At 39.0% G+C, this 144179-nt stretch overlaps 8 protein-coding genes across 10 annotated transcripts; 4 read left to right on the plus strand and 4 right to left on the minus strand.

Annotated features, from left to right (window-relative positions):
* Positions 1 to 6551: 6551 nt before the first annotated feature.
* On the plus strand, positions 6552 to 18100 carry LOC108682578 (the record flags this gene model as incomplete). The annotated part of the gene is given in 7 exon segments (XM_018171769.2): positions 6552 to 10670; positions 11144 to 11341; positions 11730 to 12010; positions 12723 to 12862; positions 13355 to 13494; positions 13940 to 14090; positions 14749 to 18100. Coding segments are annotated over 7 exon segments (5934 nt in total). The 3' UTR covers positions 15675 to 18100.
* Positions 18101 to 21543: 3443 nt separating this feature from the next.
* On the plus strand, positions 21544 to 29404 carry LOC108682580 (protein SET). Of its 2 annotated transcripts, none has more exons than XM_018171774.2 (5): positions 21544 to 21749; positions 25888 to 26283; positions 26502 to 26698; positions 27049 to 27247; positions 28254 to 29404. In XM_018171774.2, the coding sequence occupies exons 1-5, from the start codon at positions 21680 to 21682 to the stop codon at positions 28313 to 28315; spliced, it is 924 nt and encodes a 307-aa protein (XP_018027263.1). In that variant the 5' UTR covers positions 21544 to 21679; the 3' UTR covers positions 28316 to 29404. The 2 variants fall into 2 exon arrangements, with proteins under 2 accessions (XP_018027263.1, XP_018027262.1); XM_018171773.2 differs by having other exon boundaries at positions 21545 to 21749; positions 25885 to 26283.
* A 152-nt stretch (positions 29405 to 29556) lies between these two features.
* On the minus strand, positions 29557 to 36002 carry LOC108682579 (HCLS1-associated protein X-1). Of its 2 annotated transcripts, none has more exons than XM_018171770.2 (9): positions 35948 to 36002; positions 34741 to 34844; positions 33900 to 34102; positions 33354 to 33582; positions 32947 to 33041; positions 32300 to 32366; positions 31291 to 31429; positions 30598 to 30694; positions 29557 to 30152 (listed from the first exon to the last, which is right to left on the minus strand). In XM_018171770.2, exons 1-9 carry the CDS (start codon positions 35978 to 35980, stop codon positions 30097 to 30099), a joined length of 1023 nt encoding a protein of 340 aa, XP_018027259.1. In that variant the 5' UTR covers positions 35981 to 36002; the 3' UTR covers positions 29557 to 30096. The 2 variants fall into 2 exon arrangements, with proteins under 2 accessions (XP_018027259.1, XP_018027260.1); XM_018171771.2 differs by having other exon boundaries at positions 35940 to 35978.
* Positions 36003 to 38603: 2601 nt separating this feature from the next.
* Positions 38604 to 53947, minus strand: LOC108682581 (carcinine transporter). The gene is made up of 12 exons (XM_018171775.2): positions 53561 to 53947; positions 51479 to 51675; positions 47416 to 47510; positions 46736 to 46898; positions 45254 to 45408; positions 43952 to 44120; positions 43045 to 43172; positions 42704 to 42797; positions 41801 to 42009; positions 40953 to 41140; positions 40160 to 40320; positions 38604 to 39397 (listed from the first exon to the last, which is right to left on the minus strand). The coding sequence occupies exons 1-12, from the start codon at positions 53621 to 53623 to the stop codon at positions 39277 to 39279; spliced, it is 1743 nt and encodes a 580-aa protein (XP_018027264.1). The 5' UTR covers positions 53624 to 53947; the 3' UTR covers positions 38604 to 39276.
* A 2524-nt stretch (positions 53948 to 56471) lies between these two features.
* Positions 56472 to 68792, minus strand: LOC108682572. Its single transcript, XM_018171764.2, has 11 exons — positions 68381 to 68792; positions 67937 to 68059; positions 64984 to 65243; positions 63949 to 64518; positions 62692 to 63642; positions 61870 to 62066; positions 61263 to 61469; positions 60761 to 60891; positions 59130 to 59269; positions 58060 to 58240; positions 56472 to 57709 (listed from the first exon to the last, which is right to left on the minus strand). The coding sequence occupies exons 1-11, from the start codon at positions 68406 to 68408 to the stop codon at positions 57591 to 57593; spliced, it is 2907 nt and encodes a 968-aa protein (XP_018027253.2). The 5' UTR covers positions 68409 to 68792; the 3' UTR covers positions 56472 to 57590.
* Positions 68793 to 71762: 2970 nt separating this feature from the next.
* Positions 71763 to 84181, minus strand: LOC108682574. Its single transcript, XM_047885158.1, has 12 exons — positions 83938 to 84181; positions 83393 to 83617; positions 82898 to 83091; positions 82511 to 82688; positions 81727 to 82083; positions 81307 to 81420; positions 80841 to 81041; positions 80502 to 80574; positions 79699 to 79794; positions 74165 to 79458; positions 73746 to 73948; positions 71763 to 73202 (listed from the first exon to the last, which is right to left on the minus strand). Exons 1-12 carry the CDS (start codon positions 84133 to 84135, stop codon positions 73145 to 73147), a joined length of 7191 nt encoding a protein of 2396 aa, XP_047741114.1. The 5' UTR covers positions 84136 to 84181; the 3' UTR covers positions 71763 to 73144.
* Positions 84182 to 96876: 12695 nt separating this feature from the next.
* LOC108682576 (UPF0047 protein YjbQ) lies at positions 96877 to 112431 on the plus strand. Its single transcript, XM_018171768.2, has 5 exons — positions 96877 to 97207; positions 100655 to 100749; positions 104063 to 104104; positions 104717 to 104800; positions 105070 to 112431. The coding sequence occupies exons 1-5, from the start codon at positions 97033 to 97035 to the stop codon at positions 105196 to 105198; spliced, it is 525 nt and encodes a 174-aa protein (XP_018027257.1). The 5' UTR covers positions 96877 to 97032; the 3' UTR covers positions 105199 to 112431.
* A 4237-nt stretch (positions 112432 to 116668) lies between these two features.
* LOC108682575 lies at positions 116669 to 120705 on the plus strand. Its single transcript, XM_018171767.2, has 2 exons — positions 116669 to 117137; positions 117637 to 120705. The coding sequence occupies exons 1-2, from the start codon at positions 116694 to 116696 to the stop codon at positions 120103 to 120105; spliced, it is 2913 nt and encodes a 970-aa protein (XP_018027256.1). The 5' UTR covers positions 116669 to 116693; the 3' UTR covers positions 120106 to 120705.
* The last annotated feature ends 23474 nt before the right edge of the window (positions 120706 to 144179 follow it).

The raw sequence follows: 144179 nt of genomic DNA on the forward strand, positions 1-144179 counted from the left end.
CGCCGCCCCCAAATGAGGTAACTTAAACCACCTAATGTCAGCCCTGACGGGGTAACATAGACTAGCTTGGAAGTTAATATAAATTACCATATATAACATATTTTATGTTTGACAGCCTATTTATTTTTTTTCTTCATGTTTGACTCTACAGAGTCTTATATATGGTAATTTTAACTTAATTTCCAAGCCAGTCAATATTACCCCATCAGGGCTGCCATTAGGTAGTCACATTTCCCTCATTATGGGGCGGCGCCCCCATTTGCAAACTATGACACTTTCCTCAAGTTTGTCATTTGCATATGTAACTAGAAGAGTTCTTTTACAATGCACCAAAACCTGGAGTTATTTGGAGTTATTTTACCAAAAAATATAATTGATTTTACCACCCGGTCTAAGTTACCCCAAGAGCTGGGGTAACAAAGACCATCACTTTTTTTAAATTACATAAAGACTATGAGAGGCAGGAGCCAGCAATTTATGGTGAGTGAAGCTAGAGTATAGACTATAGACCTGTATTTTGCATGTTTCAATTCAAGTTTAATTTAGCTAGTAAAAAAATGGCATCATTTATAAAAAAAAGTGGTCTAAGTTACCCCATTTTACGGTAATATATGTATTTCTGTCTGACACCAATGGATAAGGTCACAGTGTCCAGCATTGCAGTGGTGTTCATAACTTAACTATTTACCAAGTCTGCTTAACAGTTCAAAGGAATGGTTTTGACACAAGAGATCCCATTCAGCACCATATTAGCCTATTGTCATTACCTTAGATTAGGTTTGTACCAATAATCTTGCTAACCTCTTCTGCTGCTACAATTGTTAATAGTATCATTATTAAGTTTTTAACCATTCACAACAGTCATATCAGTTTGCTGATTTACTTTCCCTAATATAGGTATTAAAAATGAGGTCAATAAAAGTGCATGTGTGCTAGCATGCTCTACTGCCATCCCGTTTTGACATGACCCATTCATTCCATTTGGAACCAATATTTATGAAATTAAATACACAGTTTTTAATGCCAATTGCACTGTGGCAAGGATATTTTTTCATATTTTTCCTACTCCCAATTTAAATAGATTATGTTAGGTTCCACTCCTTTTACCATTTTAATTGAAAAAAAAAAATATTGCCACAGCTCAATGAGCATTTACATGTCTGTATTCTATTTCATATCTATTACAAATTATCATCTGTCTATTATAAATCATGTACATCTATAGCTTATGAATTGAGAAAAAAATTGTGCTGAAGTGACTACTTTGTGCCCTGCTAATGGGATGGCCCCGCACTTCTGTCCGACCATTTAATTTTGGGACAAATTTTTGGAATGAATTTTCATAGCAGGTCTAACAAGCATAAGTTAGTCATTTCAATCATGAAAAAGCTAAGAACAAAGCTATTTATTGACAATCCTTTTCTGTGAGCGCTGTCAGAATTCATTTAGATTTTAACTACGTAGCGCTATAAATGCTGATTTTTAGCATGTTTCATATGCATAAGTTTTTATAATAGAAACCAAGCTTTACCGTTTCAACAATAAAGCGATATATTCAAAACACACTACTGCAACCACTTAGGGCAATATATGTATCTATGACCTATGACCTATCGAACACCTTTATGGCCGGGCTCATGGCGCTCCAAGTTTCAGTGAGCCTAAAATATCTCTAATTAATCAACGCAGCTTGATGAAAATTTGTACATGCATTCAGTAAGACATAACAGTGATATTTAGGCAGTGATAATTTTTTCAATTTCACTTTCCTTTGTGAGTTAAGCAGTCCTAAATTTGCAGTGGCCTAATATATATACTATCCTTCTGCACAGGCTTTCCCATATTACTAGAAGAAGAATATGAAAGCAAAAAAATAATCACAACATAAACTTTACTGTTAGGTCCTATTGAACATGTAAGCAAAGTTTCATCAAGATCAGTTCTTTAATTTGGGAGATATTTTAGGTTTACTTAAACTTGTAGATCTGCTGCATATCAGGCCATAAATGAGTCCAAGAGGTATTTATATCATATATATATATATATAAAAATAAAGCTGATATAAAATAAAAAGAAGTTAATTCTTACAACACTGAACACTTGCAGGAGTTTATTGTAAATGAATATATTTGTTATTTATTGGGTCATAATTGGTATCAATTTGAAATAATTATGCATGCCTAGACTGATAGAAGTCATCTATCAGTCATCTGACATGCTAATAAAAATAAAAAATCCCCATAAGCGCCCTCAGTAGCGTATTTCCAATAAATAGAAATTATTTACTTGTGTAAAGATTGGTTCAAATTTAAAGAACTTATGTGGGGAAGTTATTCAAGTTCTTTAAAGAGCTTAGCCAGTGTGCAGAAAGCAAAGGGCAAAAAGAACTTGAACTTTCCCACATAAGGTCTTTTAATCTGAACCAATCTGGACCTAAGTAAATAGGTACTGTCAAACGGGATAAAAAGGGATGGTTTTGAGCATTTTTTGTTAATAACTTCTTACCATGAAACATTTCTGAAACAAGTTTAGGCTCATTTTATAGCTCTTTGCGAGGGCTATCCAATGGCATCTTCAAAAAATTCCATATACTATTCATAAGGTGCCAGACGCAAAATAAAACAGTCTCGATTTACCCCTGGGAACAGGGTAATCCAGGACACTTGCAATAAAAGTTAATTTTAAAACGTTTGAAGCATGCAGAGTGTACTCATTCATTACTAACAGTACTCTGGAGTCCTCCTATTTCGTTGTAGATGATGTACATGTAAAATAAATGACATTTTCTGTGATTTTTACTTGTTTTCCCTTTATTGATATGATATTACCATATTCATTAATTACCGTATTATTTATGTGATATTACAGTATCCATGGACATGCCATTGAGCATTGACAATGACCTTGTCCACTGCAAGCTTCATATCAGCAGCCATGTATCATTTCTTCTGTATCTGTAAGCTTACAGGATGGTTTGTAATTTTGCTCAATTTTAATTGAGTCAAGTGATTTCACTATAATGAAAAAGATCATGAAAAACATACCTGAAACAGAAAATAATGTTTTAGTGACAACCATCATATGTTTTGAAGAAATAAATCAAGTTTAGGTCAATTACTTTTCATTCTATGATGCCCAGTGAACAATTCTATATATAGCATTCTATGTACAATTTTGTGACAACCGATGATGCACTAATTTTTCAATAAGTGAATTTTTTTTTCCCGAGCGAGGTAAATGTAATCTAAATTCTTTGTTGTTAATAAATTTTTTTGTTAACTGGAGCCTTTGCTAACTGAGGTTCTACTGTAAATGCATTTTTAAGGGTGTCCCTAATTACCCTGGGGTTGTCCCTTTTTACCCCGTCGCGCGGAAATGGTTGCCATTTTTTTTTTTGAATGAGATAGGCAAAATCTGTCAATTACGTTTTCAAGCCGACACCTGGGTGCAACTATTATGTAAGTAAAATTTTTTAATATGGTGAATATTTTTTTTGCTCCAGACCTTAGCAGAGGTACTTTTCCAAAATCGCACTTTTCACAATTTTTTTCAGCAATTTTTTAAAGATAGTAAACGTTTGATTTCTTGACTAGCTTTATACATAATAGATAGTAAAAATGTTGAAGTTTACGCCACTATTTTTAGTTTTGCAATATTTTGATTAGTTTAGCTGCTACAACATTTCTACGAAATGTGGGATGCGCGTCCCGATTTACCCCGCCTGTCCCTTTTTACCTCGTTTGACGGTATCTGTTATATATATAGAATATTGGCTTGACATCAGGAGGACAATAGGCCAGCAAAGAAACCTCATGAAAACATACCTGAAATAGAAAGGAATGTTTTAGAAACTACCATCATATGTTTTGGAGAAATAGAAACAAATCATAGTTTAAGTTAATTACTTTTCATTCTATGATACCTGGTGCACAATTCTATGTATGACATTCTGTGCACAATTTGGTGATGATCAATGATGCATTACTTTTTGATAAGTGAAATTTTTTGCTGAGCAAAGGTAAATGTAATCAAAATTCTTTGTTGTTAATAATTTTTTTTGTTAACTGGAGCCTTTGCTAACTTAGGTTAAACTGTAAATGCTTTTTAAGGGGGGTCCCTTATTACCCCATCGAGATGAAATGGCTGCCATTTTTTCTGGAATGAGATAGGCAAATTCCATCAATCGTGTTTTAAAGCCAACACCTGTGTGCAACTTTTATGTAAGTAAAACTTTTTAATAAAGCAAATATTTTTTTAAACCACACCTTAGTAGAGGTACTTTTCAAAATTGCACTTCTCACACTTTTTTCAGCAATTTTTAGAGATGGTAAATGTATGATTTCTTAATTTGCTTTATACATATTAGATACCGTAGTAAAAATGTTGAAATTTGCGCCACTATTTATTGGTTTGCATTATTGTGATTAGTTTAGCTGCTACAACATTTCTACGAAATGTGGGACACGTGTCCCGATTTACCCCGCCTGCCCCTTATTACCCCTTATGCCCCTGCCCCTTATTACCTGTTTGACAGTATGTATTTACTGTACTACGGTCAAGATCGGTTCTGATTTAAAGAACTTATTCTGGGAAGAGGTGCAAAAATCATACTTTAGCATGTTAATTGAAATTAAAGCAAACACAGAAATACCTTTCCACACTCGCACAATGGCATTGTGAATTGATGGTTTCATTTTTAATTCAGTTGAGATCGCTTTCAATTCATAAACGATTTCGATTTAGTTTGATTGCTTTCCACTCATAAGAAGACTTATGAGTGGAAAATGTGCTGAAACATTGTATTGTAAGTTTTTTCTAAAAATGTTCCCACAAAGTGGGGGATTGATACATCAAATTGCAAACTAACATTTTACTCTCTACCTAATTGTGCAAATGAATCACTACATGTCTACAACTGATGCCATTGATTTTGCATATATTTGGAAGTAAATTTTTTTTGTACTGTCGAACGGGGTAATAAGGGACAGTTTTGAGCATTTTTCATTAATAACTTCTCACCATGAAACATTTCATAAACAAGTTTGAGCTCATTTTAAATCTCTTTGTGAGGGCTATCATATGGCATATCTGAAAAATTCGATACTACATATGCTATTCACAAGGTGCCAGATGCAAAATAAAAGCATCCTGAATATCCCCTGGAAACGAAGTAATCTGGGACATGTGAAATAAAACTGAATTTTACAATGTTTGAAGTGTGCAGTGTGTACTCATCTATTACTAACAGTATTCTAAAGTCTTCCTCATTCATTGTAGATGCTGCTGATGTAAAATAAATGACATATCCTGTAATTTTTACTTGTTTTTACTTTATTGATGTGATATTACCATATCCATGGACATGCCATTGAGCATTAACAACAACCTTGTCCACTGCAAGCTTCATACCAGCAGCCATATAGCATTTCATTTGTATCTGTAAACTTACAGGATGGCTTGTAATTTTGCACCATTATAATTGGGTCAAGTGAATTCACTATAACAAAGAAAGATCGCAAAAACATGCGTACCTGAAACAGAAAGAAATATTTTAGTGACCAACATAATATTTTTTGGAGAAATAAATCATAGTTTAGGGTAATTACTTTTCATTCTATGTTGCCCGGTGCACTATTCTATCTATGACATTCTGTACACAATTTTGTGATGACCAATGATGCATTAATTTTTCATTAAGTGAAATTTATTTTGCTGAGTGAGGTAAATATAATCAAAATTTTTGTTGTTCATTGATTTTTCTTGTTAACTGGAGCCTTTGCCAATCAAGGTTCTACTGTAAATGTGTGTTTAAAGGTGTCCCATATTACCCCGTGGGGGGAGGGGTGTCCCTTATTACTCCATCTTGCAGAAGTGGCCACCATTTTTTTGGGATTGAGATACGCAAATTTTGTCAATCACACTTTTAAGCCAACACGGTCAACACCAGTGTGCAACTTTTATGTAAGGAAAACTTTTGAATGCGACATATTTTTTTTTCTACAAACCTCAGCATCTAGGTACTTTTAAAATCTCACTTTTCACACTTTTCTGCAGGGATTTTTTAGAGCTAGTAAATGTATGATTTCTTAACTTGCTTTATGCTGCATAGATAGTAAAAATGTTGAACTTTAGGCCACTATTTTTAGTTTTGCAGTAGTTTGATTAGTTTTGCAGTAGTTTGATTAGTTTAGCTGCTGTACAACATTTCTACAAAATGTGGGACGACTGTCCTGATTTATCCCGCCCGTCCCTTATTACCCTGTTAGACAGTATTGTTGGAAAATGTTCATTTTATATATTTTTCAAATTTCTTTACGCAAAAGCTAGAGCACGCACATACATGCAGTTTGCTGCCTTAGACGTGCCTTTTCAGCAGCTGCAAAATGAGCCAAGAAACGGAGAAGCCAAAATTTTCTATTTTCAACCAAGATGCTCCCCTTTAAACAATTTTCTGAAAATCTGCCTAAAAGAAACATTAACAGAAAATATTACCTTCACTGTGTTCTGTATATTGTACAAAGCCTCATGCTAAATGAATGTTCATTTTTTCCAGGACAAGATTTAGTGTGAGAATGTCCAGCTCCCCTCAAGAAGGGGACTGTGAGGACCGGTCCTACACTCCTCCCCTGCCTCCCAACGACTGTGCTCTCAACCCTCATAAACCTCAACCTGTAGAAAATGATCAACCACAGGATTCCCAGAAGCCATCCAGTTATGAATCAAATTTCAATGATCTTGATGTAAATGTAGTCTTAACTCAGGACAGTTCTGCTTCACATAATATTGAAGAACCTTTGATAAACCACCTGCAAAAATATTCGTTGCTTTCAACATCTAAAGAGAATACAGTTGGCATCAGTGAGTCTGTTTCTGTATGTGATGACACTGCCCAAACAAACAGCATAGATGTTTTAGACAATAGTTTCTCTACTTCTGATGAAATTTTCAATTCAATAGAAGAAAACAATGACCAGAATTTTAAAGACAAACTTGAAAAATGCAAGCCACCTTTAGGTAATGGCTTGTCACCTTCAGAAAATGAAAGTGCGGTGCACCAACTTGGTGATGATGTGACGCCTAATCTTGGCACTTGGAGCTATCCTAGCCATGGTGCAGGGCTGAATGGAGACACTCAACCACAGTCAGAGTTGAGCTCAAATTTGAGCACCTCTGCGATGGGACTCCCTGACACAGGCTACATACAGACTCCTTTAGATGACCCTCGATGCACCAAGGCCTTGGATACAGCAATGGCTGACTCTCCTGCATCGCCAACACCTTGCAGTGCAGATGATGCCCCTGATTCTACATTTCAGGGCTTTTCACCCACTGAACATCCTCATGGGACTTCAGACTCTGCCCGCAACATTGACAGTGTTTATGCTAAAGACAGAGATATCTATAATGGCCCAACTGATGTACAATGTTCAAGGACCGAAGATTATTCTGATTCACCTGCTTCTCCTCCAACATTCCTTGCAACCAAGCTCCCATCTCCTCGGCAGCAATGTGAAGACGACCCATCCCTCATACCTCCCCTGCTCTCAGTATCGTGCAGAACAGAAGATGAGGCTGGGTTTGAGGAGTGCAGAGACAGCCATTCTCCTTGCACTCCACCTTTGCCTCCTACACAACCTCCACCTCTTCCTCCGCCTCCTCTAACTCCTCCACCTCTACCTCTTTCACCTCCACCTCCTCCTTTGTCTCCACCCCCATCTAGCAGGTCTTCCCCCAAATCCCCCACTCAAACGTTTCTTTCACCGCCAGCAGCGGGCGAAAATTTAACCAAACCTAAAATCTGTGATCCTCCTGATTCTGATGAGTTCCAGAATTACCCTGGATGTCCAAGCCCCAACACTAATTCTACATTTCAGCGTAATCTGGATGACAAAATGGCAAGCCTACTATCAAAGTTTACGGAAAAGAATCAAAATGGTCCCAGTGAGGAGGATTCATTGCAAGCCTCATTGGAAGCAAAAGAATATGCCAACAAGACTTTAAATGCAAGCTCACCTCTTTCACCGGACCGTCCATTTCTGCCGCCTGTGTTCACTTCTTTCTTGCCTTCAAGTGGAGAGATTTTTTCTGCGGGTAGAGCCAGCAGTGGCTTGCTGAATAACAGTCCACCTTCTCCCTCGTCAACGTCAGACTCTTCAGACACCGATGATTCATTCACATACAGCAGAGTATCGTCTTCACAGACACATACAGCTGGGCACAGGGCTAAGAAAAAGAAAAGCTGGCGGAAGAGGAGTAAAAAGAGAACCGCGTCATCCCCATTCAATGAGGTGTCTATTGAGTGTCCCCCTTCTCCGACCCCGCAGTTTGGGTCCCCGGATTCTTCGCGGTCCCCTTCGCCTGCCCCGATGGCGAGAATGAGCGAGAAGAGGAAAATGCTTGATGGAACTACAGGCGACTTGCAGAGCAAGTGGCGGCGTAACGTCAACACCGTCCATGACGTCACGGAGAGTAGATCTGCTGCAGCTACTGCAGGGTCACTGCCTATACGGTTACAAGCTCCTCTGCCGTCATTGTGTATCAATACGTCCATTCCTCCACCTCTACCTCCCAACATCCCGCCACCTCCCATCCCTCCCCCACCTCCTCTTGCCATCACAGGAGCCCCCAGCCCCGCACATATATCGTCCACACACGACGGCTCCTTCCTGCCCTTACGAGTGGCTGACATACTCAGCCCCACGGGGTCGTGCCGCAGTGACATCATGAGCCCCACGAGAGGGGCTGACCTCATGAGCCCCATCATCCCTGTGCTGGGGGGCATGGTTACTAACTGCCGCCCCCCGGACGGCATGAGTCCGGTTGCCTCAGGCCGTGGCGACATAATGTCGCCTCCTCCTCAGTCGCCCCGCTACGGCAGCGTCATGTCACCGAGCCATACTCCCTCTGCCGCATATTTCCATTCACTGCCCTCTTCTTATAAGTTGAACTCTGCCCCAAACACCGGTGCTCCCCACGCCCCTTCTGGGGGGGATGGATCCAAGTACTCTGGTAGTGGCAATCACTCATCACACTCGAGTCACCATCATCACCATCACCACCACAGGAGCAGCAGATCCAACACCAGTAGTAACAGCCGTCGAGCTCGGTCACCCATGGACCTACCTGTACCCAAATGGAACTTAGATCCTATTTATACTCGTCCCAAAGTTCAAGGTAAAACGCCTCCTCACCAAAAAGAGCGTCCTGGTAAAACTCCACCTTACCAGCGAGAGAACAGTGTAATAAAAGAGAAGGAAATTATCTTACAGCCTGTTGAGCCGCGTCGAATTACCATACCTCCTTCGGCCGAGAAACTCCGCCGCTACAGCGAGGATAAGGAGCGCATCATGGACCGCGACAAGCGGCTCTCCATAGAGTCTTTGGACTCTCCCAAAAGCCGCGTTTTTGACGAGAACAGCAACGGTGGCAACTCTCGAACAGGTGTCCTAGAAAGGTCGAATTCCGCGAGCAGTCAAAGTTTAGTGAGTAAAATTGACTCGGAATCCGAGAGTGTAGCCATTGAAACTGATGCAGAAACTGACTCAAAGGCTCAAGCAACTGCGCGATCACGAACGAGCGGTGACGCTGGGCCCAAGTTGGATTTTCAGGACGAAGTCTTGGGAGAGCTGGGGGAGTTTGCTGCTGCGGGTGACACTTCAATATACACCGGGCCTGAGCTCGAGGAAGTGGTTGAAAAAGCTGTCCCTTCTGGTGGGATAAAAGAGGAAGAAATGAACTTGCTCTCGTCCACTAAAAGTAGGAGTAAACTGCCCACATCTTCGAAGAGAGCGGAAAGAGAGCCACCGAATAATACGTCTAACACCTCCATAGACGTAAGCTTCGATAAAATGGAAATAATGGCCGAGCCCGATAAAGATAGTGTGCGAATTGCCTGCATTGACACTGACGTCAAAGTCGCTGTCAAACTCGAATTCAAACCCGAAAAGGACGCGCTTGTCGAGTCCCTCGCATTGCCGCTGCCTGCAGCACCAAGTCGTGATGTTGATGCACCTATTGATGATAAACCTGTGATTAAAGTAGAGAGTGATTGCAAAACCGCGGGTAATGTAGAAACAGACAAGTCGGTGCTTAAGGGTAAAACTGAAGCTGAGCCTGTACTTAAAGTAGAAACTAACCATGTGAATGAAGTCGAAAACAAAAGTAAAATTGAAAGTAAAAATGATATTTTTGCTGAACCAAAGGAAGTTATTAAATCGCAGACCTCGAGCCACAGGAGCGACAAACATGACAAGTCGAGCCGACAAGACAAAAGCAAGAGCCATGGCAGCTCCTCGCACGAGAGCTCTCGCCGGCACCACAAGGACGGTCGGTCCAGCAGCAGTCGCCAGTGTTCGCGGTGCTACAAGAGGAGTAAAATCAAACGCTACAACTGCGGTGTTCAGTGTGTCCTAACTCCAGCATCTGATTCATTACCCGATGCCCAGAAACCCGTGGACATCAGTAAAGTGACGAGCAATGCAACGAGCGCTGAGACTAAGCGCAGTGCGTCACGACGCCCCAAAACGTTGCGTAAGGATCTCAAGTACGGGGACTTGATACACATCGAGACGTACCCTAACGGCGAGGCGTCTGTGTGCCATATGTACGAGGATGAGATGACGCACCTCACACCTCAGCAGCGGGAAGAAGCTGCCAGAGAGTTCCTCGAGGTCAGACTTTGTTTCATGTTTGAGATATACCTTAAAATCATAATATTCTATTATAAATTATCTGTGTGAAAAATTGTATATAAGAATTAATGGGAAATTTCCATTGTGATGGACATTGCCTGTTTAGGATAATTTATTGAAATAACACAATCAGTCTTGTGAGAACTGCATCGTTGTGTTGGATGAACGGTAACAGTAATAGCATTAAACTCGTTCTTAGATAACAACGGTAACTAAAAAGACCGTCTAAAAGAAGGCAACTAAAAAGACCGTCTAAAAGACGGTTACTTAAACCATCGTCTGAAAGACGGCAACTAAAACGACCGTCTGAAAAACTGTAACTAAAAAAGACCGTCTGAAAGACGGCAACTAAAAAAAACGTCTAAAAGACTGTTACTTAAACCAACCATCGTCTGAAAGACGGTAACTAAAAAGACCGTCTAAAAACGGTAACTAAACAGACTTTGTGACAGGTGGTGTTCGCGGAGGACAGCGCTGGGTACGCGGACCACGTGTGCGGGATCGTGCACGACTCGGCGCACTACATGCCCGACCTGCTCGACTACTTCAGCGAGCGCCACGCTAACCTCATCGTCAAGGCGGGCGTTATCGGCCATATTGGCCGCAACAGTGACCTCGAGACCTACACTATGCAAAAGTACAAGGAAGAGGTCTCTGACTAATTTATTGCTGTCCGATAATCTTAACTTGTTGTACAGTATCGAAAAATCGTTGGAATTTTTCTAGGATTAGGTACATTTCAGTCCTCCCTTGTTTGTTTTTCAACCTTTCAACTACCGTGGCGAAGTTGACTGCCTGTAAACCTCCTTGTTTGTTATGATTGTGTTTATATTGCGAAAAAGTGTGGATGACGTTATCAGATAATTATTGTATGTAGAAACATATTTCTTTTTTTATTTGCATTCACTACTTAAGATTACATGATTATAGGAATGACACATTATTCGCTCATCACATATAAAAAATGTACATTAAATGACACATTATTCGCTCATCACATATAATGTATGTACATTGAATGAAGGTGGTGTGTCGCAGGTGTATCGCGGGTACTGCGGTGGCACGTTCCGTGCTGGCCCGCTGCACCAGGTGAGCGTGGTGGGCACGGTGCATGAGGAGGTGGGGGGCTACTTCCCCCACTTCCTGAGCATGGTGGAGGAGAACCCCTTCCTGCGTCTGGCCATGCCCTGGGGGGAGCTGTCCTCCCTCTGTGGCTCCCCTCCACAGCAGAGCAACGACGGCCCTATTGTGTGGATCAGGCCTGGCGAGCAGCTTATTCCTACGGCAGAGCTGGGCAAGAGTCCTGCCAAGAGAAAGAGGTGAGAGCTGGCAAGAGTCCTGCCAAGAGAAAGAGGTGAGAGCTGGGCAAGAGTCCTGCCAAGAGAAAGAGGTGAGAGCTGGCAAGAGTCCTGCCAAGAGAAAGAGGTGAGAGTTGGCAGGAGTCCTGCCAAAAGAAAAAGGTGAGAGCTAGGCAAGAGCCCTGCCAAGAGAAAGAGGTGAGAGCTGGCAAGAGTCCTGCCAAGAGAAACGGGTGAGAGCTGGGCAAGAGTCCTGCCAAGAGTAACGGGTGAGAGCGGTCACTGTAACAGCGGTGTACACGTGTAAAAGTAACCACTTAGTCCTTTCCTTTAACTTGCTGAAGCACCATCTGCACGAGTTGTTCGTTAAAAAACACGTAGAAAAATATTTTAAACGCATAGAAGAGTTTAATTAATTTGGTAGGTCGTGAATTTTTCTCGATTATTTTTAGTGTATAGATTGAATAAAATTTCGATAGTCTTTCATTAACCTATAGGTACCTTAATTGTGTTGAATTTATTTGAAAAAGCCGAGTTATCACGGTAGCAATTCCAATTAATTTTGTGTGTTTAGTCTGCGGCTGTCGCCTGCTCTACTTCTGAAGAAGATGCTGCCTAATATGTCGCCGTAACTTACTGGTTGCGAAACAGAAGCAATATTATTGTTATGTTTATCATTGGTTGTATAACAGAAGCAATATTATTGTTATTCTTATTATTTATTATATAACAGAACTGGCATCAACGAGCTGCAGCGTCTACAGTACCTGCCACGTGCGAGCAACGCCCGCGAGATGTTGTTCGAGGACAGGACCAAGGCTCATGCCGACCACGTGGGGGCAGGGCTTTACCGCCGCACTACTGGTGCTGTCGGTCTGTTCAAATTACCAATGAATAGTTCACTTGAATTATAATGACTAATTCTCTTGATCGTGTCCACGCCATTCTGCTCATCTGATACTATTAGTTTTTTAACATTTTTTACCTTTTTTATTATTTTTTTTACAACTTCAGCGTGCTATTTATGAAAACCCATTGATTAAAATACGTCATTTCTATTTCATGCTCAATCATCCGATCATCTTTAAAAATAATAATTCGGTTTTAATAATGTACTGTAGAGATTTAAATAACCTAAGCTTTATGTGTTCCACATTTAGCTTCATACCTGATGGTTATTGACGCGAGTTTTCTTGAATTATTGTGACCGAATTTTGAACAAACGTGCATAGCTTTGCCTTGTTTGATTTTTGCTATGAGAACTCAGTCAGCAATTAAACAAGTCTTAACCCTGATAATGTCTAAGAATAAAATGAGAGAAGATTTATTATGAAGGTCGTAGTTTAAAAGTTTATGGCGTTGCAGGCATCCTGAAGGCGGTGCACTGCGGAGAATCTTACACACACAATAGAATTGTGAAGGACGTCGTGGCGTTCGATGCTCACGACTTCGATGAGGTCGTGGAGAAGCTGCAACTCGACCTGCACGAGCCTCCCACCTCGCAGGTAACGGACGCTTCCTTAACATTTGTCAGACTGCATTATTTTTCAACGTTACACTGTTAGAAAAAACGGCCCCACCGGCGTTCAAGTGGCCGGTCGTCCCGTGAAAATAAACTGTTTCGCCGTTTTTATCAGATGTTTTACGGACTTCTAGTGTTAAATTAGAATAAAAAATTTCTAACAGTGTATAATCATGCCGAGTTTGGGTGCAATTGTACCTATGCAATCTTGTATAGGTTAATTTCATGTCCCCAAGACCTGTGACGTCCCGTGTTGCGCCTCTTTATAGTATTTCTACAAAATAAAATTGTGACCCTGTTGATTTTTGATCAGCTATCCGAAAAATTATAAACTTTATTATTAGTAAATGCATGAATATAGTATGTTGAATTTTTTGTTGCTGTTGCGATGAAAGAATTCGTTACTGAGAGACGTTGTTGTTGCGCAGTGCGTTTTGTGGATCGAGGACGCGAAGCTGAACCAGCTGCGGCGGGAGGGCATCAGGTTCGCCAGGATCCAGCTGTGCGATAACGACATTTACTTCCTGCCTCGCAACATCATCCACCAGTTCCGCACCGTCACCGCCGTCTGCAGCGTTGGTCAGAACTCAGGCTCTTGTTAATTATGCTTCCAGTTATGATCAATTTCAGGAGCAAAATATTTTTTATGGCAATTTTGATATTTTATTCGTCGATCGCGTTCATTTTGGACTTGTTAATTATTGAAAAGTCGAAAATAATGTATGGATAGAACGGGTGCAATGCATGAACAATCGGCAATGCTCATATCTCCGAAAGCTCATATTTCTCGTGCCGCTATTTCTCATCAAGTTTGGAGTTTCAAGTTGTAATCCAGAATTGTCACCTTGCCATAAACTAAATCTGTCGGCTGCCAGCTGCCACCAGAGTAGCTGAGAGTTTAATGTGTTCTTTTGGCTCATTTGCTTTAATTTCTTCAAATAACAATAATTTGACTGTCATTTCTTCGCCGTATTGACGAGAAGCTTAATTGTGTCAGACACTAATATTTTTGCCAACAAATTGTATGCAATGCCAGAAACGATACATGGATTTTCAACGTTCAGTTTTCGTTTGTTGATTAAATATGGCGTACAAAATGGAAAATGGTGCTACTAACAATTCCTTTCATGAATTTATGCGAAAAGTTATTCAGCTGTAAATGATTTTCATGAATTTATTCAGATCATTATTGAACTGTATACGACAGAAAACTGACTTTAATATTATATGTTGGCAGCTTGGCACGTGCAGCTGAAGCAATACTACGTGGGTGAGCGCAGCAGCGATGCGCTGGAGGACGGCCTGGAGACTAAGATCGAGTACGGCCGCTTGGAGACCACGTCCCGGCCTGACGACGCGCAGGACGACGAGGTCGTCAAGAAGACGGAGCAGTTAACTGACGACATGGAAGGCTCTAAGGCAGAGCAACCTATCAAGAAAGATCTTAAGAGAAGCAGAAGCAAAGAATCTGCGACAGAAAGCAAAAACAATGACAGTAAAAAGACGTCAGAGAAGCGTGATGACAAGCCCGAAAGAAGAAAAGATCAAAGTAGTAGAGAGGAGAGCAGAGACAAGCATAAGCACCACAAGCATAAAAAAGAGAAGGATAGAGAACGCTCGAACAGAGATGGTGAGCGTTCGAGCAGGGACAGAGAGAGGTCTAAGGACCGAGATAAGAGTGATAAACTTAAAAAGAGAGAGAGAAGAGAAAGCTCCGTCGATATTGATAGAGTGAAAAAGAAATTAAAATTGGGTAATGACAGCCCTCGTCCACAAGACGGACCTGCTCCGGGCGATGCTGGAACAACGCTTACTGCGGCTACTGATCTAACGTCCTTGAAGCCCGAGACAGCAACTGAAGACAGTCGGAGCGCTACGGCCAACGTGGGCGCGACCACAACTGATACTACAACGTCTGACGTTGGTGACACGGTGACAGCTTCTGTCACGGGAACCACCGCTAGCATCTCACCTGCTGTTGGTGTCAGTGCAACTAACGCTGTTGGTACTAGTGGAATTATTCCTACTACAGTGAGCAGCGGCCCTAACGCTGCTCCTGCTAAGCCAAAAGTTCGCAAGTCGAGTCAGTGTCGGACGAACAACAGCAGCGTGGACTTGCTAGACTCCATCATGGCAGTGATGACACCTCGACCGCACAAGTGAAACTCAGCGCCATGTATCATCAATAGAATTCAACCACAGAAGTGAAATGCCGTGTAAAAGTGTGAGGTAACTTGGAAACATATTCCAAAAATTCAATGTTCCTCTTACTTGTGAAGTTTTCATGACGAATTCATTACGTGTTAATTATTCGCTTTGGTATGATTTCATAACTTTTCATTGCTTAATTCAATGGTTATAAAAGCGTCGATTCGTTGAGATGTACTCCTATAAATTCATACTGTGCATTAACCGAAAATTCCGTTAAATTCTTCGTTGACAATATCACTGGGTGAGTGTAAAACTCGAAGTTTCCCCCACTTATTTTCGTGGCAGCTAAACATGATGACAGTAAAGCGTGTATAAGGACACAATACTCTGTATGATCATTATTCTGATTTAAACATTAATTAACACGACCTGGCGATAACTCTCTATAAAATGAGTGTGATGTGTGTGTAAGCACCTAACAAAATTTTTCTCGGAAAGCAAAGGATTGCCCAAGTATAAAATGTTAAATTCACTTCATAAAGTTTATGATCGATATTAAACAGTTTTGCTTGTGATATCTCCCGCTGTATTGCTGGTTTGAGTGATCTCAGGGCTTCTTTAGTGTTTTCTGTATCTTTTCATCGTGAGTTACGCAAGAGATTGTAAGTTGTTGATCTAAATCTCTCTTATGAATGCCGTGCTTTGATTTTAAACAATATTTGATCGGTATAAATCTCGTTCTATAGAGCTCTTTTGTCACGTTAATGACAAGTTATCGGACTTACGGACTAATTTAAATGCACTGGATTCGTTCGTGGCCGCGTCTATCCGTAGCCATTGTAGCAATTAGTTTTTTGCTGCTTTGTATAGATTTATTAGATGTGAAGTTATCAGGTTTCGATTTTGTAAAGTTATCAGGCCGATTTAATGAAAGGAGTGCTTTTCAAGTGTTTCGATTTGAAATTTTACTAAATTTCTTGAGCCTTTCAATATGACGAGGGTGAGCCGATTATATTTGTGTCGTGTTTTGAACATTTCTCTAGTGAACAAACTGTACATTGCTTGCGTTTATTCTCAAGTTTTAGTTTGGAATGCAGCCATAGCCATTTATCGATGGCTTAGTATTACCTTGTTATGTTCTGGCCTTGTGCTGATTTGTTGAAATTACTTTTCTAGTTTTAATCTTTATTGCGTAATATTACGCTTAATATGGCATTTGATTCCATTGCATACCATTTCATGGAGTGAAGGAATATTTTAAATTAATAGTTACTGTTTAAATGTTGTGTGGCTTCTTATGATCTGTTATTGATTTGAATTTATTTCTTGGGCGCCTATAATTTCTTTTGTATTATCTTATTCATGCAGATGATTCCCGAAATTATGAAAATGGCTCGAATTATTCACGAATAATATTCCAAAAGGGTGAAACGTTCTGACCAAGGGACTGGATTTTCGCTTTTCTAAAGTGAATAATTACAGTCTGAAACTATGTTTCAGTAGTGAAGGGAGCGTTTTCAGAATTTGCTTGAGTGATATCGTCAGCTTCAGAAGCTGCACTTGTTCCTTGCATAGGCTCCTTTACCAGCGATCAAACTTGGGTGGCCTATCTTTTCTGTAGCATAGCAGGGCTGAGCGTGTACAAACGTGTGAATTTTAGCTTGTACTTATATAGTATAAGAAGTCTTCATCACTTCTTTTGTGTTCAGTTCATTTGGTACACGGTAATATACGGTTTACCTGGCTGAAGTGTCTTTCTATTGACCCTGTGGTGGTCTGGAAAGATAAAGCACCGACCCAGCCAGGAGTCACTTGTGTTGGCGTCCCAAGTCTATGTTTTGACAACCAAAGCGTGCGACACAATGAGCGCACTCGTCGTGTCCTTCAACATGACGAACAACATGTTAATGTGTACAAATTATGTAGAATATTGATAGGAGGACTCAGTCCCCCGAGCGTTGTCTCTTTGTTGCTATTTCGTACCTGTTGGGTTAATCTTAAACTGATTCTCGAGTATGGGCATTCTTAGCAGCCGCCATCTTGTACCGCCTGAGGCCATCGTATACATGTTATAAATGTGACTATCTTATTTCGAATCATCATGGACTCATGAATGTTATTTTTCTATTCTATTAAATTTAAGAATGGACTGTCAAGTATGAAATTTGTCGGCGTGGACGGCGTTTGAACCTCATCAATTGTCAATTTATCCGTATTCCGTACGTCGTATTCTAATTACTAAAATTATTCAGATTTAACTTTTGACTCGAAGGCATATTCTCACGCCTGTATTTTTCGACTGTTTCGTGAAAATGCCTCCTTTGGATCAAATAGTAATAAGTTAGTGTCGTTGTACGCAATATTGGGAATTTTTATTTGATTTAATATCTTTTTGCATTTCAGGCTATTTGCGTTCCGAAGGAAGCAAGTTTCGAGCACCGGTGCTCCTTGCCCTTCTCATTGCTGCTAATGTCTCTAGCGGGGCTCCTGTGCTTGAAAATTGTTTATCACGGTTGTATTTTTCCACGCGTCGAACACGAAGGATTTTTGTAAGCTGGCATCAATCATCTTAGCTTACAGTTGTGTACACCATACGCACGCGCACTATCATTCGCTTGTGTGGTTTAGCAGTGAATCATGTTTGATATCTGCTCCATTAATCAACCGATAATTCTATTGCATCGCTCGCTATAATCTTTGGTTGTTTTCCACTTATAAGGAAAATTATATTTAAATCGTCGAAATCTTTTATCATACGTAATGAAATAATACGCAATTGATTTACAATTTTCGGTTGGGCCGTTGAATTTGACCTAACTGAATCTTGACCAAAAAAAGGCATGTATTTCCGAAGACAATTTTACATTTGAATATTTTCTCCTGTCGAATTTTTCGTACATCGTAGTTACATTTTAGGATTTGATAATTAGATAGGCTGTGTTTCAGCTACATAAATTGAATATTTAAGGCCACATAGTTTCTGAAAATTGTATTCGTGACCACCGAAATTTATTATTTTTTGGTCGATTTCGTTTGTTCCATGGTTCTCGAAAAAGATTTTCTGTAAGTTTCGAACACTTGGCTTATCATAACATGTTATTTTGGTCTAGGGACTGATATTTATATGGTTAAGATGTTATTTCCTATTCCTAATGGCAGTGACGATCGTTGAGCATCTGTGAATGTGTACAAATTGTATCGAATAGGGAGTATATCCAAATACTAGGCTGGTTAACATGGAAATGGATCAACCTGAGTGTAAAGTAGAGACTAGTTTTATCACTAAAATTATGTAGGTAGTGCAATGCTAACTTAAGTAGCTGAGAGTTGGCTGCGCGATTACCAGTTCTTGAAGCACGAGTAACCTCGAGAAGGCGGAGCCTGAGTCGTGCCCTCATTGGCCCCGCCCTTCATCAAGTTTTATAGCGTTAAGATATGAATTGAATGACGTTGTTCCGTCTGACATGATTGTACAAATTTTCTTGTTTGTGTGTGTTTTCTTCGCTATTTTCTATCGTAACTCCTAACTCTTGTTTAACTATCACTGGACTGTTTGACATTGCGTGTGCACGCGTCTTCTTGCAGCTCAATCTCTCCATTTGTCTGTCTCTATTATTCGTCTGTGTCTCCTGTTTTATCTGTTCAAAATAACTCGCGTAAGGATGCTGCCTTCATTTTTTGCCACACGCTATTTTTTTGTTTTCTTTTGCAAATTATTCACTTGTGTTTCATTAGTTGATTGTATTGCCCAATTTGGGCGTACATCAGGAAGAAAAATCTAGAGAAGCTGAGATTTAATTATCAGTTTGCCATAAATTAAAACGGTATTGCCTAACTATAGAAATTATTTCAAATCTCCAAATGTAGTCTCATGTTCTATTAGTCATCATTTGTTGTTATATGTTTTGAGGACAGCTGGTTCTATCCACCCGTGTTTGTTCAGCCCACTCAATAATGAGCGTCTTAACTTATTTACTCTAGACTTTCATTTCTTTACCTGTAATTTTCAAATTTTATTTTGACATTGACTGTTTGATATGTAACACTTAACTATCAAGATCTCACTATAAACACCAGTATTTGCGGGTTCTCATTTTAGTTATTTTACGCCGGTTTGCCATGACCTCTAAAGTTGAAGTTTCGTGTGAGGAAACTGTAATATTTTTATTATTGAAAACGATTTTGGCCGGTTTGTTCGTTGGGGAACGTCGAAGCGCATCACGATTCAAGTCTCTCACCCGCAAAAACGCGCTTGACTCTCTTTGTTTGTCAGATATTTCTGCATTTTTGGAACGGTCTCGTTCGGGAACGTGTGCGTAAAATTTTAATATCTAATTCGAGCCTTAGAATGTAACCTTAAATTAATTAAATTACATAATAGGCATGAATTAATGAACGAATTTATAGCATAATGCGATTTCCAGAAAATTACACCGTAGCATTGTTATTTTTTGTGTTATTTGATTGATTGTGTTGCCTTCATTTGTGTGAGTTTGAGACCCACCCATGAACTGACGATACTTGATAACGAATTTTTTAATGCCTGGGCTTATTAATTTATGTTATTGTCATAATCACCGTTCGCCGAAGTAGGCTACGAAACTGAAGTTCAGTATTTCAGCCATTTAAGTTTTTTTCTTTCTTCAATGACAACAAATTGTACCCGCTGTTCGATTTACTGTCTTGCAAATGGCGGTCAGTTTAGGCTCCCAAGGATTGCCGACTATAAAATATCGACTACCTTAGTATGTTTGTTATATACTAAACTTCAACAGAAAATATTGATATTTTTGTCTGCGTTCAATTTTATTTTAGTTCAGGCTCGTTCGCCAATAATAATTGGTTTAATTGTTCAAGCGACCAGGTGATATGAACTTTATTAGCAGAACGTCATCGTTTGTTTTCATCTCGATTTTTCCTCATTTTGCGACTGTAAGCATTTTTATCAGATTGCCAATTTTCAGAGAAGGAACAGATTTCAATTTGTGTAAAGTTCAATCTCAACCATCATTTTATTCTTTGACATCAACATTCACTATAATTTCTCGGTTCGCGTGCCTGAAATTCTTTACCTGCTTACCACATAACTTGTCTTGTGTGAACATGTGGGATCATGAAAATATTATTGATTGTTTTGTACCTTTCGGTTAAGTAAATTCCTGATGCATGATCTGCAGCCGGTGTTATTCAAGTACAAGCAACGCGTGTCCCTGGGAGCCTTCTGCTCCTTCGCTATGCAAGTTGCGAGTCCACGTTTCTCATAAATTGTAGAGTATTTTTCTTCGTTTTGTCTGTGTGTACATAAATACAAATTACTTCCTGACAAAAACCTAGTTTTCTGCCCCAAGTGTGATTTTTGTTCGTCTAACGATAATAGAAGTGGCAGGGATATATTTGAAAATATTTTTGAGTGATATATCTGACGGCTGAATGTGTGGTAGCTTCCTAATATTATGGCTCCTGGTTTTTGCATGTCATCACCTAATTAAAATGTCAATCAGCGGGAAAATTAAATCAAAAGCTTTTTTTTTTCGTCTGAAAAACTTTCATAAAATATAAATATAAAATATAAAATATAAAATATAAACTCTGAGCCTCGCAGATGATTAAGCAGATTTGAAAGCTGATAAGATGATTTACACAGTGATATTCTTTGAAAAAATTACTTTATATGTAATGTATCAAATTTATTTTAAATGCTTCGTTTAAAAAGTTATTTTTATCTAATTTTCGAGTGAATTTTAAAATAACGTTTAGTCGCTTCCTTACCTAAAATTTTAAGCCAATTTTTAGATAAATTAAAAATTTTTGCCTATATTTTGGGCAGTGTCATTCTTGAATGACTTCTAATATCGTTTATGATTGGACGAAATATCCTGAGAATCTCCTTTTACACCAATAGGAGTTGCGTGTACTAGCGTCCATTTTGTTTACATTGCAAAGCTCGTACCGGGTATCGTTCTAGGACAACTGCTAGTTTCGATTTATTACTTGTAAGCTTGATTAACGATTTAAATATGAGCACGCCAAAAAATTCAGAAGGTGCTCCACAGCCTTCAAAAATAAGGAAAGTTGATACATCACTGGGTAAGTTCCTTACGGAGAGGAAAAATATTTCTCTTAAACTACCGGCAAGAACTATAGCTACCTTAGGCTTAGTAAATAGTAGTAGTAGACTTTACTTATAGAAGTTAAAAATGATGTCTTTCCCACTATAGAAACGCCATACGAGATACGACAAACTTTCTCACTCATTTTCTTCTAGAAGATTTTAAAAATATGATAAGCTGTTATAGGTACTAAAGAAGTTACTTAGGATTCAATAGGTATAGTGGTTTCAGTGTTTATTACTATTAGGCCGTTGCTAACTTAGCCAAGTCATTTTTTAAAACCATTTATGCCAGTCTTGTCACTTGTCAGACAGTCAGAACTCTCTTTGAATGGCCTGATGATTTATCTATAAGTTCTATTAAATTATATTAATGTTCTATGCTTCTATCATTGATTAATCACTGGATCCGGAACATCTTCTGAGGATGGTATTATTGCAGATTAACTACATCAAAAAAAAAGGGTGTTTTTTTTTTTTAATTATATGTTTTTTGGGGTGTAGATTACAAATCTGAAATCCATTTTTGGCGGTCGGCATCGGAAAACCGATTTTTTGCAATAATACCGATCACACGTAGCGCTCAACATCTTGAATGAAACTTACCCGTTGCACTGCAACGGGTAAAGAAGACGAAAATGTTACCCGTTGCACTGCAACGGGTAACATTTTCGTCTTCTTTGTCCATAAATCTGGAGATACATTGCCACATCGAAAGATCACAACCTAACGCCAACTCGCAGGTTGGGTTGGTTCGCCCAGGTTCCTTTTAGATCAAAATGCTATCTAAAAAAAGGAACTTGGCTGACTTAACCCAACCTAAGAGCTTTTTGTAAAATTTCGATGAACAATCCGACCCTTTTTATAAAGGTGAGTGGGTAACGTAAGTTACGTAACCCCCATGTTAGTAAATAAAGGTGAGTGGGTAACGTAAGTTACGTAACCCCCATGTTAGTAAGTCGCGAAAAAAATCGGTTTTCCGATGCCGACCGCCAAAAATGGATTTCAGATTCGTAATCTACACCCCAAAAAACATATAATTAAAAAAAAACACCCTTTTTTTTTGGATGTAGTTAATCTGCAATAATACCCTGAGGATTGCTTGAGTTGGGAGTCCTAGCCTCCTAGGGTTCTTAGTTAGCCTAACCTAAAGTCCAAATTGAGGCAGGATGATAACCCAATGATTGAGAGGTGGTTGTCTTATAAGTTATAGTAGGCAATTAGGCATTGCCATTAGTACCTAGCTAAGTATTAACCCTTTCCCAGGCAGACATAGAAATTTGATGAAATTGCAATAGGTATATGATGATTGTACAATTTGTACTTGAAAGTATGACCAATTCTAAGATATAGGGTAAACGCGGTATATTCCGACACATTAAGGACGTAGAAAAAAATGAATGGGGTAAACACGGTATATTCTGACACATTAATGACGCATTGAGAAATGAAAAACTAAAAAAAACCCTATGCGTTGCTCAAGTTCTGTTTGCTTTGCCTGACTCTCAAAACACCGCACGAGGCACCAGCAATGATGAAACGTCACAAAATGTTGCCATATTTATTTAAAAGCCTTTAGAATGCAAACCAACCAAATCCCTATATTCTGACACTGTGTGTGACTATATTTAGCACGTGGTGAGACGTATTCCGACCGCGCTTCAAATTGTACTGATACGTAATTCCGACGTCCACGTGTTCAAATTCCGATCGCTGTGTGAGCTGTATTGGAATACAACACGGCTTTGAATTAGAATACTATTGAAAATTAACAGTTATTAAGCTTTTAATTAAGAAACTTTTAATTTTTCCACACAGCTTGGAATGAGCTGTGTGTGTCCAATTCAAGTTGTGTCATAATTAGTTTTTATGTGTCTAAATCCATTTCTCAACTTAATCATCTATTAATTTATTTACCACTTGAAATCAGCAAATACAAGTATACTTAAAGGATTCCTAATATATTCACAGACGTATTTAAAAGTCTCAAACCATAATATTCTTTCTACACAAACAGTTTATCACTATTTGGTAGAGCAAGGTCAACTGTCAACTTTGACACATTTTTCGATGATCTCATTGGGTGGCATGCACCGTCTCTCTTTGGATCTCAACATTTTCCCGCTGGATGGCCCAGACCTAGTGTTTTGGCAGTAGTTTGACGCGCAAATGTATGACATCACCATTTCAACCATCAACGAATGCATGGAACTAAAACAAAGCTTAATATAAAGGAAACACTAGAGAGGTGTCGGAATTACCCACGATGTCGGAATATACCGCGTTTACCCTGGCTACAAAAAAAAGCTCTAAATCTGCGCAACTCGAGTTCTGTTTGCTTTACGTCACTCTCAAAACACCGCACTATGCGCCAACAACAATGAAACGTCACAAACTGTTGCCATATTTATATAAAAGCCTTTAGAATGCAAACCTACCCAATCCATATATTCCAACGCTGTGTGTGACTAAATTTGGCATTTTGTGAGATTAATTCTGGCTGTGCTTCAAGCTCTACTAATTCGTAATTCCAACCCTCTTGTGTTCGAATCCCAATTGCTGTGTGAGCTGTATTGGAATACAACACAGCTGGGAATTAGAACATTATTAAGTATTGAACACTACTTAATTAAGCTGTTAATTAAGAGCTATTAAGCTTTTAATTAGGAAAATTTTAATTTTTGCACACAGCTCGAAATGACTAATGAGCTGTGTGTGTCTAATTCCAAGCTGTGTCGGAATTAGTTTTTATGTGTCTAAAACCGTCTCTTAACTCAATCATCTATTAATTTATTTACCACTTGAAATCAGCAAATACAAGTATACCTAAAGGATTCCTAATATATTCACAGACTTATTTAAAAGTCTCAAACCATAATATTCTTTCTACATAAACAGTTTATCACTATTTGGTAGAGCAAGGTCTACTATCAACTTTGACACATTCTTCGATGTTCTCACTGGGTGACGTGCACTGTCTCTTTTTGGATCTTAACATTTGCCTGCCAGATGGCCCAGACCTAGTGTTTTGGCAATAGTATGGCGTGCAATAGTATGAGGTCACTATTTCAACCATCAACAAATGCGTGGAACTAAGACAAAGCTTAATATAAAGGAAAAAGTTGAAAAGTGTCAGAATTACCCACGATGTCGGAATATACGGCGTTTACCCTATTTACTCGTAAGCATTTTTTTTTTAAATTTCATCTATGAGTAGTAAATCACAATTAATGAAGTGATCATATATGGGGCCTTGCCGCATAGTGACAAAACGGAGATTTCTTAGAATCATTTCAATTTTAATTTTTTTCATTTACCCAAGATTTAAACCAATTTCTTACAATCTTATGTATGATAAGTCTGGTATCAATGATACCGGTACCTACTTTACTGGTCTACCTTTAGGACTCAAAAATGAATTTGAAGGAGAGTCTAAAATATTAACTATCTATGAACAAGTAAGAAATACCTACCCTGCTTATGGTCATGGATATTTCTTGTGAGCCCTTGCTATTTTGTAATCAAAATTAAATTATAACAGCATGTTTCTGTCCAATAAATTTTGAAAATTTACTGTGAAACTGACCTTTTACTCCTGTGATTTTCAGAAAATTTATCCCAATATTCCAGTTTGGCTTCCATTGAAATACTAGGAACTTTTATATTAATGCCAAATAAACCTGTTTATAAATTAGGTCCTTGACTGTGGTGGAGGTATAATTCACTTTTAAATATTGTAACTTCATGTTTCAGCAAACAATTTTCTTATAAGATGGAGTGAAAGTACAAATTAATTTCCATTTGCATGTAAATTTAAATTATAAGAAATTTATGTTTGTGCAAGGCATTTTTCCCCATAAAAACTTTCAAAAAAGAAATCAAAAGTTGATTTGAACTAAAATTGTTTCTGCTTATTGTTGGTGTCTAGTATTGCTGATCAGCCAAATTCCACTGTACAATTGTTGTGATAAGATTCAAGCAAATTTGAATGGTATGACTAGATCACAAAAATCATTATGCTTGCAAAATTACTCAGAAAAAATTTACTTTTTACAACCTGAAAATTGAACCCTGGATTTAAATTTCATTGATTTTAATGTTGTTCTTTTTCAGCAGACGACTCTTTCTCCCGAGAGTATGACGTGGCCACCCAGAAAGCCCTGGAAGACATTGACATTTGCCAAAATGAAATTGATCAGCTCATTGAAAAAGCCAGTGAGGAAATACTTAAGGTGGAACAGAAATACAATCAATTGAGAAAACCATTTTTTGAGAAGAGAAGTGACATTATCAAGAAAATCCCAAACTTTTGGGTCACATCTTTTGTGAACCATCCACTGATCTCCAATATTCTAGATGAAGAAGAGGAGGAATGCCTGCATCATCTCACCAAATTAGATGTTGAAGAATTTGATGATATAAAAAGTGGATACAGAATTAATTTCTATTTTGATACCAATCCTTACTTCAGCAATGATGTCCTCACCAAAGAATTTCATCTTGGTTCATCAGGTTTGTTGTGTTTATTATTTCATGTTTTGATTTGTGTTTATTGCTTGCAGCTTCTTGGCTTCTTGATACTTTTTAGGTTATATATATTCCTTATTCTATAGACTGATACTCAATTTTATTATTTTCCCCAAGCTTTTCTAGCTAGTTTTCTTAATGCAAAGATACCATATTCATGATTCTGCCTTTAATAATTGGCTAATATATATCTGCTGCTACAGGCGATCCGACCTCTCAATCAACAACTATCAATTGGAAAGAAGGTCATAATTTATTGAGCAAATTTGAGGAGCAGCTGCAGAAAAATGGGGGCAGTTCAGCAAGCTCCAGCAGAGGCAAGAAGAGGCCTCTGGAGACCCGCTCCTTCTTCAGGTGGTTTACAGACCATGGCGATCCTTCCTCTGACGACATTGCTGAGGTAAGAAGATGTAACCTAAAGATTAGTTTTTTTTAATGGTTGTTCTGCTCTGATTTCATCACCTGATACAGCCGTTGTTTCGCTCTGCTCAGCTGATGCAGACAGTTCTCAGGATTGCTTTCACTAGGTATTCGATAGCCAACCATTCTTTGCATTTTTTGAGATATTTAGGTACTTTTATCTAATTTAACATGTAAATTTTTTTCTATCTCTGGTTCTTATTGATCATTTAAATTTCTCAAGTCACTAGGACATTGTCCGTGTGATAGCAAGTGCCTGTGATCATCGTTAATCAGCTGTTGGCGACTCGAAGACCACAGCATTTGCTGACCTGCTCTTGTGCTGCTCAGGTTATCAAGGACGACATTTGGCCAAATCCTCTTCACTATTTCCTGGTGCCTGACATCGAAGTGGAGAACGGCGACGAGGAGGAGGATGACGGCGAGGATGGTGAAGATGAGGAAGAAGGCATAGAGGAAGATGATGACGAGGAAGAGGAGGAAGAAGAAGATGACGATGAAGAAGAGAACGCGCGTGCTGCTGAGCAAGGTTAGCTAGTGGTGCTTATTCAAGGATTTCCTTTCAAAATATGTTTAGTGAATATTTTTTCCAAGTACGTACATAAATCAAACTACAGGTAATGCATTATTATACCAGGGTTTTATTAACCTCCTCTTTATCTTGTAAAACTTGGAGTTTCCGTAGTCACCTTGCACCCTCAGCAAATATCTGCTCACTAGTAATAGACATGTTCACTGTAAATTGAGCATTAATAGCATTTTACAATACCCAATTCACTTAGGAATAATTTATTAAATTAGTTTATCTTCTGAATGGCCGCGATGGGCCGCGTTGCTGAGATGAGCTGGTGTGTGGCAGCAGTTGCAAGTCGTTCTTATAGTAATTTGTTTGGAATAATTAATTTATGGAGAGAAATTTGGCACTGAGCATTTTTGTGCAGGTAAAAGGACCTAACTAAAAATAGTATTGAGTGTTCTACCTAAAAATAAAAAATATGTGTAAAAATGGGTGTACTACCTAAAAGGCCCTCCTGTCAGTTATAATAAATTTGTTTTGATTCTTAACTTATTCCTAATTTTTGTTGATTCTCTTAGAATCAAGAAATTTATTGGAAATCTATCATGAAGAAAATTTTGAACTTGTATGCCACATGCCACTGTTTATATTTGCCCTTCATTTACTGGCAAATATTATTTCGTCTCAAGCTTTAATGAGCCACCAGACAATCTGCCTGTTGAACAGGTAATTGGATATTCTCAAAAACTATTGATCTCCTATTCCTTAATTCGTTTAGATGTGTGATTAATTTTTTGAATTAAATTCAGCTGAATTAATTGGTTCTTCCAAAGTAGAAGTACTGATTAAGCTTGAAAATTGTGTTCCAACATAATAAAAAGTATTGCTTGATTTTAGATGCCGCTATTTATTTGAAGTCAAAAATCAATCAATACGTGTTTTGTTATACTTTCTTTATTGCACGCACCATTTCCCCTATTCATCACTTACCCATCGTTGACTGGATATTTTCTTGCAGATGACGCAGGTGGTGAAAAGGAAGATGAGGGCGACGCCAACGAAGCCAATAGCAAGACTTGAAGATTGTGGCCGCTGTTTTCTAAGTTTAAGGCTTCTCTGTGTCCCATTACAGCTCGTATTATAAACCTTCACCGCCAGACTTGTTAACAGTGCTGGTAGGTAGAGCATCATAAAATTGCTCGATTGGTCTTTTGGCGGTACAGGTCAAAACAGGCTCGTCATATGTTATGATAACTTGGCATGTTGTGAGTGCGACAGAACGGTATGATTTTCATGTTCCGAGCCTTATTTGTTTAGAATTCATCAAGGAAGCAGAATTTATGAATTTCGTTTTGAAGCAAGTTATTTTCGAATTCAATTATTTTCTGTACCATCCGCATCACGCAAACGCTTTTTTATCCATTTGGACTAATTGTTTCAGCAGTTGAAGACGTAAATTCTCTTTGAATTTTCCCTCGTGCTAATGCTGACTTATGTTTGGGACTTGTGTATTTGTACATCAAGAATGCTACTGAATTGTGATGTTCATGTTTATCATTTACCGTTCGCCCTTATCAGTCTTGTCAGCCTGGCACAAAACGTTTGCTTGTCTCGGGAAAAAGAATGAAATTAGTAGCAATATTGAAACGGCTCGAGTGAGGGATGAAGTCAAATTAACTGCATATTGTCTCATGGAGGTCAATGTTGTTCATCAAACAATCCTTTATGAAAAGCTTGATAGAATTGTTTCTTAGATTCCAAGGTGGGAGCGTAAAACATTTTATGTGTTCATGCGCGAGATTTTGAGGTTAGCGGTTTTATTTTCACACTAGCCGAAATTGTTCACTGCTCTGAACTTGTTAGTAACGTCTTTGAATCGAATCTTTTTTAAAGAAGCTAGCTTTAGAGATCGGACTTCTACGTCACTAAGTTTCACGCCAATGTTTAAAGGCCATAAGCTTTCAACGTTGACCCTCGTTCTCTACTTTTTATTTCAGACATTTTTTGTAGCTACTGTTCAGACGAGCGACCTTGTTTCAGGAATCTACTGTGAACAGATGAAAAGACTTATCGACTCCATTTGAATTTCCGTCAGTAACTCTTGATTTTGCGAGCTGTTTTTGATAATCTGAATGGATGTACTCGAAGGAATACAATTTTTATTTGCCATGTTGCTCATTATTACCAAAGATTCTATTGTTCAGTACTTGATCAAGCTTCGACATGTTCTTTGAACCCTACCGTTAAACATCGCCCGGGATGTTTAGCGGTAGTCGAAACAACGAAATATATTCAACTGAAAAAGGGATGAAAACGACTTGAATGAGGGAAATTTATTTTAGAAGTTTAGAATGATTATATATTACAATTCTCGGCATAATGTAGGAGAATATACTAATAATATGTACACTCTTTGAACACACTGATCAACTAAATGTACCTATCACTGACGCCGCAGGGAGTCAACTGTGGATCAATACCAGTTATGTCTCGCTTCCTGCTCGTGCAGTATTAGTAGCTTCAAAAATTATACGCGAATAACAAGCGCACGGGTCTAATACACTTACTTAGAATCATCTATTTAGGAAAACAAACCATCACTATGATAAAATTTTTTAAATTAAATGAACGAACTGCTTTATCTTGGCGGATTAACGGAGCATAGCCTTGTCTCCAGGTGTAATGTTTGGACTGGTCAAATTTACAGCTCGTTCAAATTAATATTCAATTACTCGGATAACTTTCTATTAGTGTATGATAATATGAATGCACTTGCATTACATTCGCCAATGATTGGCACGCACATCGTTGCATTACTCTGCTGTTCGTTGGGAACTTGATGCCAAACATCAACGTTGGGCTCATCGGAAGAATTTGCCGAAAAATGAAGATGAAAATCCACCATCTACAAAGGGATCTGAAAGACAGCACAACGGATACAAAAATTGTTTTTAAACTGGAAAAAATAAAGTTCCACCCAATTAAGATACTGTAATTTTAACCTGCAAATTAAGCCCCGCGCTCTAGATACTCGATGTTTGAGTTGAACAGTAATTTTTGTTTGATAAAAACGTATACATGTATGACCTGGACATTTAACGAGATGTTAAAAAAAAAACTTATTTATTTAAGTCATATATTAGATAGGAGGATTCCATTCGATTCGCCGATTGGTCCTCGAATATTCTAAGAAATCATGTCATCTCTACAAACCGAGTTGTGAAACTCTTGTTTGACCAACACTAAGTGTCGGTAATTAGTGACAGGTACTGTATTGTCCTGTTTGTAAAACGACAATTGACGGAGAAGCCGAGCTTCACCTGAGCAACATTATAGAAATGTAGGCTCGGAACTCGTCTCACCTGGCACGAGGCTACTCGCTGTCCCCGGCTGAATCTCGGTGACGGTGACCTCTTCCTTGCCGCTGCTGTCACGGTACGTGCGACGTTCTTCTATCACCTGCACAGGTAGTTACATCTCGTCATGATTGTTTATACAGAACAAGGGGGCAGAAAATGGATGATTTATGCAAGGGGAGAGAGAATGGCTGATTTATACAAGGTGACAGAAAAAGGCAGATTTATACAAGGGGACAGAGAATGGCTGATTTATTCAATGAGACAGAGAATGGCTGATTTTTGAAAGAAGACAAAATGGTTGATATATTTATTTGTTAGTGTTTTTATTCGTTAAATGGAAACCTGGCAAAGAATAATCAGGAGTTTGGATTTTGTAATTAAGGTTCGGACCAGAAATAAGAAACAATTTTTTTAATAAAGTTAAGTTTCAAGTATTAAAATGATAATGCACAAATACTTGCATTAATTACTCAACCCTGCATCTAATAAAGTATAGGTAGTGTCTAAATGATGAAACTCTTCAAAAATATCATCAAACCGAACTAAATCTGCATCAAAATGAACGAATTCTCTCATTTGGTTTGATCATAAACATTTTAACCGCGGCCTAGAAACGACGTGTTAAACCAAACGATCCATTCCGACACTCCCGCTGAGTTCACTATAAGATAGAGAATGTTCTCCCCGCATTCGTACACCATCAGGGCGGACGGTCCTGCTGATGGAGGTGGACGTAAAGCTCCGTCGGACTGTGGGTTCATGAGGGATCAGAGGAGCTGGAGCGCCGCTGTAGCCTGGCCCATCCTTCAGGAGTTCCTGCAGGTTATTACGGGGCCTGCAGAGAGTATTAAAACATAGAAATGGTTTCACGAGATCGAGCGTATCATTTCAACTACAAACTGAGGCACACAAACAAAGAGCAATAACACTCGGGAAAAAACTAGTATATCTTCGAGAGCAGTAAAAAATTAAATGCCCGCCTAGCATTGAAGGAGATGATAGAAATGCTGACCTACTTGGCGCACATAATAATATGATTCAAAATAAAAACAGATCACGTCTCTTCACATATTTCCTAGACATTTCATCAATAAAACTATAATCTCAAGCATTGACGTTCCTCGGAAGAATAACTTGTGAACGAAATTTTGCCAACTAGAGGTTGTTAATTTATTCATAATTCGTAGGCATGAAATTTGGACGCGACGATGTATTTTATTCTATTTTTAAACAAACTCCATTATATCCGCTCATTAATTTCTATCAATAGTTGAAAGTTTGTTCATCGCTGAGTTATCATTATCGAGGCTACTGGACTTTTCATGGATTAAATACCATATAGGCACTATTCATAGAAGCACTAAGATACCATATGAACTAGAACAAAAAGAAGTCCGAGATGAGTTTTCTTGTCAAATTACATTGAATGAACAAATTACTTGATAACACGTCTTGGTCAAAACACTATTCTCTGCCTTGGCTCAACACTGGATACATGCTACTCATCGTTCTATTTCAGAATGCAAACAAGAAATAATAATAATAATAATAAATGAATAAATAACAGAGCATATCATTAAGTTCATAAGTGCTTATTGTTGCATGAAAAGAAGTTGAAAAGCTGAGCAGTTATTCCTGAACTCTTAAGTTTTGAAAGCCTTTAATCAAGATGCAAACAAATAAAATTTCCCGTAAAAATACTCACTGTTTATCTAAATCTTGGTCTTCTTTCAGTAGATTCTCCCTGGCAGGTGGAGAATGGAGCCCATATCCTGTGCGTTAAAAGATGTGATGTTGGAAAACCGTTGCTTACAATTATAATAGGTGCGGTAGTTGGCAAGAGCTGCGAAATTCTCAAATTCAACAGATAGTGAGTAACCTTAATGGGGAATTATGATCAAAATGATAGTTATTCCTAAAATACTTCGTTAAAGAAATGTCTCAAAAAATATAACTCAGTACTCACTGCAGTGAGTGACAGAGAGCGCATTTTCTCGTAGACGAAAACATGAAGTCACGGACGGACAGACAGACAGACAGACGGACATGGCGAGCACAATAGTGAATTTTTTCCATAAATGAGAAAATGCGCTCAAAACTAAACTAGAACCTGAACTAAAAACTAGACTAAAAACTAAACTAAAAACAAAATTAAAAACTAAACTAAAACTTTCGTCTCGTCGACGAAAGCGTGAAGTCATGGACAGACGGACAGCCAGACAGACGGACATGGCGAGCACAATAGTGCATTTTTTCTCTAAAGAGAAAATGCACTAAAAACGTACAGCTTTGTCATATTAACTGCCGATGCATCTTCACAGTTGATATGAAATGTAGGTACAAAAAGTTCACCTTCAGGAACGTCAGGCTCATTATAAGGTCGCATCGTGTCACCCCTAGAAAAAGGCCGCAACATCTCGTCCATCATCCGGAATATGCTTCCAAACCTAGGAGAAAAATAAGTGCTTTAATATCATTAATAAGAAGCCAAGTGGGCTACAAATTAACTTGGCTTCTCGATACTATATCGAGTCAAATATAGAGCTAAAATAATGAGTCAGCACACGAAATGACTTCACAACAGTTGATCATTTGCAAAGAATAATTCACACAAGTTTGCAAGATTGCAACAACTGACTTACACCAACATTTCTTTACGTTTCTTCTTCAAAGCCAAATGAATGCCTTGTAAAAAATTACAAATGGAAGTCATTTGTATAATATTTCAAACAATTTGAGGTTTTGCTCAACAGACTGACCCAAAACTTCCATGAGGATTTTGAAAGGGCATAACTTCATGATGATGAAATTCCTGCGTTGTCGAGTCGTCCAGAGCCTCGTGGCTGTCTTGAGATGGAGTGGCAGAGTCTGGCAGAGCTTCAGGTGGCAACAGAGAATCTGGTGTTTTCAGGAACCTGTCTCGGGGACTGAGAGGTGTTGATGGGCCTGGTGAGCTGTTTGGTGGCGGCATCAATTGTGAATGATAGCCTGAAAATCATAAAGAAAATTAATAATTTTTTATTGTGTTAATTTTTAACACAAAACAAGAAACAGCAACTTCAGCCAGTTTCTTCACAATATTTAGTGTATGTTTATTGACCCAATGTAATTTGTTAAAATTATTAATGTCAAAGTTTTGCAGTCAAAAAATGAAAATACTTTGTACACCATGAAATATATCATTATTCATGGCAGTCATATTATGGAAGCATTTTAGGTTCATGCCACTCATTGCATACCCAAATAAAACAGCACAGTGCAGAGCCTACACAAAATTTTTGAATTAATTAAGTGATATTTGGTACCTGGGTCCAAGAAGTCCATGCTAGACATGGCTCTGTCAAGCATTTCCATCATCTGGTGCATTTGTTGGAAGGGATCAATGGAGCCATATTCTTGATGATAGTAACCATTGGGAGAAGAGGATTCCCAAGCCTCAGAATTAGGATGGTTGAAGAAAGGAAATGTGAAGGGTGTGAAGTAGGGATATTCCTCATCCATATGATTTCTGATGGATCAAACAAGAAATTAAAATAACAGTATTTCTTAATCAAAAACATGACCTAAAATTCTGATATGAATAAATAATAAATTTAATTTGAGCAAATCAGTTTCCCTACTCCAATCTCATCAAAATTCAGTATTGAACAATTTGGACAATTTAGTTGATTTTAACTTTTGATTCAAGTACACTATGCAATTAATACTTGTTTGTGGTGAGAAACTAAATATGCATTTATTATTTATAGATTTAATTTCATTTAACCCTCTACTGCCTGACATGAGTAACCAGAGCAATATTGTCACAAGCCTACTTCCCAAAAAGGATATGTTCTAGTGAGTGCAAAATGACTTGCACTGATGGTTACTGCCACATACAACAACTTTAAACTGTTCTCTGTTGTGTACAAACATCCTCAGATTGCTACACTCAATAGTCAATAGTTTACATATCATTCAAGTTGAAAGTTATGCTCCCAGAGAGGTGACATATGGCAGTAGAGAGTTAAATGGTCATCTACTGAAGATTAAGAGAAATGTTTACCAACATAAAAATACTTTATTTGAAAATTTTTTACTAAGAATCTTGTTAACTAATACTCAAAAACATCTTACAGTAAAAATACCATTCAGTAGAATACCAACCTTTCAGAAAAACGATCTTCATTGGGTACTGAATTGAACCCAAAAACTCTCCTAAAAAATTCCATCATATAAATGTTTGTAAAGATAGCATAAATGGCCAGATTCTGCAAAAAATTCAATTAATTAAATTTCTTAAAGTAATCAGGCTAACTAATAAGGTGACAACTAAGCTAGGTACCTGATTCAATACACGAGTATTTCTAAAATTCTAATGAAATGTTCAACTTAGACTAGTTGGCATATGGCAAATAAATTGCCTAACTATTACTGTAATAGCCTAAATTGGATATAAAAAATTGTAGTCTAGTTAGGAAAACATCTACTGTCAAACGGGGTACCTTATACGGGAAGATTGTGAGAGTTTTTTGTTAAGAACTTCTTACCATGAAACATTTCATAAACAAGTTTGGGCTCATCGAGTCATCATACCTAAAGGTCTTTGCAAGGGCTAGCATATGAAATTGATGAAAAAATTCCATATGCTATTGGTAAGGTGCCAGATATGAATATCTTCTGTGATTTTTACTTGTACTTGTTTTACCTTTATTGACATGATTACCATATCCATACATACATCATACATGTGCCATATGTGTGAGAATTTATGTTGCCATTTTATCATCTGTTTTGGATTGAGGTACAAAAATTCCATCAACAAAGTTATAAAATCAACACCAATTCTTTTTAATAGAGCAAATATTTCTTTTACTACAGACCTTGAGTCCTTGACAGAAGTAAACATTTTTTCAGGGATTTTTTAGAGCTGGTAAAAGTATGGTTTCTTAACTTCCTCTATGTTCATGCTAGCTTGCTAGGTACATAACATACCTAATACTACTACTAGTAACATTATCATAGGTAGTGTAGATAGGAAAAATGTTGAAAAGTATGCTATTTTTTTTTTAAATTGCAATATTTCAAAAATTCAACTATGTTTGCTGCTAAAACCTGCTATAACAATCTTATGCCGTGGCAGAGGACAGTTCCGATTTAACCTGCCCATCCCTTATTACAACGTGCCCGGCTGCCCGCTGGGTCGCTTGATGCCTGATGGTACCTACCTTAGCATACCTATAACCTAGAGGCTAGGTACATGATACAACTTTACACTAAGAAGTTCATAGATAGATATAATCATTTTTATCTCAGGTGAAGGGTTATTAAAATACCCTCTAAGGCTTTAATGCGTATCACAGTACTTTCATACGTTTCTGAAGGTCCAGATTCCAGAATGGAGCATCCTTTCAGGTTTCAGCCACCAGCCGAAAGCAATAGTTCAATGCTGATTGCGTCATAGCCAGTAAGCTGGATGTAAATGTAACCCTGTCCGCTGGGGCGGTAATGTAATATGATCGTACGTTCAGAGTGGAGGCCAATATGCAGGATCCAAGGGAACACATGATAATATTTATAATAGTAGAAGGAGTGGATCCGCAATGACTTTATTGACTCAGGATGTCATATTTTAATATTAAGGCTCAAAAATGCAATGCAGGGAAAACAGTAACAATAAACTAAAAACCCGAATCTTCCTCAAACTTCAACTCAAATCTTTTTACCCTAAACTGTTGATTCATTTGCACTTATTTTTCTATTTTCACAAATAATTTCTCCTTCCCAACATTGTTTTTACTGCTTTTTCAACATAAATGAAACAATAAATGATCCAAATACACACAAAGAGGGGAAAAATGATCAGAGAGGAATCAAAATTTTTTATTGTGATTTTGAATCTTTGCCATTATCATGGGGTTGTAAATGAACAAATTTGCGTTGTACTGTCAATGACCTAGCTTACACACGGCCTGCAGAACTCGACGCCCTCAAATGTTAACAATGAAGAAGCACATTTTATCGTTTTCAAGCGATACACGGAAAGAATGACGCTTCATAGTACAATAAAATTTTATAAGCAATAAAGCTAATAATATTGTTGAACTAATATTAATTCGTACATGGCATACAGCATGTTTCTAATTAAAGTTAAATCACATCATTAAAGTGGCGAGCCTTCTGTGGTTGACTGTCAATGAAATGTGGATAAAACGACCGGTAGACTTTAATATACTTTAAAAAAATATCGTAATTTCATCGCCATAAATCCGGATAGATTGAAAAGCAATGCACTTGTAGCAACACGAGACTAACATTAAATAATTGGCACTGTGACTTTGACATGTTCTACTGTCAATTACACAAGTCGCCACTGAGCAGCTACAGCGCTTAACTCGTCGCTTTTCCATAAAAAAACGTATAATACTGCTGCGATTTGTAGGGCTCCAGTGCCACCTACTAACTAAAAAAATTTTTGTTCGCGCTAGAAAGCTGTGCTCAGTTTTAGCTTTCCGTCTGTTAATCGTTTATTTTGAAGGCCGGACATGAGCTATGACGAAGTTAGTAGCATTGACGGATAATCGGTATTTAATATTAGCAACTAAATAAATTATAGCTTTAAACCTATCTAGTACTGTACAATTATAAAATCTAAGAAAAGAAATTATTATTGATAGAACGCTGCAAATTTTTTGCTTATCTTCGTCTAACAGTCGAAATTCCAATAAACTTCCTTGAAGTGTACAATATCTCTAGCATATTGTTCAAATGATTGAATCAAATGCACTTCATGAACACGTGCACATGCGCAATTTAAATTCGCGAGAAACAACCACCGAACATTATTGTAGTTAACCACAGATAAGCGTTGTGACGTATATTTTCACGGTATTTATTAAATGACAAGTGATGTGAACGTTTAGATAAGTTAATTTTCAACTATTCAACATGAGCATAAAACAAGCAAATCCCTTCACTGCCATAAGGCAATTTTTTCACATAAATAGGGCCTGGAACATGGAATAACACAGATACGAGTCCAAACATCGATGTGAAATACAGTGGGGGGAAATAAATATTCGTACACTTGAAAAAATCGTATTTTAATGTATGTAAGTACACAAACTTAACAGGAAAAGTGATTTAAATTACGCTGTCACGGGTCTTGAAGCGTCCAATGAACGAAGCAACTGTACTAAAAGGAACATTCAAGTGGCTAGCAATCTTCCTATAACTTTCTCCTTCCTTCCAACGCGATAGAATTAATTGTTTTTAGGAACTTGTTAGTTCTTTACCTTTAGCCATTTTTGAGACCTTCTTGTACTACGGGCAGTTGCAGAATGATCTGGTAGTTGCAAAATACGTTAACTCTGGTTGCTGATTACATTACTGGAACGTGCTACATGTTTCTAGTACATTCTGGAATGTTCTGGTGTGAAATATTAGTCAAAAGTTGTTTTGTACGAATACATTTTTGACCCGAAGAAGTTAACATGTTGCATTAATTTTTGTTGCATTGAGATTTAATTTCTATTGATGCTATTTTTGAATACAATGCGCCTCTATACATAATATAAATCACTTCTCCTGTTAAGTTTGTGTACTTACATACATTAAAATACGATTTTTCAAGTGTACGAATATTTATTTCCCCCCACTGTATAGAGTCATTATTATATTTGAAAGATAAAATCACAAGAAATATAATGAAAGACTACATCGCAATCATTCATCATACAAAGATGAAGCAATTTCAGGTACAGCGACGCATACGAGTTAATTATTTCAGACTACTGTTTAAGCAACACAATCATACACATACTGAATTTCTCTTAAATACTGTCGTTAAATATTATTTTCATAAATTATATTAATAATAAATAACTGTAGTTATAAAAATCTTGTCATCATTTGAATAACACGATACAAGTTATAAAATTCTCCATGAAAAGACAAAGATGAAGTTTCAAACTTGGAGAAATTAGTGGATATTGAAAGTCATGTTCATATTATAGTGATGTCGGCACTGAAGAATAGGCCTGATGTGGCCTATCGCCGAATCTTGTACATTTCGTGAATTGTTCATAGAAGATCTGAATACAAGTCCTTTGACCGGATCTAACACAAGTTGAAAAAATTTATCCAGTCTTTTAAGGCCACATAATTAAGCTTACCAACGGCAGTCATATGGTTTTTAGTCCATGCAGATATTGTTTATAGTTGGAATGTAGATGTATTGCTGAACTTACAACTCGCAATTATATAAAGTTATTGTAACTCTAGCAGCTAACTGAGTTAAAAGAGAATGTCATTTTAATATTTTAGAATTTAACTGCAAGCTGGTTAAGGAACTGATAAGTCTGTTTCGGAATTCTGCAAAAACTAATGTCTTTTACTTGATTTCAGGATTTACTGATAGATACTACGAATATTAAGCACGTAATGAACAGAATAATCAGTGATCAACATATGGAAAGCTGAGCCCTTATCGCTCTGAACTGCTGCCAGTTACAGAGCAGCGTCGGTCAGCTCTAAGCACCGCGTCGGCAGAGTATCGTCAGTCAGCAGTGAGCCCCAAGCAGCGTCATTCATAACTGAGCCACGGGTAGGCGAGGCATCGTCAGTCAGCACTGAGTCCAGGTCAACAGAGCAGCGTCATTAAGAATTGAGTCCCACGATGACAGAGCAGCGTCAGTCAGCACGTCAGTCAGCACTGAGCACAGGGTTGGCGTAGCCCTCAGCGCTGTTCCTCCTGACGGCGTCGCCAGCCTCGTGTTGAGCGTCGCTGACGCGCGGGCCGCCGAGCTGCCAGAACTTCCGGCCTCTGACCAATGCAACTTATTTTAATGATTTATTCTAAATTAAAAATTGAAAATTAATCCGTCACATGAAGATAAAAATAAGTAAAAATATTCTGCGACTCGGATCGAATTTATTTATTGCATGCTTTTAGTACGACCTTCGGACTTTGATAAATATCCTAGTTAGCCCGACGTTGCATGGACTTTATAATTCATGGTTTCAAACCCTCAACTCACTGCTCGCATCTTACTATTCACAGCCACTTCGTCGATTTTGACCAGAACTGTCACAGGAAGTTTGGATCGAACCGGCAACTCACTGCTCTGAACTGTAACCACAGCGCCACCCTTCCCTAACTGATACTTTTCAAATGAGCAATAATCAATTTCAGCTCAATGGACCAAACATGCTCGGAAGACAGCGTGTGAATGCAATATTTAACAAAATGATATAGACAAAGAAAATTTGCTCTACATCGCCCTCCACTTCATTAATAACATTCACCCAGAAAAATAAATAGGTCACACTGTCCAAATAATGATACATTTTTTGGGCCTAGCACAGATACACCTTTTAGCCGCGCCAGACTGGGCACGAGAATCCGGACACCGACAGAAAAGTGCGTCGCTATTAGGACTTTAACTCATTTTCTCAGAGTGTTACAAGGTCGGACAGTAAGGAAATTGTCTTTTCTTAACGTAATCTAAGTTAAAATATCAATATCAAACATGGTTATAGATACAATATGAACACATTAATAAGCTCCACTAAGAAAATAACTCACTTGTAAGAGAAATATTTGCTGTCGGTGAGATGTGTTTCAGCCTCCAGCAGGTTCTGAGGCACAGGCGCGTTCAGCGTCTCCGGCAGGAAGCTGGACAGGACGCAGCCTGTCAGCCCCAGCAGCATCAGGATGATGAAGGGAAGGCCGTACCATTCCTTGGCCTGCATACAGTAATGCTTACCAAGTCGAAATTTCAATGTTTATGGTAATTCTGTTATGTCATTATATATGCAAAATACCGTTTAATAACAGATAAGCCATATTTCTTGATGAGGTGTAAATTTTATATAATCATTATGTTGGCAGGGCGATGCGACGCAGAATTTTAATATATTCAAATTTAAATAAATTCAACGACAAACAATGATTTGCTAAACGTTATAAATTACTAAATCTTAAGAAATTTGAACAATATTCATCCAGACGTCAATGATATAAAAGTGTGTTGTAATGGGAAAGAGTCTCGCCGCAAGTCATGTGACAGAATAAAATATCTCCAGTCAATGGCTCGACAGTGCGTGACCTGAATGCGTCTTATGATGATAACTAAAAGCCAAGTAAAAGCCGTGCACACAAAAGCCGTGCACACAAAATCCGTACACACTATTTCTAAACACCTAGGCAGGCAAAAGCATTGAACTTACTATAAGTCTAAATTAATGAAGTGAGGCAATCAAGCTTAGACTGGTCTTTAGCCATAGAGCTCTGCGGTCTCACATCTACGGAACTTGATTGAGGCGGATGGTGCACAAGCAAGTCATCATAAAGCGGATACGAAGAATAAGAAACTCACGCTATAAGCAATGTATGGCGATGCAGTGCCGATGCTCGAGGCGAACATGGAGGCAAGGCCCATGCCAGTGCCGCAGTGCGAGGTGGGGTACAGCTCACCGATGAGCAGGTACACCACAAGGAAACTCATCGTGATGAAGAACTTGCTCATCGTCAGCAGCATGATGCTCGCCCACACAGGGCTGTGTTCTGCCATAGGCAAACTAAAATATAAATTGCATGATAGGGAAATGTTTTCGGGGAGGCCAATGTTAAAGCGGACGTGGCAGTAATTTTCCCAGGCTTAGAATTGTACTTCGTTAACTGGCTACTGAAAATCCAGATAATTATGAGGTCTACTGCGCTCCGAAGCTATGAAGAAATTTCTCTCAAGCATGACGTATCGGGCTAAGTTTTCCATCGTACAATTGTAGAATCAGTATAAAATGTAATAAAATTAATTTATAGATAAGATTTTGATAGTGAATCTTAAAAAAAAGAATTTATACGGATACTAACACAAGTCAATTCCTAAAAGCAGCCGGCGCTGTTGAACGGCGTTGTGTTTGAAGCGTGGAAAGGGAATTGTGAGCAGTCAAAACTGAACTCTGTCTTCTGAACAAGAACTTATAAAACCAGATATTTCCAATTTCTACATCAATTGATTCTAAAATCGATGACATAGTTTGCAAAGAAGGTTTTTACGAGGTCTAGTCTCATGGAGGTCTAGTCTCATGGAGGAATATTTCGCCATCAAGATCAACTATCAATATTTCACCATTGAGACGAACTATCACTACTTCTCAATACTTCATCATAGATGAACTATCACTATTTTATCATCGAGAAGAAATATTGACAGCGTCTCACCAGTGAAGATAGTGGCGGCCGCGCAGCAGGCGGCCAGCAAGAAGCAGAGGCTCTGGCTGAGGCGGCGGCCGAGGCTGAGGGACGCCCACCAGCCCGCGGCGTTCGCTGGCATCTCCGTGACGCCGATCAGGAAGAAGTTCATGAACAGGTTGCCGTTCAGGTTGGAGGTGTTGTACGCCAGTCCGTAGAAAAATATGTTGTTCAAGACGCTGTAGAAATTAATGCACATTTTAATGAGCCAGTGAGACTTGTTTTTAATAGTTGGGGTATCCACTAATGACTGATTGGTGATCTCCAGGAATGAATAATGAATACGGAATGGCACGTATGTGCAATAATAATACCGGAGGCCGAAATTTGCACCCAACCAGTCTATTTGCGGCCATTAAAAAACAAGACGGGCGGCCACCGCTTAAAAATTGACCGGACTGCAATAATGGCCTCGTTCAAACGCTCATACGCGTTCGGGCTGGTCAAATTCTCAACGGCCAGTTGTGGCCGTTAGTACTGGGTTGCAAAGCTGGCCTCATGTAAACGCGCACTTTTTCTTGGCTCAGCAAAATAGATAGACTGTAAATGTTGCAGAATTTATTCATTTCTACAACTATGACACTTTTGACAGACGAAGAAGGTAGTACGACTAAACGGTCATTTGTATTTTAATCGAAAAAAACACCACAGCTACATACCTGTTTTAGTATCTTAAGCAGAAAGACACAAAACACTCACTGGATCAAACAATTATTTTTATTACTGAAGCAGTAACTACTAAGCTAGTGCTGCAATACTACTGCTAAAACTGTGCAGTGACTCCCACCAGTGAAGAGGATATAGATACCAGTCTCATAACTCCCACAAATTAGTATTTAGTAAAGCTAGGCTGCATTAGCAAGCACGACTTACTAGCAGAACGTCAGTAGGATGGTGCGTCTCCTCAGGACGGGCGTCTGCAGGAGCTGGTAGGCGCCGTGGTTCGGCATTCGCTTTTTCGATATTTCTGCACACCGAAGCAAACACATTCCGTTATTCTCGTTCTAGAATTAATTTAGAACATGGCCGATAGGTACGAGTTTCACGAATTAAATTCAAAAAGTGCCAATAGCTCCCATAATAAATAACTTTCATAACAATAGCATAACGATAAAAGCAATGAGCAAGCATCTCAGTTTCAGAAGCAATATGATAAAGACTAAAGATAAATTCTCGAGTAATATTAGAAATAAGCAATGAATGTAAAGGAGGACCTGAGAGCTGATCATGCAGCTTGGGCGGCACGTCGCGGCCGTTGACACGCGCTACACGCGCCAGCAACGCGTGCGCCTCGTCCACGCGCCCACGCGTCAGCAGCCAGCGTGGCGACTCGGGGATAAGGCTGATAGTGAAAGTAGAAATAAATTGTAAAATTATTCAATGAGTGATATTCACCTTTTAAAGGTTAGAACCACAGCACCCATGTAAGAATCAATTTAGTACAGTTTGTGGTGAATGACTTCATAGCAGAAGTAGGTGCTGATTTTTTCACAGTGGAAAGAGTGGAATAAGTTCAACGGAAGAGCGTTTTTTTATAATTTCTCAAGATCATTTCCGAATAAAAAGAGGGAAATTAGTAAAAACTATGTACGTGATAACATACATAGTCCCTATTTGCATTTTAAAACCAGAATGTCATAGGCCCATAAAATCGCTTGAAATCAAACTTGAAACTCAATGCAAACACAGTTCATCCAGAACATTACGATAGACTTATTCGACAATTAGCACCGCCATACTGAAAAAAGCCTCCCAATATATGTGAGGGAAATAAGCTCCTTCGGAAATAATGTCGCATCTACTGTATCATGTATGTAATATACAGTCCTGGGGAGGATATGACGATATGAGTGCCTAGTGACGATATGAGTGCCTAGTGACGATATGAGTGCCTAGTGACGATATGAGTGCCTAGTGACNACGATATAAGTGCCTAGTGACGATATGAGTGCCTAGTGACGATATTAGTGGCTAGTGACGATATGAGTGCCTAGTGACGATATTAGTGCCTAGTGACGATATTAGTGGCTAGTGACGATATGAGTGCCTAGTCAAGATATAAGTGGCTAGTGACGATATGAGTGCCTAGTGACGATATGAGTGGCTATATGAGTAGCTCACAGCGCGGCAGGGAGGTAGAGCAGGAAGGGCGTGCTGATGATGATGCTGAGGATGCGGTGGCTGCGGCTGAGCCAGGCGAGCAGCGCCAGGACGCACGTGCCCGCCGACCAGAACATGTAACTGATGGACGTCACACGCGACCTCCACGTGCTCGACACCAGCTCGTACGCTGCAATATCGAGCAAATATTGTAATTATCTTCTTTATTTGGCAAGATTCACCAATAGAGAACCGTTTGTGCAGCTTCAACATCTCGCCAAAACGGTGCCAGTTTACTGCAACTACGTATTTATTAGCATGTAGAGGATGAATACTGTATTCACTCTGCAGTCTGTCCTGATGACACTGTGAACGATAAACTTCGTTCACTATTAGCCGTGTTCATTTTATCTCGTGTGCATACCGAAAGCCACATCTAGCGTAGCCGCCTTGGTAACATTTATGTCGGACCTTACTTGGGCGGTAGCGACGTAGTGCAAGGTCAGGTCTGAGCGGCTGTGAGTCAGGTAGTCAGTCGTGTCCCGCCAGCCCTACAGTGGGGCATACCTGTTCTCATCTCACTCCGCTCTGTCGACTCTCAGCTATTCCTTACTCTAACGCTGGAGTCGTGGCTGAGCCGTGGAAGATTAAGTAAACTGCTCCTCAATAATGTACCTGATGTCACTCTAGTTTAATTTTAACCGTGCCAGTTTTTTAAACTGTGCTTTGCTGAAATATAACTACGTTGTATCCGTGTTACCGAAGTTGTAATGAACATCCCAGTGCAATAAAGTGCAATTGAACTTTGTACAAGATAGTTACCGACGTTTGGCCGTAAGGGCTCTGATCATTCTGAAAGTTTAATAGTTGCAGCCGGCGTCCGGTGACGACACAAGCATGCAAACTACAACTTGAAGCATGTCCAATAAGAATGCGCGATCTTAATCTATAAATCATGTAAGATTAACCGTTCAGTAACGTTTATTTCATTATGCAAATCAAACTTCACAGCGTGAACAATATCGCTTTCTTAGCATCGCAACAGATACAACCGGAAGCAGTCCTTTAACAGAGGATTAATAAACACGTGAATAGTAGAAGTCGGGACCGACTAGTTATTTTCTTCAAAAGTTTTAATTCATAAGTATTAAAGTATTAATTTAAGTATTGAAGTACTAATTCTGACCACAAGTAGTCGAGATCGGAGGCTCTCCAACCATTTTTTGCACTTAAAATTCATAATGATGAATCCATTACTCCATCTTCTAGCATAACCTCTGAATCATTAGACTGCGACTAAATAATTTTTCTGCAGATTCTGACCGAGTATGAGGGAAATCTCAAGGATGGGCGGGAAGGAGGTGTTGGCGAGGAACTGAGTGGTCATAAGCAGCCACTCTGACGTCACGTACACGCGCACGATGCCCATCACGCCGAAGATCGCGGCGCTCACCAGGAACATGAGACGGCGACCGAACCTAAGAAATGTTGCACATAACAGGCGTGGGCTAAAACCTTGATCGTAGTAATATTAGATTTTACTTAAATCTGAACAACTGAAATAAAGAGGGTCTAAGTAAAAATGGAATTCTTTTAACCAAAGCCTATTTATGAGCAGACGAGTATCAATATCAATTTTTGATAATAATAATAATAATAGCGGTTTCAGCGTTTATTAGGCCGTAGGCCTGTCGCCGATTCTTAACATCGCAGAACATTCACAGCATTTTGAGGTCTCGAACTCGCAACTCACTGCTACAATTCTGCTGTGCTTAACCGCCCGGCCTCCTCGCCGATTCTGACCAGAAACTGGCGTATAGAGCTGGGATCGAACCCGCGCCTCTCTGCGCCAATCTTGGTACTCTGAACTTTAACCACTGGGCCACCCAGTGGTTAAAGCAACTAAAGATGCAACTAAACAGTGACATTGTGAGTGAAAACCGAACTAACCTAAATCTGTTAGTCCTAAAACTAACCTAAATCTAAATCAATATAAACTACTTACTTTAAGCAATGAACAATGGCATGAGTATGCAAACTAGGCGACCACCTAGAGCCACAACAGTAACATTAGATAGTAAGAAAACGAATTTATTTGGTGGCAGAGTTACCAAAGTAATTGGCGCTAACTATATTGAAAACTAAAAGAAATTTTCTCAGAAATTAATGTTCAAATAGGAAGGTCAGCTATGCAACTCTGGCGGCATACATAACGAAGTTGAAATCCTATCGGGACGGGCTTCGAACAATCGAAGATGCAGGTAGAAAATTAGCTGCAGAGCTGTAAATAGACGATTAAGAAATTAAATAGATGATGAAGATACGAAGCGATATCTTTTAGGAACATGATAAAAAGTTAAAAATCAAGTTTTTTCATTCGTTTCTACTTAGATTATGTATTCGTTCCTTCATTGAAGAGTTGGAGGAGCTTCGTATTAGCACACACAGGGAAAGTTTCAGCCGATAGTATTAGCGGCAAGTACCTTTTTACTTCGAATATCGGGCTAGTTTTTTTTTAATTTTTTAGCATAATTTTCAATAATTTTGATAATTAAAAATAAAAATTAATAATTTTTATTATAAATTTTAACCCCATATTCGGAGCAGAAAATACTTGTCGCTACCACCCATAGTTTTGGTCTTTTGGAAACCTATAAGTGGGCCGAGAATAATTCAACATAATTGGTGGAAAGAGTTGACGAGACATTGAAACGACTCTTAAAGTGAAGCTAAATAAAACAAGTTCAAACAAAGCAGGTGAGTCGATTACATTATAAACACATATGGCAGCGCCACAAGACTTACAGGTCGGAGAGCGGGTTGAGGAAAAGAGTCCCGACGACATTGCCGGCCAGTCCCACTGACTGCCACATGGCGACTTTAGCGCTGTTGTCGCACACCCAATCTTGCCGGGTAGTGAGAGTCTCGTCGAAGTTGTCTTTGGAGTATAGATATCCCATTTGGCAAGCTAGGCAGCGAGAAAATAGGGATAGATTATTAACATTGACAACAACCAAATCATTAGTTCAGTCTCACTCAATCGATTGAGATCACGCTTTTGAAATTTAAGAAAGCGATTACGGATATAGTAACACTCATTAGCCCTTGATATCATGAGGCCCCATGCCCCCAGCTCACAAACATTAGTAAAAACAGTCAATAAACGCCAAACTCGATTTTTGCTCAAAAAACTGCGAGAGGATTGTCATTTTCTTAAGCGTATATAATTTAGTTGAAATAACTGGTTTATATTAGGCCACCTAAAATGATCTCATAAATTCAGCGAAAACTGGTACGTAAATAATAGAGAGCTACAAACAAATGTTCAAAGTAGTTAATATGAATACGAATGAGAACAAAGGAACACAAAAACAGTGTACCTATACATCACGGAATTACACCGCTCTACAGGACTGGCAGGTGATATCGAGTAATGATACAGGAAGTTATACATTTGCAACCAGCGTACACACTTCAGTACTTACGAACTATAGGCGTGGAGTTGTCAGGGTACAATATCCAGTCACTGATGTTGCTGATGTTGTACTGAGTGCACTGGGAAAAACTGCCATCTTCCTTTCTGAAAATGGATAATTCAGGTAAAAATCAGCTATGTTGAAAGATACTAAGCATGATGCCTGTCGTGTGATATGTATTGCTTATCAACAATATTGTAATATTTGCCTGAGAAAGTATGCTCAGTATTACACAGATGCCCTCGACGCGACATCAAGTTAAGGGTACATTCACAAGATTTTGTTTAAAAGCAAGATGAATATTAAAGTTGGCAAAACTCATTTCACCAACAGCAAAGAATTAGCTGACAAATTATCACACGATGTTCAACAGAAAAGAATTTATCAGTTCAATCAACTTTCTTGGTAGCATCGCCCAAACTTCTAAGCTAATTATTTCTGCGACCCATAATAGACAGTGTCGCTTCAAAGGTTCGCCTTCGCGCTTAAAATGTCAGCCAACTTTCGTTTGACCCGCACCATGTAATGGCGCTGTTCTGGAGACCATGTAATTACTCTGCCCAACACTGAATTACGTCATTGAAGCCTGTAGCATTTTTACTAGGTCACTGCAATTAATTGATGCCATGGGTGTGGAAGACGAAAACAAAAATAATACGACGAAAACAAAAATAATACGACGAAAACAATAGTGTGCCCGGTGGCCGTATAGGTATTGTTAGGAAGCCTGCAAACTCGTACTGCATTTTCATCACCTCATCACAATGAAAACATGCCTACAAGATAAAATGAGTTCTTTTTCGAACAATGCATGAAGCATAAATTAAATAAATTACTTCATAAACTGAATTAATTGTACGTCATAAATTAAATGTATCACACAAAAAATATATCCTATCTTTCTTATATTATACAGATGGATTCATGAACTGATCTTAATTCATCTAAGGTTATATTTTACAAGAAACAAGCTTGAAATTGACCCCTTCATTTCTGGGTTTCCTAAATGGCAACGTAAACTTCGACAAACTATCGTAAATGATAAATAATAATAATAATAAAAATAGCGGTTTCAGTATTTAGTAGGCCGTAGGCCGTAGGCCTGTCGCCATGGCAGAATATTCAAATTATTTTGCGGTCTCGAACTTGCAACTCACTGCTACAATTCTGCTGTGCTTAACCGCCCAGCCACCTCGCCGATTCTGATCAGAAACTGGCGCACAGAGCTGGGATCGAACCCGCGCCTCTCTGCGCCAATCTTGGTACTCTGAACTTTAACCACTGGGCAATGATCCTCATAGAATAACCAATTTGAGGAAAGCTCTAGGTTTTCCTTAAAAAAACTAGAAATATGCATATTCTTACTCCCATAAATTAAAAAAAATTAGAATACATATTAAGAAATTCAAAGGTTAGTGAGGTCAGTACGAATAGGAATGCTCACTTGTGTTTTGTTTATACTAGAAATATTTGTCACGTCTTGAATGATTCTCAGTATCTACTTGACTAATTGAAAGGGTGATAGTTTAATGAAACGATCAGCTGAACACACAATCTGCATCAATGTTAAATAATATCAGCAAACGCCATTAGAATAATCATGACGATGATATCGTCCGAGGAATGAGGTCTGTGAAAGAGGTGTCGCCGCAGGTGCTGTGAACAGGTGTGGTACAGTCGGTCAGATGTGCTGTGTGGTACAGTCGGTCAGATGTGCTGTGTGGTACAGTCGGTCAGATGTGCTGTGTTGTACAGTCGGTCAGTACAGTCGGTCAGATGTGCTGTGTGGTACAGTCGGTCAGAGGTGCTGTGTGGTACAGTCGGTCATAGGTGCTGTGTGGTACAGTCGGACAGAGGTGCTGGGTGGTACAGTCGGTCAGATGTGCTGTGTGGTACAGTCGGTCATAGGTGCTGTGTGGTACAGTCGGACAGAGGTGCTGTGTGGTACAGTCGGTCAGGTGTGCTGGGTGGTACAGACGGTCAGATGTGCTGGGTGGTACAGTCGGTCAGATGTGCTGGGTGGTACAGTCTGTGAGATATATTGCACACGAAGTTTTTTGTTAATTCAGTCGTCGTGCTCACACATTCTTATCAAGGGCCTAAGCAGCACACAAAGATACACAAAATGAAAAATATAGCGTATTTTAACAAGTCTTCGGCAACATTAACATTATTCACAAGTTCACAACTATTTTATTATTGTTATTATTATTCACGAAAAGTTTTCCTATCAGTCCAAACATCATGAATCGACTGAAGGAATTAAAAATAAATAAGCAGGATCGATCTCTCATCCATATTCGTACGTTTCTGATTAGCTTTTTTTGCAGGACTGAGTTTATGAAAAGGCTAATAATTAGTTAAAGATGCAAAAGAACGACACAGATTTTTCACTGGTCTGTTAATGCAGGTTTCATAGCAGATGTGAGATCAGAAAACGTGGACCGTCTTCGATTACACAGCTGCGCCACAGCACGAGTGTGAAGATGTGAGACTTTCTCGTGATATTCATATTTTTTCCGCTATGTTATATGACCTTTCCGTGTGTCACTTGTTTCTTATCAGTTATGTCATTGACGAAGATGTGTTATTTCAAGAGAATCAATTGAGTTTCTAGTGAGTGCTAGTTTTTGCAGCAGGTTATTCCTCTATAGCAAACTCAATCATGATCATAGCCAGTGTTATCTGTAAGAGTTTGTACGGTATTTTGATATAGCTTCGAAGGTTGGTGGGTTTTGGAGCTTCTTTCCTCAGTGTTGTTGAAGTTCCAACATGACACCTAATTAGATAAGTGTGTGTTTAATTAAGCTCAATTATTATTCTTTGCGTGCAGGGCAGAGAGTGGCTGAGTCACATCAATATCCGTCGCTCCATCTATATAAATTTGCTTCAGATTTGTTTTCAGCTTTCAAAAGATAAATACAAGTATGGACCCCCATAATCGGATCTTTCAACGTACAATCCAGGATTAAATTTCACTGACATCCACCATATACCGTTGTTGTTCATCAACGCGAGCACGTGTAAACGAAGCCATTGGGTGAAATTTTCATATTATGCTTGAAAAATATAATAGACAGTAATTGGAATGAGAATACAGTTAACCACTTTCGGAGTCATATTCACAAATGGAAAATACCGGATAAGCAAAACGCGCTCTGAAAAATCAGTTTTGCAAGGAAAACCTGGTTCCTATGGTAAAAATTAACAACTGCGTAAACAAACGGACATCACACTTATTGGAAAAATGAACCTATCAATAATAGGAAGGAATTGAGTATAACAACGATTGAGTAGCGATGAGGAGGAGAAGCCTCGCTACTGGATAAACAACAAACTGGATAAACAAACTACTGGAGGATAAACAAAACATTTAGGAATGTAACAAACGCACCAACTATGGTGAGAATTAAACTTTTCATACAGGAGAATGAAGTCCAAATAACAACGGGAAAAATAAATCTAAGTATTACGAGGAATAACAAATTTGACAATAATCACAGCAAAGCTAACAGCGATTGCTTGCATATTATATTTGACCTTGAGCGTGTCTCCTACACTTAATTATTGCTCGCTTTTACTTCACTTTTTGTTAACAACTTTCAGCATTTATGGACAGATAGCATTAGCCTAAGAATGTTGAAGCTCTCCCACACTTGACTTCGCGACCGTTTTCTTTATTGCTCAGTTCATAACCCCTGCATTATCTAATTTAGAAGTGAGCTCAGGTGCTGGCATGTGTAAATAGAGTCCCAAGCTGTAGGCTTTAATGGTTCATCACGATTGCCAACAAGACTGATGATCTCGCACCGGTTGACAATTCAAGCGGCCATCACCCACCTGGGGATGGTGAGGTTGCTGAGGCGGGTTGAAGATGGTGCATGTTGCTAGTACCCACCTGGGGATGGTGAGGTTGCTGAGGCGGGTTGAAGATGGTGCATGTTGCCATCACCCACCTGGGGATGGTGAGGTTGCTGAGGCGGGTTGACGATGATGCATGTTGCTACCACCCACCTGGGGATGGTGAGGTTGCTGAGGCTGGTTGAAGATGGTGCATGTTGCCATCACCCACCTGGGGATGGTGAGGTTGCGCCACTGGAGGAGGTCCAAGTCCTCAGGTTTTCCAGGCACCAGGCACCAGTGGTCAGGGGAATCTACGAGCAAGATGGGCACAAGCGCCACCCAAGCTACCATGAAGTCCAGAGGCGCCAGAAACGCCCACAGCAGCAACTGCTGGTAGCGCCCGCACGACCCAACGCTCTCCAGCACCTGCATCGTTACAATGTCGGGAAGAAGAGCTAGTCTTGAATTACCGTGAGCTATTTAATTATATTATCATGTTATCTAGTTGTCATGTCTACGAGTTGAGCGTTAGAATACGGAATAAAAGTCTTCAGTTAACGCGAGTTATGTCATCATGTTATCTATGTATAGTTATGCTGTCTACTGGGTGAAAGTTAGTACACGAATTTGACAACAATAATGAGTGACATTCATTTTTTTGCACTTTATCCATGCATCGTTTGTCTTCTGAGAAATCAAGATTCTTTATACCTAATTAATTATTGCGAATTATCGCAGAGGGTTCCATGAGTTCGTCAGTCAAGTTAAATATGATCATTACAAGTTCACAAGACACCAATATCAGTAGAGAAAGTGCTTTTGAAAAGTAAGAAAAAATCTGTATAACCTGACTAGACTTGAGAGGTCGTTTAAGGTGGACGTGCGAGTCAAAAATGTTTATTTAGTAACTCGCCAAATGGACTGAGATACTAAAAAATCTATCGCACATTTTAAAAAAAGATAAATACATAGACATTTGTTTATAAACATTCATTGGGATTCATGAAAATACACGTAATTAGCGAAATATGACTAAAAGCTCAAATTCTATACGAATAAGGATAATGTACGTATCAGTGTTTTTTTTAGATATTTTTAGTGTTAGGGAAAATATTTCTAGTGTTTTTCCCAAATATTAATCGCAATCTCCCTAAGTTGAGTACGAGGCGAAGTCGCCAGTCAATGTTGGCGGGACTTCCTCTAGTTTAGACGGCAACACGACGTCAGTTAAAGCGTAAGTGGGCAGTAAAGATGTGTCAATACAATTGTTGTAATCTCCACTTAATTTATCTTGAGTCGGCAAGATGTTATAAACAACTATGTAAAAGCCAATGAACGATACGCATTCGCGATGCAAACATTCAAGGGAATAAATTTCATTTACCGTAAGCTGAAAATGTAAGCATTTGGCAGAGAAAATTATAGAGATTACGTTGCCTTATCCAAGTTGAGAAGCGCTTTCGTCATTTACGCCTAACGACGTTAAATTGCTCTCTATGGTGGAGTTGCCCTAGCTGGTTTCGGCGTCACTTCTACATTTTGTAGAATATGTTGTGGCTAAAGTTTGCAATCAGAATAATAACTGAAATGTCGACTTCAAATTAAATATCAACGAACTTTAAAAAAGAAATTAATCCGCACAAACGAAGGAAATACAGAACTTCAATTTTTAAAATTATTTGCATCAATATACTGATTCCTTTCCGACAAGTGGAGCAAAAAAAAAAAAAAAAAAAATCAGCGGATAAAACATAATTTTTAATTTCATTTATCATTAGAAATTAAATGGAAAAAAATTAACTAAAATTTCAAGTTTGAACACAAGAAATGCAGGATATTTAAATTTGGAAAGTGTGTATGAATTGATAATCATTAAAGATGACCATTTCGGTACCATTGCAGCCCTAAAAACTCGAACCCTACAATCATAGTTCTAACCAGTAGTTTCAGGATTATTAAATTAAAGTGCAGTAGCCGCTGAGTGGCGAATGCCGAATCGTGTGTCATTGGCGAATACCGACCGGTGTTAATGGCACGTTATCTTGAGCTGGCATCAGATATTTGCAACTAATAATAATATACACGAGCATTCTTGAAATGATCATTACAGCACAACTGCACGAGCTCAGCGAGAAGTGAAATTCGCAGGACAACATGCAGGAAACGCAGCAACATACGGAAGTGCACCTGCCGCCATTTGTATCCGCAATCCTTTGTTACTTAGTTCGTAGAAAATAACTCTAATCATAGGTGCAGGTATATCGAGTCTCGACTACCTGTGCCGCTGCTCTCAAACTTTGCATGAACTTACCGATTCAAACAACGTGTCTTCTTTCTCGTCTTCACTCTTCTTGGCAGGCGCTGTCGCTGTCATGATAACTTGGTGGAGATGTTGAACGTTGAGAAAAACTCACTTTTTGTCAACAAGGATACTAGACTTCACGGGTTCAGTTTTTATATAAAAACTATATACTATGCTAACTATATACGTTTCAAAATCTTTTCAACTACTGAGTAAAGCCTAAAGGGGTCGTTGATTAAATATTCAAAATCGTGAGAGATGCCATTACGGTGGACTTTGCTTCTAGTAATTCAATCACAGTCGAGAATTAGCAAATTGTGCCTAAGAGAGAAGAAACACACACCTAACCCCTACTGTGTCAACCCAGCGACTGGTGGAGCCTGGACTGGAGGCAGCGACGGCGACCACCAAACTGCAGCTGCACGGTCTGCAACCTTGTACAAGTGCATGGGAGACCCGCGTGATGCAATAACACTTCCCAGTATCGTCTTAAAAAGTTCGACTCTAATTTGACATTCATCTTAGCGCCCTTTTTCCTTGAATCGTTTGTCTTCTGAGAAATCAAGATTCGTATTACCTAATTAGATATTCATATCACGTTATTAAAGCTTTGTCTAAAGTCATATAATCGTACTGAGTAATTTCGCTTGGCACAGAAGTAATATTTTCATTAATTTGTGAATCTATAATTTGTATACTAGAGCGAAATTTTGTACTCAATAATATTCGATAACTGTACAAAGTTTATGCCAGTTTTAGAGCACCATCACCGATTAAAAAAAGGAAATTTGTACGAACGAAGATAACCGTCTTGATTCGCAGAGGACCAAAAACTTGAAAATAACAGCATTAATGCTGCAAAAAACTCATTTAAGTGGCAAAGTTACTAATGAGTGTTAATGAAATATATTTTTAATGTACAAGGAAATAAAAGCGAAAGTTTCCAGTCAGCTTGCATTATGAAGGAGTTGAAGTCAATATTAGCATTTTTTTTATTCAACTGAATTGCCTAATAATTTACAAAACGTAGTTCGCAGACAGCAAAAATTTCAAGAATTTTCTGGTATATGGGAAATTTCTCGTCTTTTCCGAATCCTTGGGAATTTACCCAGCGCAAAAATTGGACGTTTCCGCTGGCGTCTGAATTTTGGCTTTAAAAACAAAACATTCGTACGCAGTTGCGCAGTTTTGTGATATTTTCCTGCAAAACCGATAAGAATGTCCCGGTGGTCAGTAAAAAAGTAGTGAGTTATCTCGCACCGCGTGACATGACCGCTGCGCAATCGGAAACAGCCTCCCTCACAGGAGCTGTCGATCACATGCAGAGCGCAGCAGAGCTAGCGAAGGAGAATTGTGAAATATACGAGGATAATCCTGTATATTGTTGTCTCAAACAGTGAGTCGCAGAATGTTATTTTAGGGGTGACAGAGCTAGTAATGGAAAGACAAACTAATTAAAATAATTTTGTAATAATTATTTCTATTTAGAAAAACTGCATGTCAGGTTGAGCTTGGCTGCCTTGTGAAAATCTCAATTGAAGATTCAATTTGTGTAAAATTTATAGTTCGTGTTAAAATAGGAGGTCAGTTGAAAAAATTATTCACGTATATAACACTTATATTTCCACGTAAAACTTACACCTCATCATAAAATTTACACCTGGTTTCAATAATATATTCCTTAAAATAACTTTGTATAAAAACAAAACCCTTAATAGTGCGAGGACTTAGAAGCACTGCATGACAATTTTAGGATTTATAGAAATATATTTGTGCTTCCAATATATGATCGAGTTATAATAAGGAGAAAGTGAGCAACAGGCAAGAACCATGAACTGGCGGAATGATATATCTTTTGTGCTTTCTCTTTTAAAATAAACTTTAGAAGAGAACTGAGTACAAATCCTGTGGATTCACTTGATGCACTACGAAATGAAAGATCCCTCACTAAATTCTAAACACTAAGGCAATTTTGACAACATTCACATTTCTGCCTTAATGAAGTACAAAAATCTTCTTACATTTAACGGAAATCTTACATCAAGGCAAGTGGTCCATGATGCAAGTGAAATCCGAACAACACGAATGAGACCTCTCGTTCACGCATCTCTTACACGAATGAGACCTCTGCTTCACGCACCTCTTACACGAATGAGACCTCTGCTTCACGCACCTCTTACACGAATGAGACCTCTGCTTCACGCACCTCTTACACTGTCTCTTATACACATCTAGATGTGTATAAGAGACAGGNACGCACCTCTTATACGAATGAGACCTCTGTTTCACGCACCTCTTACACGAATGAGACCTCTGCTTCACGCACCTCGTACACGAATGAGACCTCCGGTTTACGCACCTCTTACACGAATGAAACCTCTGCTTCATGCATCTTTCCCTCCTGTAAATTGGACAACAATAAAAGTCTGTACTATTTTATTTAAAGTTACGAAGTTAAGTCAGGAGTCGAACAAATAAGCTAACATTCAGAAATAATAGCTGGCGAATCCTGGGCTGATTTGTGTAGATGGTCCCTGAGATTTGATGGTCTCTTCTTTACGAGTTTATCATCTCCTAATCTCGATATTGCCTATTTGATCTTCATTTTATTTCGCCAACCCTTGTTTGATCATCTTACTCTGTTTTTTTTTTTAATTATTTTAACGCTTAAATTGCCATTGTTTGGTCGTTGTTTTGTCTCTTAATTGCCGATTAGTTTGTACTCGGGGATAAATCAATCGCCTTCCGAGTTCAATTAATAATCACGATGTAAGGTTAATGCAGATATGCACCCGATTAATCATTATCTATTAGTGGAAGGCTCTTATTTTTTTTAAATGCAGAGCTGTAAATAAACTTACTGAAGCACAATGTAGATAAAACATTTTTTTTTATATGTTTACTGAAAACAAGATAACAATTTACTTAGCTTTCAACGTTCAGTGATTATTCTCGATGATTCACTACTACATATTTACCCTCACGCGCTAATTTACTTCCAAATATTTGTTATAACTCAAAAGTCGCGAGATTTTACAAACAACGTTTTCACTCCTGTAAAAAAAACACCTTTTGAAAATTACACCGGAAATCACGTGGGAATTTCCTCAAAATTTACGTACAGCTAACAGGTCAGGGTTTCAGGCGCACCTGGTGTCATGGTAAGAAGTGAGTCATGGTAAGAAGTGTGTCATGGTAAGAAGCGTGTCATGGTAAGAAGTGTGTCATGGTAAGAAGTGTGTCATGGTAAAAAGTGTGTCATGGTAAGAAGTGTGTCATGGTAAGAAGTATGTCATGGTAAGAAGTGTGTCATGGTAAGAAGTGTGTCATGGTAAGAAGTGTGTCATGGTAAGAAGTGAGTCATGGTAAGAAGTGTGTCATGGTAAGAAGTGAGTCATAAAAATCACGACGTCGCTTGAAAGCAACTAAACTAAATGGTACACGAACACTTGAAAAAATATTTGTAGCATCTAAGTAAAGATGGAGGCCGAGAGCTCACATTTTGTAGCCCAGCATTACGATCGTGTTTGGTTTAGTTTTCTCACAAGAACTTCAAGCTATACTTACGCCTACGTTATGCATTCAATCGCCGCTTGCAAGTTATGCGCTACGGACGCATATCAGGACCAAAATTTGTCATAACAATCAGAGGCCGTATCATCGACGCCGCTTATTCTATCAATTTTCTCGAATATATTACATACAATAAGATGCCATTGAGAGATATTAAAGTGTAAGGAACAAAAGTTGCAAACAAAAATTACGTTAAAAATATACATTGCATAATTTATGATTTATTTCAAATTTCCAATGTGTTGATTGTCACATAACGAAAAAAACTTCGAAAAATATTCTGCCACCAACAAACTCTCCGAAAAAGGTTGTCATGTATATTGTTCATAAACATCTAAACATTAATCGCTCTAAAATACGACTCTAATAATACTATTGAACTCAAATCAACGCAAATCTGTGGAGTTTCACGGCGATTTCGCTCAGAATTCCCTACTGAAAAAAGATATAATTTGTAAATGATATTCTAGAGGAGCGGGTCAGTGCTGTGCCAGTCGACGGTGGCAGAGGGCCACTTGGTCCTGATGCAGTGCTCCAGGGGCGGCACTAGCGTCGTGCTGCTGCAGCCTTCATCGCTTCCAAGCTCTGAAATCAAATACAATTTTATGTAGTTGATGTACCATTTGATGAAAGTTTTGTTTAATACTGAAAATAAATAGAAAAAGACTGCATTAATCAGATGTTATCCGCACTTAGAAGGAAGGAGCCATATGTAGCTAATCTGTAGCAATAACACGTCACTCATTTTTGGCATGACAAATCTAGTCTTAATTGAAGCAAAGTTCCGTAGCAATAACACGTCACTCACTTATTAGCAAGACGAATCTCGTCTTAATTGAAGCAAAGCTCCGTTACAATAACACGTCACTCATTATTGGCATGACGAATCTCGTCTTAATTGAAGCAAAACTCCGCAGCAATAACACGTCACTCACTTATGGTGAGACGGATCTCGTCCTCCTGCAGGGCGAGGCCGTCGTAGTAGTACATATCGAAGGAGGTGTCGGGGGGGTCGTCGGAAGTGATGGCAGGGTTGCGGCAGAAGAGACACGTGTAGTGGCTCTCGCTGCACACCACCCACACCGGGTACAGGGGTGACTTCAGGTGATGACCCACCTGCCGGGGTGTCATGTATGTATCACTCAGGGGAATGAGGGAGCATTTGTCGAAATAATGATGCACTTTTTACCTGCCTCACGTGGGTCATCTTGGCCCAGTTTGGGCCGTCAAAAAGACGTATCAGTGCTATACTTACACCAAGTGTGCTACTGTTTGTACAATCTTACCCATTCATTTAAACTTTAGAATTAGTGCATAAAATCACGTGGTGTCAATTATTAACCGTAAGCATTATCTTCAAGATTGGTTACTCGTGGATAACATTTTCAGCCTGCAAACAAAGAGGTATATATAATTCACTCCGGAAAGGTTGCTTTAACAGAATATGCCTAATAACCAAGGGTATTTACAGAACAACTTATTTTCAGAACAACTAAGCAACTAATTTCTTCTATGCATAACATTAACATGATCATTAATTATAATTTCACTAGAATATTTATAACCCTCGTACTTGGAGAAAATCAACAGGGTTCGCACGTTACTTCACGTCACTAATTTCTTTTCGATACTCCATTTACCCCCAGGAAAAAAAATCACGTTTCGCCTTCCATTTCATTGCAAAATTTAAAGGATGGCTGACTCCAGTTCCGAATTTAACTCTATACTCGTTTTGTGAAAAATAAAAATTAATTTGTGGGGCACTGTGGTGCGAGGGTGTTTAAAAAAATGATTTAAACGCAGCGAAGTACTAGTGATATGTTCTGACGATGAATAATGCCCGAGATTTTAGCGTGACTTTGACATGACTCGCTTTACAGGAGCCATAGTGCTCGTCATGACTCACTTTACAGGAGCCGTAGTGCACGTCATGACTCGCTTTACAGGAGCCGTAGTGCTCGTCATGACTCGCTTTACAGGAGCCGTAGTGCTCGTCATGACTCACTTTACAGGAGCCGTAGTGCTCGAAGAGCGACAGGAGGCCGACGTCAGCGCGGTGATGGACGCCCCGGAGCGTCAGCCTGGCCACGCTGGCGCTGATGTCCTCCTGCACGAGGCTGGCGCGGGGCGGCGCTATCGTGTCGCCTGAACCATCACGGCCTTAAATTACTTTCAGTAATAACAGTAACAATACTTATGTATTGTTCACTCCACAAAGTTTACTCGACAAAGTTCACTTTCTGTTCTCTATACAGCGATTCCGGGGCAACTAAAAACTTGTTAACGCCAGGATAGAGTCGGGGCAAATAGACCTTATATATAGTCTTCATGATCTAAGGTTGAGGGTCAATTTAAACCTAGTCCACACTATCAAAGTTTGGGCGGATGGTAAAACCTAGTTTGCATTATCAAAGGTTTCAGGGGCAACTAATACCTAGTCCGCATAGGAAAATATTTTTTTAACGCGATCTTTTAGTTGGAAAACCAATTGGAGTTCGCGCACAATTGAGAAAACATTTTGATTTTTATTCGTTTCTGAATCAATGACATTAAAATTTTACCGAACATCTTTCCCATGAAAATGAATAAGTATTTCGTATTCCATATTTGCTTATAATCACCAAATACAGAAGAAAAAACAACAACACAATTCACTCCGAAATTAAGTGTGTCTTAGAGCTACGTTGTCGCTCAATACCCAATCTTAGGAATGCATTCATATCTAATACGACACCTGCAAACAACTGATGGATTGCGAAACGAGAAAGCATAGTTTTTTAGAATCTCTCAACTGCGAAAAAAGCGGGCTAGGAAATGTTTCCTCTTCAGTTCCTGACCCAACACTGTACACCTCTGGTCGCAAATATGGAATATTTGATCGCTTTAAAGACCATATATTTTGGATAATAATGTTCGTGAAGTTGATTCAGCTAGTCTTTGTTTAGATTGTGGTGGCGATCACATAAAAAGTTTATTATTATTGACCACGATCACTACTTTTTAGGAAGCTGATCATAAGAGGAGCGAAGTTACGAGAGAGAGAGATCAGTATACGCATGGTTGAATTATTAATTCATATTAATTAATATTAATTAATTCAACCATGAGTATACGTGCTGGCTGTCTCTCTCTAACCTTGATATATCGAATTCTGAGAACCCATGACGGCCAGCATACGAATTCCATGGAAAATCTCCTAGATATAAATTTATTTTCGTGGCTCTTTGCACTGTGATTTGCAGTGTAATATTACTCAATCACATTCTCCCCATAAAACTGATCATTCAAGCAGGACATTTTACCCGACGGTAACAGAGAAATAACTTAAGTTTTCATTATAAATATATTAGGCTGTCTGAGATAGTCTGTAGCAGTTGTTAATGAAGGAAAATAATTACAGTTAGTTTTTACCAATAACTAATATAGTCGTATGATCTTTTTTCCGATTACTCTCGTGAAAGTTTTTCTGTGGCATTAATTCAATACTTAGAAAATTTTACGTTTGACCATGTCGGCTCAGATGATAGGAATACCAAACAAAAACTGCGTCGCTCTAGAAGGCGCCCGCATGACTGAGCGTTAGGTCACAAGGCTATGCCTATTTTCAACATACAGTTGGTAACTCGTAACTATTACCTATGATAGTGTCCCCATCGAAGGTATTGGTGGAGGCGTGGCCTGTGAGCAAGAGGTTGACAACCTCCTGAGACGCGTAGCCGTGACTGTTGATCAGGTGCACGTTGTCGGCATCCATGTCCGCGGCCATCCTGTTCGACACAGACTCAATAATACGGTAATATTTTCAAAGTGTGTTTATATTCTAATTGCGTTTACTAATGCAGGTTTCAGAAGTCAAGCGAATAAATTGGTTGAAATGAGATGACTGCAATCGAATTACTAATAATATAGGTAGCTGTGAAATAGCTGGTGGTCTAATTTCCTAGTTTCTATCTCTGACGGTCTAATTTCAGTTTTCTGGCAGGATAATTTTTAATATCTGCAGGCCCAGATTTATCCTTTAACGGCCTAGTTTCTTGTATCTGACAATCACGATTTCATTCTCTAAAGGCCTAGTTTTTTTAACTATGGCAGCCTATAACAATCAGTCTGGATAATATAATATAATTTAAACACTCACGCCTCCAGCCCTCGCGTCAACATGACGGAGTAGAGCAGCAGGACACATGCAGGAGCGTCAGGTCTGGTGAAGACGCCTAAATGTTTCTCAAGACTGAGCAGCAACTGCGCCTGCGTGGTGTACGTGAACAGACTCAGAGTCTCGGTCACCCCGTCCATTGAGTACCGCCCCACGCCATGCTCCGTGAACTGGGCGAACATGTTTGGCCTAAAACCAGGGAACTTTGTTAATTTAAGAGATGTCTTGGTTTTCAGTCTTTGGTAATCTTCAAGCGAAAACTCTTTGATGAGCTGTAACAATACAAGCCCTGTAATGCCTGCATTTTAATGCCAAACAAAAAAGAAAAAAAAATATTGTGCGCGATAGGATGGAGCTGGAGACTCTACATTATTCAGAAATTTCTATAAAGAAAACCTCAAATATTATGGATTAGGCCGACCTACTCTACGGTAAAAAAAACTGTCGTATTCAAATAAACCAAACAAAAAATAAACGGATTTTATATTTACGTATCTACAGAACCAAACTCGCGCAGTAAATAGAATGAAATGATTACATTTCATATTACATCTCAACAAAGATCGATTAGTAAATAAAATGATCTCACAGAGCGAGCACGGCTCTCTCCCCTCCGCCAGCCCTCCAGATGATCTCAGTGAGGGCTACGGTGAGGGCCCAGCCCCACTCGCTGCTGGAGGGCCTGAGTGGGCTGGCGGGGCTCGTGTAGGGCGAGCAGAAGCTGCCGAACATGAGGCACTTCATCATGTGCGCCTGTACGCACGCGAGCACTCCACACGGTCCGCCCTGCGCGTACAGTAACGTGAACTTCAATAACAGCTGATGGCAAAAATTAAGGTTGAATTTAATTTCTTTATGGCATTCAGCGTTTAATACTATGAGTTACAATGTCGTTAAGTACTTGATATTTCAATGGCAGGCAAAGGTTCGATATTGGTAATTACAATCATTATGATAACTTTTTTTAATGGTGAGCTGCGTTCTATATTAATTTGTGCATTTTTTTGAAAAACTTAATTTACGAATAACGTGCAAGCTGAGATATTTATCGTTGTAGTTGGAGAAATGAAAAGAAGTTTATGATGGTTCCATGCATGTGTTCCGAAATCATAAGAATGACACCATTTCAGATTATGTTCTGAACGTAAACTTCGTTAACTGCTGTCATACACAGATAGGGTTGTGCGGTTACAGCGTACTACGGACAAAAAAAAATCCTAAAAAGCGATTGAACTCAGAACCCATATTATATTTGAGTTAGTGATAGAGCCAACCTCTAGAAGCTGTGAAAAAAAGATGCAGGGAACTGTGAAATTCGTTGGCAACGAAACGAATAATGCATTTAGAATAGTTCAGTTTGGAAGAAGTTGAAGAAACTCATGCACTCGCAACGAGCGGCAAATATTCGTACCTTCTTTTGGACAAGTCCGTATGCCAAATTTGGCTTTAGATTGACCTGGAAGTTCTGGGTCATCCACTCTAATGGCAATGTAGAAGCTGGATTTCCGGTAAGCATCTTCCGTAAGCCACTCGCAACTTCCATGGTGATCGGTACACCCGTTGGGTCACTGGAGCTCAGTTTTGGGCCTGCCACCAGACCACTCATCTCGTCGTCCAGCTCGTCAAGATCCCGCAAGGCAACTTCGTCCTCATCGTCGTCATCGTATCCACGATTCTTGGATCTGATACTCGGCTTACGGCGGCTGCCATGTCCTCGGCGCGATGGTTCGCGGCTGAAATCGTCTCCTTTCTTTGATCGTCTTCGCTTGCTTTTTTTCTTGATATCTATTGCATTTGGCGAGGAAATTGACATGGGCGTTGATACCATGGAAGAGTCCATGAATCCTTGCAAATTCAGTACTTGCACGTCCTCCCGACTGCTCGGTAGTTTATCAGGTAAACTCTTCTTACTTCTCCTAGTGTCCTTAAAACGGCTGCTGATCTCCGACAGGGAAAAGCCAGAGTCGTCTGGATTAAACATTAAGAATTTCTCAGGCGAATCTCCACGCAAAGTCATTCCATAATCCTTTTCAAAAGTTGCTTTATTTGCTATGTCCGCAAAACTTGACTTTGACGTCTTCTTGGTCTGACGGCGGAGAGACTGAGTCATGATGTCACCCCGAGTCATGTCGGCGAGAAGTTTCTTGTTACCATCCCGTTCGTAGTTCGACTCGCGGCCATTTGTCTGAATATTGCTCGTCGTTCCTAAATTTGCGTGCGCCTCTCCAGAGTCTACGAGGCTTCGCAATGGCCTGGTCACTCCAGTTCCGGATAACGAGAGTGAAGAATTGGGGTCTTTCTCGGCCAACGCGTCTCCGAGACTTCTGCTGATCAAGGATTTTCTTCCCCCAACTTTGTCATCCTGGAATAAATTACTTTGAAAATCATAACAAAAAGTGAGATGATCTTTAAATTCGTAAGAAAACTCAAGAAAAATGACGCATGAATTAAAATTAATTTTTTAGAAGCATTTAAGTAAACAATTGAAAATTAATAGTTTAGAACGGGAATAAAAGTGGAGTAGTGAGCGCAAATGTACAAAAATCCGGCTGTATTTAAGGTTTTGAAAAAATCGATTGATGACATAGGTATAGTAGTTGGATCATTTGGTCTAAACAAATAAGAATTTTTGTAGCAGCATGGATGTTAAGAAATGATTGAAACGCACCTCCTTCCCCTGCACAGGCCCCATCATGCCTCTGATGTGACGACCCCCGCGTAGTTGGTCCCTCTGCGCGGCCATCTTGGCAATGTCCCCAGCTGTCTCTTCTGTCCCAAAAATGTCCCCGTTTGGGGAGATACGACTGTGAAGTTCACTGAACGCGCTGTTAGCAAATTCTAGATGCTGCGGTGCTTCGTGATTCTGCAAATCGTTCACAACGTGATTGATGTCCGAGTCGAGATGTGGAGCGTTTGCCAAAGGAGAAGAGCTCCGAAAAGCTCCTTTATTCAGAAACGAAGCGTTTTCTCTGTTATGGTTATTATTACCAGCAAAACTGTTGTCTCGAGGTGGTATCTTGAAGGTTTGCGATAATATTTCGTTGTTAACTATGCTGGGGCCAAAGTGTTCGCTGATCAGGCTGGGCGTGCTGATGGACGACTTGTAGAAGGGAGCCGTCGCGTTGCCGCCATTGAAGCCGCGATGCAGGAACCCGATGGGCGCGTGCAGCTGTTCGTCCCCCGTGGGGGAGGTGAAAAAATGCAGACTGTGCCGGTGCTGCGGGGGTGACTGGCTTAACTGCACGGAAATTAAAATATCTACTGAAATGTTTAATTTAGGGAACGTAAATTGGTGAATACAAAATTATTAATCCAAGAATATCCTTGTTCACATATAAATTATATGCGGAAGCCGAGCAGAAAGTTTGTGTGGCTTTCCTAAGTGATGGACCATTCATAGTGGCGACCTTGCTGTAGGTCAAGACATGGGTTTATGTCTTCAACCGTGGATCCGTGGACCAAATAACCGATTGCATAAGAGTTAACGATAGATCTGATCACAGAAGATGAACTTTGAATAATCAAATTATGATCGACACAATTATGATATTCCAAATCAGATAAATCTTACCAAAAATGTCCCATCGTAATTAAATTTAAGATTTGCAAGTTTTGAACGATCACTCTACCAAGAGGTGATTAAGAACCTCATTCTATATATTCTTTAATGAGTGTTCTTTGTTATAAAGATCAATAAACTAACCTTGAGATGGCCACTGCTCGGAGGAAAGCTGTTATTGGGACCGGTGATGGAAAGCCTATCCAGACGAGAATTTCTCCTGTGGCTGATGGTATTAGTAAGCTGTTCCTGCGGTGGGAATCCGATGTGGCCGTTGAAAGAGTTATTTGGGACACTTAATGGGATAGATGAGTGAACTGGCGAAGATCTGGCGAGCAGGAGCTGACTGTTTGGCCAGGAAGCTAAGGGTGATCCCGATCGTGATGAGCGAGCTACGGTCTTTCCTGTTGAAATAAAAGAATGTCAGCCGACTGCCATTGAAACTGCAAGGTCTTTTTGACTTTCTTAGTAGAAATTGAACAAAGTAAATCGTTGGTCTTTTTGAATTTTTTATTTAAAATTTAACAGTGCGAATCGTCGGCAAAAAAACGGCAAATACAGTTCTCAATAATACGAAATAAATTAAAAGAGTGCATTAAACAGATTTGAAATACCAAAAAACAGCAATAACGGATGATCCAGCTTTTTGTGCACAGCTTTTTGTACAGGCATCTGTAGAAATTTGAGCCAAACGCACATCCACGCGAGCAGTCTAGCAACATACAAGAGCATACAAAAGACCACCGACTCATGGACACACGCTCTTAGGTAAGCAATCATGCATGCGGTGCCACAGAAATCAATGGAAGATATAGTGGACATGAGGCGTCTTCTTTCTTGAGCAGGATAGTCAAGTGTTGGGTAGGCTAGTCTTAGGCTAGTCTTGAGCAGGCTAATCAAGTGTTGGGTAGGCTAGTCTTAGTTGGGCTAGTCAAATGTTGGGTAGGCTAGTCTTGAGTAGGATAGTTTAGAGTAGGCAAGTCGTAGGTAGGTTAGTCAAGCGATGGAGTAGGCTATGCTTTATATACTGGGGCCAACGTTGAAATGTTCACTATAAAATTCAAGCGCAAGGCTTAACTTCCGAGTTCTTAAATTTCTAGAAGATCGTTTCGATTGAAACAGCATGAAAATACCATACCTTGGACCTTAATTTCTCCTATTATATGTTTGTAAACACTATGAACATATTTTATTTGAACGAGACCATTGAAGTGTCCTGTCTAACTTTTTTGTTGTCACATAATAAGGTCATCAGAAAGCAGAAACAAGGTCACATGACAAGGTCATCAGAAAATAATTAAGTTTATACCTCGCTAACTTAAATGACTTGTATCAGCAGCGCCAAACAGAGCTGCGTAATCAGTGAGGGCTGGAAGTGAACGTCGCCTACTGACTGGTGGGTTTGAGTGCAATGAATGTATCGGCCGCAGAGAGCGCGACCTTTAGATTCAGGACGAAATGTCATCGACGCAACTATGCTGACAAAGTAGTTTTATTCCTAGAAAAAGCTAGAAGTTTGCGATTGCGGATGAACTATAAACGCACGTGTCAAAAAAGAGAAATTGGTGAATGAAGTAAGTAACGTATTAACAAAAAAGAAGAATTTTTATAGAAATAAACTCGGGTAGAACACGAGTAAAGTCACCCTTGCTTGTAAACAATACGAACAGCGTTTGGTCACCAAACCTAGAAGAATAATTAAACTCAATCGACCAACATGCTTAATCTGATATTTGTTTAAAAGTGAATATTGGTTAGATTGGAGCACGGAGCGCTATTTATAGAACAAAAATTAAAGATTAAATGTTGTTTGTTAACCGTGAATGCTTCCTCATTTGATACATTTTTCATATCTACGAAGAGAACAAAACCAAGCAGGAATATAAAAATTTTCATAATTCAAGTGTAAATAGAGGGAATTAGAGTGCCCGTACATTTAAGTGAGTGATGCCCAGTACCGTGGTGCATAAACAATATTTCTCGGCCAACGAATAAAGTTTTGAATTTACTCACAGTCCGGAATAACGCAAGAAATTGTTTTCCTTTAAATCATAAGAAATATTATCCAACTTGAGAATCGATACTGAGGAAGCTGCTGCGTGACATCGTGACCTGCAGTTGATACGAACTTTGAATGGACAATACAAGCTTTGGTTCACTGCCTTTGCTATTCCTCGATCGTGATCGATGCGTGCAGTGCGTGATGCAGTGTGCCGACGCACTAACGTACTGCGTGATCGATTTCTGCAGTGCGTGCGTGCTGCAGTGTGCCGACGCACTAACGTCGTGCGTGATCGATAAGTGCAGGAAATATGGGATGATCCTATTGAGATTTGAATATTAATCCGAACACTTTGAATGTGAATCTTATATCTTTTAAATATACATGCTATAGACGACAAGGAAGTCACAAAGGATGAGCAATTTGTCGATCAACGTTTGAATAACACGCTACACATTTATGGGGGCCGCGGTGCTCCGACTCGCCGACGCCGCTGAGCAGGACTCACCATCACCGCTGAGCAGGACTCACCATCACCGCTGAGCAGGACTCACCAACACCGCTGAGCAGGACTCGCCAACACCGCTGAGCAGACCGCTGAGCAGGACTCACCAACACCGCTGAGCAGAACTCACCAACACCGCTGAGCAGAACTCACCAACACCGCTGAGCAGGACTCACCAACACCGATGAGCAGGACTCACCAACATCTCTGAGCAGGACACACCAACACCGCTGAGCAGGACTCACTAACACCACTGAGCAGGACTCACCAACACCGCTGAGCAGGACTCACCAACACCGCTGAGCAGGACTCACCAACACCGCTGAGCATGACTCACCAACACCGCTGAGTATGACTCACCATCACCGCTGAGTAGGACTCACCAACAACTCTGAGCAGGACTCACCAACACCGCTGAGCAGGACTCACCAACACTGCTGAGCAGGACTCACCAACACCGCTGAGCAGCACTCACCAACACCGCTGAGCAGGACTCACCAACACCTCTGAGCAGGACTCACCAACACCGCAGAGCAGGACTCACCAACACCTCTGAGCAGGACTCACCAACACCGCTGAGCAGGACTCACCAACACCGCTGAGGAGGCCGGGTTGCTTGCTGAAGGGAGGCGGTGAAGAGAAAGCATCTCCTGCAGGAGGGGAAGGAGGGGGAGAAGGTCTTCTGAGGGCGCTGGTGTCTCCGCCGGTCGCGTCTGTCAGGAATACGTTCACGTGACTTTAGAATCTCAATACCAAGTCACTTGATGCACGTCAATTACAGAGAACTGTTATTTGATGAATATCACTTATTACATGAAAAATCTTTTGATGAATATTATTCACGTGCAGAGAGCAGCAGCTTCATGGACATCATTCGTAATTATTAGAACGACTCGACCGGAAATATGGCTGGAACAAAAATAATTATTGAAACAACAAAAATACAATTATTGTTATTACACAACATTAAAACATTTATTATACAACATTAATATACAATTATAATTATTGTTCAGTATCACGAATGTTCTCACCTCTGTTCCGCCAGAGAAGTTTTGGCATCTTCTCTGCGTGCAAATCAACTGCACGATGGCATCAACAGCTCACACATTTATTGATCATACAGATTATTATTTTTTCTGATCGGAAAGTGGCACCCAGCACTCTGGCACTTAAGAACTGTTAACCAATATTTATTCCTCATCATTTACTTAAATATATTCCAGTTTGCTCACGAGCATATATATGAACGCTGACGACAGCGTCAACCGATGTTGTTATTTTCATCAATGAATGGATTGCCCACAAAGAGAAGCAGCAATAGGATAACAATGATCACAATAAACATGTTTTGTATCCATATTTAAAAGAATTGCATTGTCACGCAGTTCAAGAAACCCGATTTGATCTAACACTGTCTTAATTATAAAATCAAAAGTTCTGCGCACTGACTGCGGAAAGATTTAAATTTCCCGTTCAAATGAAATTCGAAAGTAACTGTCTTATCAATAATTACCAGATTATCATCTTGAAATTTGAAGGTAGCGCAATTTATCGGTATTATCCAGATTATTATCATGGAATTTGAAGGTCACCCAATTTTTCGGTATTATAAACAGTATTATCTATTGATGAAGCATTGATCAACTTTTACTCAATTCATATTTAAAAAACTTCTGTTAGCAATTACAGGAAACTCCCTCGTGAGAAAATTTGTTCGTTCTTCCACAGCATTGGCGTAAAATCTTTACCTAGTGATCCATTATTTATGTTATTATCTTCATTTACAAGACATAATGGACAATGAAATCACGTACTAGGTGCTACATGTTCTCTACCGAAGGGTCAGTGAACGTAAATCATAAATAATCAGCCCACATGCATAAGTGCTCAAATATAAGATAATAACGGTACGTGTGTCGTAATGTGAATGTTTAAGAGTGAGTCGCACATGCAGTCTTATTGAGAACACAATTGAACTCCTTCCGCTCGCAGCAAGCGTGATCGATGTCTCGAGATACGCTGCACGCCACGTATCAATGATGCACAGCCTGGCCTGCGCTCCGGTGACGAAACTAACGTCGATAAACGTATTAAGTCAAAGACATACACGCCTTACTTTAGTTGAGATTTAATGCTCATAATGTAACGTTGTAAACACTTTTGAAGCCTCAATTGCTGTCATCGCAACGGGAATAAGGCTGTCATCATTTTAACTTCCAAATCGCTGGTGAGGATACAGGCTATGAACGTTTACCGACATTGGGAAATGCGATGTTTTAGAGTTTGATATGGCAACTTAATACACGCAAGATATGCCAGTAGCAATATTAAACAGCTTTAATTTATTTATAAAGAAAAAATTTAGGCTAGTGCATATTTGTATTTGAAAAAAAAAATATATATATATATATATATATATATATATTTAAATTTTGAAAATATGAAGATCTTTAAAGAAACTCACTAATCGGTTATTCAGGTTCGAAGAATTGTCTGCTCAGTGTTTTCTTTTTTTTGCGAGTATCTTGAATTATCGATCACAGAACTCGATTTTTAAAGAACACGGTTATCATGTTGACATAAGACGAGATACTAGATAAAATCTAATATTTTGCTCGAATTTTTGCACACAACCGTCTTAAGCAGATTATAATATGCTTTTAAAAATTACTTTTTAAAGACAACACTATTGAACAGTCCAGTGTCTTGGATGTTACACATGTACAATAAATTTCTAATTTTATTTTCAAATATTGAAAGAAATTATTTATCAAAATTTTTGTAAACTATCAAAATTGTTTATTCTGTCAACTGATTCGTGCAATTGTGCTTTATGCAATTGTGCAAAATTTCAGATCGATTGGACAGGTCAAATTGTGTCATATATGGATTATATGATTTGTAGCATACGAAATTATTTTTAAATTTTTTAAAAATGAAAACAATTTTAAGTTATAAAATTTTCTATTCTGTCAATTGATTCATGCATTGTCTCCAACTTTACGCAAGTGTGCAAAATTTCAGAACGATTGGACAGGTAGAAGTGTGTCAAATATCGATAATAAGATTTGTAGCTGACAAAATTATTTTAAATATTTTTAATATTGAAATTTTTTTTATTCCTAAAATAATTTATTCTGTCAATTGATTCATGCATTGTCCCCAACTTTACGCAAATGTGCCAAATTTCAGATAGATTGGGCAAGTAGAAGTGTGTTAAATATCGGTTATGTGTTTACTGAGCAGGTTATGTGTCGGCTGCCTGGAAAATGAGCCAGTTCACGGGAAAACTTCTATTTTTTAGTTTCAAGCTGACGGTGATTCAAATGATTTTTAGATTCAAGCTGACGGTGATTCAAATGATTTTTTTTTTAATTTTCTTTATTCTGGATAGTCGATGGTTCTCAGAGCTCAATGATTTCAAATAATAAAGCTTATTTACACAGACAGAAATGTTTGCCTTTGTTTGCAGTAATGAAAAAAGATGCCAGCATGCAATACATAACAATTATCGTGGCAACGAAAATTCATTTAGGAATGCTCCATTGCGTGGAAATAATATATTTCAAATTATCGGAGTAAAATTCAAGTAATTTAAGGCATTCATCGACAATTTCACGTTGGTTTAGCCTAAACGCTAATATCGACGAAACGTGAGTCGGGAGTCTAACGTGCGTGAGATATTTGATTTGTTGTTTGTCACCGACAGCCGACAAGAACTCTATGAAAATCCCAATATTCTCTAAAAAATTATCATGTTACAGAAAATGAGGAACCATATCTCATTGTCGACGACATTGCTCATGTTTTCACACCGTAACAACACGCCACGGTCCCGCAAGCGGCAGAGCGACGACTGAACAACACTCAATACGACGAAGGCAACTTCGCTACTACGTATAACGAACTTCATAGTTCGGCTCAAGTTGGGTACGAAAAGTACGCCGCTTTCCTTATCATTTAGGCAGTTCCTAATTATCCTTATATTTTTTAGGCCAAGCAAATTTGTATATATTTTATTTGCAGTTAATACGTATATTTGGAGCAATGAAACGGCGAGGAGGGGTAATGACAAAAGACTAGTTGGCAGCCGCTCAGTTGTCTAGGAGCGATCGCAACAACATTGCCTGTAACCTCTCCTGGTTGGCCGGCCACCTGCACACGCAAATCGACCCGCATAAAGAAACTATACAAATCGATCTCTTCTTTTAATTCGTGCTGGTCGTTATGAGAATCTCTTGACAAACGTCAACAATTATATTATGTACAATATTCTAAGTGCAACATGATCCACAATATGAGGAACTAAAAATTAATTTTTACACTGGGAAATGATCAGAAACAAGGCCGGACCAAATATCAACCTTCGAGAAATTTGTGAGCTGCAAATGTTACGACACAATCAAACAAGAATGTTCTAATAAAACTCTTTATTAAGCAATACAAAACCATGGCTTAAACACTAATACTCTGCGCCTTCCAAACGAAATGAACAGCTTATCTTCACATCCATGTTGCTCAAATGTTATTAAAAACATAACTTCGTTTACAAGAAAATAAATCAATTTGGTGGATGGCAGACACTGAAAATCTGGTAAATATAATTCCGCACTTTTAGTCAAAAGTTTTCAGACGATGAAAAAATAATATTAAACTGATGCGAAAGAGTGAAAATTTTTCGTTATTGCTGTTGAAGATGGTGCGTTAATGATACGAAACAAAGAATATAAGAAAAGTTACAGCCAACTTTACTACTTTAGGACTGGCCAAAAAATGTTCTAACTACCGTAGAAATAAACATTACGAGGCCTCAAGCCTAATGCAGCAAACAGATAATAAAATAAAAAATAAAAAACCTTTAAAAATCATAAATACTTCTTACGTACTACGGAGATGAAAGTCAGACAAAAAAAAAAATCAGAAAAAGGCAGACTCTACAAATGGTCAATAATAGACTAACAAGAAATGTTTAGTTCCGCGTGTAACAGACATGTTCAAAAATGCTCTCTCTTAAGATGGTAAAATATATATATATTTCTAATGTATGCAAGTTACCCAGACGCTAATTAGATCAAATACTCGTTATTTCTGTTCCAGGGCTTCGGAGAGAAACACTTAAGTACCAACAGCATAAGTTCAATGAAGTATTTTCCCAATACCTGCGAGCCGCAACGCTTAAAAAAGTCTTTTAAGGCTCATTGAAAAATATCGAAAGAATAATGATTGTTGCAGCGTAAAAAACCATACAAAACTAAGTATCCTGGAAATATCCTGCCAGCTTCAAGTGACGCATCGAATGTCCGATTATCAAACTAAAAAATAGAAGACTCTGATGGAGCCTGTAACCTAAAAATAGCTGCTGAGAGCAAGACGGAACAAACAGTGAGAACATATAAACAGCACCGTCCAGCAGAGTTCATGATGGACAACTAATAGATGGAATCGTACAGTAATAGTTGAGGTAAGCCTAAATAAAAATATCCTTGAAATTACTCAAACAAGTAATTTCTAATGTCAATTTGTCAAGAACAAATACCTAGTTGCAGTCTAAACGATCGCCGTTGAACACAAAGATACAACAACATAAAGGTCCATTGATATCATACAAAGAAAGTCTTTCATTATACTCCAAAGCACAAAATTTAATTTGATAGAACTGCTCTCTTCAGGGCAGGGGAGATGATCAGCCGATTATTTCAATCTAAATATTTAAACGCTCTCAAACTAATCCTGGGAATGATGAATCCAGTGATTTGAATTAAGTACTTCAGCTTCGGAAAACATCTTCGTCAGAGTTAGTTCTGAATATTTTCTTCAAGAAGGTCGTTCACCACATCGAGAATCTGAGATGCCCTGCAAAAAAATGTCACGGATGACGTTAATCACAATTACTTAAACAAACAGCATAACAAGATTCAAACTTTATCGGTCAAGTCAGCTAAATTTTCTAATTGTTAAATAATTGCGTGTTTGCACACAGAAAAGCGTAGATCCATTTAATGCTACTGTAAATATATCAAAGATACTCAATATAACCGAGGCTCAACTAATGCACCCACAAACTGGATACCTCGCATATGCTTGGTCGCGATATATACTAGCATATACACGTGATGGACGAGGGATAAACCCACATGGCGTATACTAAATAAAGTAAGAGCAGGAACACAAGCTAAGAACTCATTCGCGCTCCAGCAGTTTCAGCTTCATAAGTATTTTCATACTTCTTTATACACTTCACTGCCTCATTCAAGTTGTAATTCGAGGAAAATTTTTCCGATGATCCTTCTGGCCGACGAAGATCTATCGTCACTGTACACGACAGATCTATCGTGAATGTTTAAACGCTTAACCAACGTAGATTCAACCTAAGATGCCTGGCAGGCAGGATTTCACCTGGTGTTGACATCCTGCACGAAGGAGCCAAGCAAGTCACGCAGGAGTAGCAGTTGGCCGCGACGCAAGCTACCCGCTTGACCGCGCGATGGCGGCAGCTCGAGTGCACCAAGCAGGTCGTCTCGTAGGGAACCATCGCACAACTCATCAGCAGCAGATCCGAACAAAACTCGACCGTCCATCCGCTTTGGAGTCGCGTTCTCCTGAAATAATGAAAGTTAATAGAGACTAACTAAGCTTAACTTCACAATTTCAACAGTTTACTCTGGAAAGAATAATTAAAAATTTTAATACAAAATAAAGTATTAAAAATGAACTCGTGGGAAATCCTACAAAAGGTAACATCAAATACCCTGATATTATGATTTATGAGTGTTGCACTTTCAACCGAATATTGACAAGGCGTCAATTTCCCTCACCTGATTAGTGTTAAGTCGGGTAACATCTGAATAAGCAGCCGTCGCTGGGGGATGAGCAACCACGGGCGCTGGCTGGGCACACTCGAGACTCCAGCGACACCCACTTGAAGTCGATGGCGATATGGCCTTGTCGTGAAGCTGGTCCTCGTGTTCAGCTGAAGCAGGGGCGTTCTGCACCGACTTTCTCTTACTCGCAATCGATTCATAATTTTCTACTTTTTTATCAGAGTTATTGTCTAATGTCAATGGGTTTCCGGAGCATGACGCATAGATAGATGAAGGTTCATTATTAAAATTAACTTTGGAACGACAACCAAGACCAGAAGATTGCTTAATCTCTACAGACTTGTTTTTATCATCAACATTTTCCTGGCAGATGTCGTCAAACAGAATGGCCTCTGGAGGGATTTTTTCCGCATGAGGCAAAGCAGTTCGTATCTTGATCCTCGTCTTGCGAGTGGGTGATGCAGCAGAAGAGGTGTCAGAAGAATGAACATCAGGAATCATGCCATCAGAGACTTGTATCACGTCGTAGGTGCACGCATCAAATTTCACTTTTAACTGACTGGGGTTCTGTATAGATGTAAAGGCTGCAACGCCGTCACATGAAGATTGGTCTTGGTTCTCGTTGGCAGCCAAATTCGGAGAGGCGCCGCAAGCACCAGGTAAGAAGGCAACCTTTCGGTTGTTTCCTCCTTCTCGAACGTCATCGAGGTGAGTGCTCTCGAGCGGACCATTGCTGTTCCCGTTGCCTCGTGACACACCAATCGAGCTGATTTCTCCTGAGGCAATCAACGTTGATGGAGACACGGAGGACGGAGTGTTTGGAGGAACTTGAAGATGTCTCCGTCGAGCTGCCTCAGGATGGCCAATATTCTTAATTGGCGCATTATCTGGGCGCTGGACACTAGGTAAAACATTTTCAAGTAACTTTACCAACTTTTCGGCTTGAGGCAATTGCACGCTGTCCTGAAAATCATCCGAGACCTTTGCAGCTGAATGTACTTTGATGATACTTTCATCAGTTATATCTGTATCTTTCAGATTCTCTTTGTTATTCTTATCAGTTAAGTTTTTATTCACACCAAGTTCGTCAGAAATCACAAAGGGTTTTTGAACTGGAGAAATTTGTGGATCCCAAATAAGCTTTTCTTCCTCGCATTCGAAAATTTTCAGCGACAAGTCAGCGGGACTGGGGCTGGCGTCCCGTAAAACTTCAATAGAAGATCTTTCTTGCAAGGTCTTGTCTGCCCAGCTTCTTTCGCTAGGCTGCGAGACTTCCATCAATTTATTCTTAGTCACCTCAGAGGAGTTATCAGTTAGCTTATCGGCAACAGGAAATGAACATTTGTAAGACTTGCCCATTTTCGCTGACCTTGGAGCATTCCTTTTAGGGACTTTCTCTGAATTTTCTTTTTCACATTCTTTCTTTGCAAGACGTGGATAGAAAGTTATTTCTTCTTCGGAAGTTGATGATACGGCATATAGAGATGAATTCTTACGGCGTTTGTTCACCTCCTGGCCTTGACGCGTCGGCCACTTTCGGAGCGTTTTATTCTCTTGGCGCGTCGAATCCTCACGACGCGACGGATTCTTACACCTCTTCTCGGAAAATCGTGTTCTCGGTCGGTTTAACTGTGACGCTTGACTCTCATTTCCACTTGAAGAATGTTTCTCTATTGTGGATTTACGGTGTATTTTTAGATAGCTTTTCCCAACGTATTTCTTAGAATAGAGGCTCATGTCCTTGCGTTTACCGCAAAACCAGCTCCGGCCGCTGGAAGAATCAACGTCGGAGAAGATAGAGGCGTGATGAGCCTCTCTGTCCCCCGCGGATAGACGAGTGTCATCCGAGTCGAAGAAAAGGCCCTTATTTTCAGAGAAATTTCCACTGTTACGCTTTTCAGATGCAAGCCGAGTAGATCGCCTTCCATGTGCCCTCCCTGTAGCAGAAAGATCGTCTAGTGGTTCAGGGGAAAACTTAACCTCATCGGCATCCCTCTTGAAAAATTTTTTCTTTCTCACACTTCTAGGCCGAGATGAAGGGGGAGATTTCACCGCGCTAAATGTTTGGGACGATTCATTGGCGACGAAGGCAGAACTGTTAGCGGTAGCCTGTGCTTTCACAATACCAGGTAATTCTTTGCGTGAGGTATGTATTTCATGCTTGCGACTGTGTTGCAACTCAGTTTCCTGTAAATTATGCGACGATTCTTCGTTTAGGCTGCTCCCGATGGGCGCTATGCCGCTCAACATGAGCGATGCTTCAGAGCGGTGGTACACTTTATCAATACTGTCCACAGGCGGAATTTCTTCCAAAATTGAGGTGGAGGAGTCGAAGAGCTTTTTCTTGCAGCCACGAGATCTAGTGCTAGGCAGCGTCGTTAGCTTAAACGGCGCCTTCAGCTTTTCGGTAACCCCCTCAGCCCGTTTGTAATGGGCGGGTAGCTCATGCGTGGCTCGTTTAGCTTTTTTTCTACGTCCGCCACTGCTACTAGTGGCGTCACTGAATTTAAGGCTTGGCTTTTCAAATTTTCGTTTCTTGCGACGAACAATTGGAGATTCGTAAATATGCACGTCGCTGTAAACGTCATGTAAACTTGAATCGCTTGAATAATTCGAGCCGAATAATTCGGTTGATTTTTTTGAAATTTCTATGGCGTCATTTAAGTCATGGTCAAGATTTTGCTCAAAAATATCTATGGGGTGAGAAAGAGACAAATGGACTTGTCGCACCGGGCTTGAATCACCAGCCACTGCGACAGGAGCCGTGGACTTGGATTCGAGACTTTCTTCATTTTGGCGAACTCCAGTGTCGAGGTTAGTGATAGCTTTAGGCGAACAAAGAACTTCCGTCAGTCGACTCAATTCCACATCCCTTTTAACGGAACTTGTTTCCAACACAGGAACAGACTTGTTTTCACATTCGGCATCAGCCATAGCGAATTCGTCAATTCTTTCCTGGAAGATCAAAGAGTCAGATAACTCACCTACGTCGCCTACATTATCCATTAAAGCGATGCCAGCATTAGAAATAATAGTTCGAGACTCAGCCATGCTCGCGTCAACAGACGGCAGTGCTTGCGCACTTTCTTGAGACAGTAGCCTTGCATTGATATCTTCTGAAATTTCCATGTTTTGTATTTTGGAACCAGCCTCCACTTGACTTGTTTGCTTGGCGCTATTAATTTTGCAATTTGCTTCATTTGAAATTACTATTGCATTTTCCACGTTGGACATTTCGATCGGTTTAAGCTGATATTCCGTAACAGATTTTTCCAGAAGCGATAACATCTGAGATGTGGACAAGATGGTGGCCGCCACTACAGGACTCCGCTCAGCCTCCTCAGTCTTGTCGTGGACAGCTGGTGAAGGATAGCTAACATTAACCGGGTCAGTTATGGAGCAATTTTCAACAGGGCTCTGCAGTTTTGAGCAGTCGTGAGACACAAGGAGAGTGTCATATACGATTGTGTTGCATGTAGCTCCAGTAAACGAATTAACTTCAGTATCCCTAATTACGATGGGGTCCTCAGCCTGAGAAGGCTGCACGACTGCAGGACTAGACTCGAACTTTTTTGCTTGGTCTTCAATGGCCCTGGGTGATTCGAGAGGACGCAGTGCAACGTACGCAAGTAATATCTTCGGGTCAGTTGTCTCCGAGACGGATTTATCAACCTTCTTCGTGGCTTTGCTGTCATCACCAGGCGAAATATCCTTACTAACTCGTTTAAGTTCACATCTGTTTTCACGAGTATCATCGAGGCAGTTGGAAGCTTCGAGAGACGAGTCCCGAGGATGATTAGGAGTGCGCATACAGAACACGTCGGCATCGTACTTGCATTTCTTGGGCATCGGTTCAAATGTCAACTTTGAAGCTGGGAATTTATTCATGCTACGATTGTGATGCGATATAGTGGAATTAGCAGCCCCATTTTTAGCTTTTAAAGTCCTCTTAGACGAACGGGTGGTAATGTTCTCCAAAGATTTCTGAGGGGATGCTAACGGAGATTCCTTGTCTTTGATAATTTGTGGAGGAGTGAGACAGGTCTGGTTTTGGCCCACTGGTGATTCAGGGGATTCAGGGACCGACATTTCCCCACGATCATGACCACTGATGAGATCAGAAGCAGTTTGCTTATCTCCCGCACATTGAACAGAGATATCAGGGCCAATGAGGACAGAATTCCCGTCTTCACACACTCTAACTGCGGGTGACAGAGCGCTTGATGCAGAAAGGCCTTCAGAGTTTTTTAATTCTGAATTATCCTCATCTAATGTTCCACAACCATCATGATTCTTGGCATCCGAGACCAGGAACACCGGAGCAGAGGACACATTCACTGTGTTCGTTGTGGCATTCTGATTCTCAGAAACACGTGGTTTTGTTGTTTTCACTTCGTTGTCGTTCGCATGCATCATTGGAATTGAACATGCAGAAATTATGTCCGATTCCACGTCCTCGCTGCGTGCTTTGGTTAATTTTCTCTTCAGAGAGAGTGTGCCTCTGCGTCCGGTCGGCACGAAAGATTGGCCACCAGCTTCAGGCACCGAGCTCGGCACAATATCATCTTCGAAGCGTTGATCTACATCTGCAGCCCGTTGAGAATCAACAAGTTTTATATTGTCGTTCAGAAGAACATCATTGGAAGGTATTAGTCCTGGAACGTCCACTTGATTCTCGTGAAGTTGCTCGCTTTCTCTGCCGCAGTTTAGTTCCTTTTGGGAATAAGACGCAATTGGTAAGGCATGTCCAGGTCCTTCATGAGAAATTACGGTCTTCGGAAGATGAGAAGAGGTTGGCATGGACGAAGGATCATTAGAAACGCTCACGGCAATCTTGACTTGTTCAGGAGAGGAAGAGTCAGGGTAGATGGTTTTACTTGACCCTGATCCTCCACTGCTAATTAGGCGGCCGGAGTGTGAACGACAGGATGTGGTGCCAACCATACTCAATTTATCGAATGCAGCTAAATTTACATCAGTTGATTTGTAAGCAGAGCGAGGCGTGCAATTGATTCTTACTTCGCCAGATTCAACGTTCTTGGCGACAGCATCCTCTAACAACGCGTCAACAGGTGGAGTTTCGGGTATGATTTGCTGGTCAATTGAGGGACTGACACCATTGACTTCAGTTTGATTCTTACTCCGCTGAGAAGCTCCTGTTAGATCCACATGAGATAGCGAAGAAGGTTGTGTTGCTGAAAACGCGCGAGAAGATAGCGCTCCATTCTTGAGCGACGAAGGGACGAAATCATCAGATTGCGTTTCGACAGGCGATAAGCTTGTTTTATCTGACAACAAAACGACTTATGTTAAAAATAAAAGATTTAGGAGAAGGCTTACATTAATTTGGATTTGAAGAAACAGTCTATTTGATGATCAACAACATAGGTAGCGATCAAGAACAACGTACAAAAAAGGATAAAAAAATACTATAACCAATAAAAATTGTAGGTAAGTTAAATTAGAAATAACATTATCAGCAGATGATACCGAGTTTTTAGTTCAATGCAAAGTTGCAAGATATTCACCAATGACGCGGCGACGCACGAGGTTGTTGCTGAGCGAAGCCTTGGCTTGATGAGAGGACGCCACTTGGGGGGGAGTAATCGTGCCAGTTATTTGTCCTGGAATGAGCGAAGATATTAATCATATAATCTGCGCACTTCTTCAAAACTTTCGAATAAATTTGAAATATTTATATTCTATTTATTGTGACGTCAAAAAAAGACACAAGTATACTTCTATGGCAAGACTAAAAAACCGAACTGAGGTCAGATGCATTCAACCATTCGTGATAGTAATAAGCGTGGAAATAAATAAACACAGACATACACTCACAGCTTGGTCACATCAGGTAGTAAAATTTAGCGCCAAACATTAAATTCAATAAACCGAAACCCAAAAAATTTAGTACTATCTGTATTTTGTGTAGAAAATCAGCGCAAATTATAATTCATCATTGGTTAATCGACATGATCCGGAAAAGAAAAGACAACAATCAACACATTCACATTCCAAAAGCCAAATGTGCCAACAGTGAGTCGATCACAAGGCCACTCTCAGGAAGAAGGGTTTTTTATCGAAAGCAAATCTGTAGCAAGCACAAGAACCTGTAAAACCAACTCACGTTTGTTTTGTCTATGGCCAGTAGCTGTAATTGAAATTTTAAATTTTACTATGTAAATTTTTGTTCAAGTCATTCATTTGAACTCAACGGTTTTTCCTTCCGTTCAAATGTTGATGCAGCTACAACATAAAGGTAATTCACAATTGTGCAAATATTTCAAAAGCTCGCTAAATTGTGCACTGTGGTCGGCTGAAATCTACTTGCCTTGAAAAATAGGAGCTTCACGCTGTCGGCTAACTGAAGGTCGTTTTCTTGCACCGACAGAACTTCCTTTGCTCTTTGGGAGAGATAAAGTAATTAATTTTGGAGACACGTTTGAAATGAGAAAAATTGGTTAATGAATTTGCTAGATCCTCACATAAATTGAGCAACAAAATAAATCTTATTTCGAAAAAAATTTTTAACACAAGATATGTCTCTAAAAATGATAAATAAATATTAACAGAAATTAGTTTACAAATTAGCACATTCTTTTAATGAAACCAATACGTAACATTACTGTATAGTATATGAGAATCACTCGTATAACTTGAATGTAATTACTCGTTGACGGCGGCTGAGTACAAGGCCGGGGCTGGAGTCCGCACGGTCGCTGGAGTTGCTGGTCTCGGTGCGGCTGGAGTGAGCGCGCATGCGGGACACTCTAGCAAAGCTGTGTGTCACTGAGACTTTGCCACGCGTCAGTGACGCCGGAGGTGTGGCGGCACTTGGAGTATGCACGCCTTTAGGCGTCATAAGCACTATCTGAAAAAAAAAATCAATCAAAGTAAATAAAGGAATTCAATACTTGGAAAAAATTTTTCATTAGAATAATTTAACTTATCTTAATAGCTTTGGGCAGGTAAAGTAACCAAAGTAGCTACTGGTTTTCTCAAATGAGCTTGCTGGTATTAGATCCAAGGATGAGCAAACAATTATTACACTCATTGGGACAAGTCTCATAGTTTTCATTGCATTTTCATTCTTTCTGCAGTCACGAATATGTAGAGAATTCAAATGAGTAAGTTACCTGCAAGTTAGAACCAAAAAGTTTAGAAGCGACGGTGACCATATCAGGCAGTGGAGGCTCAAACACCAGACGGAAGACAGGATTTGGATCATGGATGTCTTCGGCTGAGTTGTCCTGGTGCACACACGTACGTCATGAGTACGAAGAAACAAGAGAAACAATGCCGAGGAAAGTGAACTTCAAAATTTTGATCAGGCAACCTAATTCTGAATTATACTACCTAAAAGAGGAAAATCAGCTGTGAAACAAATGGTTGGATCTACCTAGATGTGGACCACTACACACCAGAGAACTGGCGCTCGGAGGTAAAGTTAAATATTCTCTTTGGAATGAGAAGAATTAACTTGAGACTCAACTTGATAAGATGAATGAACTTCGAACCAAATGCATGTGTCAGCCTATATGTGGACCACTACACACCTGAGAAGTGACACTCGGAGGTGAAGAGAAATAGTCCCGGGCAGGCTTGCTCAGCATGAGGCACAGAGTATCAGAGTGAAGTGTGCGCTGCAAAGTGCCTCGCAGCACATCTGTAGTGTACACAATGACAGTTTCCCACACTCGATCGGGGGAGGGTTTCTCCGAGTCGGCGGTGTCACAGAGCACTGAGACGGACTCACTACCCAGGTTGAAGTCCACCCACAATTGTTCATAGGAGGTGGCATTTGGTTTGACAATTTTGAGGCAGCCTAAAGTGACGCTTGTCGCCGCATACGTGTGCACAAGGCGGGAAGGTCCCAGAAAGTTGTTGAATGCGTTTAAAAAACGGCGACAGTCCTGCAATACCGATGCAAGTAAGTGCAGCACAAAATCAAACTATTGCATTCTTATCAACTGCATACATGAGGTTAATCTAATAATTTATTAATTACTACAAAAAGTAAATTCATTATTGAGAATCGAAAAGAAAAACATGTTCTGAGCTTTAGTACATTACGTATATCCTTGCTCAACCACAATGGACTGCTTTGGACCTTATAAATAAGGTTGTCACAATTAACGGTCACATCGTCTGACAAAATATACAAGGAACGCCTTAAAACTATGCAACAAGATACCATTCCAAATTCAAGATCAAAATGAGATTAAACAATACGAGGCCCGTGAAAGCACAAAAAAACATTAAGAGATATACGCAGGAATTTCACACTACTAACATAAGCTGTAACATCAATAGATCTATTCAAAGATAGTTTAAACTTGCCGGATCAAAGTCTACAATGCGTGTGAAGAGTGCTTGGAGAGTGCAGGGCAACTGAGGGAACCAACGAGTGACGTTGGCGCTGCGCTCACTACAGCCGCTCAGGCGGAAGATCGACTCTACCAAGCTCGTCTGGAAGTCGTAGTCGCCCACTTGCTCGAGAGTTGCAGGCAGCTTGTTGCTTTACAGTACAAAGAATTACAACGACATCTTGCAGCAAAAAAATGGTAATGCACGTCTGAATCACGGTTATCTTCAATGCAGAATAAGTGAATTACATAAATAAAACAATAAATAACTTCCACAATACAAATCACATGAAACAAAAAGCAAAGGAAAAGAAAGCATTCTTGGACAACAAAAACTGTGAGATACTGCAAATGTGCTTACAAAGCATTTCTGTTAGAGCTTCGGAACATGCCCCGCCCCCGGGATGAGCAGCGCTCTAGAAGGCCGTTGAGCGCCTTACATCGGATCAAGCGAAACAGATTACACAGAGATGGCGACAGGGCTGACTTGAAGAGACGAGGGCCCAGGCAAGTAAGCAAGTGGTCAGTCGAGCCAGGCAGAGTCTGCACCAATACCTGTGAAGTAACAGTAGTGAGAAATTCAAAAAAATCCCCTATAATGTGCCGAACTCAAGTAGTGACCTCAATGGTGTCAATAAAGTAATATTTGTATATGAACACACACGAATTTATGATACAATCTATTGTGAACTTAGCACTTGAAAAGCTTCTGAAAAGCTAACCAGACACACTTTTCTTCAGCCTTATTTTAAAAATGATTGTTCATCTCTCACAAAATAGCCCATGTTCATGCATGCAAGTTGATCTTGGTCAGAATCAAATTATAAGCAATATATAATCAATGGAAACATCTCACCAAGTGCTGCTGATGCAGACTCTCCCAGAAATTGACAACAATCTGAGTGTAGGGATGAGACAGAGGCTGTTCACCAGGCACATGTTTAACTTTCTCAGCCAGGTCCTGTAGTGTCATATAAGTCCGCAACAAATGACTTTGTTCTTCATTCCCTAATTTTTCAACAGCATCCATCAAGATGTTAATGAGCATCAGGCCAGCATCCAGATCAGTTTCTTCCTTTGCCTATTGTTAAAACAGACAAAAATTTAAATTAAGAAATTAAGAAGAGATTCATTACAGCATATCATATAGTACTCATGAATACAATTTCATGACAGAATTATTATTTGCTCCTTGTTGTGGATCTATACATGTCATGAAAAATACTGAAAATCATTATTGCTCATGAGAAATTGACTATATAAATTAGATAGAGCAAAATGGTGCCTTTCTATAAGTTTGCAGGCCAAATTCAAGTAAATTCATTTATAAAATATGCAATTTTTTTGCATTTAAATCAAAAGCAGCCAGAGGAAGAGAAGAGAATTAGGTGAATAACAAACCAGCTCAGCAGCACTCAATAAGGCTCCCAGCATCTGTTGCGTCCATCCTTTGCTGATGAGTTTCATCAACTTCTTCAGGAGCTTCTTGCTGCTGAGAGGAGTGGCAGCTCCACCCTCACTGCTATCATCTGACACAATGTTGCTCATGTGTATACCTTGCAGATCTTGAGTTGCACCATAAACATTTGTACAAGCCATGGTGCAGTTATTTGCTGCTTAGCTAGTTTTAACCCTAATATAAATTCAAATTCAGATCAGTTCTATTTCCTGAAAAAGTGGATAATTTTAAAATGTATTTATGTAAAAATATTAACCTTCTTAATCTCAGCTTTGAATCGAACTGTACCTACTACATGCAAGGTGAATTATTAATATCAAATATGTAGAAGCTTCCAAATATCAGTTACCCAAAGACAATATCAAGTGTCAGGATGTTTCTAAGTATGCATAAAAAAACTACATTCTTGCAAAAAAATGTGTTGATGACAGATGATGAGAGAATATATAAGTACTGATCAGCTGGAGGTGAGGCAAGATTACTAGGCAGTTTTTCAATTGTTTTGCCATTAGGCCCATTGTTTTTAGTCAGCAATAAGACTAATGGCAAAATTATAAACAACAATATAGGTTAGTTTTTTAAATTTACTTTAAAAAATGTAGATTATTTAATAAAAATGTTTAAAAATTCACCTCTCTGCCGCATGCATGGTGGAATTATACAGATTTGAACCGAACCACAACAAATTGCAATAAACCATTAGTATGTCCAAAACAGCAAAAAGGATCCAGGAGGGGGCGTATAAAACATGTACATGTACACACACAATTTTGGATCAGAAGACCTAAAACCAGACTTTGTAGCAACTGCATACATAAATATATAAATATATATATATATATTATTTATTAGCTTCTTGTTGATTTTTTCAATAAGTCGTACCTACTAAATTCTTCGTAGGTGTTGGAAGATTGAAAATTAAATTACCGATAGACATTTTTAATATTGAACGTTTCGAATGTACATTGCCTCTGACTTCACACAAGTGTGCAAATTTTCAGATAAATTGGACAGGTAAAAGTGTGTCAAATGTCAGTTATAAGATTTGTAGCTGACAAAATTATTTTTCCAATATTTTTAATATTAAAAAAATTTAAATTTTAAAATTCATTTATATTGTCATTTGATTCATGCATTGTCTCCAACTTTACGCAAGTGTGCAAATTTTCAGATCGATAGGATAAGTATAAGTGTGTTAAATTTTGATTATTAGATTTGTAGCAGATCTCGACAGACAGACAGACAAACAACAAGATGTGCAGTTAAAGAGAAGTGTTGTAAAAACCAACATTAATCTTAAAAAAATTATTAGAATTATATTTATACACAGTATGTTTTTTGAGACTATAACTGAAGTGTGTGAAATGAGGGAGCCAAGCCATAGACTTTTGTCAGTTTTTTCACATTGCCAGTTGATATATCAGACACTTAAATAGACTCAACTCTTAATAAGATTCAGAAGAGAAGGCTGGCAATGAAGACAGAAAATCTAACCATCAAGGTTGAATGTCCATAATATTTCTATATTTTGTATTTATAAGTCAATTATCAATGTGCATCTTGATCTAATTAAAGTCCTCTCCCATTTGTCCCATGCACTCATTATGGAACAGAATTTATACTAAGTATTACAAGTATTACTTTTCCTATTACACTGAATTTTTTAAGCACATGATTTGTTATTTCTATTTTAATAATTTAGCTTCTTAACTGAAAACTATTAGCATTACAAGCCTTGCAATTTTTGAGTATATAAAGTTATTATTCACTAGTAGTACTAATGAGATTCAGTACAAATTTCACAGTGACAAATGCAATTCTTCAAAATATATGGAGAGAAACCTGAAAAATGCTTTTTTCAGACTATAATAATCCATTGCTTGAGAGTTGAATGACACTTACATGTTATAATTGACAAGTCTTTAACTTCACTTCTTGTTGTTTGTTTTCACTTCCATGGCAATAAACTAAAAAAAACTGCGCTGCATCTTCTCTACGTGGCAACATTTATTTTCGCATCAAATCACCGATATGTGGAACAGCCTCCCCGGGGCCCGATGACATTGTTGGTGCTCCAAGTATGAACACCTTCAAGAACAGACTAGATAAAGCTATGGAAAAATATAAGTTCAGACTTGAAATGCCTAGCACCATATCAAACCTGGTGGAAGACTAGTAGCCATTTCAAACTATTGTCAGTCATGAAAAGATCCGGTCAAATGACACAATTTTAGATCTTCTGTGAACAAGGCACAAAAAGTAAGAATAGGCAACAGGCCACATCAAGCCTACTCTTTAGCGCCGACATCGTTATGTTATGTTGTGTTTAACTCATGACTCTGGGCCACAGCCAGAATAAGATTAACTTGCAGCCCAGCCACATATCTAGGCATTCTGTTCCATGAGTGCATGGGAAAAGTGGGAGAGGAGTTTAGTTAGATCAAGATGAACATTGGTGATCAACATATAAATACAAAATAGATAGGTAAATATTATGGACCTTTCAAATTAAAAAACATTGAAGAATTTTGTCAAAGCAGACTTTTTATAGCACTTCTATTTAACTTCACTTCTTGTTTGTTTGTTTGTCTGCTACAATGCTTCAAATGTTATAATCACTATTTAACACAATTCTACCGGTCCAATCAAACTGAAATTTTGCACACTTGCATAAACTTGGTGACAATGCATGAATCAATTGTCAGAACAAATAATTCAAAAATAATAAAAAATTAGATATTAGAAAAAAATGTTATGAGTAATTTTTTGTATATATTTAAAAATAAAAAATATATTCATTGTAAATTAGTAACATTGGATACTGACTTCTTCAGAAGAGTTGTCTTTAAAAAGTAATTTTTAAATGCATATTATTAGTACAAGATATATACTGGGCCACCCAGCAGGGTGGCCCAGTGGTTAAAGCTCAGAGTACCAAAGATTGGAGCAGAGAGGTGTGGGTTCACTCCCAGCTCTGTGTACCAGTTTCTGGTCAGAATCGACAAGGAGGCTGGGTGGTGGGCAGTTAAGCAAAGAAAATTTGAAGCAGTGAGTTGGGAGTTCAAGCCTGCAACAAGCTGTGGATGTTCTGCAATGTTAAGAATCAACAGGCTTAAGGCCTAGTAAATGCTGAAACTGCTATATTATAAATACTATATATTATTTAGACTCTTCCTCAAGTTCGTTTTTAAGTCCAATAAGTAGACCAGGAAAGCATTATGGATACTACCAGCATTATCATACATAAGAAATTGGGTTAAATCTTGAGTAAATGAGGAAATTAAAAAAAAAATGAACTGGTTCTTAAAAATCTGTGGTTTGTCACTATGCAGTGAACTTCAAAAAAAAAATGAAAATTGGGCATATATAGTCAGATGGGGTAAGACAGGACCAAAATCACTAACATGCATGTAGCACCTATACCATGAATAAATGAAAAACCTCAAACTTACAAAGCAAAAAAAGTGGCCTGTTGCAAAGCAAAAGTGACCGTGTTGGGGTAAGACAGGACCAGCCTCTAACTTCAAGATTTCTAGGTTTTTAATCAAATTAAGGACTTGATATTTAATATTATTCATCTAGAATATTGATTACAATATACAATTCAAATGTGTTAGGTAGCTTATACAGGGTGGGGCAGAACTGATTGAACAGTTTTGAGGCAAAATAAAAGAGTAATGGAGGTACACAAAGAAGAAAGTTTATTTTCCTCAAGATTAGCATAACATACAATTTAAAATACTTATGTTTTGAAAACAATATCAGGAAGATGGGGTTTGTAAGCTGCATCACACTGTTGGAGTCATTCTCAGAAATTTTCTACAGCATGTTCACACTTATGGCAAGGTATGGCCATAACCTCTGCTGCAATAATTCGTTCCCTTAGCTGTGGTAGGGTGTGAGGGCGACTTCTGAACCCCTTTGTTTTAGATGTCCCCAAAGAAAGAAATCTCCAATGCTCAAATCAGGTGACCTCGCAGGCCACTGTAAATCACCCCTCAGAGTCTGGGAACATGCGTTTCAAAAACATTGAGTGACATTTGGGCTGTGTGAGCTGTAGCCCTATCCTGCTTAAACCACATGTCTCCCAATGCTTTATTTTCAATAATGTTTTCTATCATGGGCTGCAAGAAATTTTGCAACATTGCCACATAGCGATCGGAATTCATTGTTACGGTTACTCCCTCCTCTGATAAGACTCCAACAGTGTGTTTCAGCTAACGGCCCCATCTTCCAGATATTGTTTTCAAAACATAAGTATTCTAAATGGTATGTTATGCTAACCTCTAGGAAAATGAATTTTCTTCTTTATGTACCTCCATTACTCTATTATTTTACCTCAAAACTGCTCAAATAGTTTGATACTGCTCAAAATATTTGAATTGTGCACATGTTTATTTCAAACAGTGTTAGCTTTTCTCAAGTCTTGTTTCAAGTCGTATTAGGTTTGTTTGGTTATCGTTCAGTTTATTTTTAGTATTGGTTTATTGGTCTGAATTAAATGGGAACAGTGCAGTCAGTCACTCAGTCACTACTAGTCAGTGTGTATAGAGGGTAGAGACTTCAGACTGGTAGATTTATTGGACATAAAACTAGTAGATTGCTGCGTACTGTGCTATCACCTATCAGCTACCTATCTGTTATGTGACTCTTCAATGTTTAGAAGATCTGCTTTCCTGAAGTGTTTTTGTATATTTAAGCCAGTTAAATGGTCAATATTTAGCTCATTACCTTGCTCCATACAAACTTTACAAAGCTAATGAATAGACTTATCAATAATTGTTTACCCAAAAATCCCTAAGTGGTAAACGCCACCTTGGCCTGTTGGCCATTATTGAAGGCAATAAGTGCCCTTTTTAGCCATCCATTATTATCCATATACTGTTATTGTTAGTAGGCTGATTGCAACATAAAAAATAACACTTCAAATAAACAAAAAATCTAAAAAAAAACAAATAAATAAAAAAAATCATGAAAAAATCAAAAAAACATTGATTTTTTATTTTTTTGATTTTTTTTTAAATAAAAAAATCACCAACCCTGGTATGCATGCCATACGCCAGTCCTTTCTTACCCCATGAAGGCTGTGATCCTGTCTTACCCCATCTGACTATGGAGGCCACTAATGAATCAGACAAAAAAAAAAAAAACTGTTGCTATAAGACATTTTCTCATTTCTAATTCCTATGGCTCATGCCTAATTTTTTGAACAAATAGAAAATCAGTAGATTTTTCATTTTGCCTATAATTTTTAATAATCATGGAAATCACCCAAGAAAATAGATACGTATCATTTTTATCATTATCATTTAGGCTAAAATAGGTATTTGAGCCTTACTATTAAAAAATGTAAATTTCAGAATATCAGAATAAAACATACTGACAAACATATATAATTATTATTTATTATTCACTAGTAGTACTAATGAGATTTGGTAAAAATTTCACAATAATTTTTTGAACATATAGAAAATCAGTAGATTTTTCATTTTGCCTATAATTTTTAATTATCATGGAAATCACCCAAGAAAATATCATTTATACTTACTATTAAAAAAACGTAAATTTCAAAATATCAGAATAAAAATAAAACATACTGACAAACCACAGTACCACACTGCCACAGATTGTTTACAACAGGTCATTTCTCCTTTTTAAGTTCCTCTTCCTAATCTACTCAAGATTTAAACCATAAATCAACTTGTGGAACATGGAAGAGTCTAAAAGTGTAAAAAAAGTCTCTACAGTCTACTCTCAGTCTCAGACTCTCAGAACTCTGACACTATATAATTGTTGGAAATTGGAATGAAGCATCAAAAAACAAAAACTACTTTTCTAACATTTAAATTAAACAGATAAACAAAAGTAGGACATTTGTTACAGTCTTACAGACTTAGTCAGTTAGCTAATTAGGTTTTTATATACTTTTCTCATATCTTTAGGTCCAGCCTCTGAGAGTCCAGGCCTCCCGTAATCCCTTCCCTTGTTAAAATTGAACCTCCAGTTTCCAGAATAGGCTCCAGTTCCTCCTCAGGGGCTCTAACCTCTGCTCTGGACTCTGGTGTCTGGTGACATGAGGCACATGACCTGATTGACCTCTGAGCCTCTGACTGCTCTGAGTCTCTGATAGCTATTACCAGACTTCTGGTCTGGATTCTGGAAGGACTTATTCTTCAGTAATATCCTCTACTCTCCGTACCTCTCACGGCCTCCACTGCCCACACTGACCAGTGACCACTTGACCAGTAAGCGAGACCTGGAGAGTGGAGACCACACTGCAGTGACGGACTGACGGCACGCAATCTACCTACCGGTACGACTTGTCTCTTTGGTTTATTCGTAAATCGTAATCAGTCTGCCCAGTCATCTTTTTTAACCACAGTCACTCACAATTGCCAATTCAATTGAATTGCTCCCCTTAGACCATAGACGAAACCATGATCGTTGCAATCTAGGTAGTACTAGTAGGTACTCACCTAATCACCTTTATGCTTGCCATCGCTACAATATTACCTACTCTACACTCTACCGTCTAGTGAGGTTACATACGTGAGACGCCGCGATTTATATTGCATTATTTGCATACTTAGTAAGTTAGTAGTTGGGATATTCGCCATTAATCATAATGGCATACTGCGTGGCGCGGGCAGCGGACCCTATAATTGCCTACCTATCAGTTTTAGAATAAATAATCTTATTTCTTTTGTTGTAGCACAAATCATCACAGTCACTATGTTCATAACAGAAATTAATAAAACTTCTTCTTAAACCATCACCGAAAATATTTTAAATATTTATTTGTTTCCAACTTTCAAGTTCAAGTCCCTACCTCACAATGACATATGGATAACTACGGAACTTCTAAAAAGTATACAGTAACGGTGAACATTTTCAGTATGTTTCAAAATCGATTGATAGTCAACCAGACATATCAAACAATTAAAATAATTTGACCAACATAAATGTACAAAATATATTTCTTTATGAATATAAATGTACATATTTATGAATAATAATTTTCACTTTTTGTGAAAGAGCAATGTTCAACTATAATTTAACACGGATGTCTTCGTTTCCACCTCTCCAAACCGAATCGACACTTCAGCGAACTCGTCTGTGAACTGGCATGCGCACTCGGATGCAAAAACTAACTTCACGTTCAAGTCTGCCAGCCATAAATCCATCAATAATGAACGGATTTCATTCAAATTTCGAAAAGAAGTAGATAATATCAGTAATTTGTGGATGGAATTTTTTCAAATTTTTACATCAATTACTTATTTGTTAATACGGAAAACATAACTTCATTTTGAACTCTGCCAGCCATAAATCCATCAATAATGAACGGATTTTATTCAAATTTAGAAAATAAGTAGATAATGTCAGTAATTTGTGGATAGATTTTTTTCAGATTTTTACATCAATTACTTTTTTATTAATACGGAAAACCTAGCTTCATTTTGAACTCTGCCAGTTATAAATCCATCAATAATGAATGGATTTCATTCAAATTTGAAATTTAAGTATATATTATCAATAATTTGTGGACATATTTATTTCAGATTTTTACATCAATTATTTTTTTATTAATACGGAAAACCTAACTTCACGTTCACCTTGCAGGTTAGGTCCTAGTCAGGTCAAATTTCAGTATTTTGTGGCTTGTGTTGTGTGGAGAAATACCGTCAGATCAGATCCGATTGTCGGAAGCAGCTAGCCGGACTCGCGAGTCGAATACGCTAGTGTATGGGGCGCTTAAGCGAGTGAATTACCTGCCATCTATTTTGTGAAGGAAATCCACCCCCCGCCCCCCTTTAAAGCGCAGCCGTGTACGTAAAAATTCACTTACAGCAATCGCAGTAGTATCGTTGAAAAGCTCAGAATGTCAGCTTTAAGATGAGACTACGCATGTACTGTAACTGCAGCACAACTCAAGTAGAAACTATATTTAAAATGCTTAGCAGCTAATTACCTTGTATCCAATTAGTGAAGGAACTCCCCCACCCGCCCCCCTTTAAAGCGCCGTCATGTAAGTAAAAATTCACGTACAGCGATCGCAGTGGTATCATTGGATAGGGCAGAATGTCAGCTTTAAGATGAGATTAAAAACCAAAAATGCCAAATCCGAAAATTTTAGGGTAGACCTCCCCCTTAAATCCAAGCTCTGGGGCCGGATTATCAAAACATGCTAAGTATACGTAGCCGCTAACGTTTAGCGTAAGTACAGCTAAGTAGACGTGACTCTACTGAGTGTTATTATCGAAACATTTGCGCGGGAAGCTACGTATAAAAATTTGTGCATAACTGTACGCCTGCTCGGAGGTGTCGTAAGCGGAGTTACGTTCAAATTTTGAGTGTTGAAGCAATATGAGACTATTAATTTACTAGCAGCAAGTTGAATTGTAATAGAATTTTGTAAATAATGAGACTTAGGTATAATATGGGATCGTGCTAGTGCTTTTAGGAAAAAATATTCGATTGAGTTTATACCAAAAGCTAATTTGTTTTCCTCTTGTGTTTCAATTTACAAGCAAATGTTGATATTCATGTTCAAGAGTTTTATGCCTTTTGATTCAAAATATCTTCATGCCTTTTTTATTCAAAATTATGTGGAGGTTGACAAGCCAACCATTTTTTTAGCTTCGTACACATATTTCTTTTTTTCTCTGACAGTCACAACTCCAACTCATAAAATTTTCTAAATTCTAGGTCTCTCTAAAAAGTCTTCTAGTTTTGAATTGGAATAGTGAAATTTTTTTGCCCTGATTGCAAGAAATTTTGACGAATGATCACAACAACAAGTGCATTGCTATTTGGATAACGTCATACTTATTTCTCCATATGCACCCTAGTCAGTCTACGCTGATGCCGCTGACACGACACTACCTCCTTCCATCCACGCGCTCTGCGCACTGAGTCGACAGGAGCTAGGAACAGCAAATCCAAAGCCTCTGATTGGTCAGTTAGTTGGATGGTTTCGATAATACCTTTTCAGATAAGTCATGCGTAAGACAGTTTTGTTAATGCCAAATTTTGACTAACTTACGCCATACGTAACTTTTTGAACGTAAGTACGAAAAGTTACGTGAACTTAGCGAAGTTTCGTTAATCTCTGCCCTGAGCGCCAGTTATTGGTCAGAATCGGCGAGAAGGCTGGGCGGTTAAGCACAACAGAATTAGAGCAGTGAGTTGCGTGTTCGAGACCGCAACAAGCTGCAATGTTAATAATCGGCGACACGCCTACGGCCTAATGAACGTTGAAACCGGGTATTGCAAGTGGCCAGAATAGTGAACACCGGACCAATATAAATAGGAAATGGAACTTGAAATAGTCCTGCAATCATTGTAAGATAGACAGATACCGTCGGCGATAGGCAAAAAAATCAGCTGCGAACTCGCAACTATTTTTGATAGGAAGGCCCGATGTCCTGAAACAATTGCCAATGAAATAACCTCCAGAAATTACTTGGTTAACAAGTGTGCAAAATAAGTTTCTGCAGTGTATCTGCTCCCATGCTCGCGTTCAACGCGAGAACTCTTCTTCTACGCCATCGTTGGTAACTTACAGCGCAACACAGGGATCAGTTCTCGGCTCGATTCTCTTCATGTTATATACTGTCGACGAGTTGCACATATAAACTAATAAACTGCAGTCCGCAATGAACGCTGCTGTGCGATTCGTCTGCAATAAGCGAAAATTCAACCAACCATGTGACGCCGATATAGCGCGATATTCAATGGATGCGTATGCAGCAGAAATTGCAGTTTCAAGGTCGCTGTTCTGACGTTCCAATGCCCTCACGGTCTGGCGCCTCCTTATCTCACGAAATGTCTGCAGCCAGCGCGTGTCGGATCTTTCTTCAAGAAGACGATTGCGTTCACCATCAACAGTGAACCTTGTGGGGGCTAGCACCCGACCAGATTTAGTTATTGTTTAACTGACTCCGACTCAAGGGATTTTGAGGCCAGGGTAACCAGAGTTATGCCAATAGGAACAGATTGAAATTAACTAGGGCGGGTCGGTTAATAACAACAAATCAAAGATAGACAATATTTATTATAAGCTCACGTGACCTGCTCGATGATGGTGGTCCCGGTAGGAACTGGGAGACCAGGGCACGTGGTGATGACGAGGTGCTCGTGGCGTGGTGAGATACACGTGGCGTGGTGAGGTACACGTGGCGTGGTGAGATACACGTGGCGTGGTGAGATACACGTTGCGTGGTGAGATACACGTTGCGTGGTGCTTTGCACGTTTGCGTGGTGAGATGCACATTGCGTGATGAGATACACGAGGGGTGATGAGATTCACGTGGCGTGACGTGACGATATGCACGTGGCGTGGTGAGACTCACGTGACGTGGCGAGATTTACGTGGCGTGACGAGATGTCCGTGGCGCTGCGAAACTCACGTGGCATGACGAGATGTACATGGCGTGGTGACTCACGTGGCGTGACATTGTTGTAATGATTTTACAGAGGCACGTTGAGTCACAGGGGCACGTGTTTAACGTTGTTGTGATGCACGTTACAGGGGCAGCAATGGTTCTTGGTACGTGATGTTGCAGGGATGTTAGCGGAGCAGCTGCTGCTATAAGAATGGGCTCCGAGACTACGGGCGGACGCTAGCTGTGAGAGGCTTACCGAAAGTAAATTTTGCCTGCCAACGGAAGCAAATTCTTTCTAGACTAGTTTCATATATATAAAATTAGTTATGTATCAAGATCCGCTACAACCTCGTTGTTCCATTTACACGTTTCTCTACCAGCGGCGACAGAGCGTTCTCCGGCCGTCGCCGCCGCTTCCATTCTCCGTCGCCGCCGGCTCATTCGTTGCAGGTGTTTCGACGACGCCTTAAGACGGAAATATTTCATAGAGCCTACGAATCAAGTGCTTAGTCATTTTTTATTCGTTCTCATCCTTTTTCTTGTCTATTTATTTTTTGCTTGCTATTAAACCTATGTGTAACGTGTACTCGAAGTTCGATCGAACCAGACACCAGTCACACCACAATAACTGCTTCGTAGAATAATAATATAATAATAATAATAATTGTCTGGAAAGTGCCACCAACTGAAAAGAGATTCAATAATAACAATTATGCGTTGCAACGTCATACGTTTCAGCATGGGCGTCTCGGCGTTACTGAATCGAGCGAGTACAGCAGCTAATTAGCTTGCTTGATTCAGTACGTCGCTTAAATTATGCAAGGACCGCATTCTACAAATTCCTACATAACATAACATAACATAGTGAACTCGGCGCTGAAGTGTAGGCCTGATGTGGCCTGTCGCCGATTCTTTTCCTTTTCGTGCCTTGTTCACAGTAGATCTAAAATTAATATTAAATCATGTAATTCCACCGGATCTTTTAGTGACTGACGATAGTTGAAAACTTGAAATAGCTACTTGACTTCCGCCGGGTTCGATATGGTGCTAGGCATTTCAAATCTGAACAAATATTTTTCCGTAGCTTTATCTAGTCTGTTCTTGAACGCGTTCATACTTGGAGCGCCAACGATGTCATCGGGGAGGCTGTTCCACTTGTCGGTTATTCGAAGCGAGAAGAAATGTTGTCTCGTGGAGAAGTTGCAGCGCAGTTTTTTTAATTTATACCCGTGGCCCCAGGTGCTGGTTCTTGTTTCAAATTCTAGTAACCCTTCGCGGACCTTGTATAAACCATGAGTTTACGTAAAATACTTCAATGAGGTCCCCACGCAGACGTCGATAACTGAGGCTTGGAAGCTCCATAATCTTTTATCTTTCTTCGTAGGACTTGCCCTTCAAGCCTGGAATTATCCTTGTTGCACGTCTTTGAACATCCTCTATTAAGTTTTTGTCCTGTTTCAAATCTTGGTGACCACACAACGTTTCCAAACTCTAGATTCGGGCGCACGACAGCAACAAACAACTGTTTCATCCCTTCTGCATCTAGGAACCCGTATGAGAGTCTGATTAACTCAATCGACACTTCTCCGGACCCGCCTGTGAACTCGCCTGCGGACTCAAACGCAAAACCTAACTACACGCTCAACCGAAACACTCATTACTCCTACAATACTGAACAGATTTGCTTGAATTTTGGAATATAAGTAGTTATTATCGATACGCTGCGGTAGGAATTATTACAGATTTCTAAATAAATTAGTTTCCAATTAAATCTAATAAACGTATTTTTTGATTGACCGAAACACTCATAACTCCTACAATACTGAACGGATTTGCTCGAATTTTGGAATATAAGTAGTTATAATTGATACGCTGCGGTAGGAATTCTTAGAGATTTTTAGATAAATTAGTTTCGATTAAGTGTCTGTTAGTCGAAGAAGTTTGTTGGATGTCTTAGCTTGCGTTTCAACGTGCTTAGAAAATGTCAGCTCCTTGTCGACATAAACTTAAACTCCGAGATCTTTTTCCACACTATACTTTTCAAACCGATTCGACACTTCAGCGAACTCGCCTGCAAACTCATCTACTAATATTTTAAATTTGAATAAAATCCGTTCAGTATTGAAGGATTTATGAGTGCCAGAGTTGATAATGAAGTTAGGTTTTGCATTCGAGCTCGCAGGCGAGTTCGCTGAAGTGTCGATTCGGTGTTTTTGAAAGTTAGCTGCAAAGGTGTCGAAGCGTATAGTTTGAGCGAATAATTCGAATTAATGAAAACGTTATTCGAAATTCTTTGCACTTCATTATATTACTCAATGCTTAATAACTTGTCTTGTAGAAGGTGTCTGGTAAATTTATGATTTTTTTATATTAGTAAAGCAATATCATCGTAAACTTGATTTTTTAGATATGTTGCAAAATTTTGCCCTCGTTCTGAAAATAACAAAATTTCGCTTTTTGGTCGTCGTGTGTCGTAAACTGATCGTGCTGCCATCTATTGTAGGAATAGGCAAGTTTCTTGTTGACTGAAGGTGATCGTTATGTTATCCAGTTCATAGGTGTTCATTTCAGTTTCAAATTTATCATTCTGGCAATGAAGCTCCGAGATTAAACGTTGTGGTTAGACAGCGAACGAAAGAATAATATCTAATGGTGAAGAGAAACATGGCATCATCGAGCAGAGGAATTCAAATAGGCTCTGCATGGTTCCAGAGAAAAGTTAAACTTCGACCTCAACATAGAGGCATTCATCTCGTAACAGACGAAATCATTAAGGAAGTACCTGAACTTAGACAATTTGCCGTTGGACTGGTACATATCCAAAGTAAGTTTTAGACTATTGAAGTTATGAACTAATTTTTATTGCTGTGACATGAATTTGATGAATATGAACTGAGTGACATGAATTTGATCATGAATGTGAAATATTTGTTCCCTGCCATTGTGACGAAACATCAAACATGCATACCTACCGTCAATGCCACCAAAATCGCCACCTCACTAAAGTCGCCACGCAGCAGGGAAAAGGAAATATTTATTAAAATCGACCCAACACGAACATTTTGTTATCATAGGAATATATATATACTAGAACATTTATTATTACATAGTGACAAACCAGAGATTTTTAGAATCAGTTCATTTTTAATTTCCTCATTTACTCAAGATTTTAACCAATTTCTCAAGTATGATAATGCTGGTATCCATGATACTTTACTAGTCTACTTATAGGACTCAAAAATGAACTTGAGACAGAGTCTAAAAAACTCTCTGCTTTGCCACTAACCGCAACTATGCGCGATCTTCAACAAACGTTTTGTTTATTTGTTTACATTACGATGTTAATGTTTTTTCTGCAAGATATTTTTGGCGGAAACGGTAAAGCAATGCGGATTGCGGAAGTTGAAAATTTTATGAAATGACATGTTTGCGAAGGCAAACCGCGATTTTTTAATCAAACAAAAATTTATGACATTCGAGCCGCGAGATTTCATACCTACTGAAATTATATGATATTAGAGCCGCGAGATTTCATACCTACTGAAATTATATGATATTAGAGCCGCGATATTTCAGACAAAAATAGGACTTTTCCAGACTAGCTTTGCCACTATGTTTATTAATATTGCTTAAAGATAATAGAATCATTTAGAATGCATTTCCGACAATTATTTTGTTATTAGTTTTGAGATTTCAAATCAGCATGACAAAAATTCGTTGAGCAAAACAAATTTTTTCATTCTGCTGAATGAACTGTGTTTGGGCGATTCTTTATTTCCGCAAAAATGTTTTCCCATCGAACCTTGGGTCAAATCGAGGTGAAACACAGTAAAAAGAGGTTCATTTTGCTTGTACTCCCAGATTTCAATGATAGGCCTATAGAAATTTATTTATAATCTATCCCAATTTCTCAAACATAACTGGCGACTTATGTGTTTATAGTTTTGGGAGAAATGGCGAAGTTTGTGTTGTATATTTGCTTCAACAGGCAGGATTTGAAGATAAATGTTCATTTCTTTTTAATATCTACAACCATAGTGGCAAAGCAAAGAGTTTTTTAGACTCTCCCTCAAGTTCATTTTTGAGTCATATTCATTGTGGCAAAGCAGAGAGATTTTTAGACTCTCTCTCAAGTTCATTTTTGAGTCCTATTATTCCTATAAGTAGACCAGTAAAGTATCCTGGATACCAGCATTACCATACATAAGAAATTGGTTTAAATCTTGAGTAAATGAGGAAATTAAAAATGAACTGATTCTAGAAAAGCCCTGGTTTGCCACTATGTCTACAATGCAATAATTGTGTCTAAGTTCGGTCTTAAATAATGTAAGAAGCATTCATTGTCCATATCTATTCTCAGATTATTAGCAGTTAGACTTTTAAATGCTTGTAAAACTAGGGTAAATGCGGTATATTCCGACATTGTGGGTAAAATTAAAAATGAACTGATTCTAGAAAATCTCTGGTTTGTCGCTATGCGTGGGTAATTCCGTCACCTCTCTAGTTTTTCCTTTATATTAAGCTTTGTTTTAGTTCCATGCGTTCGTTGATGGTTGAAATGGTGACGTCATACAAAACACTAGGCCTTGGCCATCTAGCGGGAAAATATTGAGATCCAAAGAGAGACAATGCACGGTACCCAGTGAGATCATCGAAAAATGTGTCAAATTTGACAGTTGACCTTGCTCTACCAAATAGTGAAATAGGAAGAATATTATGGTTTGAGACTTTTAAATACGTCTGTGAATATATTAGGAATCCTTTAAGTATACTTGTATTTGCAGATTTCAAGTGGTAAATAAATTAATAGATGATTAAGTTGAGAAATGGATTTAGACACATGAAAACTAATTCCGTCACAACTTGAATTGGACACACACAGATCGTTCCAAGCTGTGTACAAAAATTAAAATTTGCTTAATTAAAAGCTTAATAATTGTTAATTGAAAGTGTAATTAAGTAGTGTTCAATATTCATTAGTGTTCTAATTCAAAGCCATGTTGTATTCCAATACAGCTCACACAGCGAACGGAATTCGAACACGTGGATGACAGCATTACGTATCAGTAGAATTTGAAGCGCGGACAGAATACACCTCACCACGTGCCGAATATAGCCACACACAGTGGCGGAATATAGGGATTTGGTAGGTTTGCATTCTAAAGGCTTTTAAATAAATATGGCAACATTTTGTGACGTTTCGTCATTGCTGACACGTAGTGCAGTGTTTTGAGAGTCACATAAAGCAAACAGAACTTGAGTAATGCATACGGTTATTTTTTTATAGTTTTTCATTTCTCGATGCGTCCTTAATGTGTTGGAATATACCGCGTTTACCCTAGTGGGAAAATGTTGAGATCCAAAGAGAGACGGTGCATGCCACCCAATGAGATCATCGAAAAATGTGTCAAAGTTGACAGTTGACCTTGCTGAGGCTTGCTCTACCAAATAGTGATAAACTGTTTGTGTAGAAAGAATATTATGGTTTGAGACTTTTAAATACGTCTGTGAATATATTAGGGATCCTTTAAGTATACTTGTATTTGCTGATTTCAAGTGGTAAATAAATTAATAGATGATTAAGTTGAGAAACACATTTAGACACATAAAAACTTATTCCGACACAACATGAATTGGACACACACAGCTCGTCCCAAGCTGTGTGCAAAAATTAAAATTTTCTTAATTAAAAGCCTAATAACTGTTAATTAAAAGCCTAATTAAGTAGTGCTCAATATTCAATAGTGTTTTAATTCAAAGCCGTGTCGTATTCCAATACAGCTCATACGGCAATCGGAATTCGAACATGTGGATGTCAGAATTACGTATTAGTACAATTTGAAGCGCGGTCGGAATACGTCTCACCACGTGCCGAATATAGTCACACACAGTGTTGGAATATAGGGATTTGGTAGGTTTGCATTCTAAAGGCTTTTAAATAAATATGGCAACATTTTGTGACGTTTCATTGTTGCTGGAGTGTCGTGCGGTGTTTTGAGAGTCACATAAAGCAAACAGAACTCGAGTAACGCATACGTTTTTTTTATAGTTTTTCATTTCTCGATGCATCCTTAATGTGTCGGAATATACCGCGTTTACCCTAGTAGATGAATATAATTTAATTCATTTAATTTACATTATAATTAATTTAATTTATATTATAATTTATTTAAACTACTAGTAGTTTAAATCTAACAAATTATTTAATAATTTTTAATGAACTTCATCATACTTCATGACATAAGAATCTTACTCTCTCATTTAATTGCAGTTCTCCACACATCTGCCAGCCTGGCTCTGAACGAGAACTGGGATCCGTATGTCAGAGATGATATGGAGATGATGCTCAATAAAATAGTGCCTGAGGTAAGGTTTTTTATGACCTCTACTCTATTATCCTTCTTGGTGGGGTGATTGGGTAATACAATTTCCACTCTATTCTATGGTTTTATGTTTTGTGGTACCAAAGTTACCTTAAAAGGATTACCAAAATTACCTTACCTTATATATATTTGGGCCTCTGTGTTCATTCATTTATTATAATAATGGGAATTGTTTTGCGGGTAATAAATGGATTCACCCAATTGTAATTTTTAAATTTATATACAGAAGGAATTAAATATTTTACATGTGTTGCAGCATTTCCCTGGAATATCATGCATAATTGTGCTAAGTGTTTCAAAAGATTGAAATAGATTTGTGATAATACTTTAGATTAGGTGCATCCAAAAAAATGGTGTTTTTTAATTATATGTTTTTGGGGTGTAGATAAAGAATCTGAATTCCGTTTTTGGCGGTCGGCATCGGAAAAGCGATTTTTTTCCCCGAGGCTCTAATTCGTCAAAAAAATCGGGCAAAAATTGGCAAAATCGGCGAAAAAACCTAACCTAACCTAACCATGGTTGCAATGTCGTGGTTGCAAGAGTATATGGGTCACCAAGGCTAAGTTAAAAACGCTATGAATCCACGGATATTGGGGCTGCGGGGCAAGATTTAACTTGCATTTTATCTTAGAAAATATATAAAAATTGGCATATATAAAAATCGGTTTTCCGATGCTGACCACCAAAAATGGATTTCAGATTCTTTATCTACACCCCAAAAAACATATAATAAAAAAACACATTTTTTTTGGGTGCACTTAATCTAAAGCAATACCAGATTTGTTTAGTGTACCTGTTGATGCAGTATCTTTAAGTTCATTTTCAATTCACATAAAAAAAAAAAAAAAATTGAATTGATAAGAATTTGATGAGATATAAGTTCACCTGCAAGTTTAGGAGTCATTGTATATTATAATTGTCACTTTCATAACACTTCATTAAATTACTTTATCATAATCTATGAAGTTTAATCCTTATTTCTTTGAATGTGTTCATCATAATTTCTCAATATTATTACATGCCACATGTTGCCAGAAGTATGAACCATGCAGGCAGACATTCCAAGGATTTTAGGTTTTGATGCTAGAGCCTGGAATTATCTTGCCTTTATCTTTCATTTTGGTAATTAATTTTAAAACTCAGACTGTTTATGCTAAAGTGTCAATCAATCCAAAAATTTTCATTTAATTAGAAAGGGAAACTATCTAAAAATAAATCCTGCAAAACCATCAAACTGCATACAAAAATCACGCAGAGATTTACAATATGTTAACTCCAATAATGTCAGGGTTTTTAGTATCTTTTTCATAGTGTTAGATGGCAGAATTTACTTGTTTATACATGTACAATTGATGACCAGAGAATTAGTTGACTTATCAGGGAGTGGAACAATTCTTCAGATGACAGTAGATTGAAAAGCAAGTTTCAGGAAGTAGTTTTTGTTTATTAACAACGTTTTGACTGCAACAAACATTCATTTTCAAGTTAGAAGAAGCATTAAATATTGAAATTTTGGTGGAAATAAGTACATAATAATGTAAATGAGATACAACAGTAAAATTTTGGACCAAAAATTACTCTGAAAATTCTATTCTATTCTAGAATTACTCTGAAAATTCTAGAATTTTCAGAGTAATTTTTGGTACAAAATTTTACTGTTTTATCTTATTTACATATACTATGTACTCATTTCCACCAAATATTAAATATTTAATGCTTCTTGTAACTTGAAAATGAATGTTTGTTGCATTTGAAATGTCATTAATAAACAAAAACTACTTCCTGAAACTTGCTTCTCAATCTACCGTCATCTGAATTATTCCACTCCATGATAATATAAATCAACACATTTGCTGGTCATCAATTGCATGTGTATAAACAAGTATCTTTTTTCAGCACAAATTCTAGAGGATTATAGTTTGTGATTTTGAGTGAAGGATTGTAAACACATGGTTGGCTTTAGGCTGACCTAAGATAGTGTAGCCCCAGCCATCAAATGGGGTGGGAAGGCTGTGATAAGATAATGCTGCCCCAGCCATCAAATGGGGCAGGAAGGGTGATTTCATGCATAAACCAAATTACTTTGAATGAAGGATTTTTTGCTGCCATAGGGAGGAGTGACTGATTGCTATTTAATTTTCCTAAATATTGAGGTTGCAAATTGTTTTAAAATATGAAGATTCATGTATGCAAGTTATAATCTTTATTATTAATTTGATGAATATTAATTTTTCTTGCCACTTGATTTAGACCTGTTGGTTGTTAGCTAAGACTTGAATTATGTACCATTTATCTTATGTACGTCGTCTTTGCAGGCCTACCTCACTATCAGGTAAACTTGTATATGGTGACAGTGTGTTCATTAGTTGATAAAGACCTTCAGTGAGTTGCTAATTTTCCATGATATTGGAGTTTTTAGATTTAGTTTTTAACTCTGAACTCCACATCATTTGTCTCATAAATTATATTTTTATAAATTTTTCTTGCCATTTCTAGTTGAAATGATCCAGATAGGTTTTTGTGTGGATGACATAAACGGAAAGGAATAGATTGTTGTACTCAAATCTATTTGTGTGATGAGTTTAGTGATATTCAGAGCACCTTCAGTGATATTTATTTTCATTAGTTTTTGTGTAACATTTTTGAGTATTAAGTGTAGCTGTGATTGATTGTTTTTGTACAGTATTTTGTGTAACTTTATTCCCAGAAATAGAATTTTTTATGTACTGCATAACGCACTAAAGATGATCCCTCATTATAACCTTTGCTCAACCGAATGTACAGGAAGCCCTTGCATTAATTCAATTCATTGTCTTTTAAGAAGTTGATATTCTTACTAGTTCCTTAGTGTTTTTCATGATGGCTTGTATTTTGATTAAAAGCCTAAAATTTTTCAATTATTTTTTACAAATGCCATGATAATTTTAAGTGTAGGTAATTAAAATTTTTACCTTTGACTATGCGTGTTTAGTTCTATTCTGTTAATCACCATTATTCATTCATTCTGATATATTCATTTACCAATTATAAATAATCATTTGCCAATTAGCATTGTTGGTTCCCATAACTATGATATCAACCTGCACTTGAGAAAGGTCATTATTTGGATTTTTTCTGAAATTTGACTATCAAGTAACTAAGGGATTTGAGAAAGAGCTTCTTTGTCTGTCATTTTATTGATATTTGAGGGTAGCATCATAATATCTTATTTGTGTCTAGTGTTTCAGGCTGTAGCAATTAATAATGCTGTCAGTATTATACTTTGCCTTGGCCTCATGAATGTATCTCACCCGCAGGGGATGCCTTACCGCCACTCGTGTGAAGGCCCTGACGACATGGTGGGTTGAGGTGCAGAGTTTAGCCAGCAGAACCTTGTTCTGATTATATCTTCGATTTTGTGGCTCTTTTTAGGTTTCATTTGATTATTTTCATGTGAGAACATGTGTGGATTTTAACCTAATATCATGTTTCTACTGGTAGTAATTCACTGTTTTACCTTCCATATTCTTCATTAAAACTAAGTCTGAGACTTGGTTTAATATTACAATTTTTGTAAATTTATAGACACAGACTGGTAGCAAAGGAGTAATTTTTGACTAGTTTATCAGGACCTAAATTGTGTGTTTCAATATAACATTTAACTATGAGTCATTAATTTTGTGTAATGTAAGGTATCCAAACTAGAAGAGTTCTACAACTCTTTTATTTAAATACGTCATAAAATAGGCAGGCTGAAAATTTTTTTGTCCCTTGCAGAAACTATGAATTGCACATCTTGATTGTCATTAAAAATCTGTATTACCATCAAATGAAAACATGAAGAACTTAATTTTCTTAATGTACTGTTGTTCCATGCCACAGGGAAGATGAATGTTTGAAAAATTCTGATCCACGCAAGTATAGTTTTGCTGTCTCTTAATATCCGGAAGCTGAAATGTTGTTCTTTACAGCCAGCCCACGTGAAAGCCTGCTTTATTGGCTCCTCTCTCACTGTGCCGATAGCTGAAGGCAAACTACATCTTGGCACATGGCAGGTAAACCTGAACTGCTCCTGAAGTTTTATTTTAACTACTCACATTTTAGCTAGCAGAAAATAGGGATCATGGATGCACATGATATATATGTGATATTTATAATATTTGGTCAATTAGGAATAGTCTGCTGCAGCTGACATTTGCCATGATTTTTTTTTATTTGCTCGTTTTGTGAGTTTGTTTTCTGTATTTCTAGTTCATACATAATTATTAGTGTGATAAGCTTAAGATTGATAAGATTGTAGGGGTTAACATAAGCTTCTTGGCAGGGCATCTGGTTGTGTGAGCATCGCAACGATGCTGGGCCTCGCAAGGTTGTAGTGACCATCAACGGGTGTCTGAGGGACCGCAGCACACCTGTCTCCCCCATGAGTCCAATGGCCAGCACAAGCAGCTAGTGACGGCTAGCGCAGGGCGACCTGCTTCACCAGCCTCCTCATCGTTGCGACGACCGGCAGCGTCAGCCTAGTGCTGACCCCGTCACTGCTGCCGCTGCTGCTGATGAACATGACGATGTGGGCACTGCAAGCAGTGGTGCTGGAGGCAGAGTTGTGCCGGCCGTCCTGCCCCTTTCATCCCGGCGAAGGCCGTCAGCTGATCGCCGTAGACATACCGTCTATGCAATGAACAGTTGGTCGCCAGTTGATCTCTAACTATTTACTTGATGGATGGTGCGCTGATGGTGTTGAATAGTGACTTGGAATACCAGGAAGAATGGATACGGTTTGGTCATTCCCATTTAAACATTTACATGTGTGTTGGTATGAAAGTTTTTGTTACAAAAAGAGATTCTTTTGATGGGCAGTTCGAAGCCCGCGATCAACTGTAAACTGTCATTATTTTGGCAGTATCTGTATTGCTGTTTATGGTATGATAGGTGGGTGTTAATTGATGAATCATTGATCTGAGTGAGCCTGTCATTGTAATTCATCTGAGTGATCTGTCATTATAATTCATGTTGAGCGTGATAACCATTTTTCGTGAGAAGTTAGTAAAGTACTGCAGCTATTCTCCTTCCAATTATAGATCTTTATTGTATAGCTTATATAATCGCTGGCTTCCACCCGCCGCCGCCGCTATTGTAATAGATGCCCTAATCTGCTCTGCTTAGCGGACGTGGTCAGCTTATGAGTTCAGAGAGAAAAATTGTTGTTATATAGTTGGAGGTCTATGTTGAGAGTATGTAGTTAATTATTTTAGACCCCCATGAATCACTTGGTTGAATATATATCTCTTTTTAATTCGGGTTATCGATCGAAGCTCATTCCATTTCAAAACTATAGTAGAGGAACGAGATGTCGAGCTGGATGTTTGTCTTTCTAAAGCTTGGAACCTGGTTCAAAACACATATTCATTCTTAACGTTAGGATGACTAAAATTTGCAATGCTGCCGGCAGCAGCAGGTGACAGCGTTAAAATTTGTCATTCTAACGCAAGGAATGAACGTGTCTATACAGATTCCGAGATACCATCTGATGTTAAAGCTTGCTCTTGCCCTGATGTGGAAGTCGTAGTAGGAGCGCAGAGTTGTGGTTAGGATACCAGACGGTTATGCGTTTTACCTTGATCTCATCACTGCACTTTACTCATCTCAGAGAGTCTTCGGCTTGGTAGAATCCTAAACTCATCACGGCACTTTACTTATCTCAGTGAGTCTTTGACTTGGTAGAGTACCGCATGGCCTTCCTTCCCGCCGTGCAGCCATTCTGTTTTCACATGAATGCAACAACGGCATGGGTTTTGGAGCAATTTTAGTCCTATCATTTACATTAATTGTCAATTAACTCAAATATTTTATGGTCTCTTAAGTGCTTTCTCAGGCTCTCAGCTCTCTACCATCAATTTTTACTACTGATGACCCCTTTGATTAGAAATCGTTCGCTGTAGTATGTTCGTAAATTATTTTGAAAAGCTTGGCATGTGGGGAGCTTTAAACTTCACCGTTCATTTCGGTTTGCAAATAATATTACCTCATGCAATAGCAAGATGTAGAAATTTTGTACAGAAAAGCTTATTGTTGATGTTACAAAGACTTAATGTTTGGTAGTGCGAGTCATGCTTTTGAAGGTCGTCGTGTTTCGTCTGACGCTCGGGGCCAATGCTTAATTAGCTGCTAGTGCGTTGTTGTCATCATAGGGTTGAAGAAAGCGATCCTCTTTCTTCTGGGGAACACGTAAGATAAAGCTTTATGTGTCCATGACCCTGTAGTTGCTTATTTATAGATATTGTTGTGTAAAACTATTTCAAAGTAGATATTTTATAAATAGGCGCTGCTCAAATTTTGCGGCGATACATCAATAACGTAGGTATGTTGGACCAGAGTTTTTCCTTCATATACTCTCGGCCAAGAGCAGTTTTGAATATTAGTTTTCATATCATTTCAACAAGCGTAAAATATTTGGCGAATTTTTCATTCTTTTGAGTGCTACTTCACTTCGTACGAATGACTTGGGTATTTCTGCTACCAATCACGTTGCAAAGTTCCTGTGAAATTCACACAAGAATGTTATTCTGATGAATTTTTAGACAATATTGTAATTTTTATTACTCACTTGAGTGTATTTAGTCGTTTGAAGTTAATATTGACTTATCTAGTTAGCACGAAAGCTACTGCGTCATGCCAACCGTGACCTACACACCGCGCGTATCCCAGAAGAAATCGACTTGTAGGGTCTGTTTGCTGCTGCCAGATATCAGTTCTGCCTTAGCTTGTCCATCCTGAATACTTATTAAGCGTGCTGTTCTAGTGCTTGTGTCACTTGAAGAATTAGTAACGTGACTGCTTTACTTATTGTGTCGTGTGGAGTGATATTGACTTATATTCGCATCGGTGTTGTTGCCATCCAGCTTGTTGACAATTCATTATATTCCTTTAAGCTGTTCAAATTTTTTTGATTATCTTGAAAAACCTTACTATTATTGTTAATTTTATTTTTAATGAGATTTTTATAATGTTAATAAAACTCGTATAGATCGTACCGTCAGATTATATTCCTCTGAATAGGTCTTAGACCCAGCTAAAATTTTTGTTATATCTATTCTTTTCAACAAGTGCGCAGCTAAGACTTTGTTTTATACATGGCTTAATATTCGTAGGATTGACTAAATTGCCAAGTGGAAGGAGGATAATTCTGATGTCTTCATCCATGGTGAAATAAATCAATCGATCTAATCTAATATTTGAGCTTCTTTATTATAATGTCTCGTTTCCAATGTACTCTTTGATTGTGGATACCGTACTTTATCATTACTTTTTATCCTCCTATCATTGTTACTCGAAATCAGATTGCAAGCCTTGCTGTTGATTGTGCGCTAGTAGTAAGCTTATGTCATCACGAGGTGTGCCCGTGTCGGCAGTTGTTGAGCTCGACTTGACTAAGCCTCGTCTGTTTGCTTGTTGACACTCGTAGCTGTGCACTCACCTCGCTTCTTCTTGGTGCCAGCGATCGGTAGCGCGCGCATCTGGAAACCGACTCTCTTTTCTTGTGCCGCGTTGCCCTTTAGTGCTGATTGACAAATATTACCTAGCGGAATTCAATTTTTTTAAGTATCCCAGCCTTGCTCCACTAGCTGTAATCTGACATATTTTGTGTGCCGAAATTCAGTACGCCGAGCGTGGAAATAGAATATTGAATCTGAATTTAATGGTTTTCGGCAATTTAGTACGAATTAACAATGCTAGATACTTTTCAATAGACTTTATTACTTACTGTACCGAATTTATGGAAAATCACTTACATGGATCGTTTATCAGTCACATCTGAGTTGTACTTAATAGCTTCCATAACAGCTTCTTGGCAGATGTCAACGCTTGTTTCTTTCTATATTGATTTATTTTTGCTTGTCTAGTCAGGCTTTAAGGTTATCCTGCCACTCGTAAACGCAAGTGTATTCTGTTACGCTCTATTTGTCTGTCATGAGTTGGCTCGCCAAATTCAAAATTTGTGTATTTACCTTCAGAAATGTATAGACGTTTTTTATGTCACTTCTGCAGGTCTCGCTTTGCTACAAAAACTAACTTAATCTGGAAGATATGCACGTATAGAGTTTATAGTAAATCAATTGATTGACCATATTGATTTGTCTGAGCTAATGCTTGATCTAATGCTCCATTAAGTAAATGGTGTGCATTGATGCTGCGTACGCATGAGAAGCTGGTTCGAATACTGTGCAGTTTATGATTCGCATCGTGCGTGCTTTCAACCACTCTATATCTGGTATATCTTGATTGTTTGATTCAAGTAACATCTCTTTGACCTGCACTCCCCATCAACTCAATTTTGTAGTTGAACTGTTTGAATTCATTGACCTGCTGCCAAGAAATTTGTGGTGCACCCATAATCTGCCTCGTTTAGCCGGATGGTCTTCTTGCTGCCTGGCAGAAACATGTGTGGGAAGAGGGAACAGTCGGCGATCTTGAATGCTGTGCGGCACATTTGCCCGGTCGGCATCTAGGCTTTCTTTCTTGCATCGACTCCGTTTTCTCACGATGCTCTGACTTACCGAGATGGTAATTTATGCACAAGTCATAATTTTTTCCTGTAAACCAAGATTTATTGTATATTTAATTTCTTCTTGTATTACATCTGAGTAAGAGACCCAAGTATGTTTTGAAGAGAAACTTCTTTCTCTGCATGCATGTCTACTTCAGAAAAATTTATGATCCTCCATTCCAGTGTGAAAGGCGAAACTATTGAGACTATTGACTTATTCCACGATGCTTCCTTTAAACTTCAGGTTAATTCACAATTCTGCGTGCATCCTTTTTACCTATAATTAGCTAATAAAGATAAGTTTGCCAAGTAGAACATGAATGAGAATGTTATCACCTACTTTTGTTAATTTCTTTAATCGAACAGCTTGACACCAAACTTGTCAAGACTGTGTCAAAATTAACCCCATTCGTACTATTCGTTAACAAATATCCAGTTGATGCAAACATTTCTTATATTGCTTGCAATGGAACGCACGATTCTTTTTGGAAACTAATCGTTGTATTGTAACGGATGCTGTAAATTAGAACGTAAGTCTGGGTATTGAATGAATGTTTTACATCCAGTAATTTTCCAACGTTTTTACATCTCTAGGTAGATATTATTTCAGTGCACTGCCCTGGAAACGGTCATGCTAATACTGCTATTTGCGTAGAGAAAATTGCATTGAAGAAAAACCCTGTATTAGTTGATTGCTTATCATTGTTGGCATCCGTTATCACAGCAAGGTGATCCACTCATGGTAGCAGTTGAGTTTTAATGAACGAAATAAAAGCCGGTCTCCTCTCATTTGCAGTTTGTTTTTGGTCTTGTCAACTATCAGCAACTAATAAGTTGTGTTATAGACTCCTAATGTGCGCACGATCGACAATCTGTGAGATTCTAAATTGTAGTCTTCTGCGACTTGTGAATATTTCGTGTCAGCCGCTGTGAAATTTTGTGAACTAAATTAGTCTTGTTTTTCGTGTGTCTTCATTTGTTTGAACGCTCGTGTAATCTAAGTCATTTGTCCGGAACACTTACTCAGAAGGTTGCAATGAAGCGCCGTCTCGATTTATGACGTCCTCGCGACCACCGAGCGTTATTGTAACTAAGCCAGGAATATTTGTGCTTCCGTGTGACTTGTTCTGCCGAAATGCGATTCCATGTATTCTTATTTAGCAACGCTAAATAAGCACTCATTGAGCTTATTTGCACTCACGTCTCCATGCGCGTTTTTTATGTGTTAAGTCCAACGTATCTCCTGAGGAGTTGCAGTACAGAAACATTCACGCATTTAATGCAATAACACATTGGCAGAACACATTCATGTGGCTCGGCTACCAAATGCCTTGTGCATGGCGTCTCAAGAGAATACGCAGCTAAAATGTCGGGAGGAATTCAAGCTTATGCTTATTCTCGAGTTTGCTTCCTAGTCATCGGTCGATCGTTGCTTGTCTTTCAAGAACATAGTGCGTTTTCATCTTCTGCTAATGTCTTTTTTATAGTTCTTATTTACCCAACCACATGAAAGTAAGTAGCTACTTCTGTACATTTATATCTACTAAGATGGCTAGGCTGGAGCCACTGTCTGAACAGATTGTGTGTATAGAATATATATATACTTCATTGTTTGTGATGCGTAGAGCTTTTTACATACTGCGGTCCATCGTTTTCTATTGTTGAAGTGAGGTGATCTAGGTACGCTTATCCCTGTACCACCCAAAAGGACCAATTGGTCTGTTTGTTACATTGAAACCTAAGATGTTGAGCAGGCTGATCGGTATGCAGTGATAGGCAGCCTTTTTTAGGTTCTTATGAGCCGCCAATCAACAAAAACTTCGCATCTCATCAGCTTTGGATGCCCATACTCTGTAGTCTATACATATTCGCAGGTATTGGAAAACCAGGCATTGCATCTGCAACGGAGCATTGACTGGCTGCTGACTTAGCCATTAGATTATGTACGTTTGCAAGCTGCTGGCGGGTGCTGTCGATGCGGGTTGGGACAAACGGTGCATAGAATCTCGGGCAATACATCTGCCGTGGCAGAGTTCGTTATTTCTGCGAGAAATAGTTTCGAAAGGTAATTTTTCTGAAATATTTAGACATTCCGTATTCGAAGTTGATATATAACGTATCGGGTTCTGAAATTTAGCTCCGGGAGAAAGACTCGAATTTCAAATACTTCTGTTCCCTTCCGATGCGCATTTTTTGAAGGCTTGCTATTTGACCCCCGCGATCCGGTTGAAGCTAAGAATTTAGTCTCATCTTTTTATTGCGTGCGTGATGTTTCAGGCTTTATCTCTTCGTACAAGTCTGCAACGGGTTTAATGCTCTAATGTTAATCATCTAAGATTTTCTTTCCTTTTAATTACATTATATCCGTATTCAAGTTATATTTAGCGTACAAGTCGGTAATGCATAATTTTTTTCTATAACGTTATAAGATTGACTTGTGCGCAGTACGTTATCTTTTCTAATTACAAGTTTATCTGTGGAATTGGCGGGAAAATAAACTAATCTGTAATCGGTATCTTTGTTGCACTTTTCAATGTCGTACTATCTGCATATAGACCGTAGGCCGCTAACTCGATTGCTGGCAGTACAAGCAGCTATTTTTACCGCACTCATTATCGACGAGAAAATGAGCGTGCTGCGTGGAATACAATTTCTTAATTTACTCGATTTCTTGAACTTGTTCTTCTATAGCAGCGAGCCATTCTTGGATGAATTGATACTTCATGCTTGAGATATTATGCTTGCTTGGAGAACACGAAGATTATTTGTCTCGGTCGTGCGCGGCGAGTGCTGTGTTCATAAGATGCTCTGTGGCTGCTTGAACAGCCAAGAGGTCCTGTAGGTTCATTTCACACTTCGTATCGTAGTTCAAAGCAAGTAATTCTACGGAAATGAATGGTGTAGCTCTTAACTTAGATGCTGTACTTCGTCACGTGTATTGTTGAATTTATCGCGGAAAGCTCGCGAACTTTGAAGACGTTGATATAAAATATAATGTATTGCAATTATTCACTTGGCGATTTGTTTAAGAAATATTCACAGAAATTTAAAACTTTGCTTCAAAACAATCACGCTTCCTTATTTTGTTATCCATGTCTTTGGAACTATTCATTAAATATAATATTTTCTTCTTTTAAACGACTTTTTCTACCACTCGCATGCCACGATGATAGTGCATCGCACATCCCTATGTTTATAGATGGCCATTTTTTCTAGTGCAGTTGTGCCTATAATGACAGTCGTGCTGATCGATTCGCACAACACACGCCTGTCTTTTTCCATAGAACTTGAGAGATGCGCACTGAAGTGCGCTGAAAAAATCTCCAGTACTCGAGGTGAGTGAGTAATCATTTTGAACCCTAACACGTCTACGGCTGCGCACCCCACTGGGCCACTCCACACATGACTCGACAAGAGTAATGCTTGCAGAATATGACCGCTTTCATATGTATATTTCATACAATTATAAAGGGACTTGATTCACGCCTTGAAAATGCAGCGAAATCCATCCGCGGTCTCCGTAGTGCAACGGTGCAACCGAGTGTCAGTCGGCTTTGATATGTTTTAACCTTGCACTTTAAAAAATTTTAAGCCTTGCGGGACTGCCCGAAGTCATCTACGGCAATGCCAAATGAAAGCGGATCCAAGTTACGCGCTTACGAACGCTGTGTAGTAACGCCATAGCGGGTGCAGTCAGCTCAAGTAATTTACTTTCACTTGCTTTGAGTGACCGATGAGAGGCAGGCGCGCCTCGCCTCTGAGGTCGATGTATGCGTGCATAATGTACGGCACGGCTCCTACGAAGCAGAACTCAACCCAACCTTGGCACTCCCGACACTGTACAGGCTTGGCCCCTATTAGCTTCACGACACGCTTATCGATGGGCCCGAGATCACGTGTAGACCTGTCTTTTTAATTAATTGTGGCGTAGGGAAAATTAAATATAAGTTTGTGATTGGATAAGCCTAATGCCCAAGGTCTATCCACACGGCTCATTTAGGCGAATATTGCGCATCTGTGCTGAACAACTCACAGTTGATCAGCATTACAATTGCCAATCAAGCGAAACTTGACGTATACGCATCTCTTAATACTGATGCGTATCCCCATCTCCTATTCCCCTAAATTGACCAAGATTCTGAGTTATTTAATCTCAAAATGGAAATAAACCAATCTGAATAACAAAATGGTGCATTTACACCTATAACGCTTTAATAAATATAAATACGAGGCTAATTTAGGATCTGTAAGCACCTCAAACGAAGAAACGAGCCCATTTGTCGGTGGCCTGCAAACCGGCCTGTTGCGGTAACCTACGCAACAGCACAATACAAACCCTACATTCCTGATAAATCCCCGAAAAAATAAGGATTGTGTACAAATAAAATCTTTCACAACACTATTCCATCATTCGACAGCAATACCGTCGAGTTCCAGTAACCACAAATCATCACGTAATTTACACGGCTCTCTTCCGTAGTTAGCCACTGCGACCTTGGTTAGGTCCGGCAGCTCAGCCGTCAGCTGGTGCCTCGTCTTATGAAACATTTGCAGTGCCAGAGGTGGGCAGTAGCGCGCTACATGTAGCGGCCGCTACTAGCGGCCGCTACATTTTCAGTAGCGGTAGCGGTAGCGGCTCTACATTTAAGGCAATGTAGCGGTAGCGGTAGCGCCCGCTACATATTCAAGTAGCGATACGAAGACGCGCCTTTTCAGCAGCTACAAAATGAGTCAAGAAAACGGTAAAGCCAAAATTTCCGATTTTTAGGGTAGCCGGTCCCCTTACTAGTATTAAATATTATTTAAAAATCAGCATGATACATACATAATATAAATTACAGAATAAAACTGTACGAAAGATTTCGGTGTAATGTTGTCAACCTCAGCCTTTTACTAGTGTCAACATGTTAGTTGTTACTTGTTAAGTAACTGTTACCAGTTACCACTTACAGGTGGTACCTGGTAACTGGTGGTGGTAACTGGTTTTCATCTTTCAGTTTGCTTACAGTTATTTTTACACAGTTATATTTATGTTTCACCTTCCCTACATGGATGTCTACTTCAATCTACCAATCTCAAAAATAATCCACATATATATACAAAAAAACCTGATTTTTATATGTATATGTGGATAATTTCTTAGATTGGTAGATTAAAGTTCACATCCATGTAGGGAAGGTAAAACATAAAAATAACTGTAACTTCTATGTACTGTATCTAACCCTGGGGTAACCCATACTAGTTCGGTTAGGTTAATTGCAATAAAGTTGCATTGATATCTTTTACAAATGTTTTATTATCATTAAATGTTAATGAGTAAATCCCAATAGCAGAACAATAAATATTTAGAGATTTCCAATAATTTTGGCCATTGTAGCGGCTAATGTAGCGCGCTACATTTTACTGTAGCGGTAGCGGTAGCGCCCGTTACAATCTAGTGGGTGTAGCGGTAGCGGTAGCGCCCGCTACATTTAGAGCATGTAGCGGTAGCGGTAGCGCCGCTACATTTCTAAGTAGCGCTGCCCAGCTCTGTGCAGTGCAACAATTCGAAAGCGAGCACTACGCGAGCGCTACCGGTAGATGACGCTGTTGCGTAATGTATGCTTTAGCACGGCCTCAGGGAAAACAAAACATAGACGAACTTCTGGTTTTTTATACTGTTATCTAATTAAAATCATCCATGCTTTGATTTGTTGTTACTATAATACACTTATGAGACATGGTCGTGTGCTAGATTCTTTCAAACAATGAACTTAGCGATGTGTATAATTCTTTTCTTCTGCGTGCATTCTGTCAATCTATTATGTATTGCGTTGAATGCTGCATTCGAGCTTATCATCTGTGCAGTCAATGATTCAAGATTTTAAAGCATTGATATTTTTCTCTCTGCCATTTGGGAATAATACATTGTCGTGTTATGCTTTGTTCTTCATCAGGGTTCAGTACAGTGTGTGACCACAACTCATCTTAACACGAATGAACCTAACTCTTCGATTTTCAACTTTAATGGAACTTGATTTATCAGACACGAATTGAATTACTATAACTTCCTTAATTTTACCTTCCGTTAATTTTTTTTTGCGAAATCGATATCAAACACTAATTGCTTAGAGTCTAACTTTTAGATTTTAAACTCTCTTGAAACTTGTTTTAGCCCATACGAATGTAAACACGAATTACTCCCAGTCTCACACTTAAAAATTTAACTTTTTTAAATGTAGGGGAGCGGACACGGATTTAACACGAACTGCGCCATCGCTTACTATTAATTTTTTACCTTTCTTATAACTCGGTTAGTCGTTGACGACGCGTGTGCGACGGAAGTGATGGAAGAGAGGGCAGCGCAGCAGGTGTTGGGCGACGACAGGACGCGTGCTGCGAGCGCTGCAGCGGCGCAGTCCTGACAAGCGCGTGCTGCTGCGCGCGTGCTGCGGCGCGCGTGCTGCTGTGCGCTCACAGCAAAACGGAACGTTCCGTGTATATTTTCATAATAGTTGGCAGATGTGATCGTTTGAAATTCCGTAAAAGTTAAATAAAAATTTTGGGTTTCACTAATAAATTTAATTATCTTCACATTCAATATAGACCAATGTTGCCCATGATACCTATTGAGAGCATTAATTTAACAGAGAGAGTGTTCAATAATTAGATGGTTGGTTTCATTACTTGTGCTGAATCTTTGTGTCACAAGGATGTGTAAATTTGTTGAGTTTAAATAGAAAGTTTCTTATATATCCATTTCTGCTAATCAGAGGCCCATCCCTTCTCAGCGTGATAAACTGATGTGAGCGCTTTAATATTTATATGAGTTATGAAATATTTGCAAGATTACTATGAATCTTCTTCAGACATTATTTTAGTTGGTGGCCAATGAAAATTTAGAGAACTATTCAACTTCTCCACATCAATGGCAATGACAATGTAACAGTATATGTGCTGCACATCAAAATTAGAAATAGCTAAAATCTTCAAACATAGAAAAATAAAATCTTCAAATTGAAAGAAAAAAAATCATGCATGGCAAATTGGTAGTTTCGCTTGTGTTAGCCATTCGTGCAATGTAATCGCTGAGAATTAGATTTGTATATTGTGAAAGTTCCTTTCAACTTTCAGGACGTTATTGCTCAACTTATTGCTCCATTGTGTCGTGATAAGCTCATGCTCTATACTCTATACTTCGTTTGAAATCTTATTTGATTTGAAAATGTTATACGTTTTATTATCAAGATAACTTTGGGAGAGGTAAAATAAAATTTTCTGTTATTATGCGGGAGGAAAAATTAATCCGAACATATAAAATTTTGTTTTGAAGTTGATATTTTGACTAATGTCATGCTCGCTGTCGGGTTACATTGATCGCTATTCCTTTGTATTGCAGAGTTGTTATTTAGAGATTCAGCATGCATAAGATTTTCAGCATGCACATTTACCACTCGGTTGTTCTCTTGATAACTATAAGCTCGCGTGGTGTAATGCCGGAAAATTACACTTCAACTGAAGTTACTACACATGCTCCTGTCAACCAAAGTTTAAATTCAGCTGAGAGCGCATCCAAACTACCGCAAGAATTGAATTCGTCAATAAGTGACAGCGATAAAGAGTTTACTGCTAGAATGGCTGTGGCGGTAGATGGAACGCAAAAAGTCAACCGTGCACCTCGTAAAATATTGCAGGAACACGATAACCATACCTCATATTTAGATAAGTATCAGTCTAAAAGTAGAATTCCTGACGCGCAGTTCTCCGCAACGCACGACGCACCACAAATAATCGCTGCACTTCATAAGAGAGACCTGGACTTGCCGATGGATTTGCAGCTCGTCAAAGTTCCGCTACTCGATACGGTGAACACAATTTTGCATCATCACAATTCTTTCGCTTGAATTAAAAATTTAAAAATATGTTGTTCAAAAATCAAATACTTACATATTGATAAGCACCTAAACTTGCTCGAGCCTATACTCAAAAAATTGTTTAGTCTTCAATCAATTATAAATGCGATAAATTCAGCACCATAAGTTTTGATTGTCGAAACAAATTTGATCTCCTCCTGTGTTTCCACTTATTGCATCTGTGACACTTTATGCATGAGGCATGAGTGTTTATTTTGAGCCCGATAAATTTCTGTTCCGGCATCGAAATAAGAATATTCGTAGCATTTTCATGAAATTTAAAAAATTAAATTATAATTATGTGTTAGCAGTGTATAGGGTTTAGTGAAAAGGAATTTTTGCTTACTTTTCTTCAATTAAAAGATGAATAATTTCATAATATCTTTCGATGCACTTGAGCATCGATGTTCACTTTATACATTATTATTTATCTACGAACATTTTGTTGCAGAGAAAACTCAACTACGAATTCTTATACCGCGCGTGGGAGGACCTCAACGAAGGCTACGGCCGCTACGGCGATGGCAGGCTGCAACGTCAGCGTTTCCATCACCGCGAGGAGCGCAGCGACGGTCAAACCAAAGGGCAGTTTCGCTTGCGTCTGCCTAACGGTAGAGTGCAAATCGTCAGCTACCAACAGATGGACGATGAATACCTTGCTAAAGTTGCTTATCTGCTGCCGGATCTTGATAATGATTGCTTGGGTATAGACACAGGCTGTGCTCTCGGTCTTGACAGACTTGAAGTGGGACCATTTGAAAGTCGTAATGGAGATGTGAAGAAAGCAGACTTCACCGAAGAGGATTATAAAACTGATCACAGCCTCAGATATCCATCGAGTATCTCTGAAAATCCAGGTTATCAATTGACATCAAAACAACTTCATCAGGAAAAAACATTTGAGAAAAAACCTTCAACATTTGCCGGCTTCGTGCATCCACAATACCCCAGCGTTGCGCCGCTACCAAACAATCTCAATAAAAATTCCTTTACGACCGAAAGTATTTTCCAGGACATGAAAAATTCAGGATTGGTATATGGTATCAACAAGCAAGTATTTGTAGCAAATGGATACAATCAATTGCCGCAAGTGAACTTTGATCCAGACGCACGCATCATAATACCCTTACCTGACAAATCAGACCGCCAAGGCGGCACTATTGAAGGGAAGAAAAATACTGGCCACGAGAGGAGTAAGAAGATGAGACCATACTTCGATCCACTGCTCCGTGATGTCCCTAAGAAAAAAATTCCTTCTCGCTTCTCGTTGCAAGGTCGCCCTGAGTATTATATTCCCGGTAAAGTTATAATTAATCCTCCAATGGGACATACAATTTATGCCAACCCATCGGCTACACCCCAAACAGAACACAGACCTCAGAAATTTGAACATGGGTATGTAAGAGACTTCCATGCGCTGGGACACACATTAACCGCGGAACCAATGAAAATTATTCCCCCAACGACATATCGTCCACCATACTTCCCTGTTGCCATAAACGGCGATGATCCGGGTATCTCATCTTCACGATTTCAAATACCAAATATTTATCATCCGTCAAACGCAGCCAACGAGTCTCCTCCACTCAAAAGCAATGTCAATTCTCTTTTTAGAAATTCATCTGACGCACACAGTAATTTTTGGCGTTCGCGTAATCACACTCAAAGTGTAACTACAAACCATAAAAACATTAATGTTCAAGACTCATTCAAACAGCAGCAAATTAAAAGTCATCAAGTGCAGTTCCAAAGTTCATTCTCATCACGACAACCACCCCCGCCGGAATCACATCATGCATCAACTGCGTTCAATTTACACCAGTCTGACTCATATCCTCGAGTGCCAAATTTTCCCAGTGCTCTGGATAACTTGCATCAAAAAAATACTTTTCAAAGTCCAAGTACTATTTTCAGATCGCAGGTGCCGAATAGAAAGCATACTCCTAATTCAATTGGAACCACTCCTTCTTCAGCAACCTACCCTTCTCCTTGGTCAAGAACTCGATCTCCACAACCTTCATCATTGAATGAGCAAGAAAACTCTTCTAAACCAAGTGCGCTCCCACCGTCGTCCATATTATCTGCGATCGGCGCTCCGCTTGACCAATTTGTAAATCAGCACATTCACATCCCACCTCAACCCACCACAAGAATTTTGCCGAACCAGCCTATTGTAACTTACTCTGGGTTCATGCCTTCAACATCGTTTGAATTCCTTGAAGGCCCTAGGGCCCTGGATTCAAATTCACTAACCAGAGCATCAGTTAATTCTCACAATGTACTGCATTTGTCATCTTCTGATTTATCAAGTCTGGATTACTCATATCTGAATTATGGAACAAATTTCCCGACAAGTGTTTCAAATCATGTCACTAAGTCCCCTGTGGCTGGAACTGCAAGACACGAGGGCTCTCTATCTAACTCGTCCGCACATGGAAATCATCTTCCTTTTTCCGTGCACAGAAATCCAAGAAAAACCACATCAGTCCCAGGACTAATTGATAAGCACCATCTGCCCCTGCCTAAAAATGCAATTCGTGTACAGAATTCTCTGGCTACCCCTAGCATCCCCGTCACATTGCGGCCAGAGCCAAATGGAGTACGCACAAGTGAAGTTCGTTCTAGTGAAGGTGACATCTCTTCATTTTGTTGCCATTATAGTCTGCACCCGGGCCTTAGCAATGGTGAGCGCAAACCAAGTAAGATCAACTCTTCTATTCGTCCAAAACCATCAATAACGATTGATGCATCTGTAGAAACTAATAATACTGGCAAATCGTTTTATCCTATCTATCCTTATCTGTCTACTCGTATGCTTCCCATCCCTTATCCAATGATAATACCGATTCATCCATTAATAAAAAGAATGGCTCTTCCTGTACCTCGACAAATACCACCTGTGATTAGTTACTCATTATAAAGCGCAATTATATACTTTAGTTTTACGATATTGCACTACATTGCCCAAAGACTGGGATAGATTTTTTTTTTCTTTCCTGGCTCAACGAGTCCCCTAAATAAGTTATGGTTCATTGCTTTAGAAAATTGCGGACTGTGTGAAAACGCACTTGTGGCAAAGTTCAAATTTCTGCATTAAACCATTTGTAATGTGTTTTTTTCATTCAGTATTTTAGTAAGATTATCATGCCTAAGCCTTATCAGAACCTTCCCATAGTAGTTTCCCACGATTATATTAGTTTGAAAGATCTTGCCGTCATAAATATATATCATTATATCGTATCAGACACGCTAGCAAAAAAAAACAATAATGATAATATAACGAAGATGCAATGTAAGAGACGAATCAGTCGATTTGAATAAATTTCGATGTATATTTTGCACACAAGACGCAAAAAAGGATTAGTGTTCTCATTTCAACGGAGCAGCCATTCATCTTCCATAGCAGATTAACTACGCGCGAATAGTTCTGAACTGCAACTGCAGTCTCAATGAAATTAGAAATTTATTTTTGGTCGTTGGTATTGTACTCTATTTTGTGTGTATTTTAGACAGCGAGTAACCGACAAATATAATCATTGCTTACTATTCTTAGCTATTGGATATTCTTATCCTTGAGGCGAATGTTTGCAATGGTTTGACACCACTTGCATGCAAATGATGAATGACGGGCAGAATTTTAATTTCTTGTAAGCGTCTAGTGAATATATTCAGCAGCATCGTGAATGAAGGACAAAACGACTTAACATAATTCCATTAAAATATTCTTGTACACGTTGTTCAGAAGCAGGGATACGCGCTGGCAAATATTTTCATTTCTATTCCATGCATGCGACTGAGTTAGCAACAGGCAAAGTGACCTTGTAACCTTGCATATATTAGTGCATATATTACAACGGTATAGTTAGGCAGAAGTTCGGTATCTATGCGTGTTATTTTCAAACTTGCATAAATTACACTGTAAACCTAGCATTACCTTGCCTGAAGCAAACGCTGTGCAATCACTTATATTCAAAGCGCGGCCGGTCGAAGTCACCTAGTATGAATAAAGTGTTGTCCCAAACGGTAATCTCACCGTAACTTTCAGAGGCATTGTTACTGGCTGCTCAAGCGATTGGTGAACGAACGAACTTTACCACGTGCATCTTCACTACTCACGTAGATCCAGTTAAAAACATAGGTAGCTAAGTGCTTGATCTATCAACGTCTAAAGGCCCGTTCACACTAGGAGCAACAAACGGGCGTCAAGCGCCTCATCGCCCCTCTACGTGCGCTTCTTGTGGGCAACGCAGCGATTGACGAGCTAGCGATTCACGGTTGCTCTGCCTCATGCAACACAAGCGCCGCACTCAGTGGACGGCTGTCCGTGGTCTGGCGAGGTTGTCTGTATACGCTGGTCCTTCACTGTGGCAACTAGCGTCACACTTGTTTGGACTCGCTCTCTAGTAGAGAGGCTAATTGATGTGTGTAGAGACCATGAATGCCTGTACAGTTCAGTCAAAGTAGAATAAAAGTCGAAATGCAAAATAACAAGCTCTGGTGAGAATAGTTGAAGTTTTAAGAAACTTTTGTGTACAAGTCACTATTGACGAGGTTCGCAAGGAAATTCATACGTTGCGTTCGCAATTCCATCGTGAAAGGAATTTCATTGCAAGTGAATTCCATCTCAATTCTATCATCCTGCTTCTGAATGAGTGGCATTATTTTCTTTAGCAGACTGTCAAACAAGTCCACTGGCAGTCTAGTATAATTTTGAAAGTCTGATGCATTCGGAACTGATAATTCTTTATAAATGTAATTGTGTAAGCCCCCTCTCTTCTTTACAACCATTTTTTCACCCAAATACGGTGACGCCTACATATTTTCTTAACAGCAGCACACCCGATAATAATGGCCCACAGATCAAATTCGGACACATCCATCCTCACTAACTTCAAACTGGCAATTAATATTCAAAGCGCGCGGTCTCGAGCTACCGCGTACAGAAATAAGTGTGAACGGGTGTGGGCGGTAAGGCGCTGCAGCAAGCGCCTGTTGAGCGGTTTTAACTACGGCGTAGAGCGATTGTAATGGTGGCTTACTTATCATTAGCTCGCTGGTTCATTTCCATGAAGGGGATTTGTACCTTTGGCTTTTAACATATAATCCCTTAGTCTACTCTGCCCTTTAGCAGGCTTACGCACGGACAGGAGTATTTAACCTATTCACGCTAACCCGGCTCACAACCTTCTTGCAGCTAATGACTGGCTCTACTTGCATTTTTGGACCGCCTTTCTAACTTCTTGCAGCCAATGAGGCTAGGTTAGGTCCGCTCAGGTTTGTTTTGGGTGGAGAAAGGTTGCTGCTCGTATAGGTTAGGCCTGCAGAGGTTAGGCCAGAGGAGCTTTGGCCAGATGCAGTATGGCCTCGTTTACCTTTGGCAAGCTTATTTTGTGGCTTTGGACATCCGGCGCTATGGCTTTGAGCACTTGACTTCATAGGCCGTTATGCACTCTAGCGTTCTTACGTATGGAAAAGAATATGAACTAAGTGTGAAGCATGGCAAAGCTGGCCTCCGGCATGCGCCCCAAGAGAAACACAAGTAATCCCAGACCTACACGATAACTTAGCCCGGGAGCGGTGAGGAAGAAAGGGCCAGTAGAGCCTAGAGGGGCGGCAGTTCACTAAGTCGAAGTCGGAAGTTCGTACGTTTGTTTGACGATTTGTACACAACACGTGCAGAACCTGAATCCGAATCGAATAAATTCTCACGAGCTAAAGATCACCGTTTGGTAGTTAGGAATTTATATTCAAAATTTCGTTCGAATCTGTATAGTAGTTTGGAAGAAATTCTTTGATCACTGCGAATTTCGGCCCGTATCACCATATAACCACCGAATGAAGGTGAAATTTAAAATTTTTTCACGAGCTAAACATCACCGTTAAGTCTGTTCTAAGTTTTATCTAGCTGCGTTCATTAGTTTGGGAGATATTTCTTGATCATTGAATTTGGATATTGGCCGTGAGACCAGCTGCGAGGGAGCGCAGCCGTGCACCACCAATTTTGTGCACCAATAAGCCCTGAATCGAACGCCTTGGATCTCTCCGGACCTACACCAATCAGCCGGGCACCACTCGGCTTCGTCCCCTTCCGGCCTTGACCACCACCTGCCGTGCACCACCCGGCCGCGGATTGAATCTGACTTCCGGGCATCGTTAAATTACGTAATTTTACGCCCACCGCATCTGAGATTAGGTTTCAGATAGCATAGTTCTGTTCCAAAATTTATCGTCCTTCGACAAGCAGCCGTTCGACCGAGGGCTGGTTCGACCCACGGCCTAGATACGGACGACTTGAAGTGTTGAAGGCTACGTTCCGGAAGGCAGGAATCATGATGGTCCATTACATCAAGGGCAGTGGTGGTCTTCGGCAGGCGACCCCAGCTGCGAGACGTACTGGCCACGAGTCCGGCCGTAAACGAGGTCCGAGCCTCCCTGAATTTCTAGTGCTAAAACACTTAAAAAACTGTAAAAAAATATATTGTTTTACTACATGGGGTTTTATTTGTGAAGTATACATTAGGGTTTAACATTTCTATTTTAAAATTGCAGCATACTAAATATCTAGAAAGAGGCGTTTGTTTTTATATGTCTGTCGAAGGGGGAGTAGGGCGCTAGAGATTCACTGGGGAGCCAAAGGGGGCGCCAGCCTTAAAAAGTTTGGGAACCACTGAACTACAGGGAGATTCACGGAAACTTCCTGTTTTGTATTTCGCGTCAAGCAGCCAAATGTAGGAAAGGGCGAGGAGTATTTTATATGAAAAGCAAGGTCATGAAATTTTGTTTCGCGTTCGGCAGGAGCGGCTCACTTTCTGTGTGTTTACAGCCAGCGAAGCGGACGCTATACTTATACTCTCCACCATTGATATGCTGCTGCTATATAATCACGTACAGGGGGGTTTGAGGTCAAAGATTTCACTCGAGCCATTTTTCCCAGGAGCTCACCCGATAGAATCTCATGAAAATTGGCACAGACACGTACGCATATTTTGTGTATCAAACCTTCTTGCCGGATTTCCGAAATTTCTACTCCTTCCCCCCCAAAATTCTCAAAAATGGGGGAAATTTGATCAAAAAAATACCTAAAATGAGGTTGCGGAAACGATCACAGCTCAAAAAGTTACTAACTCAGAGCGATGCGCTTGATTTCAAACAAAAGATAGAAGGTTGGAGTGTGTTTGGGATTTCGAACGATTTTTTGTCGTTTCAAAACTTCATCCACAAAATTGGGGTCAAAGTTGAACCTAAAAAATTTTTTTCGGCCAATTTTCGGTGGTTTTTCTACTCTCACGGCCAAAACGTGAAATTTTTGCCATAGTGAAAGCGGAAAAAGATGCGTCTTGTTGAGACAAACACGCTGGGGAAACGGATTTTAAAAAAGCTTAAAACTCACAAAGTTGTGAGGAAAACATTGATAAACTTTTTACCAACTTTTTCACTTTCTCCTTCACAACTCTACGGAAAAATTTTGTAGATTTTTTAACAACTTCATTCATGAAGCGCAAGTCATTCATGAAGCACAAGTCATTCATGAAGCACATGATCTTAGCTTTTAACCCTTTCCACCCGGCTATATGATGGAAGTTATTTTATGTTTTTTTTTGTGTTAATTGTGCTTTATGATCCTCTATTATAGTTTCTATGCTACTAAAATAAAAAAAAAACAATTAATATCAAAAATACTGATCCGGGACTCCAGAGTCCCGTCAGGGCTCGCGGTACATGTATTAGTCGTATAGTCATCACACGCGATCCCTTGTATTATGCTCCAAGATATGTACAATATGCACTTATTAACAATAATAATGAATAATAAAACACGTTTTGCAGTAAACATTTTTGACTTACAAAATTAGCACAAAAAACAAATAAAAGAATATATTTTCAGCATAAAAAGTAGCTGATTTTTTTAGCCTTGCTAATACAATTGATACAATGTAAAAGCTAATCAGATATTTATTATCAGTAAGTATATAGAAAAAATAATCTGAATGAAATATTAATTTATGATGTAGGATAATAACTTTGGCTTATGTGACAAGGGTTGAGTTCTGACCGTGATCGAGGACGCACGTACGTGTTTGCGGGTCCCAACATTCTCACTTTTTACTATGCCGGTTCGACTTATCTTTCGAATTTGTACCGAAACGATTTCAGTGAAAGGTTCAATTTTAGTGCAGTTTAGTAAAAATTGGGCGAATAGTGAGAAAAACGGCTAGTACAAGTGTTTTATTCCCGATAAATGCCGTGCATGAATCGAGGGAAAGTTTGTAACGTCTTGTGAACCCTCGGCGATCGCCTGTCACGGAGAACAACGGTGCCTTGAGACGCTCAGGCCTCGCCTTCCTATACCCTCCCCACCCTACACCTCCCCCTCTCCACCCGCTTCACGCGTCCATCCCTTGTTCCCCCCCCCCGGACACCCTTTGTCTTTCCCTCGCCAGCTGCAGCTCAGCTGTTCCTCCAGCCGAAATTTTTTAGGGAACTTTACTATACTCAACTCAGTTTTGTACGTTTCTCCGTCCTTTTCTGTATTTCTCTCCGTCCTTTTCTCCGTTCAAGAGATCTAGTTCGTGCNGGCAAAAACAATGAACAGCAAGCTTACAGCATGAGAAGACACGGTTGCAACGAGAGGGTTATGATTGAGAAGTCTTGCGTGGAAAAAGATCTTGGAGTTTGTCGACAAGGAGCTAAAATTGTATAGGCATGTTGAAACGCAAGTTGATACATCCAATAAACTGCTTGGGTTGATCAGACGCTCCTACGAGTACCTAGATATAGAAATGATGAAGCTGTTGTTCACCTCTGTCGTGCGCCCGAACCTAGAGTTTGGAAACGTTGTGTGGTCACCGAGACTTGAAAAAGACAAAAATTTAGTTGAGAGTGTTCAAAGACGTGCAACAAGGATAATCCCAGGATTAAAGGGCAAGTCTTACCAAGAAAGATTGAAGATTATGAAGCTTCCCAGTCTCCGTTATCGTCGCCTGCGCGGTGACCTCATTGAAGTATACAAGTATACTCATGGTTTGTACAAGGTCCCAGAAGGATTACTAGAATTTGAAACAAGAACCAACACCAGGGGCCACAGCTATAAACTAAAAAAACTGCAGTTCAACTTATCCACGCGACAACATTTCTTCTCGCTTCGAGTCACTGACATGTGGAATAGCTTTCCTGGAAGATATTGACGCTCCGAGTATGAACGCGTTCAAGAACAGACTAGACAAGGCCATGCATGAGCATATGTTTCGTATGAACGCGTTCAAGAACAGACTAGACAAGGCCATGCATGAGCATATGTTTAGTCTTAAAATGCCTCGTACCCTACGGAACAACTGATATCTAGGAGCGACTTTTAATCTACCGACCGTTGAAAAGATCTGATCAAAAGGCCAGTCTAGCCAAGAAAAGTACAAGAATCGGTGACAGGCCTATTCTTTAATGCCGAAGATACTATACTATACTACTACGAGCAGTTATGGGCCCAACAAGTCAAGTTATCTGCAGAGCATCAATCAGCCAGAGAATCAGTGTGGCGCGAACTTACTCTAAAAGGCTAAGATAGCCTCCTCATAGGGGTCATTTACAGATCACCTAACAGCTCCTCTGATAACAATAAAGTACTAAACAGTCTTTTACCGAGCATGTCATTCAGCAGGTCGCATACGTCGATCGTTGGTGACTTTAACCATCCAGAAATAGACTGGGCAGATGAATCTTCTCCAAGAGATGAGAATCACCCAGCATCCTTGTTCTTGAAGTCTGTGCGAAACTCATTTTTGATCCAGAACATCACCAAGCCAACCCATTTTAGGGGTAAACAGACCACAAATATTCTAGATCTTGTGTTTACTAGTGAAGAATCAATGATAGATGAGCTTCGCCACGAGGCTCCATTGGGCAAAACTTGCCGCAATAGCCAACACCAATCATTGTCTTTCAATATTAAGTGTAGTGCAGAAAAGACGCTTCGGAAGCGTGAACGTTTGAACTTTGCGAAGGGCGACTATGATAAACTCCGTGAAACGGTGAATGCGGCGAATATTTCGGACTGTATTAAGGAAATGAGCGTGGCTGATTCATGCATGGTCGTTTCTCGAAGACACGGTTATGTCTGCAGTTGATGCCTGTGTACCCAAGATTACGCTTAGAGGAGTCAAAAAGTCCCAGTGGATGAACAGTGCAGTTAAGACTCAGCTAAAGACCAAGAAAGAAGCCTACAAGCGTTATTTACGAACTCGCAGCGAGTCTGATTATAACCTGTATGCCAGAGCTCGAAATCAAGCTAAAAAAGTTTGTCGCACTGCAGTGAAAAACTTCGAAAAAAATATTGCTATAAATGCAAAAAAAAAAAAAAAATCCGAAAGCCTTCTTTTTGTACGCTAGTTCAAAGTGTAAGTCAAAGGACGGTATATCTGATTTGAAAGTAGACCGACGAAAGATTTCCTCTGATGAGGGCAAGGCTAACGTTCTTAATCAGTTCTTCAGCAGTGTGTTCACAGATGAGGACTTGAACAGTATTCCAGATATTGAGGAGCGCCCAGTCGGCTCGAAGTTAATATGTTTTGAAATACACGAAGAAGAGGTACTCAAGCGCCTGGTAGCTCGGTAGCTCTAAATCCCAACAATTCATGTGGACCAGACGGCTTCCATCCCAGATTGCTCAAAGAATTAGCAACCGTTCTGGCCGGCCCATTGACAGTATTCTTTCAAAAAACCATGAACGAAGGAACTTTGCCGTCCGACTGGAAAGAAGCTCAAGTAACACCATTGTTCAAAAAAGGTGACAAAAGCAGCCCCGGCAACTATCGCCCTGTCAGTCTGACAAGTGTTGTTTGTAAGCTAATGGAACCTGTTGCGCGAGATAGGATTATCGATCACTTGACTGCTCACCATCTCATCTCATATCAGATTGTCAGCATGGTTTTATCGCCGGTAGATCCTGCACCACTAACTTATTATCTACGTTGAACGATTGGACTCGCCTGCTAGACGAAAGGGTGGATGCATTGTACCTCGATTTTGCCAAAGCATTTGACAGTGTTTCGCATGAGCGGCTGTTGCGTAAAGTGAAGTCTTTGGGAGTTGAGGGAAACGTACTCCAATGGATCGGAGATATTCTAGTAGGTAGACGACAACGTGTCAGTATTAACGGAACCGTGTCAGACTGGGTATCAGTGCGCAGTGGCGTGCCACAAGGAAGCATTCTTGGGCCTATTCTGTTCGTTGCTTTTATAAACGATTTGCCAGAAGCAGTCTCCAGCGTGTGCTCCGTGTATGCCGACGACACAAAAGTTTATAATACAGTGAAGGATGCGTCAAATAAAGCGCAATTACAAGATGATCTTGACAGTTTAGTTAACTGGGTTAGTTTAGTTAACATAAAAACATATGTTCAGATTTGAAATGCCTAGCACCATATCGAACCCGGTGGAAATCTAGTAGCTACTTGAAACTATCGTCAGTCATGAAAATATCCGGTCAAATGAAACGATAAGAGATCTTCTGTGAACAAGGCACGAAAAGGAAAAGAATCGGCGACAGGCCACATCAGGCCTATACTTCAGCGCCGAGATCAATATGTTATGTTATGTTAAGGTGAGATAAAATAATAACTGAATACATCACATTTCCTTTATCGTAAGCGCACTTGCACGCTTCCTAGCTACTTGTGATACTCGACAAAACAGTTTTTTTGACGTTGCAACAAAGATGAACACCACAGTGAGAACATTTGGATAATGGAGTAATGGACGTGATTCCACTCTATCCAGGGAACAAACTTCACAACGACCACGAATGTTCGTGAACAGGGGCCAGTGAATTCCAGCGATGCTCAACCGCACGGAGTCCGGTGTCGAGAATTTTCCTTTTTTCCTCTTGGCATGATGGTTGCATGAATGTTCTGTATATGCCAGGAGTCCACATGCTATTTATTGTCGATAGTCCAAAAGGGAAATGGCAGATTGACAATGTTCCTTGTGAATGAGGAAGCTGTTCACGAATGTCATATCTAGAGTCCGAAGAATATGCGATGACAGCAATGCCATCATTTCAAGCTCTTCCTATTGATGCCATAGATTTGCCTTAGCATGTCATGCTTATCAACACCCCCCATGTGTTTATTATATAATCTTTTGCCACCATTGGACAGGTGACGACCGTTTTTGTGCCAGTTCTGTCCTTCCTTTGCACAGTAGAAGCTTCAACTCCGTGGTAGTTGAAAATAAAATGTGTACTGGTTTTGTATCCTTCCACTTGTAAACTGTTATCCCTGCAGGAGTACTGCGGTAATCGAAGTTTCCTCGTTTCAATTCTTTATCAGTAGATAATAAGGGGAAGTCTTTGCGAGTTGGACGGATTGTACCACATGCATTTATGTTCATGGTCTTCAAGGTTTCAAGCAGGGGAATAGATGAAAAAAAAAGTTATCGAAATAGAGCTTGTGGAAGCGGTTCTTCAATGATGCGGCAAGAGATGTAACAATGTTTCCACCAAGGCCAAGGTTATTATTGACCAGGAGCCATACTTTCAAAAGTCGCTAAGTAAACGTAAGTACTTACGCTCTATTTTCTTGCCTATGATTGGTGGATTTTGCTTGAAAGGCCGTCAATGATTGGCTGATGAACTTACGATCTCTTAACTTTTTTTGAAGGTATAGGCCCCGTTCGTCACCTGGCTGCCGCTTTCCACAATAAATGAAAAACGTGTGTATGTATCCAGAGTCATCAGCGAGAAACATAATTTGTATCCTCGCTTTATGGGTTTCATTGGGTTGTATTGCTTTAGAGTTTAGAGAGCTCCTTCCCCTGAATTTGATCATTGACTCATCCACAGACAAGAATTCTGGAGGATTATTTACCGCGGAAAATAGTTCATTTAATTTTTCAAGATACGGTATCAATTTGAATACTTGTCGTGCTTATTTTCATTCAGTTTTGCATTGTCGTTTAGATGCAGACATCCTAGAATTTCAATAGAGGACCAATAATGTCGGAGCTGATTTCTTCTATTGTAGCCCATCACAATGTTGATTCCAATGAATATTTTTATTTCATTTTTGGTCACAGAAGCAGGCTTCCCCTTTTGTACACTTTTCAAATTAGTCTGGAAGTGAATCATATCAAGAAGATCCTCATCAAAAAATGCAAAAAAAAAACATCGAGGGCACACGCAAATTCGTGATTTAGTTTGGGATGCGCGACAAACTCATGGACAATTGATTTTTCTTCTTTTTTTCTCCATTTTCGTGGATGAACTCCTATCACAGGAGTCTATGAAGCTGCATCAGTAGGTATAATCTCGGCTTGTTCATCCAATTCAATGATAATGATTAATGGATTCATCTTCGGCTTCCGCATCTAATCTGTTCACTATATGAATGGTTTCTGTGGGGTCTCGATCATCAGGCTCAATGTCGGTATCTTCGTCAATGTCAGTATCAATTTCTTCCAACAGATGAAGTATTTCATCGGCTTCCAATGACCGATTGGCCATGTTTCAGGAAGAAGTGCTCAAGTCTGAAAATAAAATAAGTTACGAAATAAAAGTGTCGTGGTGTAAAAAATGAATAAAAAATCTATGGGACCCGTAAGAATTTGAATTCTCAGTAGTATTCCTACCTAGTAACACAAACGACACGCGACTCCTACTGTGACTATCAGGTCCCGGTTCTCCTGGCGGGACTTGCAGGTAGTTTCCCTAATTTCTATTTTTTTTTCATCAAAAACAGTCGTCCAAATACATTTATTTGTTATATTTCATCAGAATATAAATTTTCACACAAAATAATTAGTAATTTTCTTGAGGTGTATAAACAAACGTAGAAGTCCCGTGGACCTAAAATTCCTTGTATGTATTTTAGAGCGTGAAACTTGAGGCGGGACTTGTGAGTCCCGTCAGTGGGGAAAGGGCTATAGAACTCGAGATATGATTTTTCAAAGAGGACACGAATTGACCCAATTTTCGTCGTAATCGCGTAACTTCGAGAGCTTCCCTGAACGTTTACATCGTTTTTACTCGTAAGATTAGTGTGCGAGATGCCTATTTCCTGGAAGCTTTCCGAAAGTGGCAATGAACAGAGAATCAAACTGCGCTAATTACTGTGTACTGTATATCATTTATTTTCAAAATGTAATTTCTTTAGGAAACTTGATGATTAAAATTAGACCAAAAATTTGATTTTTTTTTCACTCTTTGAGCGAATATTTAGGCATCTTAATTTTAACTTAGAAACATCATTCTTATATGGTTGCCTGCTCCAGCTCTTTAGAAATAATAATGCGAAAGAAAAAAGCTAAAAAGTTCTGTAGAAAACGGTTTTCGTGAAACATGAATATTGGTCCGTGCCCGAATGAGCCCGGTCCGTAACTGCGATTTTTGGCTCTTTTAAGGTCTTTTAACTCGGTAACGATCAGGATTGAAGAAAATTGACACGAATAACAATGAAATGAAAACAAAAATTCCCTTATGATGGCACCGAGTGTTGAGCTCGCGGCCCTGACCTTCTCTCGATATCTGCCGCCAAATAAGACTTCAACTAGAATTTCGCTTAAGCCGTATTACGGCGTACGATGACCACCGGCGTGCAGGAGTAGGCAGCGCTCGTAAATGCGACTAGTAAGTTGAAAAACTGGTACCTTAAGAAGTCTTTAAGCTGTGTTTTTTTGCAACCATTTGATCATTGACTCATGGTTGGATATATTCGCAATTCAAACTTTTTGCACTATTTACTTTGATAGAGGAAAACCGACACGTAGGTTATTGAAGGATGGAGTATTTAGGTCAGAGTTCGCTTTTCTAACACGTTCAGTGAGTGTTGGAAATGCGAACTCCGGCCCCAATCATGCATGGTATGGAAATAGAACAAGTAGGAAATTAAATATGTCGTAAAATATACGTAATTTGCTGAAGTTAGGTTCGAGCCAGGAACAATTTCCTATAGCGACCATGACAAAGGGTGGTTAGGTTAGGTAAAGCAAGGTTAGTTCAGGCCAGGTTAGGATAGGGTAAGTTAGGTTAGGTTACATGACATAATATCTCTGCGCTGAAGCGTAAGCCTGATGTGGCCTGTCGCCGATTCTTTTCTTTTTCGTGCCTTGTTCACAGAAGATCTAAAATCGTGTCATTTGACCTGACCTCTTCATGACTAACGATAGTTTGAAGTAGCTACTAGACTTCCACCGGGTTCGATAAGGAGCTAGGCATTTCAAACCTGAACATATATTTTTCCATAGCTTTATCTAGTCTCTTTTGGAACGCGTTCATACTTGGAGCGCCAACGATGTCATCGGGGAGGCTGTTCCACATGTCGGTGATTCGAAGCGAGATGAAATTTTGTCGTGTGGAGAAGTTGCAGCGCAGTTTTTTTTAGCTTATAGCCGTGGCCCCTGGTGTTGGTTCTTGTTTAAAATTCTAGTAATCCTATTGAACTTCTTTAACCAATATAATATATAAATCAAGAAATATTGACGAGACTAGAGTTTTTAAATCGTATCTTGAAATTATTTCCATTTGCTTAGGGCAGGGGTCTCCAAACTTTTTTCACAAAGGGCCAAGATCAAGCTTACTGAAATCTTCGCGGGCCGGAGAAGTTCGTGGGCGGAAGGAAGGGCAGGATAAATTACGAATAAAATTCGCTAGTCAAAATTAGCGCACGAATAACTATTTTATTCTGCACTTCGTCTTACGGAGCAACTGTACACTATCTTCCGTCGCTTATTCTTCGCTTGATCTTAAATCTTCGTCATTAATTGGCGTGATATGCACGGCTCCTAAATACATTGGGGACATAATAATTATGGCTATAATTATTAGAGTGTAATCTTGAAGATTATTCAACGTGAAACAGCATTAATGAGAGGCATGGAATTGTTTCTTTTCATACAAAATAGCATTGAGTTATGGATAACAATTACTGCTTCCTATCATCAGAATGGATTGTAAATGTTCGTCGGATAAGGCTGCCCTGTAGCTAGGCTTGACATACTTCATATTAGAAAATGTTTGTTCACATAAATAGGTTGTGCCAAAAACGGAAATAGAACCGCAAGCAAAGGCTTGTAGATGAGCATACTGCATATTCGTCGCTTGGTAGACACTTGTAAAAGTCAATCAGTTTACCTTCTCTGAATCTGTCCTTCAATGCGTCATTGGCTTGCTGATCAATTACTTCCAATTGAAGTTCAGATGGCAAATCTTCAATGGAAAAAATCAAATGGATTTTGGAAAATCTTTAATTGCTGCAGATGCATAACAGTTTTGAAATTGCTATTTCAGATTGCAAATAATGCCTTGTGCAAATCTTCTTGGGAATGAAGATTGAGTTTCTCGCTCAAACTTTTCGCAACATGAAAGTGCTTGAAACAGTTCCTCATCAACTGGGTGTCAAACAAAATAAAATAGCTTTTGTCGGAACGCCTTCACTTGGGTATACATGTCGCAAATGAGAACTGTTTTGCCCTGCAGTCTAAGACTGAACTCGTTCATGTGTGTGGTCAGATCCACAGAAAAAGCTAATTTCCAATGTGAGTAGCGACTGCGGGTCGATTCTTTTCATCCAGAAAAATTTCAATTTCTGCCCAGAGTTCAAAAAATCGTGACAACATGAACACCTTGCCACAGGTAAGCAAACGAACGAAAGTGTGATACGTAGGTTAAATATGGGTATTCTGCTTCTATCTCCTCCAAGAAAGCACGAAACTAACGATGGTTAAGTCCGTGAGAACGAATGTAGTTTACTATTGAAACAACAAGTTCCATCACAGAAGATAAATCCATATATTTGCCACAATGCCTGCTGGCGAATAATGCAGTGAAAAACCAAAGGCTTGAGACAGCCCGCAATTGCAGCAGTTTTGTAAATTTGCCCAACTAACCCTTTTCCAGAGCAGGGTTGCCAGATGGGCCTTTTTCAGGCCAAATTTCGCAAATGTGGCCTTTTTTGAAATGCATTAGCCTGAAAAATTTCATTTGACCTTTTTGTCCGTTTTGGGCCTTTTTTATGCAAAATGTAACTCTCGTCATTTTTTTATTATAATTTGGTCCTTCAATTTTATCCAAGACGAGTGCACCCAAATTCAGTTTTGCCGAAGACGAGTACACTCAAATTTTGACACGAAACTGTGTCAACACTTCGGTTTAGGTGGCAACACTATATAGCGAGTGCCGCCTAATCTGGGCAACACTTTGGTTGAACCATGGGACTATATCCAATTGCCGACTCGTATTAATTAAGAACCATGGACGGCAGAGCTGACACAGCGTATAATCGAGTATAGTTTTCACTTCTAAAGAGCAGTACATTTAGCACTATTTTTTGAGGCTACAGCACAGCTTCTCGATATATTCAGCCTTCTGGTGTGAGTCCCTTCAAGATATCACTTTGAACAAATAAATTTTATTTCCTATGCAAGTAATGATAGGCAATATATTATTTTTCTGCGCATTCAAAAGTTGTGATAAATTTATAGGATTGACTTTTAATATTTATATTAGTCTTGCAAGGACCACATCATCTCTATACCGCAGAAATGAGTTTAAATTTTTTCATCTTCCGAGTATAAATATTCTACCGTCAATGCCAACATGTCAAAAACTTCGCCACATGGGTCGCCTGCTGAAGACCACCACTGCCCTGGATGTAATGGAGCATCATGATTCCTGCCTTCCGGAACGTAGCCTTCATCACTTCAAGCCGTCCGTATAATCTAGGCCGTGGGTCAAACCAGCCCTCGGTCGAACGGCCACTTGTCGGAAGACGATAAATTTTGGAACAGAACTATACTATCTGAAACCTAACCTCAGATGCGGTGAACGTAAAATTACGTAATCTAACGATGCACGGAAGTCAGATTCGATCCGCGGCCTGGTGGTGCACGGCAGGTTCTATGCGAGGCCGGAGGAAGACAAAGCCGAGTGGTTCACGGCTGATTGGTGGATGTCCGGAGATATCCAAGGCGGTGGTGCAAAATTGGTGGTGCACGGCTGCGCTCCTCGCCACATCACTTATGTCGCCTACCATTTTACTATCTATTTTGTTAACAAAACTGAGCCCAAACTCTCTAACGCGAACGAAAAGCTTTATGGTTGCTAGGTGGCAACTGAATCCTAAATATCATGTAATATACGGTTTTATTTACGGTCGGCGAGAAACTTGCAATTCGCTGCAGGCTGGCGGCTTATGTAGCATTGACGGTAATTCAGCTCATATATGTGATGAAATTGGTGTATTTTTGCTGTCTGAAAGCCTTGAGAGTAAATGCATGCACTGCAAATGGTTAGAACTACCTTAAATTTAAAAATTTTCTATTAATTTCAAATGGGGCCTTTTTGGGCCTTTTTTGTGAGTCAAATTGGCCTTTTCTCTTGGCTCCATCTGGCAACCCTGTTCCAGAGTCTCACATGTTTCTTTGACCATCGGTTGTGACGCGCTTGAACCGTTTCTACTCCAGGCCATAATGCAGGAGAGATTTCTCGACTTCTTCGAAAATTTCCTCGTCTGTTATTGTACTTTTATGTCGTGCACCGTGGCCAACTCTTCAATCACTTCAAAATCTTCTCTGACCCCACGAACATACAGCAACTGCGAGGTACAAGTGACATCAGTTGATTCATCAAGCGCGAGAGAGAAGTACTTGAATTCTCTGGCTTCTTCTTCGATTTGAGACACTATATTTATTCCAATATCTTCAACTCGACGAGCAACTGTATTTGCCGAAGGGCTTATAGTTTTAGACAAGTTTACTTTTTCCGGACAGAGTTAGTTGGCTGCTTCAATGATGCATAATTTAATTAACTCACCATCGGTCAAGGGCTTTCCTCGTTTTGCCAAAAGATGTAACACACGGAAACTTGCGATTGTTGCAGCTTCATTCTCGACGTTATTTTTCTCTAACAAAAATTGTTGCGATGCCAAGTTGTGTCTCGGCGCTTCCAGCTTGTCTGTAAGAAGCTTTCTTTTGAGTTGCGAACAGTTTGACGAGTGTTTTGTATCATAATGTCTCCGAATGTTGCACTCTTTCAGCACGGCAATACTATCATTGCATATTAACCATAATGCTTTGTTACCAACTTATCAAACTCGATAACAAAGTAGCATGCATCCAACTTTTCCTTGAATTCACGGCATTCTGAGCCCACATTTCTCTTCTTTCCTGGTCTCGGCATTATCACCCGAAACACTTCCAAACTTGGGTTCACACTGGCAAGCAGACCAGTGGAACGATAATGTTCTCCTCAATCAAAGGGTCTTGGGTGGTTCATGGCAACATTTGTAAATATTTTACAATTTTTAGAGACACCAGTCACGCCCATTTACTGTTTTTTAGTTCATGCATAATCAGAAATAAACGCCACGCTCGATTTTTGTACACATTATGTTGATGTACGAGATACCCTCGGCGGGCCGGATGGAACCTAGCCGAGGGCCGGATAGTTTGGAGACCCCTGGCTTAGGGGATGGTCGCCAGGAAGTGCGACGTAGAGCAACCGATTTGATTTTTGTCGGCAAGGTGAAAGCTACTGAGTATTGATGTAAATTTTTCAGGAGGGGCAGTCAATGTCGAATAAGACTCATCTAGCTATTAGGTGTTCGCTTATGCAGGCGTTTGTTTAGAATTCGCGATGATACGCTTTTCACATATATAGCGACCATGTATGTATATTTCCTCCAGTTACATCCGTAACTCATTTTCTAGGAACATTGCTATCTCATAAAAATTTAGTGATGTTACTCATCAACATTAATTTGATATTATTATCCATGATGTAGCCTTCAACATCACTGTTAATAACCAAATGCAATCGAAATATTGTTGACTAATAATTATCTACGTACTTATTTTATAAACACCGACTTTAAACGTTTCGCCATCAAGAAACTCATGTTGATGTTATCATTTGCATATCTATAATCAGAGCTGGGCAGCGCTACTTGGAAATGTAGCGGCGCTACCGCTACCGCTACATGCTCTAAATGTAGCGGGCGCTCCCGCTACCGCTACACCCACTAGATTGTAACGGGCGCTACCGCTACCGCTACAGTAAAATGTAGCGCGCTACTTTAGCCGCTACAATGGCCAAAATTATTGGAAATCTCTAAATATTTATTGTTCTGCTATTGGGATTTACTCATTAACATTTAATGATNTTTCTTTCATTTTTTTTTAATTTACATGAACAAAAAGGTCTTAGATTTCTGTTTTACATATGTGTACCAAGTTTCAAAACGATCCGTCTGTAAACAGAAAAGATTTGTTGGGGGTTAGCCGGTCCCCTTAAGTAAAATCTAAAGGCTTTATCTATAAATGTAGCGGTAGCGCTGTAGCGGCAAAACCTCGTATCGCTACTTAAACATGTAGCGGGCGCTACCGCTACCGCTATATTGCCTTAAATGTAGAGCCGCTACCGCTACCGCTACTGAAAATGTAGCGGCCGCTACATGTAGCGCGCTACTGCCCACCTCTGTCTATAATGCAGTGCGTAGTGTGGTCTCCACGGGCCGTATTATCAAAATTTCGTAACTTTTTGTACTTCCGACAAAAAAGTTACGTGTTACGTTACTACACCCTAATTTTGGCATTATCAAAACATTCGTACGTAAGACTTAGCTAAAAGCGTATTATCAAAACCATATGGCCAACTGACCAATCAGAGGCTTTGGATTTGTTTACATTCTGTGAACTTCGATGGCGGGAATCGATGCCTTCGATGGTATCGACTATCGAATGCTGTCTGTCGGTATTGAGTCGGTATTGCTCCTTGTTGGCCCAGTAAAAGCCGTTCTAAAATAGTTGTGAACTCTTTATAATAAACAGCGTGAGTTGAAGACGAAATCTGTGTAACTGCATGGAGCTAAAAAATGGTTGGCTGGTCAACCTCCATATAATTTTGAATCAAAAAGGCATGAAGATATTGTTTCAGTAAATGATCATAAAACTCTAGGATATTTGCTTGTAAAATGTAACATAAAAGGAAAACAAAATCAGTTTCTGGCATTAACTCAATTGAATTTTTTTCCAAAAGCACTCTTCAGCTTTAGCACGATCACATATATTTTGATCGTGCAAATGTTACACGATCAAGTAGTGGAGCCATCACAAGTAGAGCCATCATTCTATGCGTATATAATCGGCGCTGTCGGATTATTGACAAAATTCTATCACAAGTCAAGGTGTTGCAACTTGCTTGGAAATCAATAGTTTCCTATCGCTTCAGCAGACACTCAAAACTTGTGCGGAACTCCACTTACGACATCTCCGAGCAGGCGTACAGTTACGTTACGTATCTTCCCGCGCAAAGTCGGGAAGATACGTATAGTCGTATTTTCAGTTAAGTACGCAAAATCATCATAGGTGTTGCTATGAAGACGTAACTCTGGCGGTGGTATTATCAAAACATTTGCGCGAGAAGCCAAGTACAAGAAATTGTTCGTTACTGTATGCCTGCTCGGAGGTGTCGTAAGTGGAGTTACGTACACGTTTTGAGTGTGCCGAAGCAATATAAAACTATTGATTGACTTGCAACACGGTGAATTGTTATAGAATTTTGCAAATAATATATCATAGGCATAATATGTGATCATGCTAAACGGTCCTTTTGGGATAAAAATTTCAATTGCCTTTTGTGCAATAATTTACAAGCATATGTTGATATTCATATCTAAGAGTTTTACGATCATTCACTTGACCAATATCTTAATGCCTTTTGATTCAAAATTATATTGAGGTTGACAAGTCAACCATTTTTCTAGTTTTCTGTAAACAAATTTATTTCTTTTTATGACAGTCGCAGCTCCAACTCACGAAATTTTCTAAATTCTATGTAACCTAAAAAATTCTTCTAATTTTGGATGGGAATAATGCATTTATTTGCCCTTATTGCAAGAAATTTTGGTTATTGATCACAACAACAAGTGCATTGCTATTTGGATTATGTCTCACTCATTTATCCATATACACCCTAATCAGGCACCGCAAATGCCGCTGACAACATACATCCTGCTTTCATCCAAGCGCACTGCGCACTGGTCGAGAGGAGCTATAGGAACAGCAAATCCAAAGCCTCTGATTGGTCAGTTAGCCATTTGGTTTTGATAATACGCTTTTAGCTAAGTCTTGTATACGAAAGTTTTGATAATGCCAAAATTAGTGTGTACTTACGTAACACGTAATTTTTTTTGTCGTTAGTACGAAAAGTTTCGAAGTTTTGATAATCCGGCTCTTGATCTGGGATCTAGCGTGAAGGGAAAATTCTGCTACAATATGTTTGATAATACGAGGAAGGACTGAAAAACGCAATCATAGTTAATAGAAGATAATCAAGCCGAACCCGACACAATAGGCTGTTAGGCACGAGCAAGTGTTTGGCCCGAGTCGGACCTCGCAGGGACGCACCCCGCCGTTAGCCCTACCACGTCTTACACATATAATAAATGGTCAATTTTTCGTTTTCATGATTTCAAATTGTCACGTAATCAGGAAGTAAATATATTTTTTTCTGAGAAGTAAACTCTAAACTATGCAACCCGATACCGTCGTGAATCCTTAGCAGCTTTCGTTTAAAAGGGAGGCAATATCATATAAAGAGCAATATCATAATTACCAATTAAAATCAGCAGTCTAGACGTCAAAGTAAGGTTGCGGATAACCCAGCAAACCATCAACCAGTAATTGTGGGCTTGCTGCGTTCTACTTAAATACAGTTCTACGACGGGCTGGACAAATTATTTCTACAACTTCAAAGCTTGTTAATGAACACTAATCTTTTAACGAATGAGAACGTACCTGTTTCGTTTAAAGCCTCCTTCATGGTGGCCGATTTATGGTCGTGCACCAAATTGCTTCACGCGACGAGTGCCGGGACATCAAAGGCGCTCTCAGGACAATATGCCAACAATATTTTCAGCGTCTTTATGTGAATACCAACTTAAACACTTTCCCAGTGCACCTAAACTCCCTTTAAGTATGCTGTATAATTTGTCAGTGATCGCTGAAGAATTGTTTATTAACTAGTGGAAATCTAGTATCTTAGGGATCAAATTCAGCTAGATTAACAGAAACGTCTTGTATTCTTATTAAATGATCAGAATGTTACAAGTTTCGTGCAACATGATAATTGTGTATCCTAAATCATAATTTTTAAACATGTTCGAACTTGATGATTAGTTCGTAGCTGTCGGTGTTTACTAGCTGACAGCACAACTACGTGGAAACCTCATGGCACAATTTCGAGTTCTCGCATGTATATGTTATTCCCCGTAGATCTACATTATCACCAAAGAAATATTATCCTAAATAATATTTTTCTGGAATAATAAATGAAGTGTATGAGCGGAAATTTTTGTGCAAACATGCGTAAACGTGTAAGGTAATTGATATGATTTGATGTTTCAAGGCCATTAGGTGAGAATACTTCAGTTAGGGATACAATCATTTTCTAATACGCTGATTTCACACGTTATGTTCAGTAGTTACGGGTCTGTTGCGACTAAATGTCGTCGATTTCTCTTGTTCCACCTTCGGCTCCAAGAGTATATTTTTCATCCCTAAAATTGCTGTAACGGCAAAAGGATACGTTAGTCTAGTACGCATTTAGAGAAAGTTCGGTATTCCAAGCGTTGCCAACTGGTGTCATTTCATACCAGATTTCACAAATTGGTATTTTGGGACGGTATCTGGTATTGATATTTTTGATCTGGTATTTTCTGACTTATTTCAAATTAACTGCATCTCTGCAACGCGAGCTCATTCGTTTCTGTTTGGTGGTTTTGAAAGCAGGTGGTGAGTTGCCTATATGTACTATGATCTTAAACTGAACACAAGAAATGTCTGCTTGTGAACTCGATTAAACGATAGGAAACTTAAATATATTATACCATAGAATATACGAAAATTTGCTGAGCATATTACTATAATCGTAAACTGAACACAAGCGATATCTGCTTGTGAAAAAGATATTTAGTCTCCATAGGAGACTAAATATTCAGTCTCCATAGGGGACTAAAAATATTATATCTTAGAATGTTAAACCATTCTCATTTCTTTAGGCCGACCACTCTAGAGTAGAAGCATTCTTGTATTCGCCAACTCATTTACGAGTCATCTGTCAGCTGAGATTTATTTAAGCCATAGGTCCAGTAGTAAGTATTAGTAATTTGTTGATATATGATTCATGATTTAATTAAATTTGTGGTATGAATTAAGTCGTTATTAAAATGTATTCCTTGTATGAATTTATGTATTTAAAAAAAACGGTATATGAGTAATAAATATCGAAACAGTTTTTAGCGCATTTTCTCATTTATGGAAAAAAATGCACTATTGTGCTCGCCATGTCCGTCTGTCTGTCTGTGTCCGTCTGTCCGTCCGTCCGTGACCTCAAGTTATCGTCGACGAGAAAATGCGCTCTCTGTCACTCACTGCAGTGAGTACTGAGTTATATTTTTTTCAATACTTTACCTCACGAACCTCGAATCTAAGGAATCAACCCGAATTATTTACATAGAATGAAGGAAAAGTTGCTGAATATATTATTATAATGTTATACTGAACACAAGTGATATCCGCTTGTCAACACGATCAACCGATAGGAGAATTTAATATATTATACTTTACAATATACAGAAATTTATTCTTCACATTACTTTAATCTTGATCTGAACACAAGCGATATCTTCTAGCTAACGCGATCGAATGGTAAGAGACTTAAATATATAATATCCTAGAATAAATAAAAACTTACTGGGCATATTACTCTAGTCTTGAACTGAACACAAGCAATTTCTGCTTGTAAACACGATCAAGCGATAGAAGACTTACATATATTATACCCTAGAATAAACAAAAAATTACTGGGTATCTTACTATTATCTTGAACTGAACACAAGAAATTTCTGCTTGTGAACACGATCAAACGATAGGAGACTTAAATATATTATACCTTAGAATATAAAAAAAGTTACTGAGCTTATTACTATAATCTTAAACTGAACACAAGCGAAATCAGTTAACGCGATCAAAAAATAGGAGACTTAAATATATTATACCCTAGAATAAATAAAAAATTACTGGGCATTTTACTATAGCCTAGAACTGAACACAAGCAATTTCTGCTTATGAACACGATCAATTGATAGGAGACTTAAATATATTATACCTTAAAATATAAAAAAAGTTACTGAGCTTATTACTATAATCTTAAACTGAACACAAGCGATACCTTCTAGTTAACGCGATCAACCGATAGGAGACTTTAATATATTATACTTTAGAAGATACAAAAATTTATTGTTCACATTACTTTAATCTTGAACTGAACGCAAGCGATATCTTCTAGCTAACGCGATCAAATGGTAAGAGACTTAAATATATTATATCTTAGAATAAATAAAAAATTACTGGGCATATTACTCTAGTCTTCAACTGAACACAAGAAATTTCTGCTTGTGAACACGATCAAACGATAGAAGACTTACATATATTCTACCCTAGAATAAATAAAAAAATTGCTTTGTATATTACTATACTCTTAAACTGAACACAACCAATTTCTGCTTGTGAACACGATCAAATGATAGGAGACTTAATTATATTATACCTTAGAATATAAAAAAAATTACTGAGCTTATTACTATAATCTTAAACTGAACACAAGCGAAATCTTCTAGTTAACGCGATCAAACAATAGGAAATTTAAATATTTTATACTCTAGAATAAATAAAAAATTACTGGCCATATTACTATAGCCTAGAACTGAACACGAGCAATTTCTGCTTATGAACACGATCAATTGATAGGAGACTTAAATATATTATACCTTAGAATATAAAAAAAGTTACTGAGCTTATTACTATAATCTTAAACTGAACACAAGCGAAATCTTCTAGTTAACGCGATCAAACGATAGGAGTCTTAAATATATTATACCCTAGAATAAATAAACAAATACTGGGCATATTACTATAGACTTGAACTGAACACAAGCAATTTCTGCTTGTGAACACGATCAAATGATAGGAGACTTACATATATTCTACCCTAGAATAAATAAAAAATTACTTCGTATATTACTATACTCTTGAACTGAACACAACCAATTTCTGCTTGTGAACACGATCAAATGATAGGAGACTTAATTATATTATATCTTAGAATATAAAAAAAATTACTGAGCTTATTACTATAATCTTAAACTGAACACAAGCGAAATCTAGTTAACGCGATCAAACAATAGGAAACTTAAATATTTTATACCCTAGAATAAATAAAAAATTACTGGCCATTTTACTATAGCCTAGAACTGAACACGAGCAATTTCTGCTTATGAACACGATCAATTGATAGGAGACTTAAATATATTATACCTTAGAATATAAACAAAAGTTACTGAGCTTATTACTATAATCTTAAACTGAACACAAGCGAAATCTTCTAGTTAACGCGATCAAACAATAGGAGACTCAAATATATTATACCCTAGAATAAATAAAAAATTACTGGGCATATTACTATAGCCTAGAACTGAACACAAGCAATTTCTGCTTATGAACACGATCAATTGATAGGAGACTTAAATATATTATTCCTTAGAATTTAAAAAAAGTTACTGAGCTTATTACTATAATTTTAAACTGAACACAAGCGATATCTTCTAGTTAACGCGATCAAACGATAGGAGACTTAAATATATTATACCTTACAATATAAAAAAAGTTACTGGGCTTATTACTATAATATTAAACTGAACACAAGCGATATCTTCTAGTTAACGCGATCAAACGATAGGAGACTTAAATATATTATACCCTAAAATAAATAAAAAAAATACTGGGCATATTACTATAGACTTGAACTGAACACAAGCAATTTCTGCTTGTGAACACGATCAAACGACAGGAGACTTACATATAATCTACTCTAGAATAAATAAAAAATTACTGCGTACATTACTATACTCTTAAACTGAACAAAAGCAATTTCTGCTTATGAACACGATCA

The sequence above is a fragment of the Hyalella azteca genome, unplaced genomic scaffold (assembly GCF_000764305.2).
Source record: "Hyalella azteca isolate HAZT.00-mixed unplaced genomic scaffold, Hazt_2.0.2 contig17115, whole genome shotgun sequence".
Taxonomy (NCBI): Eukaryota; Metazoa; Arthropoda; class Malacostraca; order Amphipoda; family Hyalellidae; genus Hyalella; species Hyalella azteca.

What these genes read in the sequence shown, in the direction of transcription:
- LOC108682580 (XM_018171773.2), top strand. Translation starts at nt 21,680, where the DNA reads ATGAGCACGCCAAAAAATTCAGAAGGTGCTCCACAGCCTTCAAAAATA. An exon ending in GAAAGTTGATACATCACTGG is followed by an intron (nt 21,750 to 25,884) that starts GTAAGTTCCTTA and finishes GTTCTTTTTCAG; the next exon opens with CAGACGACTCTTTCTCCCGA. An exon ending in CGCGCGTGCTGCTGAGCAAG is followed by an intron (nt 27,248 to 28,253) that starts GTTAGCTAGTGG and finishes ATTTTCTTGCAG; the next exon opens with ATGACGCAGGTGGTGAAAAG.
- LOC108682579 (XM_018171770.2), bottom strand. Translation starts at nt 35,980, where the DNA reads ATGCTCCATTCTGGAATCTGGACCTTCAGAAAC. An exon ending in AATCCTCATGGAAGTTTTGG is followed by an intron (nt 33,042 to 33,353) that starts GTCAGTCTGTTG and finishes TTTTTCTCCTAG; the next exon opens with GTTTGGAAGCATATTCCGGA. An exon ending in GGACCGTCCGCCCTGATGGT is followed by an intron (nt 30,695 to 31,290) that starts GTACGAATGCGG and finishes CTACCTGTGCAG; the next exon opens with GTGATAGAAGAACGTCGCAC.
- LOC108682581 (XM_018171775.2), bottom strand. Translation starts at nt 53,623, where the DNA reads ATGACAGCGACAGCGCCTGCCAAGAAGAGTGAAGACGAGAAAGAAGAC. An exon ending in CTCAACCCGCTCTCCGACCT is followed by an intron (nt 45,409 to 46,735) that starts GTAAGTCTTGTG and finishes AACATTTCTTAG; the next exon opens with GTTCGGTCGCCGTCTCATGT. An exon ending in GGCCGCCACTATCTTCACTG is followed by an intron (nt 41,141 to 41,800) that starts GTGAGACGCTGT and finishes TGCCTATGGCAG; the next exon opens with AACACAGCCCTGTGTGGGCG.
- LOC108682572 (XM_018171764.2), bottom strand. Translation starts at nt 68,408, where the DNA reads ATGCCAAAACTTCTCTGGCGGAACAGAG. An exon ending in CGGCCTCCTCAGCGGTGTTG is followed by an intron (nt 65,244 to 67,936) that starts GTGAGTCCTGCT and finishes TTATTTCAACAG; the next exon opens with GAAAGACCGTAGCTCGCTCA. An exon ending in AGCACTACGGCTCCTGTAAA is followed by an intron (nt 58,241 to 59,129) that starts GTGAGTCATGAC and finishes ACACCCCGGCAG; the next exon opens with GTGGGTCATCACCTGAAGTC.
- LOC108682574 (XM_047885158.1), bottom strand. Translation starts at nt 84,135, where the DNA reads ATGGCTTGTACAAATGTTTATGGTGCAACTCAAGATCTGCAAGGTATA. An exon ending in TATTGAGTGCTGCTGAGCTG is followed by an intron (nt 83,618 to 83,937) that starts GTTTGTTATTCA and finishes TTTTAACAATAG; the next exon opens with GCAAAGGAAGAAACTGATCT. An exon ending in GTGCAGGATGTCAACACCAG is followed by an intron (nt 73,203 to 73,745) that starts GTGAAATCCTGC and finishes ATTTTTTTGCAG; the next exon opens with GGCATCTCAGATTCTCGATG.
- LOC108682576 (XM_018171768.2), top strand. Translation starts at nt 97,033, where the DNA reads ATGGTGAAGAGAAACATGGCATCATCGAGCAGAGGAATTCAAATAGGC. An exon ending in TCAATAAAATAGTGCCTGAG is followed by an intron (nt 100,750 to 104,062) that starts GTAAGGTTTTTT and finishes TCTCACCCGCAG; the next exon opens with GGGATGCCTTACCGCCACTC. An exon ending in GTGAAGGCCCTGACGACATG is followed by an intron (nt 104,105 to 104,716) that starts GTGGGTTGAGGT and finishes TGTTCTTTACAG; the next exon opens with CCAGCCCACGTGAAAGCCTG.
- LOC108682575 (XM_018171767.2), top strand. Translation starts at nt 116,694, where the DNA reads ATGCATAAGATTTTCAGCATGCACATTTACCACTCGGTTGTTCTCTTG. An exon ending in AAGTTCCGCTACTCGATACG is followed by an intron (nt 117,138 to 117,636) that starts GTGAACACAATT and finishes ATTTTGTTGCAG; the next exon opens with AGAAAACTCAACTACGAATT.